This window comes from Cornus florida, unplaced genomic scaffold, assembly GCF_030987335.1.
Source record: "Cornus florida cultivar Cherokee Brave unplaced genomic scaffold, ASM3098733v1 CherokeeBrave_3.0.0_Hap2_Chr01, whole genome shotgun sequence".
In the NCBI taxonomy this organism is placed as follows: Eukaryota; Viridiplantae; Streptophyta; class Magnoliopsida; order Cornales; family Cornaceae; genus Cornus; species Cornus florida.
Genome location: NW_026775571.1, coordinates 95,175,803 through 95,319,981, shown reverse-complemented (window position 1 = coordinate 95,319,981; position 144,179 = coordinate 95,175,803). Strand labels below are relative to the sequence as shown.

Here is a 144,179-nt window from a genome sequence, read left to right as displayed (position 1 = left end):
ACCTTTGGTGACTCCACAGCGTCATTATGGGGCCCAGATAGCTCAATCACGCTAGGGCAATTTCCCTAGTTCCCTCTAGGTTACATTAACCTACCGGCCCATTGGTGACTCCGCAGCGACCGGGTTTTCCAAAACACTTTCATCACAATATTCTTTCCCAAAACTCCCCATTTTCATTTCAAAAACAATTTCTTCCCTCCATGCAACCCAATGGTGTACATGCATGGCTCATGATCTCAATACTATGAAAATAAGGAATTTGACACAACACAAGTAAGTATGTTCTCATACTTTTAATATTTAAACTATAATAGATTATCACAAAATAAAATAGGGCATGCTTTCATACACCATTTATAGTATGTGAACAATAGGCATAAAACTCATTATATAAGCATACTTCTCATATAGCACAATCAAGACAAGTCTTCACATATTCACATATATACAATTAAAGCATTTTAGGCTACAATTAACACCAATAAGCATGCTATAACACAATTCAAGTAGAATAACTCACAAAGGTGCATGAATAATGTGAATTAGGAAGCCCCTACCTTAAAATGAGCAAAACCCTTGAAATGGGTCAAGGAATTCGAAAATCAAGGAGGGCACCAAATCTGAAATTGTTTGCATGTATGCGTAGAGCTCGTCGTGCTCTTCGTTTTGCCTCAAACGGCACCTAAATCTGGCAAGTAATGAAGGGACTATCAAGCTTCAAAGATTTGAAGCAAAAGAAGAAGGAAATTGGAAGTTTGAGAGAGTGAGAGAGCTGGTAGCGGGGAGAGAGAGAACTGAGGGACCAAAAATGGTCTCTAACCATTATTTACACTAGTGGTGGGTCCCGCCACTTTTTTTTATTTTCTCTTTTTTCTTTAATCCTCCATTTACACCACATAGATAAAAATACACCACTTACAAATACCACTTAATCTACATAAATTAAAATGCACAAAAATACAATTGGACACTATTAAGATCCCGTACACAAAACGTGAAAGGACGAAAATGCCCTTGCGGCGACACGAATTACAGAAAATTGAATAACGCTGAAAATCAAAAACGTCACAGATGGTGTGTGTGTATATATATATACACCCCAACGGTGGAAAAGAAAATTTTATTTTTCCTTCGACAATTGAAAATCGCTTGTGTCATGATTAAGCCATGTCCAGCTGTTCTGGGTGGATTGAATTGGCATCTCATCCTACTAAAGGTGACTAGAATTCTTCCATACCTAGTGGGAGATTCATGTAACCCAATATCATATGTTGGTAGGCACAAAGGCAATTGGATGAAATTGCAATTCTAGTAAACTGGTCATTCTAAAGGATGAACACCATATTCCTAATATTCATATGAATATGGTTTATAATTCATTTCCTTTTGAGTGTGGCTTCAAGGTTATCTTTGAATCTGGTATGTTCCTTGAAATAATCTTTTCATTAAAGGTATTTCTAAATTTGTGCAATAATTTATATTTATATTACCAAAGTCATTGATTAATAACGTGTTATAAACTTAATAAATGAACTGAATCCTTTTATCAAAGGATTTGTCAGGGATTGATAGAAAGGTTATGGTAAAACCTATATGGGTTAATGCATTATAAGTCGCATGTGAAAATTTAGTGGTCTTTCATATATGTTGAAAGAAATATGGTACCTTAGAACTGATCTCCATCGATCACATTATTGATGCTCATTTTGAATATACTTATGTTTATTCCTTGAATTTTGAAAGCTTTAGTAGGTCACTTTCCGCTTGATTAAATCATATTTTGTGATGAACAAGAAGATCACAAAAGAAGTTTATTGTCTTTCGGGACGCGTGCCATCGGTTGATTAAAACTAGATCATCTCTCCATATTACAATTAGTCAAAATCATGCAAGATCTATGACTAGTGGGGGGATCAGATGACAATATAAAAGAAGAACTCTTTAACTTCTAAAGTGGCATGCATAAGCATAATTTCTGATAAGTGATGCATCTGAAAGAGGTCTTCAAATTTGCAAATAATGGCTTCGAGGTAAGTTCTAAATTCATCAATTTTTCATCCAAAATTGGTATAATTGTCGAAATGAGCCACTCTATTAACGGTATGCTTTCCAGTTATAAAAGTGATTTTTGGTTATTATAAATTTCTTAATTTATGGCATGTCATATACTTAATTACATGAGTTTAAATTTATTAATCAAAAGGATAACCAATGGTAAGGTTCATGTGGATCAAAGCATTACATGCAGTATGTAAACTTTTATTGATGTGTTGAAAAGACAATAATACTAGAAATTTGATCCATATTGACATGTTTGAAATGAGCTAATTATATTAATGAAGGAAAGTGATACGTTATCATATTATTGATGATACTAATTTTTGAAAACTCCTAAATAGAGGAATGAATGTTTGAGAAAGCAATGATTGCAGTTGAATTCAGATTGATAAAAAGAGATTCCAAGGAAATTCTGGCAATTATTATTTGCCTATAAAGTTCTTAATTTGAACTTTTGACACGATGGATCTTAGGGAAGCTGGTGTGATTGTGTAAATCAAAGTATGGGGCCTCAACATGGATTTACTCTAACGCAATCCAATTTTATCAATTAATCTTGAAAGGTTCAAAATCTTATCAAATGTTGCAGTTTGTTCTTATTGATCCCAGATCAGAGTCAGTTTGCAATCAAGGCAGTGCAGAGAATCAACTTGAATTCTCAAATTATTGGTGGTCTTTATGATGCGATGAACTGCACCAGGGCAAACACAACTTGTTATCAAGTACAAAAATAATCTAGGAAGAGATCATTGACTTTCTCTTGTGAGAATATAGAGGTACTTGCAAAGTACTATGGATCATGGGTCACATTATTGCAAATATCCAGCTATTCTTTGCTATGGATGCTCAATGTTCATAGCAGCTTGGATTTTCACCCTGGGTTATGTTGTGATTTCTTGGAAATTAAAAGGGTAGACTTGTATAACTCATTCCTCAATGGAATTTGAATGTTATTGCACTTTCTCTGCTGGAGAGGAAGTTGATTGGGTAAGGATCTTGCTGAAGGGTATTCCAATACGAAGTAAGCCTATACTGCCTTTGAAATATTTTCGTGACAATAAGGTTGTGATGCTTCAAGCTCACAACGAGTGTTACAATGAAAAGTCCATACATGTGCAGTTGAAGCACCATTATCTTGAAGAGATCCTGGCTAATGGAATATCACAGTTTGCTGTATAAAGGCCAAATCTATTTTAGTAGATCCACTGTCGAAAGACATGTGAAGGGACTTACTATCCATGGCCAAATCTCATTTGGCCAATCCACTGTCGAAAGATATGTGAAAGGACCTAGTGTCCAAGGCCGAATCTAATTTGGTATATCCACTGTCGAAAGACATGTGAAGGGACTTAATGTCCAAGGCCATATCTCATTTGGCATAACCACTGTCGAAAGACATGTGAAGGGACCTTGTGTCCAAGACATCTAAAGGGATTGGAAAGAGCCTGTAATCAATATTGTGATGTTATGGGAACCCAACCCGGTGATATTTCTCCTGAGTTCAATGGGACAAACAAATAACATAACAACTTGTGTGAGCACATCAATGTTCCTTTCCCTATGATGTGATGTGGGTGCTCAATCCTGTAACTGAGGACGTTGAGATTTTAGATCTCTTAATGAATCTATAGATTGATTTTCAATTGGAGTGTACAGAATCACTCTTGATAGATTCATAATATAATCAAATGAGGAGGCTGAGACATGAGTCTCTTAATGAATTCTATAGATCGGATTTTCGATTAGGGTGTACACAATCACTCTTGATAGATTCATCGATTTATCTTGCAATGAGGAGGATGAGATTAAATTCTCTTAATGAGTCCATAACCAGTATTCGGATGGAGTGTGCAAGGTCACTCTTGATGGACACACCGATCTGAGTGTGGAAGTAGGGCCGTTTCTATAGGATCTAGACAGGCTTGATCCTTAACAACACTCAGAAGTATGGATTCCGGACGCATGGCTGAAACGTGTCAAACTTTAGTACTTTATCTCCGAACAGAAATGTGTGCGTAGTATTTCTTATTCATCAACGTGGTTCTTGGTTCAAGACATCGTTCACCAAGTTCCTAGATGAAATCAAGGGTACTTATACTAGGTAATGGTTTAAGTCCAAAAGACACCATTATTGATGCACAGGACTGTACCGATCATCAAAAAGAAATTTGAAACAAGTGGGGGATTGTTGGAGTTATGTTTCAAATTGATTTTATTAATCTATATTTATGAAGACTTTAAGTATTTTACAAACTTTAAACTTTAAGTTCTTCAACTTATGCATTTAATCTACTATATTAATATGTTATTTATGAGTTATATTAAATACTTAATTAATGTCTTCTAAATATATTAGTATAAATAGTATGGCATATGAAGCCTATGGATACACACTCTCTCTAAACTAATAGAGTGAATCAAAAGAGATTTGAAAAAGTATTTTCAAACTATTGAGTTTGAGTGTGTGAGTTTCATATTTTCTGTTGATCAGATGGAGATAAATACACAGGTTCATGAAGAAGAAGTGCAACATTCATGAACATACAGATTTGATATCTGGGCTTAGTTGAATCCCGGAGATAGTGCTGCCATTTGTCTTCCGTTGCACGTGGGAGATGCTTCAACTATCTTCAATAAGCGATTACGTGCTTCTAAGCCTCGATATTCACCATTTTAATATATTGGTTCCAACACCTTCCAAGCTAACCATTCACTATAGATCCTGCAAAAAAGATGAAATAAATAAATAGTAGTAATGACAATAATAATACGGAGTAATTGTTTTCAAATTCAATGATGACCTACTTGTGCGGGCAAACATGAAGATGATCCCCAAGATTACCAGGGGTTTGAAACCCATTACCACAATGTTTACAAATTTTTTTGGGATAATGGGTGAGGCAGCGGAATGCTTTATCTTCCCCTTTCATCTCCTCATAGTGGTCTTCGACTTTTTTTTCTTTCCGTGTAATTTTGTCTGCGGAATTTTCCTCTCCTTTTCCTGTCATCTAACCAGCACTTGATACATCTATAGGGAGGTTTATTGGGCAGGTCTGACAATGAGCCATCATCACCAGTATGGGTCCTGAAACAGTAAATAACATGTAAGAATATACCTTTTTCAATTCTGATAGCATCATTAAGCAGTGCATAGGCTGCTTCAAACATTTTTTCAAATACCAAGGTAAAATTGTAACATGTTTCTTCTTAATTTTTCACAGAAAGAGCTTTAAGACACACACATTAACATATCACATTACGAGAGATTTTGGTTGAGTCTAAACATTAATAGTGACTGACAATTCAAAATACATTATTATTGACTTATTTTGCTTAACAAAATAAGGGTAGTTTTAAGTCATACCCATAGCTCCTGCAAATCCATGGTGCCAAAGTAAGAGCCTCAAGTGAACCAGGTAAGGGTCTTGGCCCCATAAAGGTGCCAAGTCGTGATGGGGCAACAGCCATAGCAACCCTCTAAATAGAGCCAATAACACAAGTTTGTAAGACAGATTTCAATCATAATTTCAGGGCAGAAGATGCATGTTATGAACAACATACACACCTTGAATGATTCAATTTTGTTGGTAAATTGGCTTCCACACTCGGTCTTCAACAGTAGCCTTTTTGCAAGATCCTTCTCATAGAATGCTTCAAATACATCCTTGCCCTAAGTCAACGGGAGATAAAATGAAAAATGAGTGGCGAACCAAATTCAACAGGAGCAGAATTATATAGGAATTTTAATATACTACAAAATGAATTATGTAAGAGTCAATTTTATTATTATGTTACAAACATCTACATTACCTGTATAAACCTGAATAAAACCAAAACTTCATCAAGTGTGCACACCAGTTCTTCTTCACTCTTTTTTCCAGCACAAAGTTTCTCATTCAGAAACTTTGCAATCAGTTCAATAGGTCGAAGCTATTACAAAGTACAATGATATACTATTTAGGAATATTATTAACAACTAGAAACATATGGCAGATTAATATGCCAATAAGTGATACAATTAGAAAGTTTACTGCCACCCATGTTGGATGTACACTCCAATTAAAAGAATAGTACCAGCAATCAGTTCAAATATTATAATATGTTCTGTAGAAGTATTATAAAATATTAAGACAAATAATGTAATTCATTACATAAACTTATTCGGACTCCTGCAAATAGTCATGAATCCGTGAAATGATATTGTTAAATTTTTTTTTTTAACTAAAATGCATAACTAGAGGAATTCAAGAGTGTAGCCTTTCATTCAAGGCAGTACTTTCTCTCCCAATTAACTTCTTAACAGTAGACAACAAATGAGGATAGATGCATAAATCATGAGGGTAATTATATTTGCCAAGAGGACAGATTCAACAGTTATTTGTTATGTATTCATATATATATATATATATATGATAGACGGGGTACAACAAGGTAGAAGCTAGCCCGGAACTGTAGTTGTGCTTATAGAAAGAAAAAAACAAAAACAGACTACTACAAGACACGTGGGACTAAAAGCAGTTGTCGGGGCTTATTAGGGTTTTCTGAATCATCAATCAAACTCCCAAAATTCTAAATTAAACTCGCAAATATCCAATTCACAACAAAGCAAAAGAAAAAGAAATGAAACTGGGGAAGAAGGTGAGTCCATGTCTCCTTGCGGATTTTCCTTCTTCAGAGGTGGTGATTCAAAGAAAGAGAAAGTGAAGGCTCCTCCATTATTGCTGAAATTACAGACGGATAAAGATGTGTATAGACCTGGTGATCCAGTCCTCATCACCATTGAGATTCAAAATCCAACCAATGCTGATATTGTGTGTTATTTGCTTTTGGTTGAAAGGATTACTGTCGAAATCAAAGGAATCCGGAAGTTGGATACTCAATAATTCACCAACCAGAAGAATTACAAACACAGGAGAGGTCTACCGCTTCTATTTTTCAATTTTTTTTTCCAATTAATTTGTTGCTTTATTCATACATGCATACATAAGTCAATCTCTCAGTTTTTTAGGACTCATGATACTACTTGAGAGTTGGGATCCGTACACATTTAAAAAATGAATATTCAGATTGCATAAACATCTCTCATAGAACCAAATACATTTTACATGTACTTATATATAAAAATACATATAAACTGTACTGACAAAGTGAAATGAACAATAAAAGGTACCTGCAAGGTCTTAACCTGAGCTATAGTAATAGTGATTTGAAATTTCAGAAGAAACAGGAATGAAAAATCAAGGATGTAATACTAAGAGGAACTAGTTAGATTTTAATTCTTACACCCAAATTGATGTGGGAACGGACTTGAAGAATGGAACCCCCATCCTCACAAGGTCGTATAACAAAATCACAAGGCAGAATTTTGGCTCTTAGAAGACATCTAGGTTGGTAGCCACCATCTGTGGAAGAAGCCAAAGAACTTGTGCATATCTGAGATATCAAACACAGATTGAAAACTCGGAAGTTGAATACTCAGATTGAGATCCATAGACATATAAACAAAATGAAACATCTCCCATATAACACAACAACACCAAAAACCAAATAAATTTCACATATATATATATATAAACAGAAATTGAAAGAACTAAATTGAAAAAAACAGTAAATTACCTTCATAGAGGTATATACACTATGAAGAATAGTGGTCGGAGGCTCAACAACATTGATATCATCATGTTTGGAAGAAACCTCGGTACATCTTCTGAACTGGATGATCCAAGCTTCGTGGACCAAGAGAAACCTGCCAACCAAAAAGATTTTCCGACAAGACATCGTAAAGAGTCCCAGAAGGCAACATAAAGGGAGGAATTGGCTGTCAGCCTTTACCATGCACCAGTCCTTGCCATAGGAAGTAGCTTGATGTATTCATATATATATATATATATATGATAGACGGGGTACAACAAGGTAGAAGCTAGCCTGGAACTATAGTTGTGCTTATAGAAAGAAAAAAAACAAAAAACAGACTACTACAAGACACGTGGGACTAAAAGCAGTTGTCGGGGCTTACTAGGGTTTCGTGAATCATCAATCAAACTCCCAAAATTCTAAATCAAACTCGCAAAATTCCAAGTCACAACAAAGCAAAAGAAAAAGAAATGAAACTGGGGAAGAAAGTGAGTCCATGCCTCCTTGCAAATTTTCCTTCTTCAGAGGTGGTGATTCAAAGAGAGAAAGTGAAGGCTCCTTCATCATTGCTGAAATTACAGACGGATAAAGATGTGTATAGACATGGTGATCCAGTCCTCATCGCCGTTAAGATTCAAAATCCAACCAATGCTGATATTGTGTGTTATTTGCTTTTTGTTAAAAGGATTACTGTCGAAATCAAAAGAATCCAGAAGTTTGATACTCAATAATTCACTAACCAGAAGAATTACAAACACAGGAGAGGTTTACCGCTTCTATTTTTCAGATTTTTTTTTCCAATTAATTTGTTGCTTTACTCATACATGTATACATAAGTCAATATCTCTGTTATTTAGGACTCATGATACTACTTGAGACTTGAGATCCATACACATTTACAAAATGAATACTCAGATTGCATAAACATCTCTCATATAACATAAACACCAAGAACCAAATACATTTTACATGTACTTATATATAAAAATACATATAAACTGAATTGAACAAAGTGAAATGAACAATAAAAGGTACCTGCAAGGTCTTAACCTGAGCTATAGTAATAGTGATTGGAAATTTCAGAAGAAACAGGAATGAAAAATCAAGAATGTAATACTAAGAGGAACTAGTTAGACTTAATTCTTACATCCAAATTGACGTGGCCACGGACTTGAAGAATGGAACCCCCATCCTCACAAGGCCGGTCGTATAACAAAATCACAAGGCAGAATTCCGGCTCTTAGAAGACATCTAGTAGGGTAGCCACCATCTGTGGAAGAAGCCAAAGAACTTGTGCATATCTGAGATATCAAACACAGATTGAAAACATAGAAGTTGAATACTCATATTGGGATCCATAGACATATACACAAAATGAAATATCTCCCATATAACACAACACCATCAAAAACCAAATAAATTTCACATACACACACACACATATATAAACAGAAATTGAAAGAACTAAATTGAAAAAAACAGTAAATTACCTTCTGAGAGGTATATACACTCTGAAGAATAGTGGTCGGAGGCTCAACGACAATGATATCGTCATATTCGGAAGAAACCTCGGTACATCTTCTGAACTGGGTGAGGGCTCTCGTTTGGGTTGTTTTGAAATGCAATAAAAGTGGTCTGAGCCGAAACATTAGGGCTTCGGTTGACATTGTGAAGAAGGAGGGGCTTGAAGGGTTGAAGATAGGGAGAGATTGTGAAGAAAGTGTTTGGAGGATTGTTGAAGATAGAGATGAGAATGGGGAATCGACATAAAGGGTACCCATCAAATAACAATTGCACACACACTTTGTGCTACTCCACTCTTCCGTACGACCAATGCAGTCTGCAGCAAAAAGCAAAAACCGTTTCCACGATCGCCTGACCAAATCTCCTCTAATTTGCTCTTGCTCTCTCACAAACAAATTTCAAATGGGTTCCTGTTTTATAGTACAGTATATCTTTTTTTTATCTTTAACCCCTCATTGTGCCACGAGTACCAATAAACTGATGGTTTACTATTTATGGCATTGTCCAGGCAGGCCTCTTCTGTGCCTCATGGTTTTTTAGGTGGTATTAGGGGTGACAATTGGTGTTACAGGTCATAATTGGGTGACAAATGGTGTTACAGGTCATAATTGTGTAGTGACAATTCGTGTTATGGGTCATAATTATGTCATGTTGTATCGATGTAAGGATATTATATAAATTTAAGTTTGACCCATTTAATAATCGTGTCAAAAACTCTTGACACTAATCGGACATGTTTAATCATCTGTTTTTCAAAATGAGAAATTTAATGTTTAATTAAATAATAAACACTAGGAAAAATTATCACAATTAACCTAAATATTCAAAACAAGAAGTAGAAATATAAGGTGTAGTCAAGATATATATTGAAATGACTTAACTGTCTATAGTAATTGGATTTAAACAAGTAATATATTACATAGGTCATATTCACAATTATGACATGTTAAGTATAAACAGGTTACAAGGGTTGACCCCCCTCAACCCACACGATTAAATAAATAGGTTAATCGTGTCAACCTGTTTATGATTCAAACCCATTTATCTCATATTGTGTTCGAGTCGTGTTGACAGATCGTATAATAATTTGCCATCCCTAGGTGGTATAGAACCCTTTAATGAATATTGACTCCCTGATCCTATTATTTTTGTCTAGATGTCCTAAAATATTTGTCCAATTTTAAAAGTTAAATAAATTTATATTTTCAAAATTACCCTTATAAAAAGACACCATGGTAATCTTATAAAAGGACAATACAATAATTGTATGTCCCATACAAAGTATTAATGGACAAGTAATGCTCTTAAGATGATACTATCATTAGAAGAGTCAAAAACTCTCCATATTTAATCATTGAATCAGAAAAACATATTAAATAATTCATTTAATTTTTTACAAATTTAAATAAATTGTTATAATTTAATGGCTAAATAGGAATAGCTCATGACGAGAGAGTTTCCACCTAGAAACATTACTCATAAATTAATAGGATATGTGAATTTAATTTTAAGGGACAACTAGATGGTGTTTTTGCTGATTAAAGTCCCTATTTTGCTTGACCTTATGATTTTCTTCTTAGGTTCTTTGTTTTTTTTTTTAGCATAAGTAATCTTCTTTGGTCAATTGCTTATGCTAAACCTCTTCTTAATATTACACGTGATTTCTTCATTTATTTTGTAAAAATAATTAGAAGTGTGCAGTGTATGTCAAGTATTTGATTTCTCATAATCAAAACTAACAGTTGGAAATTCACAGGAAATATATCGGTTTAGACTGAACTTTACGATTTAGTCATGTTTCATCATAAAACAATTTGATTCTAATTTTAAAAGTTAAACAACTGCTGCTTATAATTTAATTCCAGTTAGGGTTCAAATGAACTGAACCAAACCGAACTCTCACTAACAAATATATATGTATTATATTGTATATTACACTTACATAATATAACCAAACACACACTACAATATAACTTTGAGGCGTTTTAAAAATTGTGTGCAAAGCGAATCATATGAATGAGCATGAACACTGCGCAATGCAAATACTAGTAGTTTTTACAGATGTTGGACACGTCGAGACAATAATTTACCACACGCCACCATACATAAGATAATCTTGCATATATAAATATATAGTACAAAAGTAAATTTGAATCTAACCGAACTGAAAACTGATCATTAGAGTACAATTGACTCACCAATGAATGAAGGATCAAGAGAGATTAATAAAGTTTAATGAGGTTGAGTCTCCACCTAAGTAGGACCGAATTAATTAATTATTCAAAGAGTAGATATAGAGAGTTACAAATGTGTCTAATTTTATACGAGTAGGGACTGTTATCATCGTGATATTATAAATATTAATAATATCCTAATGGTGTTTAGCCTGACTCAAAATCATTTTTCTTTTTAGCAAGATTGATTTTGGGTGTATAAACATAAAATAAAACACACGTACATTAGTGGTTCATAACAAGCTAAGTGATATTGTATTATGGACTAAGGAACATAGTACAAGAAGATGGTGGCATCCAAATTGAAGCCGATATGACCAAAACTCTGGAAAAAAAAGTGGGCCCTAGACACAGAAACTCGGCAAACAAATTTATGAGAATTCAGAAATAGCTAGTACTTGGTAACATTTCAACTGAAAAGTAATACTTGCATATCAACGGACCATTATTAGTAGGATAAATTACACTTAGACATCTGAAATTAGATCATTTTAAAGTTAGATTAACATTTTGATTTTAAATTTCACTTATACTTAAATTAGTGATTTAACATTTCACTTACATCCCAAATGTCTATTTTTGGTAGGATCATACTTTTGAGATGTTAAATGATTATGCTAACCTTTGACCTCCCATTGACTATTTTTATGACCAAACTATCCTAACCTCCTCTTCTTCCTCCTCATACTATCATCATCCCCAATTTAACTTGACAAAGCACCAGACCACCACCACCACACAAAACCCAACTTCTCAAAATTACACACATATATATTTATATAGATATATAAAACAGCCAAACATATATATATATATATATATACACACACATATATAGATATATACACACATACAAAACAGCCAAACAGGGGAGCCAAACAAGGGTCGGCCAAATCGATGATAGTTTGGCCTTGAATATCCATCATCAATAACCTCATACGGCACCAGATTGGTAGTGGTAAAGCTTGTCGAAAACATTGAGGGCGGTGAAGAAGTCGATGAAGCAGAGGGCTCTGGTGCCGGTGACGAACCAAGCTCCGTCGAATGGTTCTGGCGGAGGAGCAGGGGCGCAACCAAGCTGATCTGGCAGGGCGGAGAAGGTCGAAGTCAGAGATCTTGAGCTTTCTAGCTTCGTCGAGACGTCCGCGGCAACAGTATTTGCGAGGCGTCAATCACCGACGCGAGGCACACAGCGCATCGCTGACCTGCGAATTCATTCTCGTCGCAAATCAGCTCCAAAATCACACACACAATCCTAATCCCAATTCATCACCAATCATTGCCACCATCACAACCACCATTGTCCAAAACGCCGTTGCCGCTATTTCCTTGCCGATTACCACCACCGAGAAGATGAGGGTATGTCAATATTATGATGGTTCTCAAATTTTAAATTAAAGATTGGACTTCGGCAAGGGGTATGAGGTTGTTGACGAGGACCACCTCTGTCATATATAAAATATACATACAAAATGTTTTGTTTTTTGGTTTTTTTTTTATTTTTTTTTTGTGTGTGTGTGTGTGTGTGAAGTTGCGGAGACGGGTATGAAAGTGAGTTTGTGGTTGGTGTTTTTTTGATGTGTGAAGTTGCAATGATGGGGCTGAAAATGAAAATCGAAGACGAGATTAGATGGTTCAAGCACCGCGACCAGCGGTGGTTGTCGGCGGTGATGAAGATTTTGACATTTACAAACCGTGTGTATATGTGTGTGTGCACACACACACATATATGTATACACACATATGGGTCTTTTTTGTCATTTAAGATGACATATATTTTGTATTAAAAATTTGAGGGTAAAAGGGTCAAATTGCACGTGTTAGAGACCAAAAAATAAATTAGGGTGTAAGTGAAAGTTAAAACCAAAATCTTTATCTAACTAATATATACCCTAATCTCAAGAGTGTCCATGTAATTTATCCTTATTAGTTTTATGTAAGTATTCTGATCCTATAAGTTATATTCATGATCCTATAAGTTATATTCATGAGAATAATTAATAATGCTATTTTTTATTTTATTTTTTGCACTATAAGAAGACTAATGTGACAAAATTAACATAGCACAATTACCATCTTTTGTTTTTATATGTTATCTTTCGGGTCAAGTGCAAAAAAATACCCTGTATTTTAAAAAATGTGCAAATAACACCTCTACTGTTCAAACGTCACTCCTCTAGTTTCAAAAAATTACAAATAAGGACTTTTTGTCAGAGGGGTAGGTAAAAATATGAAAATACCCCCAATAATCTTTATTCAATAATAATAAAAAAAATTGAAGAAGTTGAAATTACACAAATAAACATTAACCTAAACTATGTCGTTTTGGGTAATGAAACACAATGCACGAGCTCCGAGCATTGCAGAGCCTACACGCCATTGTTTTGCTCTGTTCTGCCTCATTGTTTACTACTCTGTAATTAGATGAATCACAGAACGACTCCGCATCTGGGGAGGAGAGAGAGACTCTCTCTCTAGTTTGTTGGAGAGCTTTATTGAGATTCGTGACCGTCGCTTCGTTCTCTTTTGCGATTCTCTGCCACACTTCCATCTCCAGCTTCTGCCTTCTCAAGCACTCGAGCTCCATTGTCCTCTTCCTCGCAGTCACCAAGTCTTCCCCTTTCACCCACATCAAACCCATCGTTTTCGCTTCGTATCGCTTCAGCAAAACCCAGTTTGTTGCCTTGTTTCTTCCAGAAGGGTAGTCCTCAGTCTCTCACTCTGTTTCACTGTGTTCATCACAAATCAAGAAAAACCAGAAATGGAATCATTATATAAATCCAAAATCAAACATGGGTGTGGAAATATGAATCTATATTATGAAAACCCATTTGGGATTTTGTTCGAATCTGACCTGTAGACGAAGAATCAAGTCGATTTCTTGCCTCTGCTTCTCGAGCTCGGCAGCCAAAGACAGAAAACTCCATTGTTGGATAGTTATGATCAACACTCGATGAACAAGAAGCCCCTTGATTATTATTATTACTATTGAAACCAGTAGATTGAAACACTTGCTGTTGTGGGTGTTCTTGAAAATTGAAATTAGTTCCATCTTCAATCCCCAAAACAGAGCTCGTAAGCCAACCCAGATTTTCAGAATACAACTGTGCCTGAACAGCCATCTCTAACTCCTACAAAACCCAAGAAATCAAATGAATAACAGAAAGAGAGCAAAAAGCAAGCTTCTCTCCTAAATGGATGAGAAATGGGATAGGTGTAGAAGTAGAAGGCTCTTATCAGAAGAGACGCATGATCTCTCTCTCTAAAACTTCCTCTCTTTCTCTCTCTAAACTCCTCTCTTTAATGACATAACCTTTGCCTTCTTTGTTGCTTTGGTTTGTGGTCTAACTGAAAGAGAGTAATGTCAAAGGAACAGCCCGTGGGTGGTGAAAACTGATCCAAGGTTGTTTTTATTTAATTTATTAAACGTACATAATAATTATAATTTATTTATAAAAATAGTTAAGTAATGCTATTTTATGAAGTTTGATTATTATTATTTTAGAGAGAGACTTGTGTTTCTCTCTCTAGAACTTCTGACTATTTCACGCCCCAATATTGAATGAACCAATTTCTCCTCCAACATCTCTATGTGAAATCTCTGATCCGAGAGCTTTGTCACAAAATCTGCATGCGTACAACGTCGCACACTGCCTCCCCTTTTTTCTCTCCATCTCAGAGGAGCTTTTTCAAACTTTGTGCTTTGACACAATAAGAAGAGATAGAATCAAAAAAAAATTTAGAAAATAAAAAGAGCTGTTAGATAGGAGGTTATTTATTTAGAAATTAATTATTTAGAGAGAGAACAGTTAGAGAGGAGTGAGAAAATAAAATTAATTATTTTTAAATTAATTATTTAGAGAGAGAGAGAGAGAACCGTTAGAGCGGAGAGAATAACAAAAATTCAAAATTATTTAATTATTTATAAAAAAATTCTCTGTACTTTTAAAAGTGTGCAAATATTCCCTTTGGGCATTTTGGGTAGTGCAAAAGGGTATTTTTGGTCTTACAGGTCAACATTTGCTCACATGCACAACACATGTCAAAAATATTGGTCAGAAGTCTTTATTTGCAACTTTTTAAAATTAGAGGGGTCAATTTTGAATAACAAGGGTGTTATTTGCATATTTTTAAAAATACATAGGTATTTTTTGCACTTACCCCGTTATCTTTCTAGTTACATCTTGCCATCGTATATATTCCTGGTGCTGTTTGGTGTTGTCCCTTTATGAAGCTGCATGAATTTTTTTTCACCTGGGTTAAATGTAAAAAAATGGGTTTGTTGAGATGGACTAGGGAGGATTTGGGCTTGCTTTGTTGAGAGTCACATATATCACCAACAATGTTATTACTTTCGTCTCATAATAGTTGTCAATTTGAAAAACTTTAACTCACTGTTACCTTTTATTTTTGAATCATTTGATATTATTTTTAGTCATATTCCTTTAATATACTTATATATTACCTATATTCCATTCTAGAGGTCTATTTCAATAACTTTAATTCACAAAAATTGTTAGTCAAAATTTTTGGAGTTGACAATTAATATAGTACTTATTAGATGCACCTATGGGACAAAGTTTATTCCTCGTTAGAATTTAGACGAAATGAAAAATATATAATTAATAGAATAGTACATACACACACATATATGGGCATGAAATTGAGGGTTGGGGAAGTAATACATTGGTAGTACAGACATGCTATAGCATGAAATTGAGGGTTAGGTAAGTAATACAATAGTATATGATGTGATAAGAGCTTCTATATTAAAATATATTTTTTTAGTAAAATATATATTGCTACTTATAATTTGTAATTTATTATTATTATTATGAATATTATCTCCAGCAGTCTATACTTATAAAATAAATAAAAAAATACACTGTAACATCACCAATGCGTAAAATTATTGTGTATTTTACACAATCTTTTTACATAGCAACAACAACATATTTCCTTTCCTCTCCCTTAGTCCCTCTTTCTCGTAACGAATCAACCATATATTAAGTAGGTTTGTGAAAGTTATGTGGATCCTGGCATGACACTGGCTGGTTGTTATTGAGGATGTATATTTACACAAAAAGTATAAAACAATTATTGGAACTAAAATTAAATGATCCAAAATTTTTGTGTAAATTTACCCATTAGATTTACCAAAAATAATAATAATAATAATAATAATAAAATTATATATACAACAGTTGTAGATGCTCTAAATTTTGGTACTAACTAATTTGTACTTAGACTTTTTTATTATTACTTTTGAGTAAAGCTATTGAGAGAGCTCTCTCAATTCATAAGTATATACTGTGCATTTAACCACAGAGACAGGTTTTTTAAAATTTGTGGGAAGTCAAATGATAAAATCTTGCAACCCGCATGGGTGTTGGATTTTTAATTTTTGTTTTATATATATATTTAATCATGTTCAATATGGCCCGATTTAATATCCTGATTGAATTTCACATTTGTTATACGTAACAATTTATTATTTTTTAACAAATAAAACCTCCCAATCCTCTATGGTATTGGTGGGATGACCAAACTAAAAATGTTGTCAATACGTCCCCCCTTTCAGACTAAAAATTTTTGGTCATATATAGTGGACCATTTTAGAAAATATAGGATGATTTTCTGTGATCTTTGTGTGTGTGTGTGTGTGTGTTACGGTCATTCCAGTTTTGTGTTGTTTTCCAAGTTGATTTGTTGATGACCCAAGAAGTAGGATCATATGATGCATTAATATGAGGATTCATATATTCAGCAATTTCCGTTTCAGTATTGTAATTATTATGGCCATTCTGTCCCAATTTTTGGTTCATTTTGAGTGCAAGTGTTTGAATGTTTATGATTGATTTCTCAAAATTACAGCCACCTTATTCTCAAATATGTCCCATTCTTTGACTTATCAGCAGCAATGTTGAGATCAACGTATCTTTTCAAATAACTAGACAATTTGGAGAAAGTGAACCAAAGCAAGAAGTAAGAAATTACACAAGCTAATCATATAAAATCTAAAAATCAGTGGTGCAAGCTGAGCAAAACTTTCGTGATTACTGGTTGGAGGGGGAATTATTTTGGAAGCAAAAATCTAGAAATCAGTGGTTGCAATTAGGTGATAAAAATACCAAATTTTTCCATGCATCCACAATTAGAAGAAGGGCAATGAATTTTATTGCAGGGGTGGAAGACCTGGAGGGGGTTTTGCAAGAAGGGGAATCTCAGGTGCAAAATATTTTTTTGGACTACTTTCGAAATCTTTTTCAGTCCCAAGATCCATCAGATGTGGACCAATTTCTATAGCTTGTTCCTTGTAAAGTCTCACCGGAAATGAATGATGAGTTGTTGGTTCCTCCATCTGAAGATGAAATTCATCATGCTGTGTTTAGTATGGCTCCGCTCAAAGCTCCAAGGCCAGACGGTATGACTCCGTTGTTTTATCAAAAAATTTGGAAGGTTGTTAAAAATGATGTAATTGCTGCTGTTAAAAGTTTTATGCATTCGAGTTTTATGCTTTTAAATCTAAATCATATTAATATTGCCTTTAATACAAAAATTGCAAATCCAACTATGGTTTCTCATTTTCGGCCTATTTCTCTTTGTAATTTGGCCTATAAAATTATTTCTAAAGTGCCGGCTAACAGACTTAAAAGGATCGTTAATGTTATTATTAGCGACTCCCAATGTGCTTTTGTTACAAGACGAAATATATCCAATAATATTCTTGTTACACATGAGATATTGCACTACCTAAAAAATAAAAGGGCAGGCAAAAAGGAATTCATGGCCTGCAAATTGGATATGAGCAATGCCTATGATTGGGTTTAGTGGTCGTTCTTGCGAGCTATGCTCCTAAAATTGGGTTTGAACTCTCACTGGGTTAAGCTCATCATGGCTTGTGTTTCTACAGTTTCTTTTTCGGTGGTGGTAAATGGTAAGCCAGTGGGGTTTTTAAATCAACAAGAGGACTGCGTCAAGGGGATTCCCTTTCACCTTATCTTTTCATTATCTGTTCCTAGGCTCTATCGTTAGCCTTGCAAAGAGTAGTGCAAGCCCAACTTTTGACAGGTGTAAAAATTTGCAGAGGAGCTCCTTCCATCTCGCATCTTTTTTTCGCTGACGATTCTATTATTTTTTGTCGAGCCAAGGCGGAGGAAGTCAGATTAGTGAAGAGAATTCTCAATAATTATGAATGAACATCTGGGCAACAGGTTAATTTTACAAAATCTTCAGTGTTTTTCTCTAAAAATGCTCTTTGGGATTTGAGAGAGGTGTTGGCTGCAATCTTGTACTTGGGCTTCCTGCTTTTGTGGGGCGATCCAAAAGAGATTTATTTAATTTTGTCCTTGAGAAGGTGCAAGACAAGTTAGCTTCATTGGAAAAAGAGTTGTCTATCAGTTGGTAGGAAAGATATTCTAATTAAGGCGGTGTTCTGTGCCATCCCTACCTATGTGATGTCTTGTTTTAAGCTCACAAAATCCTTGTTCTTGGAATTAACGAAGAAGTTTCAAGCCTTCTGGTGGGGAAAAGTAGGATCGCGAGTTGTTAATTGGAATTCCTGGGACTCACTTTGTTATGGTAAAAGAAATGGTGGTCTGGGATTTCGAAACCTTGAAGCCTTTAATGATGCATTGTTAGCGAAACAAGCTTAGAATTTTCATGTTGGTCGGGCTGGTCTTGCTTTCAAGTTGTTTTAAGGCAAAATATTTTCCTCATTGTGCTTATCGTGATGAGGGACTTGGATTTAATCCGTCGTGGGCATGGAGAAGCATTTGGTCAGTCCAAAAAATTGTTCAGCGAGGCTTGCAGTGGTCAATTGGTGATGGGAAGTCTATAGATATATGGAACAATATATGGGTGATAGTTGTTGCTGATTTATTGAATCATGAAGATGCTACATGGAAATTTTAGGTTCTTGAACTACTTTTCTCACCATCTGAAGTGGTAGCTATACGTAGCTGTTCTTTTAGTCAATATGGGGGAGAAGATAAAGCAATATGGGGCTATGGGTCTTCTGAAATTTTTTCATTCAAATCAGCTTACTATGTGGTGGTTCAAGACCTTATTTATTCGCCACAATCCAAAGCAGAATCTGGTTCTCATCAACATGATGCTGAGCTATGGTCTCTTATATGGGGTTGTTGCACACTACCTAAAATTAAACATTTTTTATGGAATGTTGTTGGGAAGTGCTCTCAACGAACAATGCTCTAAAAATCCGTGGAATTGTGGAGCGTGAGTTATGTCCTCGTTGTGGAATGGAGGAGGAAACGGTGGTGCATATATTATTTAGGTGCTCATTGGCGATTCAGGTTTGAAAATTTTCTCCTATTCATTTGAATTTTTGTGGTGTGAATGTTCCATCCTTTGCGGAATGGTGGAAGAGTTTGGCTTCTGGATCGATGCCGAAAGAACTGCGCGTTAAACGAATGGGCTTAGCTTCTTTTTGTGCTTGGGCATTGTGGAAAGAGCGTAATTGTTTTTATTTTGAGTAGAGAAAAAAAGATCATTGGCAAGTGGCAGCGATAGCTTGTTCCTGCTTTCCAGAATTTATGGAGGTTCAAAATCGGAGAGGACGATTAGATACTAGTTTTCAATTTTTGCAACCTAAGAAGTTATGGAAGCCTCCGAAGGATGGTTGGATCAAGTGTAATATTGATGCCTAGTTTTGTAAAAGGTAGTGGAGTTGTGTTCAGGGATTCAGTCGGGTCTATAAGTGACGTGGTAACTTTGAAATCATTTTTTTGTTGTATCCGCAGCTTGTGCTAACGCTCAGTGTATGTGTTGGGCTTTATGGTGGGCCAGTGGGGTTTCAATGTATTTGGGTGGAATGTGATGCAAAATTGGTGGTTGATGCAGTTTTTGGTGCTGTGACTCATTCGAAAGAGCTCTCAGCTTTGACTTTTGATATCAAAGAAGCACTAAGTTGGTTTAAGGAGGCGTGCATCTCGCATATTGGTCGAAAAGGTAATTCTGTTGCCTATGTGCCTTTATTTGTAATTGAGTTGGCAAAGGCTGATTTGTATTGTGTTTCTATGTAATGTTTGCTTGTTGGCAAGGAAAAAGAAAAAAAAATCATATAAAATTATGGGATTATTACATATAAATGGTATTAATGACCCATATTTATTATTTAGTGGAGTCATAATCTTATAGTTTTGAAAAAATGAAGTTGACCAAAATGCTGACGTGAACATAAAAAAACATTATTTATCTTTAGTGCGGTAGTATTTTTACGCACATAAATACCACTTTTATTTTGGACATAGAGATACCACTTTCATTCACAAAGGTACAACTTTTTGTACATCAAGTACCACTTTTTTGTGCAATCCAAAAAGTAGTACCTAATGACAAAAAAATACCACTTTATGTACTAAAAGTGATACCCCAGTGAAGATAAATAATATTTTTTCACTCTATCAAATAATAAATATAAATCATTAGCACTATTTATAGTGTAATCATTATAAAATTTTACAACAACAACAACAACAATATAATTTATTAAAAAAAAAATAGCAACGGTATAATTTTAATTTTTTAAATTATGTTAGAGAAAGACCTTATATGTCAAGCTGAAAACTAGCAATGTGGTAGTATAAAGTAGGGTTTCAGGTTAGTTACAGTTCTAAGTCTCGAATAGAGTGGTAACGAGAGAGGGAGGGGGAAATGGCTAATTTGAGGAGTTTTGGCGATCGGATGCTGTATTGCCACGGGTATCTGCTAAGAACATGGTTCAATTGTTTCAATCCGGCGAGATTTCAAAACTTCAGTACCGGTGGCGGTGGTTTGTTTCTTGGAGGCGGATGCTTCAAAAAGGCTGCAACCTTTTCTTCTCCACCTGTAAGCCCTCCTCCTCCTCCATTGCTTATGCTACCACCGGGGGTGGTGGTTGTCGTCAATGATAACAAAACATAACTAAATCACTCAAGCCACCAGGACGGTGATAACTATTTTCATTTCTTCAGTGTTTCAGAACAGAGTCAATTTAGGGTTCGGAAGAATCTTAGTAGTATACCATGGCAGAGGGAACTCCTTATGCCTACAGCCGCTCCATGCGTGGGGTCTTCCCATGGCTGGTTGGCCTTTAACCACCCTCAGAATTGCCATCCTTATCTCTACAACCCATTGATAGATTCTCCTCATTTCCCCTACATTCCCCTCCCTTCCATCGAAACCCTCCCCTCCTTTCTCGCCTCGCGCCTTTTCAAATCCGATCACTTCTCCCCTTCCCCTTCTCTCAACACCCAATTCCTAATCTCACTTTACAAGATCACGAATATCGAGGAGGAGGACGCAGATGAGCTCGCCGTTTACCCCAAAGACATTGATTACTTTTATGTACGAAGGCTTGTTATGTCATCACCCCCATCTCTCCCCTTTTATTCATCAGATTCATCTTCTCCCGGAAATGATTGCACTATAATGGCCATCCACAGCGGCTCCGACAGTCTTGCCTTCTGCAAACCGGGCGATGATAGCTGGACCAACTTGGAGGGTTCGCTCGGATGTTATTCTGATCTCATATATTCCAGCAAGAACACCGATTTTATGCAATGAGATCAGATTATAGCATTGAAGCTTGGGATCTCAGAGACCCTTCTTCTCCCAAATATCAAGTTTTTGATAGTCCCGACTTTTGTCCTGGGAAGCTTTACCACAAATTTAAGGGATCTTATAATTTTACATTCACAAATTACTTAGTTGAATCCTCGGGGGATCTTTTGGTGCTTCGCAGATTTATAGCCCTAAGTGTTGCTGAAACTGAATTTGTGCATCCTCGTAGGTCTGAAGACGATGTGGTGAATAACATTAATGATGATGAACGAGAAAATCTTTTCCTTCAAAATCTTTTCCTTCAAGATGATGATGCTTATTGGACTCTGGGATTTGATGTTCATAATTTTGATTTCGGTCAGAGTAAGTGGGAACCTGTGGATTGCTTAGGTGACCGAGCACTGTTTGTGGGTTCTAATCATTCCTTTTCTCTCTCAACTTGCCATTATCCCGAGCTGATGAAGAATTCTATCTACTTCACTGATCATTTCCTCGAAGGATTTAACCAAATATATGATGGCCATGACAATGGTGTCTTTCACCTAGAAAATAACTGCATAAAACCTTATTATCCAAGAAGGTTGAAGATCATTAACCCACCTCCAGTTTAGGTTGCCCCCAACACAATGTAGTTTGGCTTACTAATTAGGTATGGTTGGTAGGAACATGATTTTAATGTTTATGACTCTTCATTGTATATGCAATTGCTTACTAATTAGATATTGGTGCTTGCTTATTTGTGGTTGCTAGCAGCAAGGTTGTAATGTCTATGACTCTTGATTATATTTGCAATTGCCTAAAAGGGTAGATTTTGGTGGTAACGGATTTGTGCTTGAAAAGTTAATATTATTGCTTTGAATCCTAAATGGAGTGTAGTAACTAGCTGCTATTTGATAACTTTATTCAAATCCCAAAGCTCACATTATTGTGTATTTGCTTGTATATTTAAATATGGAATTGTGAGAATTTCATCATATAATCACATCTTACCAGATTTATCTTGCTGAATGTCTAATTATGTGAACACATTTATTTATCATTTAACATATAGATATATGAGCTCATTTTTTTTTTTTTTTTTTTTAAAAAAATTTATTGTCTTTTAGTATATAGGAACAATGTTGTAATGTTTATGACACTTGATTATATATGCAATTACCTAGTAGATTTTGGGGCAAACTGATTTGTGCTTGAAAAGGTGTTTTTGCTTATGATTCTCAATGGCTGGTGTTGGATAGTGTATGGTTGGTCGCCATTAATGTGTCCCATGTTATAAATTCATAGTTGGCAAGGATATGATTAGATGATCATTTTTTCTGTTGAAGATGAAACTAGATGAGTTGCTATATATTAGACATCTTACTTGTTTCATTTAATTTGTATTATAGTTTGGTCCTGCTGGGTAGGACTTCAAGCTGAGTATATGGAACCTCTCTTTTTTACCCCTCAGATTTGTATTGTAAAAACTCTTAAGATTCGACCTTTGATTACAATATAGTTGCTTTTAGTGCTAAAATGAATGTTATGGTAAAGCTGCATGCATTGATGCTGCCAGAATCTATGCTTAATATTGGAAGAAGACAGATCTTTCTTTTTCTAAGATGAACAATACCAATGTACTGCATAATTTTCATCAAAATATTCTCTAGTTGAATACTGCATAACAATAAAATGTCAAATACCCACTAAACCTGACAGTAATCTATATTAATTGGATTACCCACAAGGTGTTTGAATGTCCTATGACAATACTTCAGTATTGGTTGTCATAACCCTGTTTGAAAATGCTGTTTTTTTTTTGGCTTACCAATAAGGTTTTCTCTTCCTCCTTTCATCTAGGTAAGTTAGTTATTTCCTTTTCATTATGGTTGGTGGGAACAACGTTGCGAACTTGCAATGATTATGACTCTTGATTTTGCCTAATATGGTAGATTTTGATGCTTATTGATTTGTGCGGTTATTTATTTGCTCATAATTGTCATTGGCAGGTTTGTTTGTATTAGTGTATGTTTGGTTGCCATTAAAGTGTTTAGTATTTACTGGTAGATTTTGATGCTTATTGATTTGTGCTTGGAAAGGTTATTTATTTGTTCATAATTGTTATTGGCGTATTGGTGTATGTTTGGTTGCCATTAAAGTGTTTAGTATTTACTGGAATATTTAGGGTTGGAACTAGACAGTGATGAATGATTCAAATTGGCATTGTATATTTAGGGTTGGGACTAAGCAGTGACAAATAATTTAAATTGCTATGTAGGAGACGAGTTTGAGAGAGAATAGAGATGGCTAATTGGAGTTGTTTGGGGACCAAATGCTGCAATATTGCCACCGGTCTATGCTCTCATAATTTCTCATTTGCCAATGCCAGTTGAGACGTGATTGGCCTCCGGTCTATGCTCTGTCTCTGCCTATGATTTCCCCGGGTTGACAAAGAATTTAATTCACTTTTCATGATTTGCTGCACAAAGTTAAAGCAAGTCCTTGTTTTGGTTATGCTAAGCAATCTCATGGTACTTCAGAAATATGCATGCATAATTGTATACAAGGGTAAAAAAAAACACTTTTTAAGTATTATATATATATATATATATATATATATATATATATATATCTATTTTGCCTATTTCTTGCCATTCATGTCTACCATATCTATGTTTTATGATGGAGCCATACAAAAATGTTTCGAATGTAGTCGTTGCATTCTTTTTATCTTGAAAATAGGCCAACATCCTTATATCTTCTAGTCAGCGAACGAGTCGGATTATATTTCAGGGCACAGCGTATTAGATAATAATATGCAAGTGAAGGATGCAAGAAAGAATAAAATATTGGACAAATATAAGTAGCCCAATATGATAAATAACATTTCACTTGAATATAATTACAAAGTGTCCACGGGTCTTCACAATGAATACGATTCCTTCACTATTCTCTCTATCATATTCTTCTTCACTGCCACATCCAGCAAGCCACCAAGACCACGACTCTCCGTGTATCTATGCTTTTGTTAACCACATTAATATATTTTTCATCAAATATTATAAATTTTACATGAAGAACAATTAAAAAAACAAATTTACTTTTTAAATTTTTCATTTTTTTTTTTTTTAATTTCCTTGAAACTACTACAGATCTAACAATTGGGTTATTTTCTATAAAATACATATACTTCTCTTAAAATGGATAAGGGTCGAGACACGTGTCAGATACGGCTGGATACATTTTGGACACTATTAATATATGGTAGTACCCATATATATATATATATATATATATATATATATATATATTCTTTGCATTGGTGCTTCCTAATTTATTTTGAAACATTGGTTTGGGCCTGAATTAATGGATTATGCTGGAGGAAATTCAAAGAATGTTACCATAGCTAAAATGAGTTAATGGCAGTCTTGAAACATATAAGAACTGCAAAGCGGGAACATGAACCAAATACCGAAAAGGGTCTCTCTAGGATTAAACAAGATCTCAAAATTGATTTTGCCAAATTTCGAACTCACAATCCAAAATTCGAACTCAGCACCAGGATTTTGATTCTGAAATCCAAAAATCGAAGTCACAATGTCCACGTACACACACAGGTTTTGACATGACTTAGAAAGCAAACACTACCACATTGTGAAAAATAAAAATAATGTAAATCATTTCTTCAGTCTTGTGGTTTTTTTTTTTTTTTTTTTTTTTTTTTTGACAAACAAAATCATCAAAATCTATCGTTGAGAATAAAGTGATGATGGTTACATAAAACGGAACTTAAGAATGTTCGAGAAAATGAACTAATAGCAACTTTGAAACTACCAAGTTAAAGAGAAAATGGTGGATGATTCAAATCTGTTTAGACTTCTAACCAAAAAAAAATAGTAACAAATATTTCGCCTTCTTCCAATAAGACAGGAGAAACATGATTTTGAGGCCCTAAATGACTGAATTTGGTCGAAAAGCACCATAAGCCACTAGCTAAAGCTTAACGAGTTTTACTTATGGTTGAGTCATTTTTGAAGAATGAGTCTGATCCTTGAATCGAAACAATGTGATTGAGCCACGAAAAGGTCTGTAAAACTGTCTTACATCATGATTTTTCTCGACAGCATGAAAAGACATTTATTTTTCTAACATGGTCCTGAATCATGTGATCTCATCCAATCACATGTTAACACCCAAATGTGTCACATTTTTTTATTATTATTATTGTTGTTATTGTTTAAAATATGATTCTAACATATTTTAACAAATTCTCTCTTTGAAACTTGAATTTCCAGGCCCAGCCAGCTCCTTCTCCCTATGAATCCAATGATTACACCAAAGATTCGTACTCCTTGCATTGCATAAACACATTTGATGAGCTTGTTGAAAGTGAATTCAGATTCAGTATCAGATACGAGTTGCGGAGTTGTGGATAAAAATAGAGGGTTAATCTGTTTTGTTCAACACTAATTATTTCATATATTGGTAAAAATAATTATGTGGAACCCATTAATTAAGAAGTCCAAATTTCTTATTAATTCACACCACACTCGTCGGTTTATTGATATTTCTCATGTAGTTGTTGGGTTTAGATTTGTTTCAAATATTGATCATGGGGTAGTACGTACAGATTTTGTATGATTCTAAGCCTATATATACATGATGTGTTGGTTTATAGCATGGAGATTAATTTTTGGAGAAAAGTTGGAGCCGTGGTCCATGTTATATATATATATATGTATGTATGTATGTATTCTAATTGTTGGACTAATATATATAATGTGTATGTGAATGTAACTCAATCATGTCATTGGACAAGAGCGACGAGGCTTTTCTGGAGATGGTTAATTTTGACCAAGAAGTAGTCTATCACTTGGCTGTTTCAGATTCTGGAAAATCACTTTTTTAGGGCCTAACTGATACGCATCTTTGTTTTTACGTTTTTGTTTTAACTCAAAACAAAACAGGTGTTTCTTGAGATGGTTAATAAAGTTACCACTTGGCTGTTTCAGATTCTGGGAAATCACTTTCTTAGTCTAAGAGGACTGAGGACTTGGTGACTGGTGGAGATGTGGTCGATGAAGGAGTGTGGTGAGTCTTGAACTAAACAGGAACTCATATACAATGGAATGCACCATACCTCGTATCTATAATAACACATGAACATGCGAGCGAATGTCCACGCAGGAGGGTAACAAGTTACAATGGCTTATAATATGTATATATATACTGGTGTCTGTGTGACAGAAAAACAGGAGAGTAACAAGTTAAAAGTTAAAACCAATACAGAACACGCTTAAAAGGGTGGTTTCTGCTGCATATCCTAAGGGATTTTATACAAATACCTTATACAAAGTGTCAGGAAATTTCACTTGTGCAGCTTCCGCATCCCCATTCATTGATCTTTTAGCTAATGTTATGTTTGGTAGCTCCGAATTCGTGCCTTAAATATGAAATTAGAGGAAGTTTAGCTCAAAATTAGTACTAAATTTTCTCCAATCCAAAGACCACATGGTCTCAAACCATTGAAACCACGTAAATTAGACTCTTTTGGACCTGAAGATAAAAAAGAACAAAAAAAATAAGAATGCATGGTCCCAGCCTATCATAACTCCACACGCAATAAATAATTTGAATAATACATTTACTTGAACATTGAATTATGATTGGTCCGGAATCATGTAATTTTATTTATTTATTCATTATTATTATTTTTTAAAAAATGCAATGACAGCACAAATTATCAACAGTATCATAAATTAAAGAACCAATCAATTTGAATGAGGTTAGTCTTCCTCCTTTAGCCAAAATAGCCATAACAAACCACACCATCTTCTTCATCAACATAATAAAGACTGATTATTCACCACTTAAGCACATCATAATATTTCATAAGATGCCACTCATTCAAGCATTTGAAGCAGGAATCAACATCCCTTTAGTTTGATTCCATGGAAGGAGGAAATAATTAAATACTTACTACTATCATTTTATCTCTATATCAAAGGTCAGCAAAGGCAAAATGAAATCCACAGATCCAGAGAAAAAGAATATTGAAGATGGTGAAACTATATTGTCAAGAATTCGAAAAAATAAACATACACAAAAAAAATATGCTGGTTCACGCCATTCCGCAAGACAGATATCCATGTGCAATAGCAAGTTCTCTTTAGACACTACAATAGCTTATAAGCATAACTGTGTTAATTATGTGTATATATACAAGTGTTTGTGCGAAAGTTATAACTCAGTTGTAATCTCCATCTCCCCATCCATCTAGGACGCATTCATTATCAAATCGAAGGCAGAATATCAAAGACATCACACTAATCAATGTTCAAGACATGGAGAACTACTGGTTCACCTTTAGATTGCATATTTAAGACAACAAAACAGGAGAGTAACAAGATAAAACCAATATAGAAAACTTGAGAGGGTCGTTTCTGTTACATATCTTAAACACGGTATCAGGAAATTTCACTTGTGGAGCTTCAATATCCCCCATTCATGGACCTTTTAGCTAAATGTAAATTGGCACAATATAAAACCATTATCAGTTCTTGTGGATTTTCTTAACATTATTTTGAAAAAATGTGATGTGCACTTGAAATGGTTCTAGTGCTACATATATCAAGACCAATGCATAAACAAATTGCATAATCAATTCCATTGTCAAGAAACGTTATATCTTTACTTAGATGAACCAATCACCGATAGGAAAGTTTATAAGAAAAATAATAAATCACCTTCTGTCATCAATTACAAGAGAGACACGGGAGGACTAATATAACATTGTATATAGAATGCAAAGAGCAATTAGCATATAATAATGGGATAACAATCTAGATACAGAGGTAAAATGAACTCTGCAGGAGAAAAAAAAAAAAAAAAAAAAAAAAAAAAAAAAAACTTGAAGATAAATTGTATTGTCAAGAATTAGAGAAAATAAAAAAACACAAAATTATAACAAAATGAAAAACAAATTAAGCGCATATATCAATTTATCAAAAGAACATTCTGCCAGGAAAATAATGTATGAAATTGACTACCATACCATACCATGCAAAGAGCAATTAGCATATATATATATATGGACTACCATACCATACCATAGATTTGCTAGTACTGTAAGTTAGCATAACCAAAAAAAAAAGGCCTTCCTTCAATTTTCTTCATTGCTGAGCTGCAGGGACAATCCAGAGAGAAGGCAGTTGAATCTCTAAGTCATAATGATAAATTGGAGTGACGCTGTTATCTTCAAAGTTGAAGACACCCAAATCATGACTATCACGGAGTACTTCTGCATCGTGACAAGTGAAATAAATACAATTCATGGCCAACCCAGGGAAATCGACGGGAGAGACAGAGATAGAGTCATTAAGACCAATGAACAATGCCCTGTCGTGGCCTAAGCTTGGCAGGAGTACCCAGTCCTTGTTAACAAAGTCTAGCTTATACACATCAAACAGAAAGGTCATCCTCGGACGGGATGAATTGCGATTATAGTACCTAACAACCATCAGAACCTCCCCTGAAGACTCCACTAGATAATAATCTGGTTGCCAAATTTTTCTCTGCCACTGTTGTTTGTTGTTCATTGTGGGGTGCACCCAAGGAGGCAAATGAGAGACTATGGGAGTGTTCTTTGGAGAGGCAGGGTTGCTAAGATCCCAAGCTTCTACAGATTCATGATGCAAGGCATAAAATTTTTGGTCCTTGCTGAAATACATGACATCTTGATATGATACCCCTTCTCCATTTAAGGCAGTCCAAGCGGTATCCCCAATTCTGCAGAATGCAAGTTTGTATTCTTCGTAGCCTTGGATGGCCATCACAGTGCAATCCGAAGCACACTTGTTTTCATTACTGTGGTTAGTAGTGCTATCGATGTCTTCATGATGAAGACGATGATGGGAAGGGAAAGGGGGCGGGGCTGAGGATAACACAATCTTCTTAAAGAAAGGGGCCTCACTCAGATTTCGAGATGATATGGGCTTGTACTTTCTCCAAATGTTGAACTCCGTAACAACATTGTTACCATTATAAGAAGAAGAGGAGGTGCGCCCGTGAGTACCGGAATTGTAGCGGAGACATGACATGATACCAGGGAGGGTTTGAATAGGAGGCAGGGGGAGGTAGGGGAGATAAGAGTAGATGAAAGGGTTGAAAAGGTAGAGAGAGCAATTGCGAGGGTGGATGAAGGCGACCCAGCCACGAGACGAACCGAAGCAGATGGCCTCGTCCGGAGGAAGTATTTCCCTTTGCCATGGAAGTATAAGCCTAACATTCTTCCTCATCTTCACAACTTTCTTCTCTCTAAAACTAAAGAATTGGTAATAATCCCTCTCATCCTCCATTTTTACGAGCTTATACCTTTCACCGCCTTCAGCAACCAAACCAGAGCCGGCAGGAAGCATCAGACACGGTGCTGATCGAAGAGGGATGGGTCCTCTTAGTGCCTCCTCTTCGTCAGCTACTCCTACATCTACATCTTCTTCTGCTGCTGTTGCTTCAGTAGCAGAAGAAGAGAGAGAAGAGAAACAACGGTGACTCGAAGAAAATGACGCACCTGTTTTCAAGTCTCCGACTGATCTGCCTCCAAGACGAGGAACAAAATACCCCGATGATGAGCGGACGGGAAAGAGCAAAGAACCACCAACACCACATGTGGAGTGGTGAAAGCCGGCCGCATTTGAACAATTCCACCGTGTTTTTAGCATTGACCGCTTGCAAGACAGCATCCGACCGCCAAAACTCCTCCAACTACCCATCACACTCTCTCTGCGGCTCCACTCTATCCGTGGAGTAAAACCCTATTTTTGTTATACATCACTAGGGATTTTTTAACGGTCAGTTTGGTTCAATGGAAAAGGGAGGAAAGGAGAGGAAAGGAAAATTTTCAAAAGTCAAAAGTCTACGATTCAAGAACCATAGAAAATTAAGTTGAAATTTTCACAGCACTTCTTTAGTTATTTATGCTCTAAAAAGTACACAGTAACAAACATAACCAGTGACATCAACTTGAATCATTTCTCCAGTTGAAATTCAACGAATTGTTAAGTTTTGAGGTTCTGTTTGGTTTATAAGTCTCAAAATAAAAATTGAAAATTGTATAAAAAAAAAAAATGCTTGGTTATGTTTTCTGAAAACTTAGTTATAAAAAAATCTATTTTTAAAAATTTATCTTTTATAGTTTTATAATAAAAAAAAATTTGTTCTATGAATTCTTGAGAATTGTTTTCACAGTTACAAACCACACAGATTCTTTAATTTTTAGTGAATTGTCATGTTGGCTACGACTCATTAGGATGAATTGCCATATTCATTTGCCAAAATCTATTTCTAGCCACTTGAACTCTTTGTCGGAGAGCTTTTTCCGTGGAATAAATCATAAGGACATTTATCTTTGATAAATTTTTACAATAAAAAAAGATTCTTTTTAAAAAATAAAGGGCATTTATGAAATAATGATAAAATAGTCCTTTATTTGCATTTAACTTCTTAGTTTGGTCACTATTCATCTTTTCATAACTTTATGAGCAATTTTGTGTACAAAATAGTTACTAAAATTGAATTGGAGAAACTTGGTAGGGGAGAAAGGAGGTAAATTTAAAGTGTTGCAAGACTAAACAAATTAAAAAGCGGTTGTGGCAATATCATATATGCTAATATTTTTACTTGTCATTTTTCATTATTAAGATTTTTTTTTAATTTTCTTCTTGATTGTTTTTATTCAAATTTACAAGATTTTGTTTATTTAAAATGATACAACTTTTTTTTATCAACCACGTCTTTTCCAATTGTTGGATCAAAGTATTTAAATGACATTTTAACAATACAATTTTGAAAAAAGTGAAACAATTTCTGTAGAAAATTTTGTCTTTTAAATTTACCAATTCTCTTATTTATTAGAACTTATCATTATTCCTGTCCTGTTAAGTTCTCTAACATCATATAAATGATTACTCTTTGCCGATGGAATCAAGATATAGTTATTGGAAAAGGTCAAATCTTTCTACTATGGAACGAAATCCTTAAAACTATAAGTAGAGGTTTCTTTTTTTTTTTCTTTTCTTTTTTTTTTTCTAACAAAAAACTATTATTATAAAATTAGCAGAACAAGTGCTTCAAAAAATATTTTTATCAAAAAAATTTAAAAGTAATTTAAAATTTTAAAAATAATTATTATAATATGTCATCAAACACCTACTATGCTTTTTATTGACAATAATTTTTTGACAACTCTATTGACAAAAGAGTTTCTTAGGATAAATTACATTTATCTCTCCAAGATTTGGTCAAATTACACAAGGATGGAGCGTTTGACATTTATTATTTTGACATCCCTTAAAAGTGTGAAATGTCTATCATACCCTTATTTAATTTAATAAATAAAAATATATGCTAAACAAAAAGACACTATTATCCTCTCTGTTTTCCTGCTTGTAAACACTGTATTACTTTGCCTCCTTTTAAATAAAATAATAAACCAAATCAAACTAGGGGTGGCAATTCATGTTTGCGGGTCGTAATCGTATCGTGTCGATTTAAGGGTATTCTACTAAATAGCTTAACTCGAACACGACCCGTTTAAGAATCGTGTCAGGAACGCTCAACACTAACCCAACCTGTTTATGAAACGGGTTACATGTTTAACCCGTTTAATGACCTGTTTAATAAAATCAAAACTTTTCATATTGTACTCTACTACACCGATCAATAACCAAATCTCAATAATCAAGATAAAGAGAAAATGAAAGTCAAGAGTAATAAGAAGAATAAAGGAGAGATTTGGAGGGATTGTGAGAGGAAAAAAATAAAGGATAGTGTATGTTGTGTTTGGGTTGTTGAAAATAAGGGAAAATAAATGATAGGAAAAAATAGGGAGGGATACCTATCTCTCATTATCCCTCATGTCCTATCTTTCCAAAAATGAGAATTTAAGGAGAGAAATAATAATGTTTTAAGTGCTAGTTCCATAATTTTAGAACTGCCCTCAACAATTAAAATAAGAAAATTATTATTCCACTCATATTACATTTATTTAAAAGGGCATGATAATAATTTGGTTGTTATCCTTTATTTTCTTTTCTCACCTCTGTCGTATCCAAATAACAATACTATTATTTTTTTTTCTTCAAACATGAATAAATATTATTGCTATATATTTTTTTTTTATAAGTAATACTATTATCTTCTTTCTTTTCTCTTATGTGTATCCAAATGAAGCAGAGATATAAACTACATACATATATATATATATATATATATATATATATATATATATATATATATTTCATTAGTAAGAAACTCAGACACTCACTTTATTCATTTGGAGATTCGAACCTTCACTATTTATTATTGAAAGTAGATGAGATGCCACTGAACGACCTTGTTCTATATATATATGCAATTAGATATACAAAATTATTAGTTAATTTATAAACTTTTCAAGTTGAGAGTCATCTTAAATTAACTTTATTTATGAAACATGTGTTTTTGGACCATATGACTCCAAATTTAATGTAGGTGATATTATATTATTGGCAATTACAATTGTCATTTTCCAAGTTGGTAAAGGAGCTACTCTCTCTTTCTACTCAGTGGACTGCACATTTTCACATGAAAATTTTATTAGTGGTCCGAAATGGCTAATTACAAGATTGTTATTTAATTAAATGTATGGCATATTTATTTAGAATCACGTGGTCCCGCACTTTCTAATAATTTATTACTTTTCATTTTTGGTGGTTAAGTAAGCCTTCATTTTCACCATATTATATCTATACAAACTGCCAATGGTCACTAAGGCTATGTTTGGTGCGGTGGAAAAGAAAAAAAAAACGATAACATTAGTTACGAGAGAGAGAAAAGGAAAGGGAAGGAAATGATAGTTTTAACCCCCTATCGTGTTTGGTTCATTAATAAAGAAAAAGAAAGGAAATTATTTTAATAAATTTACTATTATACTCTTTTATATTTTAAAAGATAAATTTATATATTTAACTGTGTAATATAAAAATAATAAAAAAATTTGATAAAAACATTATTATTCTTTTAAATTCATGTTATACACTTAACGTATACGCTAGATAGGCAAAATAAATGTCTCATGTGATCTTATTTCAATACAAATGAGTTAAATTAAACATTACCAATAATAATAGATGAACATAAAAGATGGACTAGAGAAATGCATAATATTTAATTATGTGACAAATACATAAAAAAATACGAAAATTTGGGAGATTTTTTAATTTAACTGCTCTGGCATCTAATTTAACTGATTGTTATATAAGAGTGGGTGGACTATTCATTGCTGGAAACAGACAAGATTGCACATTTTATTTTACAAATTGCAACTACTCTCTTGTATTCCTTTCTTTCTTCTTGTTCTCCTCCTTTTTCTCTTTGCTTTTTTTACCTGCTCAAAAAATGCCGAATTCTCATTTTAACATCAATCATGATGATGCAACAACAAAATGCAGGTCTTAATTATTTACTACTTAGTTTCTTCGAATTCTAAGTTCCAACAGTTTGTTTCCAACATTTGTTTCTGAAATGCCATGATCTTTTAGCTACATTGAGCAATCCAACTTTAAATACAATTCACATATATCTTTAGTACATAATTTTTTTCCTTTCTTGCTAGACATTTTTGACTTTTTTGGTCAGATTAAGGCCATTCTTTCATATTAATTAGCATGTAGTTTTTGCAAATTTACAGGAATAAAAAGAGGTGGAAGTAGCCAAATGGACGATTACAAAACTAGCGAGCATGAGCAGCAACAAATTAAATAGCCAAGGCTGTAGGGATGACCATTAGTAGTCGAGACAAGATTTTGTGTAATGGAGGTGAGTTGAGAAACAAATCGTTTTATTTCTAATACGCTAGGATTTCTTCAACTTAGACTTTTATGTTCAATCAATTGGTTTTTCTAAATTAATAGTGGTTCTAGACATGACTATATTTATTTGCTTTCTGCATTATAAGTTGGTTTCTCTTGACGAACATGAAATAAAATAGTCTTGTTGAACATGCCTAAATCTTGACAAGATTGGATAAATGGCAACAAAAATAGTCTTGTTGAACAATGTAAAAGCTTTACATTTATAAATCAAATTGAATGAGGTTTTAGTGTTGTGGAAATGGATTGAAATATATTGTGTAATTGATATAGAGTCGTCTAATTTATATTTAGGGCCTATTTGGTACTCGTTTTAATTTTGTTATTGTTTTTGTCGGATACTATAGCATTGAACAACGAAAAAAAACGTATTTGATATAAAATGTTTTATTTTGTATAATACCGAAATGTTTCTTAAATGGTAGCTAATAATTGGAGTCCTAAACTGGTCGATGAGACTTGAGTTTGCTCTCGTCTTTACCTATAATAATGCAATGAAAAATAATTTAAAACCCGATAGGGCTTGGTGTCTTGTAGGGGTGGCAAAATGATTACTAACCCGCCAACCCACTCATAACTGTCCGCATTTTAATGAATTTGGGTTAAACATATTAAAATATGGATCAAAAAGAGTTGAATAAATTTAAAGTTTTTAAATTATTCATAAAAAAGGGTTGGATATGATTATCAATATTCAGCCAGTATTTTACCTGTATAATTAGTATCGTAATTAATATCGTAATTGATTGAGACTAATCTCTTCTTGTGAATATATGATTGTCTTTATTGTGCTGCCACGTGAGACCGTGACATAGATGGGTAAGACTTCTAAGAATATATGTATGTTTAGATCTTATGTTTTCTTGGTTCAATTATTGGGGAGAGGAATTGGTGATAGAGGGCAGAGAGGAAGTGAGTTGAAAGACTTGTATGAATCTTTGTGTATTTAGTTGCAACAGTTTTTTTGGTTGAGATCTAGGCAAGTTAAAAATGGGCTTTTTTTTTTTTTTTTTTTTTAGTAAATAAAGATGAAATTAGACTGAAAATATAGTAAGAATCTTTCATCAAAAGTGGTTCTAAATTTATAATGGATTTAGATATAACTATTTTATTTATTTGCTTTCTTCATTATCACTTTGCAAAATTTATGGTATTTCAGGTTTATTAGACTGTGTTTGGTGGCATTGAATTAGAGTTTTGGAATAAGAATTGGTGGAAGTGAAAAAAAAAAAAAATAGTTTAATTTTTTGAGTTGTTTTTATTCAATTATACCAATTTTAAATCCAAAGCTTCAATTCCCGGCCAAACAAAGCCTAAATAAATTAAAAATTTATGCTGTGAGTTTAGAAAAAACATTCCTAAACAGAAATTGGTCTCTATCACCATACGATGAAAAGGTAAAATTTATGGTATGGAATCCTTTTCAATAGAAAAGAATAGCCAAATCAACCCAGGTGACAATCTCAAAGAGAGAGAATAATGGAATGAAGTGGAAGAAAAATAATGGATTTTAATTTATACTGTTTACATCATTAGGAATTAGATTAGAGGAAAGATAAAGAAAAGGAGAACCATAAACTCTGTGTTTTATGATTTTTTAATATACAATTTATTCAAAACTAAGAAGTGCTGTTTATTTGTGTTCTAATTTGAAAACGGGATCACGCTAGGTTTTGGATTATTAGCATTGATTCGGGTCAATTTGAAATGAAATAGAGTTCTTAATTTTCAACCTAAACCCAAGATGGAATTACAATTTACACACTTGAATTCAAATTTTTTTTGGGTTGGGCTCAAGTTAGTCTTGATTGGGCTTCTTCGAGTTACAGCGCGCTCGATGGGAGCTTTGTCAAGAATAGGACTACAAAAAAAAAAAAAAAAACCGATTTAACAAATAAAAAGAACATGATGGAGTCGATTTGATTCAATTCTAATGCCATTTTGTTCTATCTTGATTTTAAAAATATGGAGTTGATTTGTTCCTATTCTACCATACTAATTTGAAAAACATCCAACATGGATTTTAAAAACATCCAACATGGTTCTAATTTGGGTTTTTACATAACCAAATAACCAAATTGAACCATAATGTAATATTATAGGAAGTAAAGATAGGGATATAGATACGACACACAATACGGATACATCGATACGATAAGTCTCAAATAAATAGGATAAGAAAATTAATTTAGGTCCGTATAAAAAAAAAAAAAAAATCTAAAAATCTAAATGCAATTACAAATAGGATTAAGTGCAAAAAACCCCATCTACTATTGATATAATGCATATCAGTCACTGTGTGGTAAAAAAAACCCCTATATTATCAATTTGGCGTGATTGAGTCCCTGGTGGTGTAAAATGACGATAATACCCTCACTTCAGTTGAATAAATTAATAATTATAATACCGGCCATGTAAAATGACCCTTTTGTCCAAATTTGTATAAAATGGGATTTGTTTGGCAGAAGGATAATATAAACCTCAAATTGTATAAAATAAGGATAACCTAAACCTCAATATAATTAAATCTAAAACCAAACATGCCCCAACTATATAAAATACACTTAACCTCATCATTCCTGCTGACATGGCCTTCCCTATTGCTGACACCTGTCCAAAAAAAAAATCATAAAAATATGGGTAATACCCATTTATTCGGGTTAAACCCATTTCTCGTAATCACTCTCTCCAAATTGTTCTGATTGGTTGGATTTGAAGGAATTGCTCGTCAATCCAAATGGGTACAACGAAAAATCTATGGGCTGTCGCCGGAGATCGACAAGCCCATCTAAAAAATGTGGAGGGCGTGTGCAGCAAATGAAGAATTGTCAAGTTGGCCCAAAATCGACCGGAAGGCGTTGGAGATCGACGGGCTCAGCCTAAGAAGGACAACCGCCGAACAAGAAAAACGGCAGCGAAAGGATGAGCAGAACGGCGATTTGACGAGCCCATCTATGGTGTCTGACGGCAACGGCGACGGAGACGGCGATCGACGAGAAACGGTCTGTCGGTGACGGCAAACGGCGAAACCTGTATCTGTCCAGATCCATGGTGGGTCCAATGAAATATATGGTCCTCTGACAAACTGATTTGTACGTAATTGACGGTATTCGTCGACGGTACGACGAATGGGTGGCGGCGATTCGGAAAAGAACAGAAGAAAGCCTTGCCCCATCTTGCGAAAGAGGCTTGAACATGGTCTCTGTAAGTTTAATTTTTTTATTTTATTTTTTAAACTCCTCTATAAGATTCATAATCAGCGTAACAGAGGATCTCATTCTCCTTACAACCAAAATGGTTTGAGAAGCAGTCAGACTAGTTGAAATTGCTAAATATGTAGAATTTGTTGAGCCATATTGTTTCTAAGCTTGCTTATATATTTCTATATAAAACTCTAAAGCTAAAATGGCTGTTATCTTACAGGTGCACTCTATCTTTCTGCACACGAGGAAAGTGAGACGGATGGCTGGTGTACGTGATGCCAAGAGCAAAATCGTGGAGGCAAAATGGGTTCTTAACTAGGCCGCTTTTATTTTCGTAAGGTTGATATCTCATGTTCTTATCACTGCCAAGTTGATCAAAGATGCTCACAAGTTCGAAAAGGGTGTGGCGCTCCCACTTGCTCTGTTTGGGATGGCTGGAATGAATTTGCTTAATATTTCTCTTGGCATCGATCTCTTCAATGCTAACGGGAGAGAGAAAAATCCCCTGCAGAGTAATCGTAATCATCATGATGACTGATCAAGCGCTGAAGTAATTCTCATCCATTCTAAAATTTCATCCCTTTTATCGTTATTTTGTTCTTACAGGGACTTGGGAAAGCATATATATCTTCTACAAAAGGAATTGAATATGTAAATTGTGTTTGTTGTAAATAAAAAAATTAACAGAGGAACAAAAAAGAATTGAAGCAGACATGCATGGAGAGAGAGAGAGAGAGAGAGAGAGACGAATTGGGTTTTAGGGGTGGGGTTCTTTTATGCACAAATGGTGAGGGGTAAAGTGGGAAACAAAAGGATAAAAAGGAATTTTTAATTTTACTTTTTGTAAAAAGTTGTTAGAAGGATTGGTTATGCACTTTTTTTTTTGAATTTTATGAACTTACATGCATTTTTTTAAAAAGTAGAAACTTGTTCGGCACAAAATCTATAAATGAGGTAGTTTTTTTACACTTAATCCTTACAAATATAACATATCAGTTTGTTTCGAAAATCATAAAATAAGTATCTTGGTGTTATATTTTGAACTTTAAAAAAAAAACATAGAATATAATATTATTGTTGAAAAAGTTACATTTAAGTTTAAAACTTATTAAAAACTTGAAAAGTATTAAATATTTGATAAGTATAGAATACGTGTTAAAAATTTTAAAAATTAATTTTACATTTTAAAAGTATAGTTGAATACATATCCGCAATTATACTAAGAATGTCAATACTTGATGCGAATATGACTCCACGTTCCATAAGTATTATTGGTGCTTCCTTGGAAATACTACTACTACCAGCATAATATATTTAAAATATGGAGTTGATTTGTTCAGATTCTACTATACTAATTTAAAAAACATCCAACATGGATTTTAAAAACATCCAACATGATTCTAATTTGGGTTTTTACATAACCAAATTAAACCATAATGTAATATTATAGGAAGTAAAGATATTGGATATAGATACTATACAATACGGATACATGACAAGTCTCAAATAAAAAGGATAAGAAAATTAATTTTAGGTCTGTATAAAAAAAAAAATCCAAATATCTAAATACAATTACAAATATAACATAACAGTTTGTTTCCAAAATCATAAAATAAGTTTTTTAAAAAAGTAGACTATAATATTAATTTTGGAAAAATTACATTTAAGTTTAAAACTTATTAAAAATTTGAAAAGAATTAAATATTTGATAAGTACAGGATACCTGTTAAAAATTTTAAAAATTAATTTAAAATTATAAATACATTTTAAAAGTATAATGGAATACATATCCGCGATTATGCTAAGAATGTCAATACTTGATACGAATATGACTGCACGTTGCATAAGTATTATTGGTGCTTCCTCGGAAATACTACTACCGGCGTAATATATTTATATAAATGGAGACTAGAATAGCGTGTTTTCAAATTTAATTGCGACTCCATCTTTGGAAATTTAAATTCTCTTTTTCCCTTTTAAGACAGACCTGGTCACGTGGCGGGTAGTCTCTGTCATCATTACACTGCCGCGTAGCTGACCAGAGTCTATAACTCTCAGCCTAGAGAGAGAGAATGGAGATTGTTATCGTGCGCTGAACCACATTGCGGTAGAGTGGAGTAGTAATACTTGAGAGTTCAGTTAGAGAGAGAAAGACCGCAAATGAAAATGGGTTAGAGAGAGAGTGAGATTTGAGGCCTTAGAGAGAGAACCATAATGTTCGTTTCAAAAATGAGAATCACTTTTCTTTCTTCTGTCAAAATGGCTACCAAAACCCTAGTTTCTTCTCAGGCTTTCAGCCTTAATAGTTCGTCTAATGCACTTGACCTGGTGAAATCGATAACATTGTTCAATGAAAGGGTATTTGTTCATTATTTGTTTCTTGCTTTGATTTTGGTATCTTCTTTTTTTAGATTTTTTTTTTTGTTATAATAATTTATGGTTTCCTTTTGAATAAAGGATTTGGAGACAGAGATTACCGAAGTCACTAGGAGGACATGCGCCAAAATATGGTAAACTTCCTTCATGTTCATTAGGAGTTACAGACTCTTTTCATTTCCTTTATTTTTAACTTCGTGTGTGTGTGTCTGTGTGTTTATTTTCCCTGTTCGCTATAAATCTTCAATTCTTTCTGGCCATATTTGTCTGTTTTTCAATCCAAATCCCTTTGTAGATTGTAAAATACTCTCTGTATCATAAGGATCATTTTATGTTTACTCATATGTATTATTTTTGAGTTGGAATTAGCAAGGAACTCTATCAATACCCAACAATATGTTATTGCATTATGTATTGGTAAAATCAGAAATTGTGATGATGATGTACTAAAGACGTGAGAAATTGAATGTGTTTTATTTATTTATTTATTTAAATTAAAGCATGCACTGTTTTGGCTTGCTGACTGTTGCACATCTTATTTGTTATATGTAGAAACTTTTTGCCTTTGTGGATTTTGGTCTGGTTGCCTTGTGGGTGATTCATTCTTTACTGGAAAGTAACTATGCAGTTTTTGGTAGGCGAAATAATGTTAGTTCTTTGATGATGGTTCTCTGTGTCCATGATATGGGGCTATTTGGATATGGTGGAAAGGAGAGTTAATAGTTAGTGGGGGATAAGGGAAGAGGATTTGAACCTAGGAGCATAGGGTGGGGGGCACTTATATCACTCGGGCAATACCGCCACGCCTATTTTGTGCGAATAATATCAAAAGGCTATGTTTGTATCCAATTCACCTTGCCTAGCACCTAATTCTTGGTAATGCTCTGCAGATGAACTTTGCAGTAGTGTCATATTTTTGTCTTCTCCCCGGTCTCCTTTGCAAAAGAATGTTAGAAGTTGTCCTTGACTACCATAATGTGAGATTGGTTGGAGTGAGTTCTTGTTAGACCGTCCCCTTAGATTTAGGCTTGATATTAACTTCTGTATTTGCATTTTTTTGTTACATATGTGTAGGCTTGATTATATACTATGTTAGAAAAATCCTTTAGCTTTAGGTTGATATTAGCTTGTATATATTTGCATATATTTTGTTACATATGTTTAGGCTTAATTTTAGGCTTAGCTTAGATTTAGGCTTGCCCTTATACATGTCTCTTTTTTCAGTGTAACGCACATAAATTTCCCTATTGGGATGAACACAATTGACCTGAATTTTCACAATTTACTTAACTCATACTTTTTTTTTTTTTCCTATCTCCCGGGATGAACACAATTGACTTGAATTTTCACAATTCTCATACTTCTCACAAACCTTTATACATGGAAGCCTCTTTCTTGGGGAAGAATCTTGTTATGTTGTCAAATCATAGATTTTTATTTACCAAAAAAGAAGTTAAAGTATAGTTCTATGCTCTCTTGCAAGGCCTCAAGGAGGCAATTGTTGTGGCATTTCATGATTGATTAATTGAAGGTGACTCTAATATAATACTCTCATAGGTGGGTGAAAAGTGAACCTTGATTATTTATCCTCTTCCAATTGTTGAGGGAAATCTTAGATTGGTTGATATCCCTTTTAGGTGGTAATTACATAAATTCTTACCTCCACTAATACAAGGCAGAAAGTTTGGACAAGAGGAGGGCAGACATTCTTTAATTTTATGGAAGTTGTCTTTACCTTTCTTGTGTAGTGACAAGGCTGAACTAGTTTCCAGTATTATTATATTCTTCTCACCTATATTTGTTGTATTTTCTTTTTGAAAGCATATGTCATCCTTCTTTTATATAGTCTCTCTCTTCTTTTTTATTTTTATTTTTATTTTAATTTATTTATAATTTTTATTATTCTTATATATTCTCCTTTTTCATTCTAATAAAATCTTAATCTTATCAGATTAGAATAAAAATGACCATGTTTTATAAAATAGCTTGTATAATGACAACCTTAATAGTTTGGGGGTTGGAAAGTTTAAGGCAGTTTTTCTTAGTAGCCTTTCATAGTTTTTCTGGAAAACAATGGTTTATGATGCATCTCAATGTGATGATTTTTTTACATGAACACTTTGCTCATATTCAAGAAATGGGTGACTTGTTAAACCTCTTATGAGTTTTCCATATTAATTTTTAGTTCTTGTATTTGACACTTTGTGATGGAACTTTGACTCACTCATTTAGCACTAGTTTCCCATTATAGATGCAACTGCAATGGTTTCAATTACAAAAATAACAAATTGTCAAATGTGTATTCAAGATACAGATTACTTGTTAATGTGTAAATGCTGTTTTAATCTTTTAATGTGTAAATGTTGCGTTTGATCTTTCAGGACACCTAGAGCATTTGATAGGACTCCCCTTAACCAGATGTTTACTTGCTTAGGAATCTATTTGGAAAGGTTCAATCTATTTGGAAAGGTTCAAGAAGCGATTCCTTAAAAAGACATCAGAAGGCCTAAAATACATGCATCAATCAGATGTTCCAGATTACTTAAAACATGAGGAGGTGTGTTCTTTTTTCTGTTTTCTTTCTTCTTTCTTTCTTTTCAACTATAACCGTGATTGTTTCTGCTCTAGTTTTTATGTTTCATGTTTGTGGATTCTTTGAAGGAAATATCTTGCTAGTCATTTGAGACTATATTCCATGATTTATCTTTGGAATATTTGAGAGTAATCTATCCTTGCAGATAAGGTTGCATGAAGAAAATGAAAGTTGCTTTCTCTACCAGGATGCTAATTTTAGGAAACCACTTTTGGCAACTGTAGAAAGGCAACTCCTTGAATGCCATATATCTGCAATTCTTGATAAGGTTTGAATTGTATCTCTTGACTCGGTATGGGGGGAAAGCTTTTCTATGAATGAAGTTTTCTTTAACACCATCAATCCCCCCACGCCCCCCCCCCCCCCCCCCCCCCCCCCCCACACACACACACACACACACACATGAATACGTAATAAATAACTGTTGAAGGTATCCTCTTGTCACAGTTGGGTGGTCCTTATCTTCTTCGTAGATACTTAAAGACACATTGATGATTGTTTTTAAGGTGTTTGTTTGCAATTTCTATAATGTAGAGATTGTGTGTTAGTTTGCAATTTCTATATGCTATGCTCATTTGAAGACAATGGGACTAGATATATTATTACTAAATTAAGAAAATAAGGATAAATATATATACTTGTTCTCTTAATTGTTCAAAACTGGCTTCATAGTATAAAAAGTTGGCAAGTTCCATCATCAATTGGACAATCATTGACGACAAATTCATATTCTGGTCATGTTGGTACTTGGTTATACTTCGATGTTAGTTAGTGTACATGATCATTTGATAGTTTTGTTGCTACGTAAACAAAGCATGCCCCAAAATGCTCGAGGTAAATGTGTTGTTCTCTTTGTTTTCTTCTTGTTAGTTACATGACTTTGGTGTTCCACCAGGTGTCATGGAAAGGAGATGCAGGAAAAATAAGCGTAAATGGGACCGACTACAAACTACAACAGTGTCATTGGCATTCTCCTTCTGAGCACACCTTCAATGGAACAAGGTTTTGTTTGTCCTTTTTTTAGTTTTCCGAAAAGAATTTTATTTTGTTTAGTTGTGTGTCTAGTCCATTTATCTTCCCTTCAGTTATCTTCTTTTTGGTACTAGCATCTGAGATCCATGCAATGTTCGTTTGCAGGTACAATTTGGAGCAGCATATCGTTAATTTAAGCTCTCGCAGAGAGATAGCTGTTGTTGGAATTATATTAAAAAATGGCAGGCCTGATCCTTTCCTTGCAAAGGTGATGATTTAGTGTCTCTTGCTTTCTTTGCTTCCTAGATGTATGCAGGCTTTCATAGTACATACATGCTAATTTTTGGTACGTACAACAATGGCACTTTTGCTAATTTTCCAAAAAATGCAAATAAAATAATAACTAGCTTATTAATACCTTTTTCCTGATTTTATATTTAAGTTAAATCTTATTGCATATCATGACGCATTATGCTGTGATAGCTCATTAAGAAACCAAAAATGTTCCAAGCTTGTAATGAACCAGCCTCAAATATACATGTGTAACTGATAAATTGAGTTTCAAGTTGTTTTTATTATTAATTACATAACTTTCATTCCTATATTCTCTTTGTACTTCTTTTACCTCTGTCTGTCTCTCTCTGTGTCTGACTTGCTTCTTTTTTTTTCCCTGTTAATAATATGGTATTCAAATTTACAAAACTGGAGAATTTTACATAAGTTCATCAATGAATTTATTAGAAGCTTATGCACTAAAGATAGAATCATGATTTATGAGTTAATCAGTAGTACTTTTATACTTTAAATAGTAATTTGTATTAATAATTTTCAAAATTTCCTTTCTTACAGCTATTACACCACATTAATAATTCAGTTCTTCTGTCTGTTGACTACTTCTATTGATTAAGGAAAAAATGATAGTTTTTATTTATTTATTAACCAAAGGCATTGTAGCCTTATGGTTCTTCCTCACCTTCTGAAGTATTAGATCGAGGGTTCAAGTTCCCTAAGGCTCAAAGTGTTGAGCTGATAAGTTAGACCTAAAACACTAGTGGAAAGATGTCCCATGTTTATCGTGTACAATAAGTGGGCTGAACCTTGTTTCCCATTGCCCGGAAAAAGTGTCATAAAGTGACCATGACATTACTATGTTCTGCTCTTTCACCTTTATAGGTTGTCTTCCTTGTGATCAAAATAAAGAATGGAATAGCTTTACTAATTTAACTTTACTGAATTATTTAATTTACTTCTGAGTTTCAAAAGTAGAATCATATCTCAACTGGGATTAATAAATCAGACTCCCAGATTAGATTCCCTAAGATAAATCTTTATCATTAGTTTTTATTTTCTTCCATGTTATTTAACATACTTTTTCACCTGAGTATGCTTGAGAAGAAAGAAAAGAAGAGATTCTATGAATTCTTTAATAATTTTTTCAATAAATAATTCTTTAATAGCTTATATAGTAAGTTATTATTTGCCTTTAAACATATCATATTTGAATCCTTTTTCACCTATGATCAACTTTGTGCCGCTTTCTTTATGCTTATTTTACAGCTGATTTTCACTTTCCCTTTTTTCAGAATGGGATCTCTCTCATTTCTGTGCCTAGGTACGTCGCCAATGGCATGTTTCAAAGACATTTCAGCAATGGACCTTCTCCGCCCCCCCGGCCACCCTTCCAATGTCCCGTATGTTGGCTTAAGGAATATGAAGCCAAGGACATAAAGAAAGAAGATTACAAAAGCAAGGAGAATGTTACAAGGCATTATCAGAAAGCAAAATCTAAAGGTGGATCCAATCCCCTCCATCACTACAACACGAAGAACCAGTATTGTAAGTTTTGTGGGTGTGGACATCGCAACTCCGGAGAAAGGCAGGATCATGAAGAGTTCTGTCCTCATCGGTACGTCATATATATATTATAGTCATTGAATTTGAACCTTTTTTTTTTTTTTTTTCCTGTTAGTTTGAACAATTTTTTTTTTCAGGGTCTGGGAAGACTGGAACAAATGGAGGATCCAGAGGGGTCTAAAGATTTTGATTTTACAGGGTCACAGCCAGTGAATTATTGGTACTTAAAATTGTATTGAAAATGATTGTGTTGGTCTAATACAGTTTTTATCGCTCCAGTGATCTGTTGGATAATGATCTGCATATTAACATTTCCACGGGGAAATTTTGTTCATGTCTAGCTGTTAAGCTTACTCTTTTCTTTCAGGAGTATTTAAAGATCAACAATTACCAGGGTAGAAGTAAAAATTACGTTTTGGGCCTGCATTTTCAGCTGCCCAGTGCCCATCACTTGGTTGGATTGCATGATTTAATTGAACTGCTTTCCTCGAAGCAGTTTTCATAGGCATGCTTGGTTCAGTTTTTGGAGAACATTTTTTTATTTTTTTGAGAACTAATAACCAAAAAATATATATTATTTTTTTAAAAAATACATGTTTTTAAAGAACTGTCTTTTTATAGTTATTTGAAAGATCTTTTATAGTTGTTTGAAAGCAGTAATTGTTTTCTAAATTTTTTTGAATTGTTTTTTCATAGACAGACCAAGGAAGCCTATTCTTTCTTCATTGTCTCCTGTTCTTACCGGTGGTATGCTTAGATCAATTCAACTGTCTTTCCTAATCTGTAGATTGAAGATTATTAAATTCATGCTAATTAGTGAAAACAATTTTTCTTAGCCTTGAGTTGGTTCCACTTGAAAACACGTTATCTGGCTCTGCCAAAACTGTCAAAGCCTGACCTTCCCAAAAAAAAGGGAGAAAAAAATAAAAAAACTGTCATACCCTGTAATAAAGCTATTGTAGAGGCATAGAGGTGCATTTTAAAACAGTAGAGCCTAGGAAGCACGGATACTTCCTTGGAGGTGCCGTGACAATATTGGACACGTGTCCAATCCTGATACTCAAATATACCTGAATACGTGTTTGATATTCTGTAGAAGTATCCAATTTTTTGAATGAAATTTTAATATTCAGATACACCTAGTATACGTGGGATACGCCTTGATACTTTTGGGATAAAATAAGGTTCATATTGTGATATATTTTTTTATTTGCTTTTGCTTTTCCCAATGCTTTGATTTTTGGATGTGTGCCAATATTCCTCCATTATCTTCTTCTTCTTCTTTTTTTTTTTTTTTTTTTTTTTTTTTTTTTCACGCCGCCTCATTCACTTCTTAGTTCTCATTGCTGCGGGATTCAGTTGTTGATCAATCTCTCTCACGCAACCTTCAAAATTCAGTTACCGCCCTCGATCTTTTATTGTTGTCTTCGATAACATCCTTTCTCACACCCTATCACTTTCTCTTTCACTTTCAGTTCTCAAATCTTTGAGTCTCACGGCATGTTTGTGCCTCAAGCATAATCAACAAAACGATAACGAATCAAGTTTTTTGGTTTTCAACCACAGATTTGTTACCATTTTTAGTTTTAGCAAGATTCAACCTTATTTTGATATATTTTTTTATTTGCTTTTGCTTTTCCCAATGCTTTGATTTTTGGGTGTGTGCCAATATTCCTCCATTATCTTCTTTTTTTTTTTTTTTTTTTTTTTTTTTCACGCCGCCTCATTCACTTCTTAGTTCTCATTGCCGCGGGATTCAGTCGTCGATCAATCTCTCTCACGCAACCTTCAAAATTCAGTTACCGCCCTCGATCTTTTATTGTTGTCTTCGATAACATCCTTTCTCACACCCTATCACTTTCTCTTTCACTTTCAGTTCTCAAATCTTTGAGTCTCACGCATGTTTGTGCCTCAAGCATAATCAACAAAACGATAACGAATCAAGTTTTTTGGTTTTCAACCACAGATTTGTTACCATTTTTAGTTTTAGCAAGATTCAACCTTATTTTAATTTCTAGGGTTTAGCTTTTGAATCTATTTCACTCACTTTCCCCTATCTTTTTCTTTAAAAATAGGAATATATAGGAAAATAAAATTCAACTAAAACCGTGGAATCGAACCGAATCAAATCATTTTTTTTAAAGTTTGGTCTGGTTTGGTTACAGATTTTTTGAAACCGTAAGGAGCAGTTTGGTTCCAAAATTCTCAAAACTGGACCGTGTGCACCCCTAGGAGATGGGGGTCAAGTTATAATAAAACAAACTGCATTTAAAACACCTAAATTACCCAATTGATCCCCAGATTTGCCACAATATGCTTAATTGTTCATCTTTTATTTATTTATTTTTTATTATATATATATATATATATATATATATATATATCTTTTCTTGTATTTTTTTTGTTTTTAAGATTTTAGAGTTAGGAATTTTCTTTTTCTATGTTTTTCCCACTCTACTCCGTTAGAGTTCCTTCTTGTTTAATTACTTTACTTGCTTATGTAATTATAAACATGTTAATTAGTGCATTTAGATTCATAATATTACAAAACTGATAAAAAATGTATTTTATGTTGTATATAAAAAATCTGCCATATCCCCTTACCCGTATCCTGTTGTTTTTTTTTTTTTATAGATTTGTCGTATCCCCATGTCCGTATCGTATCATACCCATGTCCCGATTCGTGTCTGTGCTTCTTAGAGTTACAGAACCTACTGAGCCCAAACTCGCTTAGATATCGTTCGCTTTGTATATAATACGTGCTCGCGATTTTCAAAACGTGATTATATAGATTTTGCGAGTTGTGAAAGATTCAGGGCCAATCCTTAACCAGAACAAGCCCATGAGCATTATGCCAACGAAGACGCTAGGGCCCAAGTGGAGGTGATTGTGATGTTTCACTTGAGAGATAGGTTTGCTGGCATTTATATGTGTGAGCATATCCTAATTATATAAATGCATTTTGAAACCACTAACATGGATAGTGTGCAAAGCCATAGAATCAAAAATAGGATCGTAAAATCACATAGGATCGCACGATCCTACTAAATCGTGTTGTTTTGTTTTTCTCTAGATTTATTTGGGCCTACAACTCATTTTGGGCAAATAAATTGAATAAGTTTTTTTTTTTTTTTATTTTTTTTTATTTATAAAAAACTCAAATCTTTAGCCTAATTGTATTAAAAAATTAAAATAAAAAAATCAAACGTCCAACGTCAAATTTAGAAACGATTCAAGGTGTGGTTTAAAACTTCAAAAATTTCCTCTATTTTGCTTTATTTTTCTTAATTTCTCTTTCTACTTCTTTTCCGAACAAGAAATAAAAAGAACTCTAATTTAGTGTCCATGCTAATACAAAAACACAGAGAGACTTCATTTTTTCCGTTATTCATTCTATCTCTGTTTTGATCATTTTTTTTTAACCAACCATATTGCTCAGTCAATTAGGAAACTAAATCATACATTCTCTTTCTATTTCTGTGTTCTCTTTTTCTATTTGTTCAGGTTTTATTTTAATTTCTTTTGTGAGATTCTGCTTAATTGTTATGAATATGCTTTTGTGTGCAGAAAATCAAGAAATTGATTTCTTGATTTCAAGTATTTGTCATGTGTCCTGGTATCTTTGAATGTTACCTGATTTTGTTAGCACATCTCATGTTGGTTATTTTTCTAAAACTTTTATAGAATCTTACTATTCTTTCAATCTTATAGTCGTATCTCGATCTTATGAACGTCTCAATCCAATATAGAATCTTGATACTAACAACCTTACTGCCCACCAATATTTTTGGTGTTATACAACCATAGTCATGGTCTTCAGCAATCTTAAGCTTTCACACCATGTTTTTGGTGAATCATTTTATATAATCCCTTAAAATATTTTGGATAAATGAATTGGTTCAGTGTTCAGATCTCTATAAAAGCAACTAAAATCCTTTTGAGAATTACAGTCCATATGGCGTGAATTAGATAACATTGGATTTTATGTCCTTATGTTACCTTTAGGTGAAAATTTAAAATAAAATTAGAAATGTTCATTTTCTTTTAATTGTCAATTTGTTTAGTTTGTTAAAATACGAAACACAAAGAATAATGTGTAGGAATACGACAATATGTATTAAGTTAGATCACATTAATATCTTTTTAGTTGTTACCAGCCAAATTCAAGATACAATCTAAAAAATTCGAGATGTTTGCTCAAACAATATTGATAAGTTTTAATAAATAAGAGAACGGGGAAATTTTAAAAATAAAATTTTCTACAAATTTTTTTTTTTTGATAAGTAAAATTTTCTACAGTAATTTTTTCAATATTTTGAAAATTGTACTGTTAAACATCTTTTGAGTACTTTGATCCGACAATTGGAAAAGGCATGGAAAGTTGTATATTTTAAATAAACAAAATCTGGTAAACTTTAATAAATACAATTATCAAGAAGAAAATGGATTTTTTTTTTAGCACTTACCCAAAAAAATATAGAAATTTTTTAGTAATGGAAAATGACAAGTAAGGATATTAAAATATATGATATCATTGTTATTGCTGCCAAATTTTTTTATTTGTATAGTCTTGCAACACTTTAATTTTCCCTCCTTTTCTCTTCTATAGTTTGTCCAATAGTTTGGCTGTCCTCATCTTTAATTGATTTAGAGTTTAGCAAGCAATATGAATCACAAGAAAGAAGCCACTCAGAGAGGGCATCCTTTATCCGTTACTTAAAATGATACCTCCTCCCACAACAGCGCTGGTGGTAGTATAATATCATCAACCTACAGAATTGCCAGAAAATGGAAGAGCGGCATACGGACACACTTAAGATCATGTCCCACCAAGGAAAACTCAGACAGTATACCCTTGGCCGAGGTACTATATGTACAGTACCTTAGGTACCCAATACATACTTTCCTGAAGCCCCATCTCTCTCCATTCCTGTTCTTCATCATATGCATGTACAAACCATAAAGGATGAAAGGGAGCTAAAGTAGCTCCAACCAAATTTGACCTTAAACTAAATTTTACCCTGCAGAACTATATTGTGATCAGAAGGGGGAAAAAAAAAAAAACAAAGGTAACTTTTTACAAAAACATAATCTCCCTTCTCTAGGGTGTATGGTCCGACAAAAAACATAACAATCTATTGCCATTGTCTTTTCACTCTAACGATCTCTAAACTTTTCATTTTGACCGGATCTTAAGCTCCCTTGCCTTCCTTCCAAGCTAGCCATTCACTATAGATCCTGCAAAAAAGATGAAATAAATAAATAATAGTAATGACAATAATAATACGGAGTAATTGTTTTCAAATTCAATGATGACCTACTTGTGCGGGCAAACATGAAGATGATCCCCCAGATTACCAGGGGTTTGAAACCCATTACCACAATGTTTACAAAAATTTTTGGGATAATGGGTGAGGCAGCGGAATGCTTTATCTTCCCCTTTCATCTCCTCATAGTGGCCTTCGACTTTTTTTCTTTCCGTGTAATTTTGTCTGCGGAATTTTCCTCTCCTTTTCCTGTCATCTAACCAGCACTTGATACATCTATAGGGAGGTTTATTGGGCAGGTCTGACAATGAGCCATCATCACCGGTATGGGTCCTGAAACACAACAGTAAATAACATGTAAGAATATACCTTTTCTCAATTCTGATAGCATCATTAAGCAGTGCATAGGCTGCTTCAAACATTTTTTCAAATGCCAAGGTCAAATTGTAACATGTTTCTTCTTAATTTTTCACAGAAAGAAGTTAAGATACACACATTAAACATATCACATTATGAGATATTTTGGTTGAGTCTAAACATTGCTAGTGACTGACAATTCAAAATACATTATTATTGACTTATTTTGCTTAACAAAACAAGGGTAGTTTTAAGTCATACCCATAGCTCCTGCAAATCCATGGTGCCAAAGTAAGAGCCTCAAGTGAACCAGGTAAGGGTTTTGGCCCCGTAAAGGTGCCAAGTTGTGATGGGGCAACAGCCATAGCAACCCTCTAAATTGAGCCAATAACACAGGAGTTTGTAAGACAGATTTCAATCAGAATTTCAGGGCAGAAGATGCATGTTATGAACAACATACACACCTTGAACGATTCAATTTTGTTGGTAAATTGGCTTCCACACTCGGTCTTCAACAGTAGCCTTTTTGCAAGATCCTTTTCATAGAATGCTTCAAATACATCCTTCCCCTAAGTCAATGGGAGATAAAATGAAAAATGAGTGGCAAACCAATTTCAACAGGAGCAGAATTAAATAGGAATTTTAATATAGTACAAAATGAATTATGTAAGAGACAATTTTATTATCATGTTACAAACATCCACATTACCTGTATAAACCTGAATAAAACCAAAACTTCATCAAGTGTGCACACCAGTTCTTCTTCACTCTTATTTCCAGCACAAAGTTTCTCATCCAGAAACTTTGCAATCAGTTCAATAGGTCGAAGCTATTACAAAGTACAATGATATACTATTTAGGAATATCATTAACAACTAGAAACAAATGGCAGATTACTATGCCAATAAGTGATACAATTAGAAAGTTTACTGCCACCCATGTTGGATGTACACTCCAATTAAAAGAATAGTACTAGCAATCAGTTCAAATATTATAATATTTTCTGTAGAAGTATTATAAAATATTAATACAAATAATGTAATTCATTACATAAACTTATTCGGACTCCTACAAATAGTCATGAATCCGTGAAATGATATTGTTAATTTTTTTTTTTTTTTTTTTTTTTTTTCACTAAAATGCATAACTAGAGGAATTCAAGAGTGTAGCCTTTCATTCAAGGCAGTACTTTCTCTCTCAATTAACTTCTTAACAGTAGACAACAAATGAGGATAGATGCATAAATCATGAGGGTAATTATATTTGCCAAGAGGACAGATTCAACAGTTATTTGTTATGTATTCATATATATATGATAGACAGGGTACAAGAAGGTAGAAGCTAGCCAGGAACTATAGTTGTGCTTATCGAAAGAAAAAAACAAAAAACAGACTACTACAAGACACGTGGGACTAAAAGCAGTTGTCGGGGCTTATTAGGGTTTCCTGAATCATCAATCAAACTCCCAAAATTCTAAATTAAACTCGCAAATATCCAAGTCACAACAAAGCAAAAGAAAAAGAAATGAAACAGGGGAAGAAGGTGAGTCCATGTCTCCTTGCGGATTTTCCTTCTTCAGAGGCGGTGATTCAAAGAAAGAGAAAGTGAAGGCTCCTCCATCATTGCTGAAATTACAGACGGATAAAGATGTGTATAGACCTGGTGATCCAGTCCTCATCACCACTGAGATTCAAAATCCAACCAATGCTGATATTGTGTGTTATTTGCTTTTGGTTGAAAGGATTACTGTCGAAATCAAAGGAATCCAGAAGTTGGATACTCAATAATTCACCAACCAGAAGAATTACAAACACAGGAGAGGTTTACCGCTTCTATTTTTCAAATTTTTTTTCCAATAAATTTGTTGCTTTACTCATACATGTATACACAAGTCAATCTCTCTGTTTTTTATGACTCATGATACTACTTGAGAGTTGAGATCCATACACATTTAAAAAATGAATACTCAGATTGCATAAACATCTCTCATATAACATAAACACCAAGAACCAAATACATTTTACGTGTACTTATATATAAAAATACATATAAAATGAACTGAACAAAGTGAAATGAACAATAAAAGGTACCTGCAAGGTCTTAACCTGAGCTATAGTAATAGTGATTCGAAATTTCAGAAGAAACAGGAATGAAAATCAAGGATGTAATACTAAGAGGAACTAGTTAGATTTTAATTCTTACATCCAAATTGATGTGGGCATGGACTTGAAGAATGGAACCTCCATCCTCACAAGGTCGTATAACAAAATCACAAGGCAGAATTTCGGCTCTTAGAAGACATCTAGGAGGGTAGCCACCATCTGTGGAAGAAGCCAAAGAACTCGTGCATATCTGAGATATCAAACACAGATTGAAAACTCAGAAGTTGAATACTCAGATTGAGATACATAGACATATACACAAAATGAAACATCTCCCATATAACACAACACCACCAAAAACAAAATAAATTTCACATTTACAAGTATATAAACAGAAATTGAAAGAACTAAATTGAAAAAAACAGTAAATTACCTTCATAGAGGTATATACACTAGGAAGAATAGTGGTTGGAGGCTCAACGACATTGATGTCGTCATGTTCGGAAGATACCTCGGTACATCTTCTGAACTGGGTGAGGGCTCTGGTTTGGGTTGTTTAGAAATGCAATAAAAGTGGTCAGAGGCGAAAAATTAGGGCTCCGGTTGACATTGTGAAGAAGGAGGGGCTTGAAGGGTTGAAGATAGACAGAGAGAGAGTGTGAAGAAAGTGTTTGGAGGATTGTTGAAGAGAGAGAGATGAGAATGGGGGAATCGACATAAAGGGTACCCATCAAATTACAATTGCACACACACTTTGTGTTACTCCACACTTCCGTACTACCAACACAGTCTGCAGCGAAAAGCAAAAGCCGTAATATAGGAGGAACCTGGTATTGGTAGTGACCCCAGATAGATAAGGTTCCATTTATTGCGAGCCAAAGCCTGTTTTAACATTTTGTTCGGGACCGCGTGAGTAGGAAAATGAAACCCTGCGAAGATGGATCTACCTGGGAATTTCTCTTCTATGGTAAATGGATACGATGTGAGAAGGAGGAGTTGAACCATGTTGCTGGATGCCCGTATCAACCATCGAGTTCACAAAAAGTTCATGAATTTAGTTTCGGTGAATGCTTCTATCAAAAGACAAATGCAGATTGGGAAATTCCTGTCTTTAAAGCCTAAAAAGCAAGCACAGCCCCAACAGAAAGAATCCACTCGCGACCACCTAGCTACCACTTAGCGGAACCAGAGAGTCGAGAAAGCTTCCGAAACCAGAGAGATATTCATCCTTTGGCTTCTAGAGGGAGGGATAGTATGAATCCTCTCAAGAATGAATCCAGGATTATCGTAGAGTAAGGACATCGAGTTGATAGGCTTTTTACTCTGAATCGTCTTCGCATGTTCTTTCTTGAGACAGACGCTGACTATCAAACTTCTCCTGCCTATGCTCAGATGCTTGACCCTTTGTTTTGTAGTACCTATTGCACTGAAGTCACCCCCCCCCCCCCCCCCCCCCCCCCCCCCCCTCTTTTATGATCTTTCTCCAAAAGGCTCTAACAGGATTACAGAGAGACCCACGCAGGGTTCATTTGGTGGATTGAACGACTCCTCGAAAGGGACGCTTTTCGGACTGATAGCGCTAGAATCAAATAACTTGGAAAACTTGAACACTGACTTGATTCCTCTTCAGAACATGAAATTCGTGGGGCGAAGCGCGGTAAAGGGGGAATGGAATCTATTTGAATCTATTTGGCATTGAGAAAGAGACCTCATTGCCGAAGAAAGAATAGATGCTACATAAGCGATTCTGAAAGATTAGATTTTCATTTTGGATTCTCGTATAATGATGATAGAAACTTTGGCTACTAGGAGATAGCTCCATTCACAGACAATTGATTCTACGCAATGAATTCAGATTCGCTTCAGAAAGCAGACTAACAAACCACTCGTGAGAAGCTATGCAAAAGGAGAGCAATTTCGAATTAGCATAACATAAGATTCACTGAAACAACATCATCAGGGACACTTCCTTTAACCGATGAACAAGCGAAGAATAGCAGATGCTGAGCAAGGAATCCATTGGTCTATGAACCAAGCTGAACGCTGACTGTTAGAAGGAAGCTGGTGACTCTCGGAATGTTTGGTTAGTGAAAATGATCATAAGAAAGATCATGCTAAATAGCGGATGATGGATGAGGAAGCAAAACAAAAGGATGACAACTTGCTCCTTGCCTTAAACCATGCTCTTAGGCACCAATCTGTCATCACACAAGCTTACCGTGCAAAGAAAGGTCAGATGATCCAATTTCTCTAGCCTGAGAATGTCGTATTATAGAAAGAAGGGTCATTCACTTCTCAGAACTCTGTCGCTGTGACGTAGCACACTTTAAGGTATGGTGATCTACGACCCACCCTTTCTTTCATTCTCACTTGCTGGAACTGATCTTTGTTGAGAACACTAGCCCCTGATTCGCTTCTTTCTCTTTACCTGCCTTCCCTTACTTGGAGTACTTGCGTGACCCTTGTTGATGGAGGGACTATTTCTGGCTCAATCGGAGGTTTATCAAGCACGAAAACCATCCTACGAATCAATATCCAGCTTCCGCTTCTTTTAGTATGGCATGTGGGAAGTAGGGATTGCTTCTTTGTCTTTTCCTCACTGCATTATGGAATTCCGCTTTTCAAGCTACTCAAACCAACCCTTTCACAAGAGGAGATCCAAGAACCAAGGGCAAAGAATGAAGATTTTCAGTACGCTGGGGGTTTCTCTCATAAGCAGCATTGCTATGCTCTAATGCCGGGGTATAGTTCCCAGCTTTGTAGTCATTTAGATGAGCGAGGCTCAATAGTGTGTCATCATCAACTTCATGGGGCTGCAACGCCCGCCAGAGTTTGAAATTCGACGAAGGCGGAAAGGACTCCAAATAAAGATTATAAGAATCGTCACGGTGATCGCCTTTCTAAAAAACCCGAGGAACCTGCAACTGCTGCTGATGGTGGTTGTGCTGCTGCGGTTGTTGCTGCAAAAGGTGTCTTACCCTTTCACTTGCCTTGCCTTCATTAGGAGTGAGTTACGAGAGTAAGGAACAGAGTCAATTTCGAGAAAGTTAACAGCTCTCTTCAACTGAAGGTGCACCTACCATGGTTTCCAAGCAGGGTTTATCGGCCAGCTTCACAAAAGCATCTCGACCTTGGGCTAACTCCTGAGATTTTGGAGCCAGAGGAAGGAAGATTTTGAGCGTTGATCGTCCGAGGCAGCTCTCTGGGCGTAAATAGCTTGATGTCAAAAAATGCCGTGTTGAAACGAAAAGAAACTTGGACAATCGACAGAAGATCTCAGAGCAGAAATGGCTTTACCAGCTTTGATACATAGGTGAACTAGAACCGTTGACTTTTTACTTTGTCTATACGAGGGGATAAGTTATGGTCTTCTATACGACGCCACCTAAAACGACTCTTAACAAATAATGCCATTCAATGCTGGGGGGATTTCGTTTCGAGATCGTCAAGTAGAGTATCAAATCTTCAAATAAGGTACGACAGATCCATGATCCTGGCAGAGGGTCCTCTTCACCAACCAGCTCTGCTCTGGGATGCCTTGAGAAGGCAAACGTGGCCTAACCTAAGGGCGAACGAATAGGAAGCGTCGAACGGAAAGAGTAAGTGCGTCAACAAGCAACCACAATTCGGGGAATCCAAGCTTTGTGGACCAAGAGAAACCTGCCAACCAAAAAGAGTTTCCGACAAGACATTGTAAAGAGCCCCGGAAGGCAACGTAAAGGGAGGAATCGGCTGTCAGCCTTCACCATACACCAGTCCTTGCCATAGGAAGTAGCTTGATGTATTCATATATATATATATATGATAGACGGAATACAATAAGGTAGAATCTAGCCTGGAACTATAGTTGTGCTTATAGAAAGAAAAAAAAAACAAAAAACAGACTACTACAAGACACGTGGGACTAAAAGCAGTTGTCGGGGCTTATTAGGGTTTCCTGAATCATCAATCAAACTCCCAAAATTCTAAATCAAACTCGCAAAATTCCAAGTCACAACAAAGCAAAAGAAAAAGAAATGAAACTGGGGAAGAAGGTGAGTCCATGCCTCCTTGTGGATTTTCCTTCTTCAGAGGTGGTGATTCAAAGAGAGAGAGAGTGAAGGCTCCTCCATCATTGCTGAAATTACAGACGGATAAAGATGTGTATAGACCTGGTGATCCAGTCCTCATCACCATTGAGATTTAAAATCCAACCAATGCTGATATTGTGTGTTATTTGCTTTTGGTTAAAAGGATTACTGTCGAAATCAAAGGAATCCAGAAGTTGGATACTCAATAATTCACCAACCAGAAGAATTACAAACACAGGAGAGGTTTACCGCTTCTATTTTTCAGATTTTTTTTTTTCCCAATTAATTTGTTGCTTTACTCATATATGTATACATAAGTCAATCTCTCTGTATTTTTAGGACTCATGATACTACTTGAGAGTTGAGATCCACACACATTTAAAAAATGAATACTCAGATTGCATAAACATCTATCATATAACATAAACACCAAGAACCAAATACATTTTACATGTACTTATATATAAAAATACGTATAAACTGAATTGAACAAAGTGACATGAACAATAAAAGGTACCTGCAAGTTCTTAACCTGAGCTATAGTAATAGTGATGTGGGCATGGACTTGAAGAATGGAACCCCCATCCTTAAAAGGTCGAATAACAAAATCACAAGGCAGAATTTCGGCTCTTAGAAGACATCTAGGAGGGTAGCCACCATCTGTGGAAGAAGCCAAAGAACTCGTGCATATCTGAGATATCAAACACAGATTGAAAACTCGGAAGTTGAATACTTATATTGGGATCCATAGACATATACACAAAATGAAACATCTCCCATATAACACAACACCACCAAAAACCAAATAAATTTCACATACACACACACATAAACAGAAATTGAAAGAACTAAATTGAAAAAAACAGTAAATTACCTTCTTAGAGGTATATACACTAGGAAGAATAGTGGTCGGAGGCTCAACGACATTGATATCGTCATATTCGGAAGAAACCTCGGTACATCTTCTGAACTGGGTGAGGGCTCTGGTTTGGGTTGTTTTGAAATGCAATAGAAGTGGTCTAAGCCGAAACATTTGGGCTCCGGTTGACATTTTGAAGAAGGAGGGGCTTGAAGGGTTGAAGATAGAGAGGGATTGTGAAAAAAGTGTTTGGAGGATTGTTGAAGAGAGATATGAGAATGGGGAATCGACATAAAGGGTACCCATCAAATTACAATTGCGCACACACTTTGTGCTACTCCACTCTTCCGTACGACCAGTACAGTCTGCAGCTAAAAAACAAAAACCGTTTCCACGATCGCCTGACCAAATCTCCTCCAATTTGCTCTTGCTCTCTCTCACAAACAAATTTCAAATCGGTTCCTCTTTTATATATCGTTTTTAACTGCCACGTGTATCAATAAACCAAGGGTTACTTTTTATGGCATTCCTGTGTGCCTCGTGGTTTTTTTTTTGGGGTGACAATTTGTGCTCTCGTGTGATGTTAATGTAAAGGTATCTTACTCAATTGATAAATTTAAAATCGACTCATTTAATAATTATGTTAAAAACTCTTAACATTAACTCGACATATTTATTAAATGTGTTAACTCATTTAATTACCTGCTTATCAAAATGAAAAATTTAATATTTAATCAAATAATAAACACTATAAAAATATTGTCTCTATAACCCAAATATTCAAAATAAAAAAGAACATAAGGCGTAATCAAGATTTATATTAGAATGACTTAACTGTTTATAATAATTAGATTTAAACAGGTAATATATTACATAACTCATATTAACGATTATGACATGTTAAGTTAAATGAGTATAAACAGGTTACACTGGTTGACCTCTTCAACCCTAACCCGATACGGTTAAGTAAACGGATTAATCGTGTCAACCTATTTATTACTCAAACCCGTTTAAGGTCAACCTAAATCCACCTTTCTCGTGTCATGTTCGAGTCGTGTTGATGGGTCGTATTGTAAGTTGCCATCATTCGGTGGTATAGAACCCTTTATTGAATATTTACTCCCTCCATCCTATTATTTTTGTCCAGATGTCCTAAAATATTTGTCCAATTTTAAAAGTTAAAAGTTAAATAAATTTATATTTTTCAAAATTACCCTTTAAATTTTTAGAAATCCCCCATCTTGATAATATGCATAATACATATCTAAACTTAGAAGGACACATTGGTAATGTTATAAGAGGACAATGTCCCCTATAAAGTATTAATGGACAAGTAATACTAAGATGACATTCTAATGAAAAGAGTTATAAACTCTCCATATTTAATTATTTAAATAAATTATTATAATTTAATGGTTAAATAAGAATAACTCATTACAAGAGAGTTTCCTCCTAGAAACATTACTTATAAATTAATAGGAAATGTGGATTTAATTTTAAGGGGCAACTAGAACTAGATGGTGCTTCTGCTGATTAATGTCCCTATTTTGCTTGACCTTATGATTTTCTTCTTAAGTTATTTTTTATATTATTTTAGCATAAGTAATCTTCTTGGGTTAATTACTTATGCTAAACCTCTTCTTAATATTACACGTGATTTCTTCATTTATTTTGTAAAAATAATTAGAAGTGTGCAGTTTATGTCAAGTATTTGATTTATCATAATCAAAACTAACAGTTGGATCGAAATTCACAAGAAATATATCAGTTTAGACTGAACTTTACGATTTAATCATGTTTCATCGTAAAACAATTTGATTCTGATTTTAAAAGTTATACAACCGTTGCTTATAGTTTAATTCCAATTAGGGTTCAAAAGAAATGAACCAAACCGAACTCTCACTTACAAATATATATGTATTATTACACTTGCATAATATAACCATACACTACAATATAACTTTGAGGCGTTTTAAAAATTGTGTGCAAAGCGAATTATATGAATGAGCATGAACACTGCGCAATGCAAATACTAGTAATTTTTACAGATATTGGACAAGTCGAGACAATTATTTACCACACCCCACCATAATAAGATGATGATCTTGCATACATAAATATATGGTACAAAAGTAAATTTGAAACTAACCAAACTAAAAGCTGATCATCAGAGTACAATGAATGAAGGATCAAGAGAGATTAATAAAGTTTAATGGTGTTGAGTCTCCACCAGGACCGAATTAATTAATTATTCAAAGAGTAAATATAAGAAGTCACAAATACGACTAATTTTATACTAATAGAATATCTGATATCATCGTGACATTATGAATATTAATAATCATGATGATGTTTAACCTAACTCAAAATCATTTTTCTTACTAGCAAGATTGATTTTGAGCCTATAAACATAAAATCAAGCACACGTACAATAGTGGTTCATAACAAGCTAAGTGACATTGTATTTTGGACTAAGGAAACATAGTCCAAGAAGATGGTGGCATCCAAATTGAAGCCGATGACCAAAACTCTGGAAAAAAAAGTGGGCCCTAGATAGAGCAACTCGGCAGACAAATTTTTTAGAATTCAAAGATAGCTAGTACTTAGTAGCATTTCAACTGAAAAGTAATACTTGCATAACGACCAACCATATTATTAGTATTATGTAAGTCAATAACCTAGAGCATTATTATGATCCTATGAAGTACAAATATAGATACAAGACATGGATACGACATGATGCGAATATGGTGACACAACAAATTTTAAAAAAATAAGACACAAACGCGGTGGGGATACGCCTAAAAAATAATATATATTCAAAATTTACAATACCATAAATCTAACCTCCCCAAAAAAATACTGCAATAAAAGAAATACTTCAATTAATTAAGAATAAAATAAAGTTATCAACAACTTTACGGTTTACATTTTACACACATTCACAAATATAATTATTCTGATTTCTCTCTGTTTTCCTTGTTACAATCTAAAAGTTTATTTAATTTCAGTACTGAGATGAATGAATCAAAGAAAAAAATAAACATAATGGAATCATAAAATTTAATAAAAGTAGAAGTTCAGAATCTCAGACAAAAGAGTCAAATGAGTTAAACTTATAAAATTACATTAGGTACCCCATTTTTTAAAAAAAAAATTACAAAATATACCCCGCCATGTTCGATACTTGTCCTCTGCATGTCCCCGGCGTGTCCCAACCGTGTTCACCCTGTGTCCAATAAAAAATAATTTATGTACACTTCATAGAAGTGTCGGACACATTTCGGACACTGGTACGAGACCCCTAGGAGAGGTGTCCGTACTTCATAGTTCTGATCCTATAAGTTATATTCATGAGAATAATTAATAATGCCTTTTTTTTTTTTTTTTTTTTTTTTTTTTTTTGGCATTATAAGAAGCATAATGTGACAAAATTAACATAGCACAATTACCTTCTTTTGTTTTTGTTGGTAAATATATGCTTCATGTGACATTTAAGATATAACAAACCTTATACTAATATGTCATGAGATAATTAACAATATGTTAAGAAATCATTAATTAAATATGCAACTCTATATTTAATTAAATATGCAAAATAAAGCAATAAAATAATAATAATAATAAATAAAGAACTTTGACCGAGGCTAGTATTGGATACTATGTGGTGTGTCCGTGTACCAACAAGTTAAAACGTGTTAAAGAGTGGCCAAGTTTGAATTTATAAAGTGCCACTACTACTTCTAACTACTAATATAGTTAGGGTGAGTAGGGATCGTCCCAAGGGAAAGGAATCAATATTGATATGGAAACAACGTTGGACTAGTATGTTGAGTGATCAAAGATGATTGGTGATTGTTTAATTAACTACAATACAATTAAAGATTAATGTTAGTAAAAGAGCAATCTAGAAAGTAGGGAAAAGATATAGGAGAGAGATCTTGGGACTTAGAGGTCACCGCTAAATATTACCTTTCTAGACACTCAATGTGTAATGAATGAAGGGAAATATATGTTTTAATACTAATATGTGTGATTGATTGATCAACAAGCATGGATGACTGATTAAGTATACATTGTCTAGACAACCTACTGAATATCACAATATATCAAATTAAGCAATTATTCATTCCTTTAAACTCACAATCAAAACACATTAACAAGGTAGAGAATTATACTACTTGCATTCATAAGCATAGAACATTAAATAACATGTATGGATTGTCCTCCCATCTAAGAAAGTAAGGCAACAACACTACAACTAAGCTAGGGACATGAAAATCAAACTAATTAAACTAAGATAGAGGCACAATCCATCAAGGAATGAGTATGAACCATTAAACAAACAACAAGAGTATTCCATTAAAGCACCATGCCTTGACAATCTCTAGATTCATAGCACCAACACACATAGACATGCATCAATAACACAAAACCAAGAGATAAACACATGAACATATATTCTAGCATACATAGACATATGAATAGAATGAAATGATCAATTGGAAGTATTAAACAACACAAATCATTGTAGAAACAAGATTCATATATAAATCAAATGTCAAGACAAGAATTACAACATAAATCCCCTCAAAATACAAAATATCAAGATCTAGAAGGCATGCTTAGGGCTAACTCTAGCCCCAAGAAGATGTTTAGCCACTTATTGATGTAGTCATCCAACCCTCAATGACCATCTCTATGGTAGGAATAATCTTCTTCTTGATGGAAACCCTAAATGAATGGAAGAACTCCCAAATGATGTATATCTCTTTAATCTCTAGACTCCTCCATCCTTTCTCTCCAAGATTGTGTATATCTCTAAGATTGTATATGTATAAAATGGCTCAAAATCCTTATATAGGTAGCTCAAATGTCATACCCAATGGTCAGGTCTCGTGCACTAGGGTCCCTTTAATGATTGCACCACGAGCCATCTTTTAATGAGCTTAACTCTGTTTTTTTTCGAACTTGAGGGGGTTCGATCGATCGAAGTCTGGTGAGATCGATCGAACCATGGTGGCGCCTTTTTGGAATAAACACAAATCTAAGATTTTTTCGGGATATTTTGGAAAAAAGACAAAAGTGGTAGGTGGGGATAAGATCAAAGAAGTTCGATCAATCGAAAGGATGTTGGATCAATCGAAGATGAAAATTCTTGGGGATAAGGACAAGAGGCTCGATCCATCTTGATAAGGCTGGATCGATCACTGTGAGATCGATCGAAGATTTGTTTGATCGATCAAAACTTGCTGTTTTCCACCACTTTGCTTCCACTTTGTTCCTTTCTTCCATTTAGTTTGAGATTGCTTCTTTTATCCTTTAATTTGGCTGAATTGACTTATTTTGGGGATAAGTGCATGAAAAGGACAATAACACGAAATTAGTCTAAAATGAAAAAAATAAGGTAGATAAAGGTCCTAGAATACTCGAGCTTAAGGGGTTTAAATACACGCTTTTCAGTGCTCATCACTATATTCTTAAGACAGATTCACCTCGCTATGGTGCTAACGGACTCAGTGGCGTATATCTCCCAAGATACATCGGTCTACATCCACCAATAGCAGCACTACAAACTCGTGGATACAACGAACCTTCTCTGTATAATACTTTCTCTGACTCAAAAATGCATCTATACTATATAAATACTGAATTGGGTGCAATCCGAACCAAATAGTTCGGACCAATCTTAATATGGCTCGATAAAATTGGATTAGGGTCTAAATGGTTCGGACCACTTAACCTATGGTTTGAACTCACTTGGGTTGGGTTCAAGTCTAGAGAGGGAGATAGAAGAAAATGAAAATGAATGATTTGTAAATAATCTAAAGGGGGGTATTTATAGGCAACAAGGTGCCTTTTCGGGTGGGTGTGTCTCTTCATCATAAGACATAACCATATATATATATATATGTCTCTTTACACTAGACACATCCACTCCAATTGGTTGCAATGGTTCACATGGTGTCTGTTCACCAATAGACACATCCACTCCAATAAGTTGTAATGGTTCACATGAATAGTTATGTCTGTTGATTTTGAGTTGCAACCCTTTAGAAACAGATGCAACTCTTTGAAAAATAGACGCAACCCTTTAGAAATAGATGCAACCCTTTAGAAAAAAACTAACTTTTAATTTAAATTCAAAAACCAACCACCCATTTAAATAAGCCCAGCCCAAAATTAAAGGCCCAATCCAAGATTACATTTAGTAAAAAGAATAATTAGACTTTACAATTGGGCCCAAGGCCAAGCCCAAATTTGGCTTATTTAAATTTCAATTGGTTTTAACATTTTTTTCATGTGGGACAAACACTTCCCACATTTTGCATACCCATTTAGGCTTATCAAAACACCACACTTTGGAGCTAATTTCTCATTCACCCGGAAACGGGTTTGAGAAAGTAAATATACCATGTTCATCTCCTTGCGGAGAGAAACGTGCTCGTTTAGAGATTCGCAAAAAATGATTAGCGGAATCTATTCCAAATCTCATCCAAAGTTTATATTTTTAATGCCCCCGTTTCCAACAATCCCCCACATGAATGGAAATTTGCGTAAAATGCAAAAGATGATCATGCAGACACTAGAGAGAGTATAGTCGAAAAGTTACTGCATCAGGATAGGTAGCTTTTGGCTTTGAACCTTCCCTAGTGTATTGCTATCGGAATTACTTGTTAACCAGTAAACGCGATGTCTTGAACTGTTCAGCCGTTTGTGTAAACTAAGACAATAGCAAACACACAGTATCTTTCCTCACAAAGTTGGTTCTCATTGTTGTGTTCATTTTGGCCTAAACAACTCCTGGTATTTAATAAGTGCTCCAGAAAACTTAGCTTTTATAGTTCTCATAGAGCGGCCCCACTTCACACTCATATAGGTGACTTCTTATTAAGAGTATTCTACCATACCCCACTTGAATTTTTAAGGTATAAGAGTCATTAAAAGCGTAGCTTATCCTAATCCTCATTGTAGGTAGCATTGTCTCATCATAGAAATGGGCAGAAGATTTATATCTTCCCAGTACTTCTGGTGAGTCACTTAGAATTTCTGTTGTCTCTTTAAACCTAGATCTTGGGATCTCCAGTCAACTAGGTTGGTTTCCATTAAGGTGACTCGTTAGCTTTAGGCTTTTAATCCCATTCCCTTCGATAATCTGTACAATTACTCTCTAGTACAACCCTCAATTTTATTTATGGCCACAAGGTTGTGTTTAGAAATATTACACTCTGCAGAGATTTATCCAGGTGAGAGCAACTGTATACTTTATGCCCTAAAATGACTTATTGTTAGTAATATCATTTTCTTTAGTGGCAAAGGTGTAGATTTACTTTGAAATGTCCTCTAGGTGAAGTCTAATGACTTTCTTGTTTGATTTATTCAAAATTTCTAACTTTGAGTTATATTAAGAACATATAACTACACTTTTAATATAAAAGACATATCCACTCTTGGATTTGAAGTCTTTAATATCCCATATCCAGATTGCATCACTGCTACACCTCCAATTTAGTTAGATACCTCGATCTATGCAATATTTGATTTAGGGTGTATCTTAACTACCCAATATATTGTTTTCAGTGATTCGATCCTGGATTGAAAATGTACAATTAAACACAGTTATTAAGATGCCTTGCAATCTCAACCAATGATATACTTTGACTAGTATTTATATTTAAGATTTACGTCTACAAAAGTTAGCTAAACTTTTGTTATCATAGCTAGTATTATCTCAATCTCACTCTATTGAGAATATACTATATTATCAGAGGTTAAATCTTTCATATCAAATATACTAATTAGTATATCATTAATTTTTTTAAGGCATACAATGACTTATACATCACATTTATGTCATTGTATTGGTACCATCTTTAATCCACTCAAGGACTTATAAGCTTACACACTTTACTTTTCAACTAGAACAAATAACTCAGCTCTTCCGCTGAAAAAAGAACTATTCTAGTTGTTCTATAATATTTTCCGCATAGGAAACAATGTGCACTATTGTTATAATACTATAAATGATTTTTAGTTCTATCTAAAATCTCTTAGGATTATGTGATGAGCGCTGAAAAGTGCGCATTTTAACCCCTTAAGCTTAGGTATTCTAGGACCTTTATTTATCTTATTTTCCTGCTTTAGATTGATTTCGTATTATTTCCATTTTCAGGTACTTATCCCTAAAATAAGCTAACTCAGCCAAATAAGAGCAGAAATGAAGCAATTCTAGGATGGGTCAAAGAAATGAGCAAAGTAGAGCAAAAGGAAGCAAAGGGTGGAATTTCAACAACTTCGATCGATCTCAAGAAAAGTTCGATTGATCCAACTTTCATCGATCTCAGCACTTCAAGATAAATCCAGGCCAAGATGTCATTTTCAGAGAACCCAAAAGTTCGATCGATCCAACATCAATCTCTGATCAATCGAACCTTCTTGTCCTTATCCACATGCCAGGTCTTATCCAGACTGTACCACCCTACTAACCACTTTTGTCCTTTTTCCGAAAATATCTTTAAAATATCTTAGATTTACTTTTATCCAAAAAGGCGCCGCCATAGAGGATCGATCCAGCTTCAGTTCGATAGATCTCAGCCATGTTTGATCAATCTCACCTCAAGTTCGATCGATCGAACTTCCCAAATCCCGAGAAAATCCAAATTCCAGCTCATTACAAGTTGTCTCATATCCAATCATTGGGGAATATTTGGTGTACGAGCCCAGCTCATTTGGGGTGATTTTTGACCTATCTATATAAGGAATATGAGCCAGTTTTTGAGGAGAGTTTTTTTAGACACACATACTTAGAGAGAAAATACTTAGTGAGGAAGCAAAGAAGAGGAGGAGGCTAGAGACACTATTGGAGACTCTTCATTAACCAAGGAGCAGATTTCTTCTATGGAGCTTGCCCTTGAGGGTTGGAGGACATCATCCATGAGTGGCTAGACATCCTCTTGGGGCTAGAGTTAGCCCTAAGCATGCTTTCTATATCCTGATTTATGTATTTTTGAGGGGATTTGTATTGTGATACATGTTTTGACACTTATATATATATATATATATATATATATATATATCTTGTTTATTCAATGATTTGTATGGTTTAATGCATCGAATTGATCATTTCATTCTATCCATATGTCTATGTATGCTGATTAGATATTCATGTGTTTATCTCTATTTCTTATGCTATTGATGCATGTCTATATGTATTAATGTTATAGATCTAGAGATTGTCAAGAATAGTGCTTAATGGAATGTTCTTGTGGTTTATTTGATGGTTCATACTCATTTCTTGATGGATTGTGCCTCTCCCTTAGTTTAATTAGTTTAATTTCATGTCATTAGCTTAATTGTAGTGTAGTGGTAGTTTAGATGTTAAATGGGAGGACAATCCATGCTTGTTGTTTGATGTTCCATACTTATGAATGCAAGTGACATATTTCTCTAACCTTGTGATGTGTTTGGATTGGAAGCTTAAAGAAGGGATTAATGACTTAATTTGATATGTTGTGCTATCCACCATGTTGTTTAAACAATATATGTTTAATTTGTTATACATGCTTGTTGGAACAACCACGCATACACACCTTATTGCAATACATATTTTTTTCCTCATTAATCATTCATTAAAGGTGTAGAAAAGTTATACTTGGTGGTGATCACTAAACCCCAAGATTTCTCTCTCTCTTTTACTCTCTCTATTGCATTATTGTTTACTTTAGTTTAATTTGCATCTAGTGTAATCCAACCAACCAACCACTACTTTGATCACTCGACATACTAACCTTAATTTTGATTCCTCAACCTAGTACGACCCTCACAATCCCTTGGAACGATCCCTTCTCACTCATACTACATAGTATAGGGGTTAAGCGGTTTATAATTTCAAATTATGGTGCCCACTTGACACTAATTTCCAAACTCAAAGTGTTGTGCATCATTTTGTGCACACGTCATGGAAGCCACCATTAAGAGCCCTACATTTATAAGTATTTCTTATCCGATGAGGTAACTCATAGCAAATTTCATCTATGGACAATATGCCTCCACAACTTTGAGATAATCCTGAAATTTTATATATGATATATTTCTTATGGTTTTCCAACTCTTGAAATACCATATATTAAATATTTCACCTCATCTACCTTTCCAAGGTTCTATATTCGCTTCTCAACAAGCATGTATAACAGTCTTTAGTGCATATGTATTCACTTTATGTAATACCCCTAGTTTTCAAAAGGATAAAATGGGAATATAATTTTGAATTATATTGCATTTTTGTTTAATTAGATGACTTATGTGTTTTGGTTTCTTAATTGATTAATGATGAATTTCTTTGTATTATTTGCTTAATTGATTAAGGGTGTATTTATTTTAGTTTAATTGTTTAAATTGAATTTGTTTTAATTTAATTGTTATTTGATTAATCGATGTTTAAATTGACGTGTATTTGGTAGCTTATATTTGGTAGTTTTTATTTGGTAGCTTTTAAAATTTGTTTATTTATTTTCTTTGTTTTATTTACCTCTTTGAATTAGGGTTTTATGTTTTATGTTTTCACGTTGGGTTATGAAGTTAGGTTAGCCGACTTTTAAGTTGTATTGGAATTAGACGTAGGTTTTAAAGAAGTTTATATATATAGAACATTATGTCTGCAAGGGTTTTTGGGTGAGACACCTTTTTCACGTATTAGAAAATAGAGAGGTAAGGGGAAAAATATGAAGGGAAACTGGGAGAGGTTTCCAGTCATGGATTGAAGCTCATGTCAAGGAGGAAGGTAGGGTTTACTGTGAGATAGAACTGAGCAGTAGGAAGGTTGCCGGTAGTCGTCCGTTCGTCGGAAACTCCATAGACGACGTTGTAAGGTTTCAAACCAAAACCTAAAGGCCAGTTTCATTCTATCTCCTTCCTGTAAACTTGTATTCTATGCATTCTATATAGTCTCCAGGAAGTTAATTAAACTTTAAAACGGAATTTTGATGCATGGTAACAGACTTTAAACTGTTTGTATGTTTAGGTGAACTGAAATTGTGTTCCTTGCATAAACTATTTTGTTCGATTTTAAATTTTTGTCAAGCAATGCTTGTTGATATTTGAGGAGTATTTAGGATGGTTGGGACTTAATTGAACCCTAAGAACTTTAAAAAAATTCTGGATGAGAGGGTTGAACTTTGCCTGAAGCGGATAAGGCAAACAGGGGAAGTATAAACTGTTTCGATTATGGTTTATGTTTTTGTCAATTAATTCATACTGGAATTGGAGGAGTTTCTAAGATTGTTAGGACTTAAATTGAACCTTAAAAATCTTTAACAAAAGTGGGATAGAGGACTGAAGCTTTGCCGGAAGCGGAGAAGGCAAATAGAGGAAACGGAGAAGGAAAAACGGAGGCTGAGAGAGTGGAGGAGGCTCCACCCTTCAATGGAGCCGGCTCCATTGAAGTGGAGCAGGCTCCACACTCTTGTAGATGCGGCTCAAAGAGGGTAGAGCAGGCTCCACACTTTTGTGGAGCCGGCTCCTCTTTTGTAAATACCCAGTAAACGTATTTCTTTGACCTTTTCGAGATTTTAGGGCTCCAGTGTTGGTTTAAACTTGGTTGGATGGTTTAAAATGATTCAATTAAGTAGGATAACACCCAAGAATGATTAATTCATACTAGGAACTTGTACATCATGAGATTAAACAAATTAAATTTGCATGCAGTTTACGGCTTGGAAGAATTTAAATTGTTTGTCGTAATGTTTAAGCAAATTAGATGGTGGGGTTTTAAATGTTTAAACACTAACCTATTAAAACCTTTAAACAGTTGGCTTATGCTAGGGTGCTAATCCTAAGGGGCATCATAAGATAGCAACGGGTAATAGTCGTGCTGGCAGGAAGGAAGGAGGACTAAATGGCTAGTTGTCTTAGCAAATTAAAAGAACTGATATAAAAGTGAGTGTTAGGATTTTATGCCAATGATATAAATAACATTTTTCAGTTCCAGGAATATTGGTTATGCTGTGGTTATGGACGTCATGTAATTATAATTAGTAGGTTGCATGCCGACAGGATTTGTAGGAATTTTAGTTGCTAGCCTTGTTTTAGCGGACTAAATGGGCTAGTATGGGAATACTTTTGGGGTTTCATAAAATGTACTCCGTGTAGATTTTTGAGTGTCGTTATCTCAGACACAGGATTTATAGTGAGGATTAAAGGGACATCATGTAATTTAAGCATTATTTGACATACCGTCAAGGATTGTGCAGGGTTTGATTACTAGTTTTGATTTAGCAAATGAACTAAACTAGTATGGAGGTGTTTTTGGCATTCTAGTATAATGTGCTCAGTTATAATTCTATTTATCATTATATTGTGCTATGGATGTTACTTGATGTTCATTTGAATGTGCATCATTTATGGATCATATGCATTATATGCACCGGTATGGGACGGTGGCATATCAGAGATGGATTAGATCAAAAAGCTAAGTCCTACCTTTTCATACATAAGGAATGGATTAACTAAAATAGTTAAATTCTACATGGATTCATGTCCTGTCAACTAAAACAGTTGAACGACATATCGGATGTTTACTTTATATTTTGTTCTGCATTAGGAATGGTAGGGATTTAATTAAAACATTTGAATCCTAAGTAAATGTCGTGTCTTGGCAATGAACAGTTGAGTGGTACTTCATTGGTTTTGGATGGAATTTACATATATATTTATGTTACCACGATATAAGTTTGAGTCTCAGGATCGATGGTTAGGGAGCGTATATGCATTGGGATACATCACTGGCTATGATGGTTTGATGTGTGCCCTGCTAGGTCTGCTAGTCAGGTTGAGACAGGCCTGTAGTCTAGGGAAAGTCCTGTAGTGTAGATATATTTATATTTACGGACTATTTAGATATTGCCGAGCTATCTAGGATGTATCTGCATATCGGGTTTATGTATGGATTGTAATAGGTTGGAACTTGCATGTGGGCCTGACCCACTCTTATTTTTCAGGTGTTCGTCAGTACCAGGCTTAAAGCTTGATCGTGTGGATGCAGATACAGACACTCACTCTTCCGATTACTTATGATTTTATTTCTTATTTTAGTTTTGAATTTTAATTCTGTAAATTTATTTATCGTTTGGGATTATTAGGGGTCCACTAGATGGATTCCTGAGTTGTACGGAATTAAAGGTTTAAATTTTAATAAACTTTTATTTTGGAGGTTTTCGTATTTAGAATTCTTTTCAGCTTATTATTTATTTTCTTTTATTTCGTTTGGTGTTCCTGCTTGTTTACATATTGATTGCCTGGTATCCCTCGGATATATGCTCGAACTTGATCACCCGTGGCTCTAGAATCGAGGGGAATCACACTTTATCTCTAGCTTATTCTTATAATATGTCACTGATGTTATTGTGAATTAATGTTAGCGATATTAATTACAATGGGTTTTAATTAATATTTACTTCTACATCTCTTGTATTTATGAATTGAGTTATTCATGTTAAGGTTCATGTTAAGTCAGTCATATTAACATGTCATAACCTTTCATGTGTCACACATCACATAACTCAATTATTTAAGCAAATAATTATCTTATTATTTAAGCTTTGGATACAATCACCACAGAGTGAGCACTCACTTCTCAGCTATAGTTCGTAGTTAAAAGTGAGTTCATAACTATCATTACTAGCTTAGATTAAGTACATTCTTCTCATATCTCACTACTAGGTTATGATGAGCACCCACTTCTTAGCTATTACCGCTAGCTTGAAGTTAAGTTTGTTTAGCTATCAATTCTAGTAGCTCATACCTTTAGTACACACTTATCTAAGTAGTCTATTTTGGTAGTAGAGTAATTTGTTTTGAAGAATATTCTTCAAAAATTACTACTTTACAAGTAGTATTATTCCCTCCTACATGAGCAAATATGATGTATAGCTCAGATACATCACCCTCATGTTTTTTACTATCAAGTTGAAAGCTAGAACCAACTAATAGTTTTTCATCTTCCTCTTAGGTTCTGTGCACCTCATTAATCATTTTAGCTTATAGCTAAGCTAACTAGTTTGCAACTCAATAACATTTTAGCTTTTAGCTAAATTGTACATTAGAGTTAACTAGCTTGATTTAGCTTATCTCGGTGTACTTGCTTAATGTATCTATAATATTTTTCATTAAACTCTTTCGAGTTATTGAAAAATCTTCTCTTATTTAGCCTATTTACAGCTATACGTATCTTAAACACTAGTATAGATCTTTTTCCTTTGAATATCGGGAGAATTGATATAGTTGGACTGGTCAATATTTGTTTGTTGTATTACATACACAAACCAGTCATGAATTCATACAAATTCAATAATATCTCATATTAAATAAATTATGTTGTAAATTTGAATTACAATGCACATTAAGTAATTCAATTACATAGTTCAATATTATAATATCAAATAAAAGTAAACATTTATAAAAATAATATTGAACTTGCATAACAATATAGTTTCATATTATATCACATGATTAATTTAAGAAAAAAGATTTGTGACTCATTCTCCAATAAACATACTAGAAAATCAGGACCAAAAGATTTAGACGTTCTAACCCTCTTGCTACGTCTAAGCTCATCCTTATTTTCATTGTATGCACAAGAAAATGATATGCAATACTGTTATAAGCATAACCTATCAAATATTTTGTGTAACGATTCACTCCACCACATGGTATGATATTATCAACTTTGGGCCCGAGCCTGCATAATTTTATTCTTGGGTTTTATCCCAGAAGGCCTCATACCAATTGGAGATAACACTACTACATAAAAGCACTTCACATTTTCCTTCCCTAAGTGATGTAGGACTGTACACCTATTGTTCACCCAGTGTGGTAGCCTGTCGGTACCTCTTGCACTCGCCCACGGCACACCCACCCACAATGTTGCCACACTTTAGGTCATACTTTAACTTTCTTAAGAGTAGGAACTGTAACCTTAGCTAGACACCCCCACACTTTTAAGAATTTATAGGAAGGTTTTCGACCTTTCCATAATTCATATGGTGTCACATTAGTTTAAGGTATTTTATTGAGAACATAATTTGAGGAAAGAAAAACTTCCCCTCACAAATTTTAAGTTAAACCAGAATTTATCAATATAGCATTTATCATGATATCATGTTCTGAACAAATATTAGCACAAGTGTGTTGATCTTTTTGCCAAGTTGATTCTCAACCTCATTTTTGTAATGTTTAAAACATTTCTGAGGTTTTATATTTGCTTCATAGCAAATATACATAACAGTATCTTATGCAATCATTGATAAAACTAACAAAGTACCCTTTTTGACCTCTCGTTGATATAAATTTAAGATAATGTAATATACTACATCATATTACAAAATTAAAATAATTCAACCAATATTGAATTATATAAATAATTTAATATTCTTCTTATATAACATGCTCAATTTCATATAATATTGAACACGTCACTACAAGAAGTTAGGATTTTAGTGACAGTCAAAAGTGTCACTAAAAGTCCAAAAACCATCCCTAATGGTCGAATATTTCCGTCACTAATTAGAGCGTCTTAAATGATCTTTATGGACGGTAAAAATGACCGTCACCAAAAACCTTGACTTTTAAAGACGGTATGTACCGTCTTAAATAACACTGTCACTAAAACTTATTAGGGACGGTAATTACCGTCACTAATGAATTATATATTAATGGGGACAATATCTACCTTCCCTAATACATTAATTATTATAATTTTTTTTTTTGGTTCTATTTGCACTCTGGTAGGTGTGTATTTTTTCAACTGTATATAAGAAAATAGAAATCCAAATGTTCAACATAAGACAAGATTGAAATAAATCATTATCATCATAAAATGTTTACAACACATAGATATTCAACCAAACATACCAACTCAAATAAACCATCAACCAAAAGCTGAGCACACATTGTTTACGAAATATTCAACAAAAATGCCCAAATGTCTTGAATATTCAATTGACAATAGAAATGATGCTGACTGCCACTTAAAGATGAATGACAATCACTTCATTAGATAAAGATGACCACTTGAACAACTTGCAACCATGAAGCCATGTCCTAACCCACAAGCATATGTTCCTCTAAAGACCGAGCTACGTATGCATTATCTGCACTTCTTTTTTCCTTAGAATGGCGCCATCAAAACTTAGAGCAGCTTGTAAAGATTTTTCTACCATTTCATCCTGTAAATCAGATAAAACTTCTTAGAATTGAGATAAAAGTGCTGACCAAAACTACTAATCATGTATTAACCTACCAACTAAATAACACTATAATCATGATGAAGAGCTAAATTGAAACATATATGTAAAGGCTAAACTGATCACATCAAGGAAATCAGGGCTGAAAGGACTAAAAAGCAAAACAACTCGGAAATTACCAATACGACCGTTAGGTAATTTTACTATATTAAAACATCAATGCATCAAATTCTAGATTACAAATTCTATTATCATCATTAAGTAAATTCTAAGTGATATAGAATTGATTATTTCACCTATCAAATTATTAATACAAACAAGAACACAAGTATTTAAGTAATTCAGCCAAAACATAGATTACGTCTACAGAGTCAGGCATTTCACTATGATGAAGTGCAAAATGAAATTACAGAGTTCATAATAAATAACCACTGTCCCAGTATACTCCCATAGAATTATGGCTACGTAACAAGTGTGAAAAATATAATAATATCACCCAAAAAATTCAAGTCGGCACATAAAGTTGGGCTAAGGTGTACAATACTCCACACTTTCTGTCAAAGCAAACACACACACACACACACACACAAAAAAAACAGCCTTATTTTGAAACATAAAATGTGGCTGATAAAAAGAGCATTTATCGAAGATTAAACACACACACGAGGCAAAGGTGTCATATACAAAAAAAAGTTTCTCTTGGATGTGTTGCAGCTGAAAGAAATTAAAGCTTGTATAAATTAATTAATTAAATAACTTAAACAGTGGCGTTTTGGAGACGAAATTGTTTCTTAACTAGCTTACTTTCTTTTCTTCCAACCACTCTATAGACATAACAGGACAACTAAAATAAAAACACGAAGAACAGAGACTTACATGACAAATCAGAGAACATTTTTTCAGAAACTATGCAGTTGGGTGAGCATTGAAACAAGTTCATCGCTGGATGGTCGATCCGCAGGCAAATCAGATAGGCATGCAACAGCAATTCTCACTGCCATCAGCATCTCATCTTCTTCTACTTCTTCCCCAAAGATACTTCTATCTAATGCTTCTCAGGCCTCCCCTTCTTGTTGCAGATGCTGAAGCCACCGTCCCAAACTTCCCCCAGTGACTGCTCCCTCAAAGAATGGATCCATTGGGTCTCTACCGGTTAACAGAACACCCAATATAACACCAAAGTTGAAGCTGTCACTCTTATCAGTATACCTATTGTGATCAAACAAATAATCAATTACAATAAGACCATCAACAAAAACATTTTAAGTTTAGAAGTTACATTATTAAAGATACAAAGATAAACATCGGTGTATGCCACATTATTAAAGAAACAAATTAAGATACGCATGGTATACACAATTACAAGCTAATGCTTACAAGGTACAACCCCTTCCAAATTACTGCTGCTCATTAATTTGCACAAGTAAAATCAGTATAAACAAAATTTGGAGAAAACATAATTGTCTTTCTGGCAAGCTTCAATTAACAAGAAGTAACTTTCTCATCTATTAGTGATACGCACACATGAATCTTCATATTCACTTTCAATTGATTGCAAATCAGCCATCAAGCGAAAACCAAATATTCTGAATGAAGCACCTATACAAAACCAAATATTTTAATGAAGTACGTTGATCAAGCAATCAGCAAGTTCTTTATTTAATTGATTAAAATTAGTTTCATTGACATATATGTCCACTTCAAAGGTCACCTTTATAATGGATAATTAATGTAAGTTAAAGGAGCATATATAATGTTAAATATATACTTTTGTCCTTTTACTGGAGATAGGGAATTCATGGCAATGTACTAAAGCAATGACATTCTTACTATAGTTCATTAAAAGGAGGAAATCATACTCTGGAAATATGAATATGAACAATACGAAAGGACTAGGTATAACCTTGAATATCAATGTTACAAAAATTAAAGACGCACTGATTTTCAAAATGAATTGTATTCAATGCTTAGGAAATGCCAAGAAATTTCTAGAAGAATACGAAAACCATGTAAAAAGACTCACAGATTTTCATATAAATATATGACCAGTAGACTTTAAATGAGAAACTTAGCAGTTTAAAATATGAGTCTACAATTTTCAACCAAGAAAACAATTCGATCAGTACAATTTCCAATTTAATTACCAATTCATCACAAATTAAAAGATTAAGTTTGCAATAAACAATATACAACTCGGTAAAATTGAAAGCAAACAGATTATTACTAGAAAAACAAATATGAATGATGCACATCTCAAAAACTTGAAGGTCAATTCATCCTCAACAGCCCAAAAACAAAAACCCACCAACACAAGATACAATTTTCGGCTAAGCCTTACAGACTAGTCACAGTATCTATTATCAAGTCTCAAATTGCGACAAAGTTGATAATCTGCTGGGATTAAATGCAATAGGACTAATCTCTCCTATGAGTTTAGGAACAAAATTAAAAATTTCCTAAAACTCACTTAATATAACAACATACGATGAAGCCAAATTTGTAATCCATCTAACAAATATAGCGAGTTAAAAAAGAGAGTAAATAAAGTGTTGATAACAAAAAAATAAAAATAAAAATAAAAATAAAAATGACATGACAGAGACTTGAAGATATTAAAACACATAAAAATAAAAATGACAGGACAACAAAAATAAAAAAATAAAAATAAAAATAAAAGGAGGAAATACAGAGGGAGAAACGAACAGTATTGCAGAGAAAAGAAATAAAAACAAAATAAAAAATAAGAAGAATGAAAAGGAGAGATGAGAGTTCAGAGAAGAAACGAACAGATGGGTGAGATGTAAGTCCCTGACTTCCCTCAATGATTCAGATGATAAGAACCTGATTCTGTAATTTCTCACTTCAATTGTTAGGCCTTTAGGCAATTTTGAAACCCTGAAAACATGTAATCATATTTTACATCTAAATTAACCACCGAAAGATAAAAAGATTAAAAAAAATAAAACATAGGAAAGAAATAATAGATGGATGAGATCCAAGAGTCAACCCAAAATGAGATTGAAGAAGGATTCAATTAGTACCATGAAGATGTCGAACCCAATCGAATGTGCGTTCTCTGAAACAAAGCCCTAGCAATTGAAAATTCTTTGAAGGACCAGATATGGACGAAGAATAATGAAATGGGTAGTTTGAACACACATTTAATGTTTTGCAAAAAAGTATCCATGGTTCTGACACCGCCACGTGTATCTTCCAGCCAGACAACGCAAAATACAAAATTCTAGCGGCCATATTTTCGGGGGTTTGGTGACGGTATTGGACATACGGTCCCCAATGGCTAAGTATTAGTGACAGTAGAATTTTATTGTCCATACTACTTTTAGGGATAGATTTTTATTGTGTCACCGAAAGACTCTCACTAATAACCTGTTTTTTTTTTGTGTTGATGCATATTATAGTATAATAATGTATATAATATTATTTTATTATATCTCAAGCATTAATATAATATTTATTTTTTTATATTTGAAATAGAAGCATATAATAAATTCTACGCAAGGAAGAATCTGTCTTAATATTGTTCGTAAATATATATTTTATGTGACATTTAAGATATAACAAACCTTATACTAATATGTCATGAGATAATTAATAATATGCTAATAAATCATTAATTAAATATGTAATTTTATATTTAATTAAATATGCAAAATAAAGTAATAAAATAATAATAATAAATAAAAAACCTGGACCGAGACTAGTATTGGATACTTTGTCCTTAAGACAAATTCGTCCCGCTATGGTGCTAACGAACTCAGTGGCGTCTGTCTCCCAGGAACGGTCTACATCCACCAGTAGCAGCACTACAAACTCGTGGATACGGCGAACCTTCTCCGTGTAATACTCTCTCTGATTCAAAAATGCACCTATACTATATAAATGCTGAATTGGGTGCAATCTGAACCAAATGGTTCAAACTAATCTTAATATAGCTCGATGAAATTGGATTAGGGTCTAAGTGGTTCGGACCACTTTACCTATGGTTTGAACCTACTTGGGTTGGGTTCAAGTCTAAGGAGGGAGATAGAAGAAAATAAAAATAAATGATTTGCAAATGATCCAAATGAGGGTATTTATAGGCAACAAGGTGCCTTTTTGGGTGGCTGTGTCTTATCATCATTGGACACAGCCATATTTACATGTATCTCTTCACACTGGACACATCTATTCTAATTGGTTGTAATGGTTCACATGGTGTCTGTTCACCAATAGACACATCTATTCCAATAGGTTGCAATAGTTCACATGAATAGTTATGTCTATTGGTTTTGAGCTGCAACCCTTTAGAAACAGATGCAACTTTTTGAAAAACAGATGCAACCCTTTAGAAATAGATGCAACCTTTGGAAAAAAACTAACTTTTCATTTAAATTCAAAAATCAACCACCCATTTAAATAAGCCCTGCCCAAAATTAAATGCCCAATCTAAGATTCCATTTAGTAAAAAGAATACTTGGACTTTACAATTAAGCCCAAGCTCAAGCCAAAATTTGGTTTATTTAAAATTCTAATTGGTTTCAACATTTTTTCCATGTGGGAGAAACACTTCCCACATTTTGCATACCCATTTAGGCTTATCAAAACACCACACTTTCAAGCTAAATTCTCATTCACCCGGAAACGGATTTGAGAAAGTAAATATACCACGTTCATCTCCTTGTGGAGAGAAACGCGCTTATTTAGAGATCTGTAAAAAATTATTAGCGGAATCTGATAGGGATAAATAACCTACCTTGACCAGCCGCCAAAACCCTTTGACATATTCCGTTATCAGAGATAAAGATTTCTATCGGATAAAAATGATGACATTTCTTATCCAGGATAATGAATGACGATGTGGTTCAACAGGGTGAGGATAATCTTGGCACAATTTGAGAAAGTCAAAGGAGTAAATTATATCCCCGACAAATCTGGCAACAAATGATCTCCTTTGATCTCGCACAAGCAGATCTCCCGCGGGACCAATTTGATTCCAATCGACAGGCATAAATATGGGACCAAGCCGTTAAAAAAGGTACGAGAAAAAAACCCCTAGAGAGAATATACATAATTATTATGTAATACGATTACAAGTACTAACTTGATCATCAGAGGATCCTCGGCTGGCACCTCACCGGTGCCATTCGAGATGACGTCCTTTTATTTTGCAGGTAAACGCCGCCGTTCCGAGTCGTGAGGATTTTCGCATCAACAATTGGCGCCGTTTGTGGGAACGATTAGTTCTCTGAAGAAATAATAATCCTGACGCGACTTGGCTCGGACGGAAAGACGACAGGTTCCGATCATGAAAACCATCCCAAAGTCATCAGTTTATAACGGGTTTCCATGTTCATAAGGACGGGTCTCTACATCATGATTACCTGTCCATCATACTGGGGGCAAAACGGTGGGTTGCATGATGCCACCCAATACGATGACAATAATCGCAATTTGGCACATCGACCCAGGTAGTCCAACGTGATGTTCTCCATCTAGCGATGCTTGGTCCCTTCACTACTGAGGTTCAGTCGTCTAAGATTAAACTCTATCTCATATCTGGTAGCAGCCAACTACCAAGGCCTGATCATTGAAGACTAAGGCCTGGTCCTTTTGCGCCTACATAAATGAGTTGGTCTTCACCCATCAAGAAGATTACTACCAACCAGGAGGTTTCTACCTACCATCATTTACCACTAAGGATGTCTCTAGTAACGAAGTCTCATTACTCCGTCCGTTCGGGCAATTAGGGTGGCATTCTACGCCCAAGAATGTATCGAGGCCTTCAGGTCCAAGGGGGTCTAATGTCCCTCCAGATCCCATGAGGTTTGTATTCCCAAGGAGGTTCCTAAGTGAAGGGAGATCATTGGACCCAACGAGGTAATGGCCACCAGACCATCATCTATCAGCCGTTGGGTATTACGCCCCCGTCCACCAGGCAACAGTCGTCACCTCTCTTCCTTTGCAGGACTTGCCTATCGACTTCAGATCATGCAAAATTTTGGATTGATAATCCATTGCAGGTTAATTTTCAGTAATCATTTCTAACACAATATAATGTTTTTAGACAACTGTAAATTGTTGCAGCACCAGACACCCCATTCGCTGTATAAACGTCTATATCGGGGGCAGAATAGTGGATCACACGATATTAATTATCGATCTACATATTAAGGGAAGTATGTTTTATCGTCGCGGTGTCGTATATAATTAAAGCTTTTTTCATCTGCTAGAGAGACAAAACGACTACATCTCGTATTAAAGGGGTCACCCTCCTTCAGACTACACCTATGTCCCCCACAAGGGATACAGTCGATGATAATGAGTGTCCTGTACTACAAGGACTCGAGCTGAATGAATCCCGTAATCAATATTCCCATACTATAAAGGATAGTAAATGAGTGTCTTGTATTATAAGGACCCGAGCTGAATGAATCATGTAATCCAAATCTCCGGACTATAAGAGATAAATGTTATGTATTATCAGGACCTGGGCTGAATGAATCCCGTAATCAATATCCCCGTACTATAAGGGATAGTAAATGAGTGTCTTGTATTATAAGGACTCGGGTTGAATGAATCCCATAATCCATATCCCCAGACTATAGTGGATAAGTGTCCTGTATTATTAGGCCCCGGGCTGAATGAATCCCGTAATCCATATCCCGGTACTATAAAGGATAGTAAATAAATGTCCTGTATTATAAGGACCCGGGATGAATAAATCTCGTAATCCATATACTATAAGGGATAGTAAATAAATGTCCCATACTAAAAGGACCTAGGTTGAATGAATCCCGTAATTAATATTCCCTTACAATAAGGAATAGTAAATAAAAATCCCTTACTAAAGGGATGAGCTGAGTAAAGCTCATAAAGTTCAATTCCCTTATTAAATGAGTGACAATCCGAGTAAAACTCGTACAATTTATTCCTTTACTAAGGGAAGATTACCCAAGAGTACCAAAAATAATAAATAGAGTAAAAATAGTACCCAAGGGTACCAAAAATAGTACCCAAGGGAAGAGTACCCAAGGGTACTAAAAATAGTACCCAAGGAAATATTGCCCAAGGGAAGAGTACCCAAGGGTACCAAAAATAGTACCCAGGGGCAGAGTACCTATGATACCCCTCGGATCCGAGACACGGGTTGATCAAGCCCAGGCCCAAACCCGAGAGAATATTAAACAATTAATATTTTAAAATGAACACAGAATATAAAGATTTAAGAATTTAAATAACAAAGCTGAAAGAATTATGAAATATAAAATCCTCCAAAAAATACTGAATAATAATACTCCAATTCTCCAAAATCTCCAAGAGTATAACTTGGGAATCCATCTAGTGGACCCCTAAACAAAAGTCCCAACTGAACTGAATAACTGAAAATAAATCAAACTAAAACATCGAGAGAAGTCCTACGTAAGCAGATAAATGATCGACTATCCTCGACAAGCACAATCAAGCTCTAAGGTTGGAACCGTCCTGTACCTGAAAAGAATAAAAGAGTAGGTCAAACCCACGAACAAGTTCTAATCTAACTGCAATCCATACAGTGACCCGATATGTAGATACATCCTAGATACCTCACAATAACTATCTAGTCCATACATATATATATCCACACTAAAGGACATTCACTAGACTACAATAGGGGTCTCAACCTGAATAAAAGGTAACATGCGAAAATGCACCCAAATGTGGGCATGAGTACCTAGACCTAACATGGTACACCTCAACCTATCATAGCTAGCTACGCATCTACTACATATACGCACCCTAACCAACAAGCCTGAGACTCAAGCTCATCTCGTGGTACCATAACCATATATCTAAAGTCAGTCTAAAACCAGAGTATGTCATTCAATTATTCATTGAGGTGAAATACAATTCATAATCCAATCAGTCACTCAACTTATTCAGTTGATATAACTTAACTATCACTAAATAATGCAAGAAGTCATTCAACTTAGTCAGTTGATCTGACTTAAACACAATTGGGATTCAATATTTTACAATCCATTCCTTTAATCCGATAGGTTAGGTCTTAACGTTTTGAGCTAAACCATCCCTAGTATGTCACCGTCCCATACCGGTGCATACAATCCTCCATATCCATGTAAATTACAACACATAAATAATAGTTTAGCAATTTACAGTCCAAAACCATTATCGAGATAATTGCAGAAGAGTATTTAATATTTCAGTAATTAAAATCTAAGCGTTAATCCATGTAATTGCGGAAAAGAATTTAATATATCAACAATTAACATCCAAAGCATGCATAGATCAGATTTAATACATAAATGACCTATCATGCATTCAACATAAGATTTATAATCATATTATATCCCATTAAACTGCTAAAAATTAAGTTAAGCAATTTAAGTTCCTTACATTAGTTAACAACATGCAAAGTTGTATATTTTTCTACTGTTTTATCCTTTAGCATAGCGACATAAACTATGCAATAAGAGGTTTTAATAACACTTGAAACTTGAATTAAGAACCCCAGTAAACTCACAACACAGTTCAGAAGAATTAAAATCATCCATCGTCCAAACAGTGCTAAAAAACATCCCAGTACGCATCAAAATAGGAGAGCCTGTTCTCAGAACTTGAGAGCAGGCTCTTTCAGAGCATGGAACCTACTCCATGCTTCATGGAGCCAGCTCAGAGGACCTTGGAGCTAGCTCTGGACTCCCTAGAGCCTGCTCTGAAGATGAGGGAGCCGGCTCCTTCCCCCATGGAGTCGGCTCTTTCCCACTCTGAGAGCCGTCTGCAACTTCTACGGCCTTCTGCTTCGTCTCTGGCCGCTTCCACCTCTTCTGTTCTTTATTAAAATTGACCCTAAGGGTCTTAAATTACATCCAGTTATCAATCCAATCCTTTTTTTTACCACACTTTACATTAAAAAAGCAATCAAAGCAATAACCGTTTCAAAATGCTTAAAGTTTAAAAGGTTAACCAAACTTGCAGTAATACTTCCAGACTAAGTTCAACACATACAGATGATAAATTTAGTATATATTAAACATGCACGATTTAGTTTTATGATCCCTTAAACCCTAGAGCCTATCTAGGTGCACAGAACACAAGTAAACGGGAAAGCGGAAGAAAAGAACTTGCCTGTGATTTCAATTATGAAATCTCGACATCGTTTCTAAATTTTCGGCAACCACTGAATACCTTCAAGCCTCCTATGGTTCTGGTTTAATCCACAACAACACTCCCTTGGTCTTCTCTATTTTTCTCCTTGACAACCCTTAGGTTGCCTCCGTTCTCTCAACCCTCTGTTTTATGTGAATAGAATTATGTTTATGTTTATAAAACCCTAAACCACTGTAATATTATATTTATAGGTTTAGAACAATAAAACCCTAATCCATGTAATTAGCGACAGAGCCCTAATTAAATCCTAGTCGGCCCATAGCACACCCTAAGTTATAATCTATGTTAGATACACCTACGGGACTTCAAACAGAAAACCCTAAAGAGCTAACGTATTTAAATACTCATTTATTTACATAATTAAACCATTAAATAAATCAATTAAGGACACATAATAAATAAAAACACTTTACCATTAAATTAAATATGTCAATTAAATCAAATAATGCAATTAAATCGAATAATCCAAATAATTCAAATAAATTCAAATAAATCAAATAATAACAATTAATGCAAATAACCAAGCAACAAAAACAATTAAATAATTAAAAATGCACCCAAAATACTTAATTAAAATACCAGGACTATCCTTTTAAAATTAGGGGTATTACATTCTTCCCCTAATTATAAAAAGGATAGTCTCGACATTTTAATTATTGTTTTATTATATTTTTGTGTGACTATTTGCTTATTTGGTAATTGTTTAGTTGTCTTAATTAATTATTTAATTTAATTGTTTAATTATGTGTTTAAATTGAATTTATTTGATTTAATTGTTTAAGTACGTGTTTAAATTGCATTAATTGATTTCTTGTTTTCTATAATAGAATTGTTTTATTTAATTATCTTTTGCATTTTCTTTAATTGGATTATTTTAGTGTGTAAATTAGTTTAATTAAATATGTTATGGTATTAATTTGTGTAATTGGATTAAATTAGTAACAATGTTAATGTATTAAATTAACTTATTAACGGGTGTTTAATTAAACTGTAGGGTTCTCTAAGAAGGTTCGTATAGTTAGCCACCGTATGTTACAACTTAGATTGCTTTATGGGCCGACTAGGATTGGAATTAGGGCTTTGTCTCAAATGATACATGGACTAGGGTTATTGTTATAAACCTATAAATATAAACATTACGATGGTAGTGTTTTAGAAAATCAAGTATAATTCTGTAAAACAAAGAGACAAAGCGATACAGAGAGATACAGAGAGAGATAAAAAGAGGAAGGCTAGGCTTTTGGCTTAGGCTAAGACTGAATCAAGGAGGGGAGTTTGGCGTATGCTTGTGGGTTGAACTAGGATTAGCAGAGGTCAGTAAAAACAACTGACGTTGTTGGAGTTGCTAGAGACGACAGTTTAAGGTTTCAAAACTGAAACTTAAGGCAAGTCTCTGTTCTATTCTTTCCCATGAACCTGTGTTCTATGCAAGCTTAGGTGGACTCTAGGGGTTTAATGAATACTTAAACAATCTGTTATGCATGCTTGATGTATTTTTAATCTCGTTGAATGAAACTGTTTCGCAAATTCTTAGAGTTTTTGTTAATTGGTTCCTTCTGTATATGTGTTTAAGTTTTATTTATTTGAGATTAATGATGCATATGGATGCCTTGTAATTAATCTGGAATGTTAAATGAACATTAGAACAAGGATTAAAAACATTACAAGGCCTGCGAATCACCGGAGTCGAAGAAGACGAAGGGAAAACGGACGACGGCATCTAAGGGAGTGAGAGCAGGCTCCAACAGGGGAGGGAACCAGCTCCCAAACCCTTAGAGCCGGCTCCCAAGGAAGGGGAGCCGGCTCTGGATGCTCTAGAGCCGGCTCTTAAAGCCCTAGAGCCTGCTCTAGGTGTTTTAGAGCAAGTTCTCAATTTTGAGAGAGCCTGCTCTCTCCTTAAGCTGCAACAGGGTTGGTTTTAGGGACTGTTTGGGCTATACAAGGTATCTGCACTTCGTTTAAATTGTTTTAAGTGATGTTTAGGACTACAACAGACTTGTATTATGATGGAAAAACATTAATTCATAATTGGACTAAGGAATGAAGCAAGTTGAAGTTAAGGAAAAACGATAGATTGAACACTGTTTTGGATATTTCAATTACTTGCAGAAACTTGAAGCTTCTATTATACATAATCTAGTACTGTTTAATTATATTTAAATAGAGTTACAAGTATAGTAAATTCATGAAATCATCTATGCTTGGTTTGGAACAAAATTGATATGCATGTTGTGTTAATTGTATTAATTTATGGATTCTATGGAGGATTTAAATGCTGTGACTCATGGTAGCAATTTAGATAGTTGGAATGTGATTTTTAGGATTTGTAATGATTGCTTAATGTCATGATATATGTATTAAACTATATGATGCATATCCTGGATAGTGGTTGATAAATAACAATTATTGTTTTAACAATTATGTTATGTGGAGGATTGTATGCACCGGTATGGGAAGGTGGTATACAAGGAATGGCTTAGTTTAGAACACTAAGACCTACCTATTTTAGGAACAGATTAGTTCTAATACTAAGTCCTTCCTATATTGAAATGAGATGGATTAACTACAAAAGTTAAGTCCTACTTATAACTAGGTGTCAGGTCAGTTAACCTTTTGAATGACACACCTGGAACGGACTTTATATATCTATGTTATGGTGCCATGATATGAGCTTGAGTCTCAGAACCATAGTTAGGGTGCGTATATCACCTAGGATGGATAACTGGACAGAGGTATTGTTCCTTGGTAGGTTTAGGTACACATGACCACATTATGTGCGATTTGCATGGTATCTCTACTCAGGCTGAGACAGACCTATTAGACTAGTAAGCGTCTATAGTGTGTACTTATATATATATAGACTACTCTGATATTGTTGAGTCTATCTAGGATATATCTGCGTATCGGGTTTATGTATGGATCATAGTAGAATAGGACTTGCATGTGGGCCTGACCCACTCTTTTATTTTTCAGGTGCTTGTCAGTTCCAGGGTTAGAGCTTGGTCGTACGGAGCAGATACAGACTTCCATTCCTCCGACTACGTAGGACTATTTTCTTATTTAGCTTTGGATTTGGATTACAGTTATTTCCTTTTCAATTTTGGATTTTATTATTAGGGGTCCATTTGAGGGATTCCCGAGTTGTTAACTTTATGAAGTTGTTTTGGAGTATTGGATTTTAATAATTGTATTTTGAGGATTTTCAATTAGAATTCTTTTCAGCCATTATTCATTTATTCCTTATCTCGATTTGTATTATGTGTTTGTTAAATACTTAATTGTTTGATATTCCCTCGGGTTTGGGTCTAGGCCTGATCAACCTGTGTTTCGGATCCGAGGGGTATCACACCCCCTAACAAAAGGAATTTCGTCCTCGGAATTCGCTCTTACTTTCTTCTAATATTTCAGAAAACTGCTAGCGAATGACATCTTTCCATTCCCAAGTAGACTCAGCCTCATTGTGATGACTCCATTGAACACGCACCAAAGGGATAACCTTATTACGAAGGATTTGATACCGACGGTCGACAATACGATACGGTGGCTCCAAATAAGTTGCATCCGGCTGCAACTCAATCTCCCCAACATCGATATGCTGATACTGATCCTCATCTAGCGAAAATTTTCGCAACATGGAAACATGAAATACGTTGTGTACGCGGTCCAAAGTATTCGGAAGAGCCAACCAATAAGCGACAGCTCCAACTCGATCTGTAATCATGAATTGACCGACCAATCGCGGAGACAACTTCCCTTTCTTCCCAAAGCGCATCACTCCTTTCATAGGAGACACTTTAAGTAGAACTTGATCCCCAACCTAAAACTTCAAAGCACGTGTGCGACGATCCGCATAACTCTTCTGCCTACTCTGAGTAGTGTGCATGCGATCCCTAATAAGAGCAATCTTCTCAGAAGTATCCTTAATGAACTCAGGACCCAAGAATCTGCTCTCACCAACCTCCATCCAATAAACAGGTGATTGACACGGTCGGCCGTATAATGACTCAAATGGTGCCATCCCAATAGTCTTCTGGAAACTATTGTTATACACAAACTTCACAAGTGGTAAATAATCCTCCCAGTGGCCCTTGAAATCAAGAACACATGACTGAAGCATATCCTCCATAATCTGATTAACTCTCTCAGTCTGTCCATCAGTCGAAGGATGATAAGCAATGCTAAGATGTAACTCTGTACCCAAAGCCTGCTGGAAACTCTTCCAATCCCTATCCGATATAATAGACAACGGAATGCCATGCAGCTTCACAATCTCTGTAATGTAAAGTCTCGCCAACTGCTTCGAGGTGAAGTCAGTGCGAATAGGCAAGAAATGAGCTGATTTGGTCAATCTGTCCACGATGACCCAAATGGAATTGTGATCCTTGAAAGAATTTGGTAACCCCTCTATAAAATCCATAGAAATGCTCTGCCATTTCTACTCCGGTATCGGCAGTGGCTGTAGAGCTCCTGATGGCCTCTGATGATCAATCTTGACCATCTAACAAGTACTACATCGAGAGACAAAAATAGCCATGTCTTTCTTCATACCTACCCACCAAAACTGCCGCTTCATATCCTGAGACATCTTGTTTCCTCCTGGATGAACAGAGAACTCAGAGTGGTGAGTCTTAGTCATCACATCCTTCCTCAACTCATTAGCAGAAGGTACCACTAACCATCCCTTGTACCTCAAACCTCCATCAGCCCAACATAGTAAAATGGAACCTCCCCGGAAGCTATCTTTGCAACTCTGTCAATACACTACCAATCTGTGAGTTGTGCCTTCAAAACCTTGTGAATGATAGAAGGTGTAACTACCATGCAAATCATAAAAGCATCCGATAACTCATCTATCGTCTTCAAAGCATTCCACTCAGTGGTGAATAAAGCAGAAAGATTACCAACGGGTCGGCGACTGAGTGCATTCGCCACCATATTCGCTTTCCCTGGATGGTACTGTATAGAGAAGTGATAATCTTTTATAAACTCCAACCATCTGTGCTGTCTCATATTAAGCTCCCACTGAGTGAACAAATACTTCAGACTCTTGTGATCACTAAATAATCTGAAGGACTCACCTAACAGATAATGCCTCCAAATACGTAAGGCAAAGACCACAACTGCCAACTCCAAATCATGTGTTGGATAATTAAGCTCATGAGGCTTAAGCTTCCGAGATCCATACAAAATCGGTCGCTCCTCCTGCATCAAAACACATCCAAGACCTTGCAAAGAAGTATCTGTGTAGACAAAATACTCTATCCCGCTCTGTGGGGTAGACAAAACTGGTGCAGAAGTTAACTTAATCTTCAGCTCATCAAAAGCTTTTTGACAATGTTCATCCCACACAAACCGTACACCCTTCTTAGTCAAATGAGTGAGTGGTTCCACGATCTTCGAGAACCCCTGGATGAACCTACGATAATATCCTGCCAATCTGAGAAAACTCCGAATCTCAGTAGGTGAAGTGGGATGTCCCCACTCAACCACTGCTGAAACCTTGGCTGGATCCACCGCTATTCCTTTTTCTGACATCACGTGACCCAGAAACTTCACCTCCCACTGCCAAAATTCACATTTCTCGAACTTAGCATATAACTGGTGTTCACAAAATGTCTGCAACACAATCCGAAGATGTCTAGCATGATCGTCCTCAGACCTAAAATAGATCAAGATATCATCAATGAAAACAATGACAAACTGATCCAAATAAGCCCTGAAGACTCTGTTCATTAAATCTATGAAGACCGCTGGTGCATTAGTCAGCCCGAACAGCATCACACGAAACTCATAAGATCCATATCTAGTGAGAAACGCTGTCCTTGGAACATCCTACTCCTGAACCCGAAGTTGATGATATCCAGACTGCATATCAATCTTAGAGAAATATGTAGCTCTCCTCAAATGATCAAAAAAATCATCAATCCTGGGCAAAAGGTACTTGTTACAAATAACAACCTTATTCAACTCCCTGTAATCTATACACAGGTGCAGTGAACCATTATTCTTCTTCATAAACAACACCGGTGCTCCCCAGGGTGAAGTACTCCTACGAATAAAACTCTGGCTGAGTAATTGCTAAATCTGATCCCTCAGCTCTCGCATCTTCACTGGTGCCATCCTATATGGTGCCCTAGCAATAGGCGTAGTGTCTAGAGCTAAGTCAATCACAAAATTGATCTCTCGACTAGGTGGCAACTCTGGAATCTTCTGAAATACATCCAAAAAATCCTGTACAATTGGTATGTTATCCAAAGATACAGTAATCCATTTTTCTATTTCCTCTTCCATATGGAACAAATAAGTGCTAGTGACCCTGTTAGAACGTGGTATAGCGACAACGTACATATCCTGACCAAGTATGGTGAAAACAACAGACCTATCATAACAATCAACTTGGGCATGATAGTGCAATAACCAATCCATCCCAAGTATCACATCATAAGTATGCATGTCCAGGACCAAAAGATTGGCTAGAAATCTGAGTCTACCAATATCTAGTGTCACATGCCCATCACTCTCATGTAGAATGGCTGTATTGCCTAACGGTGTAGAAATACCCTGAGGTCTACTGCATACCCGTGTCGTCATCCCAGATAAAACAACAAAAGATCTAGATACAAACGAGTGTGTAGCACCCGTATCAAATAAAACATGACCTTTTGTACCATGAATAAGAAACATACCCTCAACAGCCTGGGAAAATCCTGCGGCATGGGATTGAAAACCCTGCCGTAATGTAACTATTACGGTGCCTGTCCCTGAGGCTGCGGCGGCGCTAGTAAAGCCAGATATGTCTGTCCTTGAATCCGTGGAACCTGTGGAGCTGGTAAAGGCACTGGCGCCTTCTGCCCCTGCTGCACATACTGTCCCTGTCCTGCTTTAGGACACTGCTTGGAAGTATGACCATACTCTTCACAAGTATAACAACTACCCTGGAAAGTACCAAATGGCCTCCTCTGTCGGTTAGCTTGTGGCTGACCCTGTCCTGCCTGTGGTCCCCCATTCTGTTGTCGCTGAACAGGTGCCCCATCCTTTTGAGCATCCGAACCACCCTTGTGCTTCTTCCAAGGCTGCTGTCCTTAAAATTTGCCCTTCTCATTCTGTCGGTGTCCGTTCCCATTCACTTTCTCAGCTAACTGATTAGCAGAGTCTCTATCACCCTGCTTCTCATCCTTGTCATGTTCCCCTGCTGCAGATTTAGAAACTCTGCCTTCATAGCTGCCCTGACTGCATGAGAAAAGTACTTCTCATCAAAGCGAGTACTAAACTGATCATAAGTTAATGACATCTTCTCCTCTGTGGTGGTAACTGACTCCCACCACTGTAGTGCATCTCCAACTAGTTTAAAGGTAGCAAGCATCTGCTTCTGAACCTCCGTGCACTGAACCAGACGAAGATGTCGCTCAATATTTTCTTCCACTGATGAGCTACTCTCGCATCGGTGGAGCCTGTGAATTCAGGTGGGCTCTCCTTTGTGAAAGAACTCCTAGCCTTCTCTCAAGTATCAGTCTGAACAACCGGTGCAGGTAAAGGTGCCGGCTGTACCTGAGGCTGATTCCGAAGTACAACTGTTACCCTTGTTTCTATAGCACGAGCAATGAGGTCGTTGATGTGAGGAAGATACTTTAAATCTCCTCCCTGAACCCGAGTCTGCTGAACTTTCTCCTACTCCTCCTGAAACTGACCATCATCATACTGAAACCCAGGCATTTACTGCTCTTCCTCCATTTGCTGATGCCACAGGCATTCCTGCTGCCTACGTGCCGCTTTCCTCTATTGACTGTTAATGTTCTGTCCTCTTATAGCGTTAACCATGTTATTAACATAGAAAGACAGACATCAGTATGAGTTTAAACGAACCGCAAAAGAATACAATGAATTCTAAACTTAAGCTCTAATCAAGAGAAAACGCTACGCGGAAGTCTTAAAATGAAACATCCTAGAGACACTTGAACCTGGAGTGCTCTGATACCAACTGTGATACCCCTTGGATTCGAGACATGGGTTGATCAAGGCCAGGCCCAAACCCGAGAGAATATCAAACAATTAATATTTTAAAACGAACACAGAAGATAAAGATTTAAGAATTTAAATAACAAAGCTGAAAGAATTATGAAATATAAAATCCTCCAAATAATACTGAATAATAACACTCTAATTCTCCAAAACCTCCAAGAGTATAACTTGGCAATCCATCTAGTGGACCCCTAAACAAAAGTCCTAACTGAACTGAATAACTGAAATAAATTAAACTAGAGCATCGAGAGAAGTCCTACATAAGCAGATGAATGAGCGACTGTCCTCGACAAGCACGATCAAGCTCTAAAGCTGGAACCGTCCTGTACCTGAAAAGAATAAAAGAGTGGGTCAGGCCCACGAACAAGTTCTAATCTAATTGCACTCCATACAGTGACCTAATACGCAGATACACCCTAGATACCTCACACAATAACTATTTAGTCCATATATATACATATCCACACTAAGGGACATTCACTGGACTATAATAGGGGTCTCAACCTGAATAGAAGGCAACATGCGAAAACGCACCCAAAGGTAGGCATGAGTACCTAGACCTAATAGGGTACACCTCAACCTATCATAGCCAGCTACGCATCCACTGCATATACGCACCCTAACCAACAAGCTTGAGACTCAAACTCATCTCATGGTACCATAACCATATATCTAAAGTCCGTCTAAAACCAGAGTATGTCATTCAATTATTCATTGAGGTGACATGCAATTCATAATCCAGTCAGTCACTCAACTTATTCAGTTGATATGACTTAACTATCACTAACTAATCCAGGAAGTCATTCAACTTGGTCAGTTGATCTGACTTAAACACAATTAGGATTCAATATTTTACAATCCATTCCTTTAATCCGATAGGTTAGGTCTTGGCGTTTCGAGCTAAACCATCCCTAGTATGCCACCGTCCCATACGGGTGCATACAATCCTCCATATCCATGTAAATTACAACACATAAATAATAGTTTAACAATTTACAATCCAAAACCATTATCGAGATAATTGCAGAAGAGTGTTTAATATTTCAGCAATTAAAATCCAAATGTTAATCCATGTATTTGCAGAAAAGAATTTTATATATCAACAATTAACATCCAAAGCATGCATAGATCAAATCTAATACAGAAATGACCTATCATGCATTCAACATAAGATTTATAATCATATTATATCCCATTAAACTACTAAAAATTAAGCTAAGCAATTTAAATTCCTTACATTAGTTAACAGCATGCAAAGTTGTAGACTTTTCTACTGTTTTATCCTTTAGCATCGCGACATAAACTATGCAATAAGAGGTTTTAATAACACTTCAAACTTGAATTAAGAAGCCCAGTATACTCACAACACAGTTCAGAAGAATTAAAATCATCCATCGTCCAAACAGTGTTCAAAAACATCCCAGTACGCATCAAAATAGGAGAGCCTACTCTCAGAACTTGAGAGCAGGCTCTTTTAGAGCATGGAACCGGCTTAGAGGACCTTGGAGTTGGCTATAAACTCCCCAGAGCCGGCTCTGAAGATGAGAGAGACAGCTCCTTCCTCCATGGAGCCGGTTCTCTCCCTCTCTGAGAGCCGTCTGCAACTTCTGCAACTTCTACGGCCTCCTGCTTCGTCTCCGGCCACTTCCACCTCTTATGTTCTTTATTAAAACTGACCCTAAGGGTCTTAAATTACATCCAGTTATCAATCCAGTCCTTTATTTACCACAATTTGCATTAAAAGAGCAATCAAAGCAATAACCATTTCAACATGCTTAAAGTTTAAAAGGTGAAAACAAACTTGCAGTAATACTTCCAGACTAAGTTCAACACATACAGATGATAAATTTAGTATTTATTAAACATGCACAATTCAGTTTTATGATCCCTTAAACCCTAAAGCCTATCTAAGTGCACAGAACACAAGCCAACGGGAAAGAGGAAAAAAAGAACTTGCCTGTGATTTCAATTATGAAATCTCGGCGTCGTCTCTAAATTTCCAGCAACCACTGAAAACCTTCAAGCCTCCTATGGTTCTGGTTTAATCCACAACAACACTCCCTTGGTCTTCTCTGTTTTTCTCCTTGACAACCCTTACGGTGCCTCCGTTCTCTCAACCCTCTGTTTTATGTGAATAGAATTATGTTTATGTTTATAAAACCCTAAACCACCGTAATATTATATTTATAGGCTTAGAACAATAAAATCCTAATTCATGTATTTAGAGACAAAGCCCTAATTAAATCCTAGTCGGCCCATAGCACACCCTAAGTTATAATCTATGTCAGATACACCTACGGGACTTCAGACAACTAAAGAGCTAACGTATTTAAATACTCATTTATTTACATAATTAAACCATTAAATAAATCAATTAAGGACACATAATAAATAAAAACACTTTACCAATTAAATTAACTAAGTCAATTGCAATTAAATCAAATAATCCAAATAAATTCAAATAAATCAAATAATAACAATTATGCAAATAACCAAGCAACAAAAACAATTAAATAATTAAAAATGCACCAAAAATACTTAATTAAAATACTAGGACTATCATTTTAAAATTAGGGGTATTACAGTACTCAAGGGTACCAAAAATAATACCCAGGGGCAGAGTACCCAAGGGTACTAAAAATAGTACCAAGGAAAGATTACCCAAGGGGTACTAAAAATAGTACCCAGGGGCAGAGTAGCCAAGGGTACCAAAAATAGTACCCAGGGGCAGAGTAACTAAGGGTATCAAAAATAATACCCAAGGGAAGATTACCCAAGGGTACCAAAAATAGTACCCAAGGGTACCAAAAATAGTATTCAGGAGCAGAGTACTCAAGGATTCCAAAAATAGTACCTAGGGGCAGAGTATCTAAGGGTACTAAAAATAGTACCCAGGGGCAGATTACACAAGGGTACCAAAAATAGTACCCAGGGGCAGAATACCCAAGGGTACCAAAAATAGTACCCAGGGGCAGAGTAGCCAAGTGTACAAAAAATAGTACCCAAAGGAAGATTACCCAAGGGTACCAAAAATAGTACCCAAGGGAACAGTACCCAAGGAACCATTACCTAAGGGAATCATACCCAAGGGAACAGTACCCAAGGTACCATTACTCAAGGGAAGAGAATCCAAGGGAAAAAATTACCCAAGGGAAGATTACCCAGGGGAACAGTACCTAGGAAAAAAAAAAAAAAAGGGTTACTGTTCACATGAAAAGTATTCGCGAGCACTATGAACAGTTCCCAGGCCAAAAAAAAAAAAGTTACTATTCAATTAACAGTACCCGTGGGCACTGTTCTCGAGGGAACAGTGCCGGGGCAAAAAAAAAAAAAATTCTACTGCTCATATGAAAATTAGGGCAGTGGGCATTACATTCCCAAAGCTAGACGAGCAAGTTTGGGAATGGGGGGCAACTGATAGGGAAAAATAACGTACATTGACCAGCCGCCAGAACTCTTCGATATATTCCATTATCAGAGATAAAGATTTCCATCGGATAAGAATAATGACAATTCTTATCCAGGATAATGAATGACGACGTGATTCAATAGGGTGAGGATAATCTTGGTACAATTTGAGAAAGTCAAAGGAGTAAATCATATCCCCAACAAATCTGGCAACAAACGATCTCCTCTCATCTTGCACAAGCGGATCTCCCTCGGGACCAATTTGATTCCAATCAACAGTCATAAATATGGCACCAAGCTGTTAAAGAAGGTACGAGAAAAAAACCCCTAGAGAGAATATACATAATTATTATCTGATACGATTACAAGTATTAACTTGATCGTCAGAGGGTCCTCGACTGGCACCCCACCGGTACCATTCGAGATGACGTCCTTTTATTTTGCAGGTAAACGCCGTCGTTCCGAATCGCGAGAATTTTCGCATTAACAGAATCTATTCCAAATCTTATCCAAAGTTTATGTTTTTAATGCCCCCGTTTCCAATAGTTTTTATATGTTATCTTTCTAGTTACATTTTGCTATAGTATTTCTGGTGTTGTTTGGTTTTGTCTCTTTAGGAACAGCATGAATTTTTTTCACCTGGGTTAAATGTAAAATATGGGTTTGTTGGGATGGACTTGGGAGGATTTGGGCTTGCTTTTTTCAGAGTCACATATATCACCAACGATGTTTCTTATTAGATGCACCTACGAGACGAAGTTTATTCTTCGTTAAAATTTAGACGTAATGAAAAAGAAATAATTAATAGAATAGTACAGACATGCTATATATGGGCACAAAATTGAGGGTTTGGTAAGTAATAAATCAATAGTACATACATGCTATAGCATGAAATTGAGGGTTAGGTCAGTACTACAGTAATATATGATGTTATAAGAGCATCTCTAGCACTCTGTAAAAATATATTTTTGTGTAAAATATACATTGTTATGTATGATGTGTAATTTATTTATTTATTTTATTTTTATTTTTATTTTTTTTATCTCTAGTAATCGGTTAAGATACAATATCACATCACCAATGTGTAAAATTATGGTGTATTTTACACAATTTTTTTACACAGCCATAACAGCATATTTCTTTTGTTCTCCCTCTTTCTCATTATAGGGTGTGGGTTGTGGAAATGAAAAGAAGAGGTTCAAATGGGATGGTTCATAGAACGAGCTAGGAAGGTTTCAATTCTTTGCAATTATTTCAGCATGTATGAGCACTTTTTGATGGAGAACAATTTATACCTCACCGAATTGGCAATTACACTAAAAGTCTTTGCTGGAGTTACACTCAGATTCCGGAAGACCCTGTTGTTGCGTTCCCTCCACATATGGTAGACAAAGCTTGCCAGCATTAGCTTCCAAGTAAGTATTTTACGGAATTTTATTTTTTGCTCCGAGAATTAAATTTAGGGATGGCAATTTATCAACATTCTTCTCAAAATGTTTCAATCTGTTGCGAGTACGGGGCGGGTCTGGAATTGTCAATAAATAAATGAGGCGGGCATGAGTTTAGACAAACCCCCTCCAAACCAACCCGTTACCATCCCTAGTAATGTTAAAATATATATATATATATATATATATATATATATATATATATATATATATATTTAATAAATTTGGAAAGCTGTCAATGCAAAAGGTGCTAAAAGAGAAAAATTAAAGATTGATTATGTTTTCACCACCCAAATATGTTATTTAGTGATATTTTCTCTTCTTCAATATAATGAAAGGTAAATGATTTGAGGTCCCCCAATATTCTAACACTTGGAATTGACTTAATTTTTAAAAGAACAATTGGAATTAATTTGTTATTACATTTTTTCGCTAATTAATCTTGACATTAAACATCATTTTTTCCCTTTTTGTTCCAATAATCTATTTTGTTCATAATCTAATATATATACACATGTAATCAGAATTTTTGGAGTATTTGGTGTAAATTTGTAGTACATGCAATCCGAAAATTCTTTCGTGCTTGATTTATCCTCAAATTGTCGACCCCATTTTGAGTCTATTGTTCCAAATTTCCAATCTTCTAAAACAAATATATACTATATGATAAGAATTGATAAGTACAACTCCCGTTAAGGCTCCGTATTATTTTTATTTTGTCAGTGTTTGGCAAAGGCCTACGTTAGGTCGAGTCCAGTGAACGAGACATGTAAAATAATTTATCAAAAATTTATAGATAAATTATTTTTGTTAAATTTTAATATTTTTTTTCTTCCAAAATATTTTACGACAACCAAATATCAAAAAAATAAAAAATAATTTTTTAAAAAATATTTTAAGTCTAAACAAACAGAGCCTAACTAACCGCGTCTTACAACACCAATGGTAGTTGGATTTTTAATTTTTGTTATATATATATATATATATATATATATTTAATCATGTTCAATATGACCCGACTTAATATCATGATTAAATTTCACATTTGTTATACGTAACAATTCATTATTTTTTAACAAATAAAACCTACCAATAGCAGCAATGTCGAGATCAACGTATCATTTCAAATAACTAGACAATTTAGAGAAAGTGAACCAAAGCAAGAAATAAGAAGTTACACAAGCTAATCATATAAAATTATTACAACAACGGTAAAATTTTAATTTTAAAATTGTGTTAGAGAAATTCTTTGTATACAGGTACGTGCTTATATGTCAAGCTGAAAACGAGTAATGTGGTAGTATAAAGTAGGGTTTTTAAGTTAGTTAGGGTTCTTGGTCACGGGTTCTTAGTATAAAGTAGGGTTTTAGGGTTTAGGTTGTTAGTTAGGGTTTTAGGTTGGTTAGGGTTCATAGCAGAGACAGAGGAGAGGGGGGGAATGGCTAATTTGAGGAGTTTTGGCAATCGGATGCTGTATTGCCACCGGTCTCTGCTAAGAACATGGTTCAATTGTTCCAATCCGGCGAGATTTCACAACTTCAGTACCGGTGGCGATGATGGTTTGTTTCTTGGATGCGGATGCTTCAAAAAGGCTGCAACCTTTTCTTCTTCGCCTGTAAGTCGTCCTCCTCCTCCTCCATTGCTTATGCTACCTCCGGGGGTGGTGGTTGTCTTCGATGATAACAAAACATCCCTAAATCACTCAAACCACGAGGATGATGATAACTATTTTAATTTCTTCAGTGTTTCAGAACAGAGTCAATTTAGGGTTCGGAAGAATCTTAGTAGTATACCATGGTAGAGGGAACTCCTTATGCCTAAAGCCGCACCATGCGTGGGGTCTTCCCATGGCTGGTTGGCCTTTAACCACCTTCAGAATTGTCATCCTTATCTCTACAACCCATTGATGGATTCTCCTCATTTCCCCTACATTCCCCTCCCTTCCATCGAAACCCTCCCTTCCTTTCTCGCCGCACGCCTTTTCAAATCCGATCACTTCTCCCCTTCCCCTTCTCTCAACACCCAGTTCCTAATCTCACTTTACAAGATCACGAATATCGAGGAGGAGGACGCAGATGAGCTCGCCGTTTACCCCAAAGACATTGATTACTTTTATGTACGAAGGCTTGTTATGTCATCACCCCCATCTCTCCCCTTTTATTCATCAGATTCATCTTCTCCCGGAAATGATTGCACTATAATGGCCATCCACAGCGGCTCCGACAGTCTTGCCTTCTGCAAACCGGGCGATGATAGCTGGACCGACTTGGAGGGTTCGCTCGGATGTTATTCTGATCTCATATATTCCAGCAAGAATCACCGATTTTATGCAATGAGATCAGATTATAGCATTGAAGCTTGGGATCTCAGAGACCCTTCTTCTCCCAAATATCAAGTTTTTGATAGTCCCGACTTTTGTCCTGGGAAGCTTTACCACAAATTTAAGGGATCTTATAATTTTACATTCACAAATTACTTAGTTGAATCCTCGGGGGATCTTTTGGTGCTTCGCAGATTTATAGCCCTAAGTGTTGCTGAAACTGAATTTGTGCATCCTCGTAGGTCTGAAGACGATGTGGTGAATAACATTAATGATGATGAACGAGAAAATCTTTTCCTTCAAGATGATGATGCTTATTGGACTCTGGGATTTGATGTTCATAAGTTTGATTTCGATCAGAGTAAGTGGGAACCTGTGGATTGCTTAGGTGACCGAGCACTGTTTGTGGGTTCTAATCATTCCTTTTCTCTCTCAACTTGCCATTATCCCGAGCTGATGAAGAATTCTATCTACTTCACTGATCATTTCCTCGAAGGATTTAACCAAATATATGATGGCCATGACAATGGTGTCTTTCACCTAGCAAAAAACTGCATAAAACCTTATTATCCAAGAAGGTTGAAGATCATTAACCCACCTCCAGTTTGGGTTGCCCCCAACACAATGTAGTTTGGCTTACTAATTAGGTATGGTTGGTAGGAACATGATTATAATGTTTATGACTCTTCATTGTATATGCAATTGCCTAATAGGGTAGATTTTGGTGCTTTACTTATTTGTGGTTGCTACCAGAGGTTGTAATGTTTATGACTGTTGATTATATTTGCAATTGCCTAAAAGGGTAGAATTTGGTGGTATCGGATTTGTGCTTGAAAAGTTAATATTATTTGTTTGAATCCTAAATGGAGTGTAGTAACTAGCTGCTATTTGATAACTTTATTCAAATCCCAAAGCTCACATTATTGTGTATTTGCTTGTATATTTAAATATGGAATTGTGAGAATTTCATCATATAATCACATATTACCAGATTGATCTTGCTGAATGTCTAATTATGTGAACACATTTATTTATCATTTAACATATAGATATATGTGCTCATGTTTTTTTAAAAAAAAAAAAAAAAATTATTGTCTTTTAATAAATAGGAACAATGTTGTAGGAACATGATTACAATGTGAAAAGTCAATATTATTGCTTTGAATAATATTATTCCTAAAAGGGTAGATTTTGGTGGTATCGGATTTGGGCTTGAAAAGTTAATATTAATGGTTTGAATCCTAAATGGAGTGTAGTAACTAGCTGCTATTTGATAACTTTATTCAAATCCCAAAGCTCAGATTATTGTGTATTTGCTTGTATATTTAAATATGGAATTGTGAGAATTTCATCATATAATCACATCTTACAAGATTTATCTTGCTGAATGTCTAATTGTGTGAACACATTTATTTATCATTTAACAAATAGATATATGTGCTCATGTTTGTTTTTTTTTCATTTATTGGCTTTTAATATATAGGAACAATGTTGTAATGTTTATGACATTTGATTATATATGCAATTGCCTAGTAGATTTTGGTGCAAACTGATTTGTGCTTGAAAAGAAGTTTTTGCTTATGATTCTCAATGGCTGGTGTTGGATAGTGTATGAAAATGCTGGTGTTTGAAAATATAACCCTGTATGAAAATGCTGGTGTTGGACCTCAAGCAATTAAAATGCTGCTGTCAAGATAAGGCTTTCTCTTCCTCCTTTCATCTATGTAAGTTAGTTACTTTTGCGTTGCGAACTTGCGATGATTATGACTCTTGATTTTGCCTAATATGGTAGATTTTGATGCTTATTGATTTGTGCGGTTATTTATTTGTTCATAATTGTCATTGGCAGGTTTGTTTGTATTAGTGTATGTTTGGTCGCCATTAAAGTGTTTAGTATTTGCTGGCAGATTTTGATGCTTATTGATTTGTGCTTGGAAAGGTTATTTATTTGTTCATAATTGTCATTGGTGTATTAGTGTATGTTTGTTTGGTCGCCATTAAAATGTTTAGTATTTATTGGAGTATTTAGGGTTGGAACTAGACAGTGATGAATGAATCAAATAGCCATGTATATTTAGGGTTAGGACTAAGCAGTGACAAATAATTTAAATTGCCATGTAGGAGACGAGTTCGAGAGAAAATAGAGATGGCTAATTGGAGGAGTTTGGGGACCAAATGCTACAATATTTCCACCGGTCTATGCTCTCATAATCTCATTTGCCAATGCCAGTTGAGACGTGATTGGCCTCCCGACCATTTTGTAGTGGAGTCTTCAGATAACTTGTTGAAGGTTGTTAGGTACTATTCTCACTCTCTTTATCAGGATGCATCCCCGTCCAAAGAAGCAAGACTTTGTTAACAAGGACTTGCTACTCCTTTCCAAACTTAGACAACATGACATTATTTCATTGGTCTTAGTGAGACTCTCTGTCTCTGTCTCTGTCTCTGCCTATGATTTCCCCGGGTTGACAAAGAATTTAATTTACTTCACTAGTCATGTGCTTCACAAAGTTAAAGCAAGTCCTTGTTTTGGTTATTCTAAGCAATCTCATGGTACTTCAGAAATATGCATGCATAAATTGTATACCAAGGGGAAAAAAAACACACTTTTTAAGTTATATGCTATATATATATATATATATTTCGCCTAGTTCTTGCTATTCATGTTTACCGTATCTATCTTTTATGTTGGAGCCATAAAAAAATGTTTCGAATGTAGTAGTTGCATTCTTTTTATCTTGAAAATAGGCCAACATCCTTATATCTACTAGTCAGCGACCGAGTCAGATTTTATTTGAGGGGCACAGTGTATTAGATGATAATATGCAAGTAAAGGGGTAATGCAAGAAAGAATAATCCATTAACACAATGATGCCTTCTTTGTCATTGACTATAAATTTATAATTGAATAACATTAGAATAAAACAAAATTGTAAGCAAATTAAATTAAGAAAAAACACATAATTGATGAATTAGTCGTCTTAGATGTCACCTTTTTCTGAACACGTGTGGAGAATCAGCATACTTTTCTATGCATCCATTAGGGTAAAACAAAATTGCAAGCGCAAAACCATCACACACCTCCATGAGACCCTCTGCCGAGAACCCAAGCCCTAACCACCTTAAGCCACCGTTCCGGCGACAAACCAAACCTTCCTTGCCTCCTATCTCTATCTCATCCCTCCCGGACAAGAACCACCCATTATCACACAAGTTCTCATCCCGTAAGCCACCGATTCATCCTAATAAGAACAATACTTCAGGACCGGTCAAGGAACACGATGCTCAGTCGGCGCAACACAGAAGACCAAACTCAATGGCAGTTCAGATGCAAACAACACAATATGCACCGCAACAGATCATTCCATCACCTAGACTCAAGCCAAGGCCTCCATCCATCACTGGATTTACCAAGACAAAGGTCCTGAATGCATTACAACAAGATAAGGTGCTTAACCCCTCAAACAAGGTCATCAATGATGTTGTGTACCTTACATTATTGATGCTTCCATTATGGATTCCTCAAATTTTGAGCTCATTGAGGAAGTAGATAGGCTTCGGAAAGTGATTAAATGCTTGGAGGAGGCACTTTTGTCACTCAAATCCAGGTTCACTCCTTCGACTTTACTCACATCTGACTTATCTTCTAGTTCTTAGGGACATTGTTTCTAGATTGGAGATGGTTTCTAGTACTCCATCTCCAGTCTACCTCACTTATGACATGTATGTTGCACCATCCTCGCCACCCAACATTAATGGTTGTTCTTTGAGTGTTGTTCACGCACTGCTAGTCCAAAGCAAAGGTAGTGTGGGTAAAGAACTAAATATTTTCCCCCTTTTAATTTCAAATTGTTGCAAGTCAGTGAGATCCCTGGATTTGGGGGATTCCCATATCAATTCAACTGCTGATCTTTTTGGACATCCTATCCCAGACGCTCATGGGTCGTCCTACCACTAGTCAATCCTTCTCCTTACATCCTAACCAAATCTGTCATATCCCTCAACTAGTTCAACAAGATTGTCCCACACAAGTTAATGACCAACTACATGAGCCCACACTAAACCCCAACCCATAGGATGGGCCACTTATGAGTGAGAAGAATAAGGATAATGACTCCAAAAGCTATTCTTCTGTAGCTCAAGCTCTTAATCACAAATAGAACTTTCAGTTCTTTGAGCCTATTGAGAGGGATGGCCTCCTACTTGTGGATCCACTTGATGATGTCGGAGATGATAGTACAGCTTACTGGAGGAGATGCCTTGTGGGGTCGTTCCAGAGAAGGATGTCTTTCAAGCAAGTTTCACCAATGGCACACAAGCTTTGAGGTAACAGAGGACTGCATAAGGTGGTGATTAACAAGGATGGTCTTTTCTTCTTTACATTTAACACTGAGGAAAGTTGTATAAATGTACTTGCTGGGAAACAATGGTTTTTTGGAGGCAAACCCATCTTACTGAGGGTATGGCAGCCGGACTCATCCTCTTCTCAGTCTAATCACACACAGACATCAAATGCAATCTCAGTTTTGATCAAGTTGTGGAATGTTCCTCTGGAACTTTGGTCACCAAAAGGGCTTAGTTATGTGGCAAGTGCTATTGGGAAGCCCCTATTTGCCGATGCTAACACCCAGAGTAGGAACAGAATTGATTATGCAATGGTGTGTGTGGAAATCACCCATTCTTTTCCTCTACCTTGTAGCTTCCATGTCAGGAAGGGGGGCAGGAGAATTGGTTCTAGTCAAAGTTCAATACACTTGGCTACTGCTTGTATGTTCTTTTGGCTCATAATTTGGTCACATTGATGGTAATTGTGGAAGAATAGGTTCGAATGATCCAAGGGATAATCATGACTCTGTTGATAACATTACATCTCCGCCCTGACAGTTGGTTAAAAGGAAGAAAAATAGTTTCTAAGGCAGCTATTTGCTTTCTTATCCCAAATCCTTTTGCAGCTAGTGTTTCAGTTGATAATCTTGCTCAGGCTTCTGCATCAAAAGAAATTATTTGTTACAAAGAACCAGGGATTAGGCTACAATGAGTGGATCACAATCCTCATTCATCCTCATCCACTTGCCAGCCCATGGTGGATTCGGGGACTACTCATACAGATAAAAAGAAGGCCATATCTCTTGTGGTGGACCTTTCTCCACACAAGAAGTTATCACCACCCCCAATCACAACTTAATTTGAGCCCATTTCAAAATCTTTAATTAAGGGCTACATTGTCTGATTTTTTGTGTGTTCCTTCTCCTATACATATCTCCAACACTTTTGGTGCTCTTGATAGTGTACATGTCTTGGAAAATGAGTGCACCTCAGTAACATTAGATAATGATGTGTCAGTAGATTTTGAGGAAACAGGTGAGGAGAGGAGGAGGATTTCTCCATTTCCAACTCAAGCTCACATAATCCCACCTATTCTCTAGTTATGAACAAAGTAGCTAAGCCTAGGAAACCAATGCACACCAAACACTCCAAAGTTGATAAGAAAAGCAGGATTAGGAAACATAAGGTAAACATGGCAGCTAATGCAGTTACCCTTAAGGGGTTTAGGGGGTTAAGGAGTCTCACATCATCATCATCTCAATGATTTGGGCAGCTTGGAACATTAGAGGGTTGAACTTTCCCCTCAAACAAGTAGAGGTCAGAAAGCTTATTAAGGATTTTGAGTTGTGTTTGGTTGCTCTATTTGAAACTAAAGTCTATTGCGTGAATGTGGATGGTATCCACAGGGTTATTGCTCCTTCCTGGTTGATTAGATGCAACTACTCATCATCTGTTATGGGTAGGGTGTAGATCTTATGGAATCCTGTAAGGATGTCCTTGATGTTTACTTCAGAGACTAGTCAAGCCATCCATTGTTCAATTTTTCTCAATGACCTTAAGGTTAAATGTATGGCTTCATTTGTTTATGCATTTAATACTGCAGTGGAAAGAAGATCTCTATGGAGAAGTATCAATCAGCAGTGTAACAGTAGTATGCCTTGGATTCTAATAGGAGATTTCAATGTTCTACTCCATGTTAACGAATCTTTTAGGAATGATTTGAGATTAACAGATGGTATGCAAAAGTTTAGGCATTGGGAGATTTCAATGTTCTACTCCATGTTAACAAATCTTTTAGGAATGATTTGAGATTAACGGATAGTATGCAAGAGTTTAGGCATTGTGTACATAGAAACGAGTTAGACGACTTGAAGTATACTGGGATTTTCTTCACTTGGTCTAATAACAGGCTTGGGTTTGCTAATATTTCTAGGAAGCTTAATAGAGTATTGATCAACCATGCATGGATGAATCTATTTGCCCAAGCAGAATGCAGTTTTCTTCGACATGGGATCTCTGACCACTCACCTATGGTGGTTAAGCTAGCTTGGAATTACCTTTCCTAGGAGGAACCTTCCATTTAGATTTTTTAACTTTTGGGCACTTAACCCCAAATTTCTAGACATTGTGGCTTAGGGATGGCAATTGGAGGTGATTGGTACAAAGATGTTTTGTGTTGTTAAGAGGCTTAGGGCTCTTAAACATCCACTCAGACTTTTGAACAAGAATGAGTTTTGTGCTATCTCAAATAGGGTTGAAGCATGCAGGAGTGATCTCTACCAGTGTTAACAAAGCCCAAATCTTAATCATGTGGATGATCAGATAAGGGTTGTTGAGAAAGAGCTTGTTACTAAATTCTTTACATTATGTCTTGTTGAGGAAATTTTCTTCAAACAGAAGGCACAAATTCACTGGTTGAAGAAGGGTGACCAAAGCACATCTTAGTTTATGAAGAACTTCTTATCTAAAGCTAATAGAAGGAAGGTTCATTCTCTGAAGGATCCCAATAGTAATGTGCTGCAAGGATAGGACCTATAGGATGCATTGCTCAATTACTTTCAGATTCTTTTAGGCCAAAGTTCCTCTGACTACCCAGGTATGTTCTCCTTCTCTGAACTTATTTCTAAGTTTGTTCCCTCTCACCTACTACCATCTCTTAGTGTCATCCCCACAGACTTAGAAATTCAGAAATGCATCCTATCCTTCCATCCCTTTAAGAGTCTTGCCCTGATGATTTAAATGCATGTTTCTTCAAACATGCTTGGAGTATCGTTAGTCATGACATTATTAATGCAGTAAAAAACTTCTTCAATTCTAGTAGGATGCTTTTTGAGGTTAATTACTCATATATAGCTTAATTTGGTTCCCAAATCAACCAACCCAACCAGTGTCAATGACTTCAGACCTACTTCATGGTGTAATTAACCTTTTATATAAGTGTATATCCAAACTTCTAGCTACCAAACTCAGCCTTGCCCTACTTTCACTCATAAGTAGTACTCAGAATACTTTTATAAGGAAAGGAACATCACTGAAAACATCATCATGGCACATGAACTTCTCAATGGTTATCACAGAGCCTCTCATGCTCCCAATTGTGCCATCGAGGTGGATCTCAAGAATGCTTTTGATTCAGTTCATTGGCAATTTATTTTAGATGCACTGTTATATAACACACTTAGTTTTTGTTGATAATGTTTTGTTATTCTCACATGATAACCTTGCTTTAGTTCAAGTTCTTTCTTCAGCTTTGGAGACTTATTCCTTTGCTCAGGAATTTCAATTAATTGCAACAAAAGTCTTGTCTTCTTCATAGGGGTTGACCACACCATAAAGGCAACCATTCTTTCCTTGTTGCACTGTGAAGCTGGTTTTCTTCTAGTCACTTACCTTGGGTTACCACTCTCATCAACCTTAATCAATGTTAGGGATTGCCAAACCCTATTACAGAAGATTACATCAAGAATTGGTGGGTGGACCTCAAGATTCATGTCCTATACTAGAAGGGTAGTACTTATTAAGTTAATTTTTTGTTTGATTAATGCTTATTGGTCTTAAACATTTGTTCTACCAAAGGGAGTGATTGAGCAGGTCAACCAAATTCTTAGATCCTTTTTCTAGTCTGGTATTAAGTTAAAGAAGAGGGGATAGAAAGTGGAATGGGTTTCTGTTTGCAGACAAAAATATTATGGGGGGTTAGGGTTTCCTGACCTTGAAATGGTTAATTTAATATACAGCCTTAAGTATATTTGGAATTTATTTTCTAGGAAGGATAGCCTTTGGGTTGCATGGACTCACAGATATCTTATTAAGGCAAAGTCTTTATGGACTATTAAGGTTTCTGCTTTAAGTTCTAGATTTTGGAGCTAGGAGGTTGCTTAAGTTGAGAGGGATGGCCAGAGGACTAATCAAGCATAGAGTAAGGGCAGGCACTGACACCATGATGTAGCTTGATTATTGGTTGCCAGATAGGCCACTATGTTCACAACTCAACCTATCTAATCTGGAAATTCTTGAACTGGATCCATATATCACAGTTGATAGCCTAATTTTCACTAATCAATAGGTGATTCCACCATCATTATAGCATTTACAGTTCGATCATTCACAAGTCTACCAATCAGTGCTCACTAGCACATACTATCAAATACCTCATTCCACCCTCAATTTCATTTGCATGGTCTCATTTGGTTTGGTTCAAGACCAACATACCAAAGCAAAGTGTGATTTATCAGCTTGCATGCAGAGGTAGATTGTATATACTAGATTTAAAGCCAATGAGGAACAAACATTATGTCAACACATGCTTTCTTTGCCTCTCTGGTAATAAATCATTAGACCACCTCTTCTTTAAGTGCAGCTTCAATGCTCATATTTGGAAGTTCATTCAGCATGTAACAGGTTTCTATATACTGCCTGACAATTGGAGTGATTTCATCAATTGGTGTTCCGTCACATGGAACTCAAAGAATTACAATACCTACAAGCTTCTCCTCTAATTTATTTTATTTGGTTGGAGAGGAATGCAAGAGCTTTTAGGAACAAATCTTCATCTCCTCTACACATTATAGGTCTCATCAAAAGCTGTAGAAGAGCTAAGATTGTATCTCTTAAGCTGAGAAATGGAGGTGATCTTAGATTACCTGGAGAGCAGGAAGACTTACTACAATTGTTTATAGAAGGATACTCTTTTACAGGAAGACAAGCATGGTGTCTCTCTGATTAGGTGGTTTGCTACCTAGTTCTAGGTTCTCTCTGATAGAGGGAACGGATTGTTGTTGTATTTTCTTGGTTGCTTGGGTTGGTTGTGTCCTATGGGGACCTTCTCATGTATATTCTTATTTTCATTTATTAAAGCTTACCATTAACAACCCCCCCCCCCCCTTACCAAAAAAAAATGTAAGAAAGAATAAAATATTGGACAAATATAAGAAGCCCAATATGATAAATAATATTTCCCTTTAATATAATTACAAAGTGTCCGCGGGTCTTCATGTGTTCCAAGGAAGACGTATTGGCAAATGGCAACATGAAAATGAATTGGACGATTCCTTCACAACTCTTCACTACTCTCTCTATCATATTCTTCTTCATTGCCACACCCAGCAAGCCACCATCACCACGACTCTCCGTGTACCTATGCTTTTGTTAACCACATCAACGTATTTTTCATCAAACACTGTAAATTTTACATGAAGAATAATTAAAAAAACAAATTTACTTTTTAAATTTTTCTTTTTTAAAAAAATTTCCTTGATACTACTACAGATATGATGTAATACCCTTAATTTTAAAAAGATAGTCTTGGTATTTATTTATTTATTTTAATTGCATTTTTAATTGTTTAGTCGGTTATTTGGCTAATTGCTTATGTGTTTAATTGAATTAATTGTTTAAATGTAATTTATGTGCTTAAATGATTTATTTGAATTTATTTGTTTAAATGATGTGTTTAATTATTTGAAGGTAATTGTAGAATTAAGTGACGATGTATAATTATTTGTTTACATGCTATGTGTTTATTTGTATTTAGATTATTTACTTTGTTTTATTTTATTTTAATTTAAAAGGAGTGGTTTTGGAAAGTAGTAATGGACCAACTCAAATGGGTCACATGGACTACTTGGATAAGAGCTTAAAGGGGTAGGATTATGGCCCATAGGCATTGGACATATATATATATTTATATTATTTGCGTATATATATAAATGTGGATATTATAAAAATAATTATTATTAATAATACATGGTAGTTTTTGTTAGATATGTATATATATATATATATATATATATATATATTACATATTAGATAAGTATATATTTAGTATTATTATTACTTTAAGTTATTTTATTTCATTTTCTTTTCTTTATACAAAATTAGGATTTGTTTAGGGTTAATTTATGATAATTATATAGTCTATATATATATTTAAAGTTCTGTAGAAGGGTCACTACAACAAATTTAGGCTCTTGCCACGAATTTTTTTGCCACGCGTAAAATTTTGTGGCAAAAAGTATCTTTTGGCCACAAAATTAACTTGTTGTGGCTAATATACGAGTATTTGCCACGGAGTAAATTTTTCGTGGCAAATACTAGTTCTTGCCACGAATATTAGGGATGACCTAAAAATTTGTGGTAAAATGTCAATTTTGCCACGACGAATTAGGGACGACATACAAAGTTGTGGCAAAATGCTATTTGTGCCACGAATTTCTATTCGTGGCAATTGTATGTTTCTTTTGCCACGTATATATTTTCGTGGCAAATCGCTTTACAATTTGCCATGATGTTAGTCTCGTGGCAAATATAATTTTTTAGCACGAAGTTTTTTTTTCGTGGCTAAAAGATGGACCTTGCCACGAATTATCAGTTGTGGCTATGATATACTCTATTGTCACGTAACTATTTTCGTGCCAAATCTATTAGTTATTCGCAACGATGCTTTATTCGTGGCAAATAGTATCTTTTGCCACGAATTTTCAATCCTTGTGGCGAAATGCCATTTTTGCAACAAATTTGTTTTCGTGGCAATAAGGAACTATTTTGCCACGAATATTCAATTCTTGTGGCGAAATGTCATTTTCGCAACGAATTTGTTTTCGTGGCAATTAGAATATCTTTCTTGATTGACTATTATTATTTACTTATTTATTTAGTTTTTGTAATTCCTTAAATAAGGGGCCTAGAACACCGAATCCCTAAGTAAATTAATTAATTGTTAATAAAACTCCAAAATGGCATTTCCTTTAAATTTGACCCTTACCACTCATTACCATACAGAAAAGATTAAAAAAAAAAACGTACCAAACATTCTTATATTTAATTTAAATTAATCATTATATATATATATATAAAAATCCATAATGCAATATTTTTAAGTAATTAAAAATTTGAGATATAATAAAAAAAATAGATCATACATCAAATCTTGAATAAATTTACAACTACAAAATTTTACTTCTATTTAGTAAGGGTATAGATAAAATATTTAGTGATTTAGGAATTAAATGAAATAAAAGATCTTAAAAGTATGTTGGATTTTATTGAAACCAAAGACAATCTATTGGTTTTGATGATTACAAACCATTAATGGTGTTTGTGGATTAATGTTTAATTATATACATTGAGTATTATAAATTATTCATCTTCAAAAAATGACCTCAATGAAGCAATAAAGATCACATCAATGGAAAAGAATGGATACAAAGAGACATGAAGTTGCAAGGAACCAAATGCAAGTTCATCCAAAGATAACTTCGACTACAATTAATAAGCAAACAAGCAACTCAAAGAAATTGGAAGCAAGTAAGAATACCTTAAAGCTTAAACAATCATTTATGGATCGACAAAGCTTGAAGAAAGGGGTAGATAATATGGTAAGTGTTTATGATTCAATGTCAAAGTATTTATGAACCTATTTGAAGCTCATCTCTATAGGACCATGCATATCATATCATCATTCACATGCATAGACACATGACGTCATTGCTAAAAGAATGAGTTACTTCAAGCTTGTATAAGCTTTGAAAAAACTCAATACTTTAACTAGAAATGTTAAGACCATGCACATCAATCATATGTTTTATTTTGGTCTCTAGAAAGTAGAGTCTAAGGCATTGAACTTACTTTTTCATCCACAAAACTTTTGTTACCATGATTTGGTAAATGACTTTATGATTCCGGCATTTCTCATGAAAAACTGTTTCTTGGTTTTTTGGCTGAGTATGGAAAATATGATTTTTTGAAATAAAGATATTTTCAAAATAATTTTGTTCGGTAATTACCCCTTACACTTTAAACAGCCTAAACTGATTTCATGAGATTTTTTCATCAATTCTACATAGGTATACACACAGGATCAAGTTTTACCAAAACTTTCGGGAATTCCAATTTGTACTAAAAATAAATTTTTACATTTTGATTTAGTTAGACTTTAATTTTCTTGTATTTTTTTATTGAATCCAAATAAGGGGTACTTTCTTATTTACTTAAATGTTTTCAATGGAAATAAGGTATACAGAAGTAACAGCCCATGCTGTTTATCAGATAACTAAAACAGAAAATTTATTTATTTTTCATCTGACCGATCAGATCAGTCATACTATTGATAGGATGCTAATTAAAACCAATGAACTCGCATCTTTTGTGGTTTATCAATTGACCGACCAGTTCACCAATGTAATCGATCAGATGTGTCCAAGTGACCGATCAAATGGATGAAATTTTAGAAAGCGTGATGAAACAGGATTTGATCCTACCGATCACTTCCATAATCTAACCAATCAGATGCTGCATGAAAAAAAAAAAAAAAAAAAAAAAAAAGAAGAAGAAGAAGAAATCTATTAGTATCAATTAATGTGTATAATATACACACACTTATTCATCAAGTACTAAATCAATAAATAATTAAACTTAATTAACAACTAATAATACTTCCCTAAATATAATTCACATAGAGTGTACATATATTTATGCACAAAAATATAAATAATTAACTTATTATATGAACTATTCAATTATATATTAATTGATCACCTTGAATCGGTATTGAGATTGAGATAGACTTTTAGTGAACCTAATTTCATACCACTAAGTTGGATACAATAATTAGTATTAAATATTAAAATATTATAATTACTATTACAACACTATACTATTACATATAAGTGAAGTTATACTTTAATTGATCTTAGTTTGGTCACATGATCAAATTTTTTATTATCATTGATTCCAGTATAATAAAAAAATGATTGAATTATCCATTGTGATTGAATTAACGAGAATTGGCTTAGAAAGAAGTAATTAGTTTTTTTTTTTTTTTTTTTTTTTTTTTAAAAAGAATAATTCTAAGAGACTTGACACTACTAGTATAGTTGGCAAAAAAAAAAAAAAAAAAAAAAAAAAAAGGTTCAAATTTGAGTGGTATGTTATCAACTTTGTTTTGAGTAAAAATTGTCACATGACAATTAATGGAGTAATTTTATATCTTAAAAAAATATAACAAGATAATTTTGAAATGATAATTATTTATTTATTAGAGCAATAGGATGTAGAAAGTGTTTTATTTAAGTACAGTATTTATTTTCACCCAAAAAAATTGATTTGCGCGGCTCAATTATTTTGGATTGCCGCCCAAAGATATTTTATCTCCCTCTCTCAATTCAAACACGGAATGGTCTAGAAAGTCTTTCTTAATGTGCTGCAATGGGTAAAGGGACGCAGACGAAGAATAGAAAGATGGTCAAATAGTCGCCCACTTGATCGGTCTTTCTTTACTTTTTCCAACCCAAGCCCTAACACTCTCTCACCTTCTTATTCAACGTAGATACTGAGAATCCTAGTGAACGGAGTGTCCATTTCTCCCCGAATAATCACAAAAAATACCGAATTTCCATGTCCTTACATTCGAATCCATCTTTTCCTCTTTCGATCGGTGTAGATTTCACTCTATTGGGTAACAAATTTGAATCCACAACTTGTTATACCTTTACATAGTTTCGATTGGTTTTGTTCGAATTCTGGTTGCGATCGGTGACATGAAGACCGAAGAGTTGGACGATGATGTAAAATACGATCAAGATCGTGTTGGTGGAGGAGGATAGATTGTTCGGGTCGATGCGAAGAGAGCGTTAGTCGGAGCGGGGGCTCGGATCCTATTCTACCCGACCCTGCTGTACAATGTGTTCCGCAACAAGATTCAAGCCGAGCTTAGATGGTGGGACGAAGTTAAGCAAGTTTTCTTTCTGATTTTTCATATATATATGTATATCATAGGCATTTCCATATTTATGCGTTTGTTCATTTCTTATTGAAAATTTTATAAAACTTATATGCTTTAGATTGTACACCTTTCTGAATAGCTTGTTGCAATTTGATTGGTTTCTGAAATATGTAGGAATAGAAAATTTCAATTCGGATGCTTTGCAATTTTGATGGGATTGTGTTTTAGATGTTTCCTTGGTCGTTCCTAATTTTTCTTCTGGCATTGAGAAAATTGTAGGAACATAGAAGAAATACTAAATAGAATGTTGACTATTTTAGATAGATTGTTTGATTTTTGAATTGTTCTTGACTTCCAGTTTGGATGTTGGGAAAATGTAATAAAAGGGAAGAAAATGGGATATTTGTTAAGACAGTTGTTTTGATTAGAGAAACGAATTGAATTGGTAGGTTAGAGAAAATGGGATATTTGTTCACACGGTTCTAATTGAGGCATGTGCAAAGCTTCCATTTACATTGGGAAAAGCAATTAACAAGTAGGTATCTTATAAATTACTCCATAATTCATTTTTTTCTTCTTCAACTGGTTAGAGAAAGTCTCCTCTGAGCTCAATCAAATATATTTTGCTGCTACAACCTTCCTTCCTAACTCTTTTTTGGATAAAACAACATCATGCAGAAAGGTAACACACACTCTCACTGTCCTCCGCCTTTCTGATCATTTGAGAAAGGTCTTTAATTAAACTCTTAAATATTTATGTTTAATTAGATGGATATGGCAAAGTTAACATTCTTGCACACATCCTTGCTGCAACCTCAATGGGATTCATCTCCGCCGGCGCTGCTATTCATTTTTACCAGAAAAAGTCTAAATTCTAGAAAGAAAACTATATTATTCCGCTATTTGAGAGCACAGGCTCTTCTCATGAGGAAAACATGAAACTTTTTCTCATTATGTTGGTCAGTATATATATCTGCTTTACCCCACACACACACACACACACACATATATATATAGATAGATATTAACCACTTTGTAAATGTTAAATGGTATATATATATAATTCTCAAAATCTTAATTTTGTTTTATAAAATATTTAATTATTTGTTACATATATATATACTTTGTGCAGTTAAGCAAATAGGGTTTAAAGATGCAAGTGAGTGTCCCCAATTATGCAAGTTAGCTAATGAATATTTGAGGAAAACCAAAGACTGTGAAGAAAAAATGTATGAGTATTTTGCTAAGGAGAAAAATGCTGAGTCACTGTATGTCAAGTTGGTGGAGGAATTCCAAACCTGTATTCTCAGATATTTTGCATTTCGTTGGAGCAAAGCTTCTGATATGATCACCCAGGTGTATATATATATACACACACACACACTTTGAATTTAATCCCAACTAATTAATTAATTATATTAATTTGTTAATAATTTTTTTATTAATTTAATTGTCTACTTTCTTGGGTTGAAATTAATTGCAGGTTTTGAGTGTTGATTATGAGAAGAAAATTGTTTTGATTTGCATAAACGAATTGAATTGGGAGGTTTAATGGGTTTTCTCATGCTGTTCAGCTTTTGTGAGGGTTAATTACTAGGCATACTAGGTTAGGTGAAGAACTTTGGAGGAGGGGTTTCAAGCATGTGCATTTCTTCTTTGTTAATGATTTTGTCTTAATTTCTCCATCGTCCTCTTGAAGTTTCAAAAGCTTAATAGTTTTCTTCTTCTTTTCATGTGTATGATATAGACACTTCTTTCTTAGAAGAGTGTCCTTTTTCATGTGTTTAATAGCCTTTTTTTTGCCTTAATTAATTTCAACTCCTATATAAAATTAGATTATTTGCAGTTGTCCAAAAAATAGGTCATATTTCTTGTTCAATTTGAGGCTTTGTGAACGACTTTACCCCATCTTTATGTTTGTTTCTCATGAAAAGAAGTCTTATTTATGTTCCCCTAATTTTCTTCTACTTCCTTCATTTTTTATTTTTTTATTTTTTTTTATTTTTGTGTTAATGTTCTGTTTGGCTAATTATTTCTAATAATTTGTCATCTAGAGACATGCGGGAAGCTTGTTAGAAGACTTTACACAAAGGTAGATCAGCACGTTAGCAGTGAGTGGAAACTTTTTGGTTGCTGGAGGCTTAAGCTTTCAAGGAGAATTACTTGTAAGGTGAGTTGATATATGTGCCATTGTCTATCTCTTTTTATTTTTGTTTCTTTGAGGTTGAGGTGGGAGAAGAAAAGTAGGAGAAGATTTGTGAGATGTAGCAATACAAGGTCAGTAGTTGATCTTAGTAGGCAAAAACCTCCATGGAAATATTAAGACAGAAAGATAAAGAAATATAGGAAGAATTAGTATCTTAAGTATTTGATTTTATTAATTTGGTTCCCTCAAATTCTACCAACTTTTTTTCATTTCTCTCTTAAAAAAGTATTCAGAATCCTAAATGAATTTTGTAGCAGCATAACTTTTTTGTAGATTCATTTTTTTTTTTTTTTTTTTTTTTTTTTTTTTTTGACATAGGCACTAATTGTATTTATTCATTGTTTGTTTTACAGATTTTTGGATGGGCTCATGCTATAAGACTTTAAGTTCTTTTTGTTTAAGATAGTTTAAGTAGTGTATGTCCAAGTCTTTGAACTCATTGTTTAGCAATCTATATCTCATTTTTGTCTAGGATCTTGAAACATTTTATTTAAGATACTAGCTTGTTTTGATCCAAATTATTGGAGTTGAAATTGTTTTAGATGCTAAGACTCATTTTTTTTTGCGATGGGATTTATTATGTGTGTTGTAAACAATACATTTTTTGGTTGGTGTAACTTATACAATATCAAGTATTTATTTGTTTGCATAATCGTGTTGATGTGATAATTTTTTTTTTTTATAATATTTCTTTTGTTTATAATGTTAATAATTTATAGGTTTGCTACAAATTCTTATCGTGCTACAATAAATATGTGGCTTATATTTGGTATTTGCCACAATATATATTTCTGGCTATTAAATTAAATTTTATTTTATTAATAATAGAATAGCCACAGATAAACTTCGTGGCCTATTTTGAATAGTTGCCATGACATGTATTCATGGGCAATTAGATTTATAGCTACGAATGAATTCTGTGGCCTTTTTGGATATTTGCCACTACGTATATTCGTGGGCAATTAGATTTATAGCCATGAATGAACTCTGTGGGAAAAGGGTTAAATTAGCCACGATATATATTTTCGTTGCAAAAGTATTGAATTAGCCACGATTAATTCCTATATCGAGATTGTTAATTACCACAAAAGTATTGTTATTTAGCTACGAAATAGCTTGTGGCGATAGGAGGTATTTTACCACGAGTTCAAATTTTGTGGCAAAAGTTCCACATTTTGCCACGAAAATTTTTATTCGTGGTTATTTGCAATCTGTGACGGGGCTACGCCCACGACTGAGCCACGAGCTATTTCTTGTGGCTAAAAGGCTTTCGCCACGAAATTTGAAGGTTTTTGCCACGAAGTGCCTTGTGGCAAGAACCCTAATTTGTTGTAGTGGTGGTGGTTTTTACGTGAGTTTTTGAGAGAAACAGAGAGGGAGCCGAGAGTTGAAAGAAGGAAGAAGGAAGGAGATTGTGCGTAGGGTTGGACCGGACCAGCAAAGGTGCACGACGGTAACCTGAAGGCTACCGGCGTCAAGGAGTTGGCTATGAGTTGGGTTTTCGTTCTGAAATCCTTACAGGTAAGTTCTTTGTTCTACTCCTCTTCTTTGATCTAAGGTTCAATGCATGTCTAGGACTACTTTAGGATGATTTAATAAGATTAATTAATCTGTTTACATGCTTTAATCGAATTAAAACGGGAACAAATTATGTATTTATTGTGTGTTCTTGAGTTTATATGATTTTATAAATTAATGCATGATTCTTTGTTTTAATTGTTGGGGTTGGTGTATCTTTGTATTAAATAACATTGATAATTATATTAGACTTCATTATAACAATTTAGGACACAAATAGTGGAGTTGCAGGTCTGAAACAGTAGTCGTGATAAAGAAGACGATATGTTTCGGTCGACCGATGTAGTGTATCAGTCGACCAAAGTAGGTGTTTCGGCCAATCGATGGAATGTATCAATCAACCGATATAGGTGTTTTGGCTGACTGAATTAGGGAATCGGTCTACCGAAATTCCTGTTAAGACAGCATATTTTGTTGTTTGTTTTTGGGTTTGTTCTAACGTTGTAAGTGGTGTTTTTGGTTAAGTGGTGATTGGGTATTTGGATAAAAGGTATCAATAAAAATATACCATTTATTATATTAATTTGTTGATACATATTTTATCCTAAAACCATTTTTGGACGCTAGTTAGTGGACCAATAAGATATTAATGTATTGGCTAAATGTTGGAACTTTAGCTTGAATATTAATATAACTGTAACACGTTACATGGTTAATTAATATAACCACTTTTGGACACTAGTTAGTGATTGGTTGCTTTTGTGGAAAGTAAAGATAATGTTTAAATTGGTAGTAACGTGGAATTTATTTTAATACACGTAATTGGATTAACAAATGGTTTTTATTCAATTATTACATTGTGAATAATTTGTGGGATAATATTGTATGTATTTAATTACATATGGTAAGATTAAATTATTTTAATCAGTTATTTGGTTTTAGATAAATTTGATTAGATTGTGGAGGTGTACAATTATTTGAAATGCATGTTAATTTTATGAGCTAAATTAAATGCATGCTACTTAGAATTGTTACATTTTGTAATACCCCGATATTTTAAAGGATTAATTAATTGGAATGAATTACTATTATTTTATTTTTTTTAAACTGATTTGTTTGATTAATTCATGATTGATTTCTTTTATTTTATTTTTAAATGATTTATTTTATTTAAATAAGTGTGTAGATTAATTGTCTTGTTTTAATTAAATTATATTTTTGTAATTATATTTGTTGAATTGATATGGTGTTTGATTCGTGGAATGTTAAGAGTTAATTGTTTATTTGATTTGTGTGTATCTAAACTTGTGTGATTTATTGTGAATTATTTGTATTTAATAGGTTTAATTTAATTAATTTAATTATTTAAGTTAATTGGTTTGGGCTTAAAAGGAATGGGACCAATGGATGGGGTCTTGGACTTGAATGAAGTCTTGTTGGGTTAATTAATAAAGGCTCATGGATATGAAGATATTTAAAATAATTATCTTTCTATAATTATATATATATAATTATATGTATATAAATATAATTAATTCATAATCATTATGGAAGAATATATATATATTTATTGAGATATATATAGGTATATCTAACTAATGATTTTTATGGAAGGAATATATATAAACTATATAATATATATGTGTATATATATATTTAATATTTAAAGACTATTATATTTATTTTTGGTAGTCATAATTGGAAAATGATTTGGATTTTTAATGTGCATAAATATACGCATAAGACTTTAGGGTTAAGGGTTTTTTCACGTTAGAAAAATAAGAGAGTTAGAGAGAGAAGAAGATGGGCTGACGAAAAGGTGGTCGGATCAGAGAAAGAGGAGACCAGATTGGGAAGAGACAGGCGAGTTCTTTTTTACTTCTCCTCTTAAAACTCATAAGCTTATCACCTTGATTATCAAAGTTATAGTTTATTTTTATTTTGTTGATTAAAATAATTTATTAATCGGTGTAGATGAGCATGTTTATTCTTTGAAAAATTTAAGATTTAAACATGTGAATAGATGTATTAATTGTTAGGATAATTTAATTTTTGTACGTGATGTTACCTTAGTTAATTTTTTTTTAAAGTTTGATCTAAATATGTTCAAGAGGATTAATTTTATTAAAATGATGTTTATATTATTTTATAAATTAATCTTGACCCAAAAATATTAAATTTAAGTACTTGGGTTCTCTGGAAAATTTTCAGATTATTGTAATATTTTTCAGAGGTTGTTTAGGATTTTAGGTTACAGTATATATATATATACACACATACGTGGGTTTGAGAAATTTCCAGTTCGTCTCTGGTCTTTGGTGCGCCTACAATGGTGTATGACCTAGTGCAGTGCGGCATATAGTAAGTGTGTATGCGCGTGGTTCTGGGCCTTTGATGCGGCTGATGGTAGAGGGATGGATTCGGTGCATTGCAGTGTACACAAAAGTGTGCACATGTTCATCTGGACCTTAGATTAGGTCTACTCAACTTAGAAATTATCCGGTGCGGCGCAACCTAGTAAAACTTAGAGTACCAGCCAACCAAAAGACGCCATGTCATCCAGAGGAGTCATCAGGCGAGTGTGCAGCGCGTGAGAGCACGTGAGGGCGTGTGATGACATGTGGAAGCTTGGGGCGGCGCGTGGAGGCGCGTGCAGTGGGTCTAGGTGCATGTGGCGGCACGTGGGAGTGCGTACGGGGGTGTTTGAGGTCCCTGGAAGTTCCTGTGTGGTCCCGTGAATTCCCAAAATTTATTTTAAGCTGTTAAGGTTGAAAGCAACAATTAGAGGATGTGTTCGTGGTATTTTGAGAGGCATAGAGTATGTCTACGGTATTTAATGGGCGTTAATTTATTAAATTAATAATTGGGTATGGAAAGATGTATGTATATATGTACTGACATACGTATATATATATATATATATATATATATATATATATAATTTTAATAATAAGGGATTTTTGTAGAAGAGGTTTATACATATATTTATAATAAATAATATATGTGTAGATGTATATATTGTTTAAGATAATTTGGTTGGTATATCTTAATAGGCTGGTTGTTACATTAAATGGTATGCTTATAATATGCATGGAAGGCTTAGGTATGATTTGGCTTATGGTTAAATTAGTTTTAAATTTTGGTATATGGTTGAATTGTAGGCATGGATGAATTGCCAAAGGCTTAAATAGATAACCTTATTATTTATGAATAAATTTCATAAACGGAAAGTATGGATGAATTGTTATTTAAAAGTATAAATAAATATACTTAAGGAAGTATGGTTGAATTGTTAATATATAAATAGATATATTTATAATGGCATGGTTAAATTGCCATTTCATAATTAAATTATTATGTTTTAAATTATTAAAATTTCATCTGTGATTATTGTATGTATAGGTTGGATTAGAACTAGAATAATATAGTACTTACAGGTTAGTGCATTATTTTATAAATATTAATAGAATAATGTTGGTGTGACATGGATGATTTGTCAAGGCCTAGATATTAGCTGTGTGATTTAAATAACTAAAAATCACTATTGGGTTTTGGATTTAATGCATACTTCCTTTAATTGTAATTTATTGCTTAAATGATTAAATTATTGTCTATGATGGAATTAAGGAATTGATATGTTTCTTTTAAAAGAAACATATGTTGGCAGATTAGTTTAGGTATGATTAGTAATTTATCATTGGTTAATGGTTTTGGCAATTTAATGAACCTATTAACAGATAGGATTGTTGTATTATATATATAAGTATTTATATATATTCGTAGTATCGTATATTAAAGTTAAAGCTTCATTAGGGATGATTTTGGTAGAGATTATCTGTTTATTAGTTTTCAAAGACTTGATAGAGAACGCTAGCTCGTAGGGTTTAATCCGCGATTTATTTTTTATATTAGTAGAAGTTCAAGTCTCGAGGTTAAGATCCAGAGCTATAGGACTTATCCATTCTTTCGGTTTATTTAAAAGTAGGATATTATTATTATTTCATTTGATATTAATATTTATTTCTGAAATTCTGGATAGTAACTTTTGATTAAGGGGTCCTTGAATTACGGAATTTTCGAGTTGTAACCATTTGGGAGTTATTAATAGATTTACTATTTATTAGTTTTCTTCAGCGTTTTATTTTATTTTTTATTTCATTTTGTAATCTGTGCTTATTTAAATACTTTAATTGTTTTGATATCCTTTAAGTTTTTGTACGGATTTGATCAACCCGTGTTCCAAAATTAGAGGGTATCACAGTTGATATCAGAGCACTCCAGGTTCAAGTGTCCCTAGGGTGTCTTTTGTTGTGTGAATTTCGCGTTATGTACTCTTTTATTTAGAGCTTAAGTTTGGATTCATTGTATTTCTTTAAGGTCCGTTTAAATCGTACTGATGTCTGTCTTTCTGTGTAAACAGCATGGTTAACGCTAGAGGAGGACATAACATGTAAAGAAACAGATAGCAGAGGAGAATGGCACATAAGCAGCAATATCTCCTACGGCTTCAGCAAATGGAGGAAGAGCAGTAAATGCCTGGGTTTCCAGATGATGATGGTCAGTTGCATGTAGAACAGGAAGAAGTTTAGTAGATTCAGGATCAGGGAAGAGGTCCAGAATATCCTCTTCATATCAACGACCTCATTACTTGGGCTATAGAAGCAGGGGTAACACGTGCACTTCAGAATCAACCACAGGTTCAACAGGTACCTATACCAGCACCAGTGGTAGAGATAGATCCTTGGGAGAAGGTTAGGAGTTCTTTCACAAAAGGGAGCCCACCTGAATTCTCAGGCTCCACCGATGCGAAAGTAACTCACCAGTGGAAGAAGGACATCGACGACATCTTCGCATGGTTCAGTGCACGGAGGTTTAGAAGAAGATGCTTGCTACCTTCAAGCTTGTTGGGGATGCACTCCAGTGGTGGGAGTCAGTTACTTCCGTAGAGGAAAGGACTTCATTAACCTATACTCAGTTCAGTGCTCACTTCGATGAGAAGTATTTTCCTTATGCGATCAAAACCATTATGAAGACGGAGTTCCTTAACTTAGTGCAGGGGAACATGTCCGTAACTAAGTATGAGCAGTAGTTTACAAGTTTATCACTTTTTGCTCCTGAGGAGGTGGATACAGAGGAGAAGAAACGTACTAGTTTTGTCAAGGGATTGATGTGATATATTATTCAATCTATTACAGATAATCCAACCTACACTACTTATGCTCAAGTGGTGGATGTAACTTTGCAGCTTTATCAGCTGAATGAGGATTTCAGACAGATTAGGGGTGAGAAGCGAAGTGGCAGAGACTCTACTAATCAGTCAGCTGAGCAAGTGAATAATAACGGGAACCGACAGAATGACAAGGGCAAATTCCAAGGCCAGCAGCCTTGGAAGAAACACAAGGGTAATTCAGAAGTTCAGAGAGATGGAGTTTCCACTCAGCAGAATGGAGCACCTTAGACTGGACAGGGACAATTATAGGGTAATCACCAGGAGGGCAGTCAAATATATTTAGGGGTCATTGCTATAAGTGTGGAAAGTATGGGCATTCAACGAACGATGTCCTGGGTTGGTTCAGAAACAGCATCGGCAACAAGGACAGTGGTAACCGTTACCTACTCGACAGATTCCATATGTGCAGGTTTAGACATTTCCAGCCTTGCCAGCACCACCGCCACCGCAGGGGCAGCCTATACAGCAATTGCATCAGGGCATGGTGTACAATGCCACACCTTGTAATGCATGGGCACCTCAGAAGAATTGAGGGTATGTTTTCTATTTGAGATAGACGTAGACATGACTTATTAGATACAAGTGCATTATGTTCATTAGTATCTGGATTGTTTTGATTTAGGATGGTGATATATATATATATATTGTGAGCACATTACTATAGATATTTGCATATTGGATATCTAAAATGGTAAACATTTTGATAGGGTAAAATGAAAATTTGGGATAAATAAACAGGGTTCATTTCATGGATTCGAGAATTCCGAGGATGGAATTCCTTTTGTTAGGGGGAAGAATGTAATACCCCGATATTTTAAAGGATTAATTAATTAGAATTAATTACTATTATTTATTTTTTTTAAATGATTTGTTTGATTAAATCGTGATTGATTTCTTTTATTTTATTTTTAAATGATTTGTTTTATTTAAATAAGTGTGTAGATTAATTGTCTTGTTTTAATTAAATTATATTTTTGTAATTATATTTGTTGAATTGATATGGTATTTGATTTGTGGAATGTTAGGAGTAAATTATTTATTTGATTTGTGTGTACTTAAATTTGTGTGATTTATTGTGAATTATTTGTATTTAATAGGTTTAATTTAATTATTTTAATTATTTAAGTTAATTGGTTTGGGTTTAAAAGGAGTGGGACCAATGGATGGGGTCTTGGGTTTGAATGAAGCCTTGTTGGGTTAATTAATAAAGGCCCATTGACATAAAGATATTTAAAATAATTATCTTTCTATAATTATAATGATCGTCAGCTCCTCTCGGAGGAAGAGTGATAGTTAACCAAGAAGAACAGAATATTGATAGTGGTCAGAATGATCAGTGGGATACTTGGAATATACCCAAGGTTCCCATTAGGGATATTTACAAATCTTCGACTTTCAATCTCAAAATACGATACTCCATCAAAACTGTTGAACAAACTATTTCTCTCAAAAACCCTTTTGAAGTTATCCAACTTTTGCAAAAAAGAGCCATAGTTGAACACAAAAAGAAGTACAAATTCCTACATATAGGGCTTGTCCAAGTTGCAGTTAAACCTCTTACATCAAAAGGACTTAACACTGCTATCATGCTTACCCTAAGGGATTGTAGGCATCTCGATTTTGAAACCTCTCTGTTAGGAGTTTGCCAAACTAGTCTTTTTGATGGCCCACAATACTTTAATTGTTTTCCAAATTATTCAGTAGCTCTTGATGATCCAACAATCCTCCATACTTTAACCCTCAATGTTTCAAGTAGTGGTTACAAAATGATGGATGGAGCCATACCCTTCAATGTTGTCTATAGAATCCACTACAAAGTCTATACAACCCAAGTCAGCCCCCATGCTCTTCGTGAGTCTCCCAAAGGAGTAACCCTTCTTCTTCATGCTAGTGGCAAAAATTCACAAACATATGTTCCGAGGACCATCACTTGGAATGAAGTCACCTTCCCGACAGAGTGGACTCTCGAGCATGCAGCTCCTCCTTTAAAGATCGAGCATAAAAGGTTGGAACAAATATCTCAATAAGCTGATGGCACGGTAAAGGTTAGATTTAACTCCAACAGGCCCAATAGACTTACTATCCAAGAAATAGAAAGTTCTAGATCTTCTTTCTCTCATGCTACTCCCTCAAACTATTCAAAAGCCCCTTCCCGAAAATCATTTTCAGGAATGCCTACAAGGTATCCAAACCTCGTTGGTGTCAAAAACAAAGAAGTTGCTAACCCGATTTACCAGGACAATGTTAGCATACAGACTGAGGAAGAAGACATCCATCCTCTTCGCAGCACTCCTTTACCTACACAAATTAGTTCTCAAAACAAAGGTCTGCAAAACCCTCCCCTAAATGAAGATCATCATGATTCCCCTCCATCCCCAAATGCTTCTCAATTTGAAGATCTCGATCATCAGGTTCATCAACTCTACATGATAGAAAAGGTTTATGAGACTGATAAAAACTTTTTACGCAAAGATTTCTACTCTACGACCAATGATTCGAAAAGACAATGGTATTTCCAAACCTTTTCAGCTCAAAAAACCATCCTTATTAGAGAAACGTGGTATGCTTTCTGCATACAACACAAGTTCTCAGCCCCTTTCTTCACATGGTTTGAAAAATATTGTCTCGACAACAATATTGATTTTCCTTTCTCCACAATCAAATCCTTAAATGTTACAACCAAATCCACCATTACCTGGCAAACATCACGAGGTGAGGCTCTTGAAGCCATCCATCCCCCAGCCGACGTAATCGAATTCAAGACAAAGGCGTCAGGAACAGTCACACTTACTGCTTCTCCTTTCAAGACAAAGGCAGGCGCCAATGACAATACCACATCCACGACCCGTGATGTCCGAAGCATCATGGAACAAAATAACTACACAAACCAACACCTCCAGACACTTGGCGATCAGCTTTCTCGTGTAGAAACCTTACTTTAGAAAGAACAAATTATCCCCATTCAATCTGACAATGCTCCCCCTTTCATACCCCATGAAATCCCCTAACACTTGTCTAAATAACTATCAAAACGTAATGCCATTGAAGAAGCACAAGATAGGATTAAGTGTATCGAATCCCTTATGACCTCCATAACTACGATTCCCGATATGCCAGACAGACCTCTTAGAGCCATCAATACTCTTGACCAAGAAATTGGTACTGATACTGAAATTGATGAAATTACTGAGGTCTTCCAGAACCAACACGTCAATACCTTAGAACCAACTTGTTCCCAAAATTATTATCCCAGGCCAACTTTCCCTGACCTCCAGATCGAAGAACGAGGCCAGTTTTCCAAGCTGCTTATCATGGTGGTACCATTTATGAATGGAACATAGATGGCAAAACTGAGTATCACATTCTCAATACACTTCAAGAAATGACAATGGTCAGCACTGCTTACAAAACCAAGAATAACTCTTCTGATCATGCTATAGCACAACTCCTTGTAGGAGGATTCACAGGCCAACTCAAAGGATGGTGGGACAACATCCTCACTCCAGATAAACGACAAGCCATTCTTAACTCTGTCAAAACAACTCCTGAAGGAACAATTATCAAAACAGAAGAAGGTGCAGATATAGAAGGTGCAGATATAGAATATGCAGTTGCTACTCTCATTTTCTCTATCGCCAAACAATTCCTCGGTGACCTCTCAATTGTTAGAGACAAGACCTCAGAAATTCTAGCCAACCTTCGATGTCGTAAACTTCAAGATTTCAGATTGTACATGGATGTCTTCCTCTCAAAGGTCCTCACCAGGACTGATTGTAACCAAGCCTTTTGGAAAGAAAAGTTCATTGCTGGACTCCCCAGTCTTTTTGCTGAGAGAATTCGCAAGCATTTCAGATCAAAACACAATGGCCATATTCCTTATGACTCCCTCACCTATGGTGACATCATTAGTACTATCACAGCTGAAGGAATTGCTCTCTGCACCGATTTCAAACTCCAACAACAAATCAAGCATGAGAATGCCACTGGCCGAAAAGAATTAAGAACTTTCTGCCAACAATTCGGCTTCGAAAACCTAACCCCTCCTTCCAAACGAAAAAGTCACACCCGCTACCGCAAGCCTTTTCCCAAGAGATACGAAAACAGGTCACGGTATAACAAGGGTAAACCCTCATTTGCAGATAAATATCTCTCCTCTGAGAAAAATAGACAGAAAAATGCCCCTCCTCCAAAACATTTTCAAAAGAAACCTGCCACCTCAAAAGCAGATATAAAATGCTTCAAGTGTGGCAAGATGGGTCACTACAAACGCGATTGTAGAGCCAAACAGAAGATCAATGAGCTCGATCTCCCTGAAACTGTCAGGAGCCAACTGATGCAAATTCTTTTAAACTCTTCTGATGACGAATCCGAACATGATATCAATGGTATTCAAGAAGATGACTATCATGCTGATACAGATTATGATTCTGATTCTTCCAACCCATCTTTGGATGACCAACGTATCAAAACCAAATGCATCTGTATGATTACTAAAGATCAAGAGTTCATGTTGGAACTCATTGACAAAATAGAAGATCTTGATCAACGCAAGGAATGCTTGATTAAATTCACCAACAGCATTGGCCAAAGAAATGACAAAACTCCCGTTGTTATACCAAATACTTACAACCTTACTGATATCTTTGAAAGATTTGGTACACAACCCCAGATGCCGATTACGATTCAAGATCTCCATAAAGAAATCAAACAAACCAAGCAAGAGATTTCACTCCTAAAGTAAGAGGGCAAGGTTTTGAAAGATTCTACTGCTCATGATATTCTTACCCTCAGAAGCCATATCCTTCTTCAACAATCCCAGATAGATGCCTTACTACCTAAGTCCTCTGCAAAACTTGAACAACAAGTTTCTGAAAATCCCACCAAGGACAATGAAACTTACATCCACCTTCTAACCCAGATAACATTCTAGAAATGGCTTGTTAATCTAAAAATTGTCATCAACAAAGACTATACCATTCATACAGTGGCTCTCATTGACTCCGGTGCTGATCTCAATTGTATCAATGAAGGACTTGTCCCTACGAAATATTTTGAGAAAACCAAAGAACAGCTTCAAGGTGCTAATGGTTCACGACTCACTGTTCAGTACAAGTTAACCAAAGCCCATGTTTGTAATCAGGGCCTTTGTATTAAAACACCTTTCATCCTTGTCAAAGACCTTAATACCCCTATTATTTTGGGAACTCCATTTATTTCTCTTCTTTACCTATTCAAAGTTGATAGCCAAGGCATTTCAACAAGTCTAGTTGGACAAGAAATTTGCTTTCCTTTTGCTCATCCTATAGACACCAAGGATCTCAATACCATTAAGGATTCCTATGTTACTCAAGTCCCTGCTGTCAACAGAATTGAAAGCAAAACAAAACATTTAGACTTTCTCAAATAAGAACTAATCTTTAAACAGATTGATGAACGACTCAGTCAAAAAAGTCTCCAAGACTCTATTCAAAGGTTCAGATTAAGACTTGAAAGTCAGGTTTGCTCTGATACCATAAACACCCAGGATGAATAACTGATAATGAACTATGAGAGAAACAGGATATTGAAAAGGTTAAATAATCAATGAAATAATACAATGAAATAATATATATATATATGGAAATATGCAAGTTAACAACAGAACATGAATAACTTTGAAGAACTTTGATTAAAATATGGAACTTACAACTTTGATCTTTGAATACAACACTTTTGTTCTGTGCTGAGCTCCTTGGATGAAGTAGAACTAAAAACTTAAACTTAAAAATTACAATTTGAACTGAGAACTTTTGAAACGGAAACTAAAATTTAAACTTGAAAATGAGCCTGCCTCCAATGTCTAGAGGAGCTGTTATTTATAGGGCCTCGAAGGAGCCTTGGGGAGCTTTGGATTCCTTGGAGATAAGGATGCAGCAGGAGGCCATGTGCTGAGCCTGAAAGGCTGATTTGAGGTGATGTCTTTCGAATGATGCTGGAAGCCATGTGCAAAGCCTGAAAGGCTGAATTGAGGTGATGGCCACTGACTTGCCTTGGATTCCTTTTTTGAAAAGCTTGTCTGTCATGAACACCGAAAGGTGCTAAAAGCCTGAAAATGGAGAACTGTTGAATAAAATTTTAAACTGTAGTTTTTAACTCTTTTTTTTTTTTTTTTTTTTTTGTCGCTATACAGCGGCATTGAATGACCGAGGTCAGAAGCTTTTTGAAATGAAATAATGATTTTTGAGAATATTGTTTACTGGAGCTGTTGGGTAAAAATACCAAAACAGTCATCTTCATTGGGTTGGGCCAGATCTGTTTGGGAACCATGGAAAGAACCTGAGCCTTCACTTCTGTTGGAGCCCAATTTTGAGAAGGCTATGGGATTGACTTGGGCTAGAGCTTCCATGAGGAAGGCTTCATACTCATCTTGGGATTTTGCTGAAGAAAGTTTAACTTGGGCCTGGCTTTTGGATAGGAGGAAAGCCGAAGACTCTCCTAAGCCAGAACATGATATTGCAGGGTGCTTTGAGAACCATTCAGAAATTGCTTCTGGAGTAACATCTTTGATAGAGAATTGGTTCCACCATTTGACTTTGAAAATCCTTCCTAGAAGAGGAAGATTAGAAAGGGTTTTGAGGATTTGGAATTGCCATAGAACTATCCATGACAATGCGAAATTTGTAAAAAATAAGAATGATTTGGGAAATTCGGAAAGCTCAGGAGGAGCATGGAATTTTTCATTGAAAATTGAAAATCCCTTGGACACCGTTTCAAGGATGATTTCTTGGTAGGGACCAAACAAATGCCACCAGTCAATGAACCATCTGGGGACATTTAGATTGAAATTCTTTTGGAAAAGGATAAGCCAGGAATGGCTATAATCCTGATTTTGGAAATAAAAGGTATTGTACCAAGTATCTTGATAGTCCCAGTAATTGAAAGTTTGAGGGTTGCGAGGCTGAGAAAATTGCCTCGGAGCATTGATGTTTTTACCCCAGGCTGCTGGAGTAAGGACTTTTTGAATGGTACATGTGGTGTGAGAAATGAAAGACTCATCACCTGGTTTTGAATGAGTTCGAATTTTGATGGAATCAGTGTCCACTAAAATAAACTCATAAAAATTTTGTGTTTTCCGAAAATCTGATGTTGGATAATGAAAACCTTTGACAAAATGATTTTGAGAAAGTAAAACTGGGTTTTGGTTAAAAAGCTCTTTTTCAACCACACAAATGGTTGATGTATTTGGTTTTTGAAAATAATGAGATTTTTTGAGAGTGGGGTTGTTGACCACCACTTGCTGTGAAACAGATCTTGAGGAAATTTGTTTATCTGATGCTGAAGAAATTGCAGCATAAGTTTTTTGAAGGGGAGGAAAAACTGGTTGTTGGGATTGTAAGTATGCTTGGATGGGGTCATACTGGATTGGGGACATGTCTATGACATGTTGGGGAATTGTGGTTAGGGCTGAAAACTGGTTTATAATTAATGGAGGTGGACTAGCACATATAACTTCTTCATCTTCCTCGACTTTATCATACCAGGTTTTTTTAGAAGGGTTCTGAGAAGAGGATGATTGAGCATATGCATCTTTTGTTTTGTGGGGTTTTGTGCTCGCAACTGAGGCTCCTCTACCTGTCTTGGGAGGCATAGTAACCACCCCTAAGCTCCTGCTTTTCCCTGCAAAAATTCCCTGGTGAGAAAATCAGGAAGAGAATTGTTTTCGCCTTTTATATATTCAATATCAAAGTCAAATACAGAAAGAATAGCTTGCCATCTGGCGAAAATTTGTTTTGAGGCTATGTTATGAACATCTTTCTTTAAAACAGTTTTTGCAGATTGGCTATGTTACGAACCAAAATTTTTTGATTTAGTAAGTCACTTTGAAATTTTGAAATGCATAAAACTATAGATAAAATTTCCTTTTTGACTGTAGAGTAATTTTGTTGTGCTTGGTTCCATGTGCCAGAGGCGAACTGAACTAGTTGTTCCTTGTCACCTGTTTTTTGTTTTAGGATACCTCCATATCCTAATTCAGATGCATCAGTTTCCACAATTTTGAAGGCTTCTGGATCAGCAATAGATAGGCAAGGAAGGTTTTTTGCTTTGCTTTTAAGGATTCTGACTGTTTTTGTATGCTCATCGGACCATGGGGGAGGGGACTTTTTTAATCTTTGGCGTAGTGGAGCACAAAGAAGGGAAAGATCCTTAAAAAACTCAGAGAGATAATTTAGGCACCCTAAAAATCTTTGAAGCTGGGTTTTTTCTTTAATTTCATCAGGGAATTTATCAGCAAATTGGATGGATCTGTTGATTGGGATGACAGTTCCTTGGTGGATCTAGAAACCTAAAAACCTAATCTTGGTCTGAAACAAAGTTAACTTTGATAAAGAAAGGACTAATCCATTATGCTTGATGGTTTGAGCAAAGACATTGAGATGTTTCCAATGAGCATCTATAGAAGAAGAAAATATTAGTATATCCTCAATATAAACAATTGAAAAATTCGTAAGATGAATAAAAATATCATTCATAATTTTTTGGAATTCTGAAGGAGCATTTTTTAATCCGAAAGGCATCACATTCCATTCGTAATGGCCAAAAGGAACCGTGAAAGCTGTTTTGTATCTATTCTTTTCAGCAATTTGGATTTGCCAAAATCCTGACTTGAGATTAAACTTTGAAAAAATGGTTGCATGAACGAGACGTTGGATTAGGTCCTTTTTATTGGGTAGGGGATACCTGATCCATTGAAGAACTTCATTGAGGGGCTTGTAATTGACAACTAATCTGGGAACACCTCTTTCTATTTCAGCATTCTTTTGGACATAGAAAGCGACACAGCTCCATGGGGAACGGCTTTTTCGGATGAGGGATTTGTTTAATAATTCATGTACTTCCTTCATACAGTAATTAAGAAGTTCTTGACTCATTTGGCTAGGACTGGCTTTGGTAGGGATATCCTTTTCATTGAAAGATTTTTCATAAGGTAATTTAACAATGTGTTGTCTTCTGTGCCAAAAGGCGTTTGGGAGATCAGAGCACACCTGACTTTCAAGTCTTAATCTGAACCTTTGAATAGAGTCTTGGAGACTTTTTTTACTGAGTCGTTCATCAATCTGTTTGAAGATTAGTTCTTGTTTGAGAAAGTCTAAATGCTTTGTTTTGCTTTCAATTCTGTTGACAGCAGGGACTTGAGTAACACAGGAATCCTTAATGGTATTGAGATCCTTGGTATCTATAGGATGAGCAAAAGGAAAGCAAATTTCTTGTCCAACTAGACTTGTTGAAATGCCTTGGCTATCAACTTTGAACGGGTAAAGAAGAGAAATAAATAGAGTTCCCAAAATAACAGGGGTATTGAGGTCTTTGACAAGGATGAAAGGTGTTTTAATACAAAGGCCCTGATTACAAACATGGGCTTTGGTTAACTTGTACTGAACAGTGAGTCGTGAACCATTAGCACCTTGAAGCCGTTCTTTGGTTTTCTCAAAGTATTTCGTAGGGACAAGTCCTTCATTGATACAATTGAGATCAGCACCGGAGTCAATGAGAGCCACTGTATGAATGGTATAGTCTTTGTTGATGACAATTTTTAGATTAACACGCCATTTCAGGAATGTTATCTAGGTTAGAAGGTTGATGTAAGTTTCATTGTCCTTGGTGGGATTTTCAGAAACTTGTTGTTCAAGTTTTGCAGAGGACTTAGGTAGTAAGGTAACTATCTGGGATTGTTGAAGAAGGATTTGGCTTCTGAGGGTAAGAATATCATGAGCAGTAGAATTTTTCAAAACCTTGCCTTCTTGCTTTAGGAGTGAAATCTCTTGCTTGGTTTGTTTAATTTCTTTATGGAGATCTTGAATCGTAATCGGCATCTGGGGTTGTGTACCAAATCTTTCAAAGATATCAGTAAGGTTGTAAGTATTTGGTATAACAACGAGAGTTTTGTCATTTCTTTGGCCAATGCTGCTGGTGAATTTAATCAAGCATTCCTTGCGTTGATCAAGATCTTCTATTTTGTCAATGAGTTCCAACATGAACTCTTGATCTTTAGTAATCATACAGATACATTTGGTTTTGATAGGTTGGTCATCCAAAGATGGGTTGGAAAAATCAGAATCATAATCTGTATCAGCATGATAGTCATCTTCTTGAATACCATTGATATCATGTTCGGATTCGTCATCAGAAGAGTTTAAAAGAATTTACATCAGTTGGCTCCTGACGGTTTCAGGGAGATCGAGCTCATTGATCTTCTGTTTGGCTCTACAATCGCGTTTGTAGTGACCCATCTTGCCACACTTGAAACAATTTATATCTGCTTTTGAGGTGGCAAGTTTCTTTTGAAAATGTTTTGGAGGAGGGGTATTTTTCTATCTATTTTTCTCAGAGGAGAGATATTTATCTGCAAATAAGGGTTTGCCCTTGTTATACCGTGACCTGTTTTCGTATCTCTTGGGAAAAGGCTTGCGGTAGCGGGTGTGACTTTTTCGTTTGGAAGGAGGGGTTAGGTTTTCGAAGCCGAATTGTTAGTAGAAAGTTCCTAATTCTTTTCGGTTAGTGGCATTCTCATGCTTGATTTGCTGTTAGAGTTTGAAATCGGTGCAGAGAGCAATTCCTTCAGTTATGATGGTACTAATGATGTCACCATAGGTGAGGGAGTCATAAGGAATATGGCCATTGTGTTTTGATCTGAAATGCTTGCGAATTCTCTCAGCAAAAAGATTGGGGAGTCCAGCAATGAACTTTTCTTTCCAAAAGGCTTGGTTACAATCAGTCCTGGTGAGGACCTTTGAGAAGAAGACATCCTTGTACCATCTGAAATCCTGAAGTTTACGACATCGAAGGTTGGCTAGAATTTCTGAGGTCTTGTCTCTAACAATTGAGAGGTCACCGAGGAATTGTTTGGCGATAGAGAAAATGAGAGTAGCAACTGCATCTTCTATATCTGCACCTTCTTCTGTTTTAATAATTGTTCCTTCAGGAGTTGTTTTGACAGAGTTAAGAATGGCTTGTCGTTTATCTGGAGTGAGGATGTTGTCCCACCATCCTTTGAGTTGGCCTGTGAATCCTCCTACAAGGAGTTGTGCTATAGTATGATCAGAAGAGTCATTCTTGGTTTTGTAAGCAGTGCTGACTATTGTCATTTCTTGAAGTGTATTAAGAATGTGATACTCAGTTTTGCCATCTATGTTCCATTCATCAATGGTACCACCATGATAAGCAACTTGGGAAAACTGGCCTCGTTCTTCGATCTGGAGGTCAGGGAAAGTTGGCCTGGGATAATAATTTCGGGAAGAAGTTGGTTCTAAGGTATTGACGTGTTGGTTCTGGAAGACCTCAGTAATTTCATCAATTTCAGTATCAGTACCAATTTCTTGGTCAAGAGTATTGATGGCTCTAAGAGGTTTGTCTTGCGTATCGGGAATCGTAGTTGTGGAGGTCATAAGGGATTCGATACGCTTAATCCTGTCATGTGCTTCTTCAATGGCACTACGTTTTGATAGTTGTTTGGACAAGTGTAAGGGGATTTCATGGGGTATGAAAGGGGGAGCATTATCAGATTGAATGGGGATAATTTGTTCTTTCTGAAGCAAGGTTTCTACACGAGAAAGCTGATCGCCAAGTGTCTGGAGGTGTTGGTTTGTGTAGTTATTTTGTTCCATGATGCTTCGGACATCATGGGTCGTGGATGTGGTATTGTCATTGGCGCCTGCCTTTGTCTTGAAAGGAGAAGCAGTAAGTGTGACTATTCCTGACGCCTTTGTCTTGAATTCGATTGCCTCGGCTGGGGGATGGATGGCTTCAAGAGCCTCACCTCGTGATGTTGGCCAGGTAATGGTGGATTTGGTTGTGACATTTAAGGATTTGATTGTGGAGAAAGAAAAATCAATATTGTTGCCGAGATAATATTTTTCAAACCATGTGAAGAAAGGGGCTAAGAACTTGTGTTGTATGCAGAAAGCATACCACGTTTCTCTAATAAGGATGGTTTTTTGAGCTGAAAAGGTTTGGAAATACCATTGTCTTTTCCCGAATCATTGGTCGCAGAGTAGAAATCTTTGCGTAAAAAGTCTTTATCAATCTCATAAACCTTTTCTATCATGTAGAGCTGATGAACCTGATGATCGGGATCTTCAAATTGAGAATCATTTGGAGATGGAAGGGAATCATGATGATCTTCATTTAGGGGAGGGTTTTGCAGACCTTTGTTTTGAGAACTAATTTGTGTAGGTAAAGGAGTGCTGCGAAGAGGATGGATGTCTTCTTCCTCAGTCTGTATGCTAACATTGTCCTGGTAAACCGGGTTAGCAACTTCTTTGTTTTTGACACCAACGAGGTTTGGATACCTTGTAGGCATTCCTGAAAATGATTTTCGGGAAGGGGCTTTTGAATAGTTTGAGGGAGTAGCATGAGAGAAAGAGGATCTAGAACTTTCTATTTCTTGGATAGTAAGTCTATTGGACCTGTTGGAGTTAAATCTAACATTTACCGTACCATCAGTTTATTGAGATATTTGTTCCAACCTTTTATGCTCGATCTTTAAAGGAGGAGCTGCATGCTCGAGAGTCCACTCTGTCGGGAAGGTGACTTCATTCCAAGTGATGGTCCTCGGAACATAAGTTTGTGAATTTTCGCCACCAGCATGAAGAAGAAGGGTTACTCCTTTGGGAGACTCACGAAGAGCATGGGGGCTGACTTGGGTTGTATAGACTTTGTAGTGGATTCTATAGACAACATTGAAGGGTATGGCTCCATCCATCATTTTGTAACCACTACTTGAAACATTGAGGGTTAAAGTATGGAGGATTGTTGGATCATCAAGAGCTACTGAATAATTTGGAAAACAATTAAAGTATTGTGGGCCATCAAAAAGACTAGTTTGGCAAACTCCTAATAGAGAGGTTTCAAAATCGAGATGCCTACAATCCCTTAGGGTAAGCATGATAACAGTGTTAAGTCCTCTTGATGTAAGAAGTTTAACTGCAACTTGGACAAGCCCTATATGTAGGAATTTGTACTTCTTTTTGTGTTCAACTATGGCTCTTTTTTACAAAAGTTGGATAACTTCAAAAGGGTTTTTGAGAGAAATAGTTTGTTCAACAGTTTTGATGGAGTATCCTATTTTGAGATTGAAAGTCGAAGATTTGTAAATATCCCTAATGGGAACCTTGGGTATATTCCAAGTATCCCACTGATCATTCTGACCACTATCAATATGTTGTTCTTCTTAGTTAACTATCACTCTTCCTCCAAGAGGAGCTGACAATGTCGAAGACATGTTACGGTTGAAAAAACTCACTGAACCTTTCCTAAATGACCGTCCATCCGACCAACCCAAAGCGGCACACCTAGCCTAAACGGGATCCAGGTCCGGAAACAGAAATGGAGAAAGGTTAAATGGGCTTAATCACCACCAGATGGCCCTGATACCATAAACACCCAGGATGAATAACTGATAATGAAATATGAGAGAAACAGGATATTGAAAAGGTTAAATAATCAATGAAATAATACAATGAAATAATATATATATATATATATATATATGAAAATATGCAAGTTAACAACAGAACATGAATTACTTTGAAAAAACGGTTGCATAAACGAGACGTTGGATTAGGTCCTTTTTATTGGGCAGGGGATACCTGATCCATTGAAGAACTTCATTGAGGGGCTTGTAATTGATAACTAATCTGGGAACGCCTCTTTCTATTTCAACATTCTTTTGGACATAGAAAGCGGCACAGCTCCATGGGGAACGGCTTTTTCGAATGAGGGATTTGTTTAATAATTCCTGTACTTCCTTCATACAGTAATTAAAAAATTCTTAACTCATTTGGCTAAGACGGGCTTTGGTAGGGATATCCTTTTCATTGAAAGATTTTTCATAAGGTAATTCAACAATGTGTTGTCTTCTGTGCCAAAAGGCGTTTGGGAGATCAGAGCAAACCTGACTTTTAAGTCTTAATCTGAACCTTTGAATAGAGTCTTGGAGACTTTTTTGACTGAGTCGTTGATCAATCTGTTTGAAGATTAGTTCTTGTTTGAGAAAGTCTAAATGCTTTGTTTTGCTTTCAATTCTGTTGACAGCAGGGACTTGAGTAACATAGGAATCCTTAATGGTATTGAGATCCTTGTTGTCTATAGGATGAGCAAAAGGAAAGCAAATTTCTTGTCCAACTAGACTTGTTGAAATGCCTTGGCTATCAACTTTGAACGGGTAAAGAAGAGAAATAAATGGAGTTCCCAAAATAACAGGGGTATTGAGGTCTTTGACCAAGATGAAAGGTGTTTTAATACAAAGGCCCTGATTACAAACATGGGCTTTGGTTAACTTGTACTGAACAGTGAGTCATGAACCATTAGCACCTTGAAGCCGTTCTTTGGTTTTCTCAAAGTATTTCGTAGGGACAAGTCCTTCATTGATACAATTGAGATCAGCACCGGAGTCAATGAGAGCCACTGTATGAATGGTATAGTCTTTGTTGATGACAATTTTTAGATTAACATGCCATTTCTGGAATGTTATCTGGGTTAGAAGGTTGATGTAAGTTTCATTGTCCTTGGTGGGATTTTCAGAAACTTGTTGTTCAAGTTTTGCAGAAGACTTAGGTAGTAAGGCATCTATCTGGGATTGTTGAAGAAGGATTTGGCTTCTGAGGGTAAGAATATCATGAGCAGTAGAATCTTTCAAAACCTTGCCCTCTTGCTTGGTTTGTTTGATTTCTTTATGGAGATCTTAAATCATATAATTATATGTATATAAATATAATTAATTAATAATCATTATGGAAGGATATATATATTTATTGATATATATATAGGTATATCTATGATTTATTTAACTAATGATTTTTATGGAAGGAATATATATAAACTATATAATATACATGTGTATATATATATTTAATATTTAAAGACTATTATATTTATTATTTTATTTGGTAGTCATAATTGGAAAATGATTTGGATTTTTAATGTGCATAAATATACGCAAAAGACTATAGGATTAAGGGTTTTTCCACGTTAGAAAATAAGAGAGTTAGAGAGAGAAGAAGAAGGGCTGACGAAGAGGAGGCCGGATCAGAGAAAGAGGAGACCAGATTGGGAAAAGACAGGCGAGTTTTTTCCTACTTCTCCTCTTAAAACTCATAAGCTTATCACCTTGATTATCAAAGTTATAGTTTATTTTTATTTTGTTGATTAAAATAATTTATTAATCGGTGTACATGAGCATGTTTATTCTTTGAAAAATTTAAGATTTAAACATGTGAATAGATGTATTTATTGTTAGGATAATTTAATTTTTGTACGTGAGGTTATCTTAGTTAATTTTTTTTTTAAAGTTTGATCTAAATATGTTCAAGAGGATTAATTTTATTAAAAGGATGTTTAGATTATTTTATAAATTAATCTTGACCCAAAAATATTAACTTTAAGTACTTGGGTTCTCTGGAAAATTTTCAGATTATTGTAATATTTTTCAGAGGTTGTTTAGGATTTTAGGTTACAGTTTATATATATATATACACATACGTGGGTTTGAGAAATTTCCAGTTCGTCTCTGGTCTTTGGTGCACCTACAATGGCGTATGATCTAGTGCAGTGCGACATATAGTAAGTGTGTATGTGCGTGGTTCTGGGCCTTTGATGCGGCTGATGGTAGAGGGATGGATTCGGTGCATTGTGGTGCACACAAAAGTGTGCACATGTTCATCTGGACCTTAGATTAGGTCTAGTCAACTTAGAAATTATCCGGTGCGGCGCAACCCAGCAAAACTTAGAGTACCAACCAACCAGAAGATGCCACGTCATCCAGAGGAGTCATCAGGCGAGTGTGCAACACGTGAGAGTGCGTAAGGGCGCGTGATGACATGTGGAAGCTTGGGGTGGCACGTGGAGGTGCGTGCAATGGGTCTAGGTGCATGTGGCGGCACGTGGGAGCGCGTGCGGGGGTGTTTGAGGTCCCTTGAAGTTCCTGTGTGGTCCCGTGAATTCTCAAAATTTATTTTAAACTGTTCAGGTTGAAAGCAACAATTAAAGGCTGTGTTCGTGGTGTTTTGAGAGGCATAGAGTATGTTTACGGTATTTAATGGGTGTTAATTTATTAAATTAATAATTGGGGATGGAAGGATGTATGTATATATGTATTGATATACGTGTGTGTGTGTGTGTGTGTGTATATATATATATATATATATTATTTCCATAATAATGAATTTTTGTAGAAGGGGTTTATACATGTATTTATAATAAATTATATATGTGTAGATGTATATACTATTTAAGATAATTTGGTTGGTATATCTTAATAGGCTGGTTATTACATTAAATAGTATGCTTATAATATGCATGGAAGGCTTAGGTATGATTTGGCTTATGGTTAAATTAGTTTTAAAATTTAGTATATGGTTGAATTGTAGTCATGGATGAATTGCCAAAGGCTTAAATAGATAACCTTATTATTTATGAATAAATTTCATCAACGGAAGGCATAGATGAATTGTTATTTAAAAGTATAAATAAATATACTTAAAGAAGCATGATTGAATTGTTGATATATAAATAGATATATTTATAATGGCATGGTTGAATTGCCATTTCATAATTAAATTATTATGTTTTAGATGATTAAAATTTCATCTGTGATTATTGTATGTATAGGTTAGATTAGGACTAGAATAATCTAGTATTTACAGGTTAGTACATTATTTTATATATATTAATAGAATAATGTTGGTGTGACATGGATGATTTGTCATGGCCTAGATATTAGTTGTGTGATTTAAATAACTAAAAATCACTATTGGGTTTTGGATTTAATGCATACTTCCTTTAATTGTAATTTATAGCTTAAATAATTAAATTATTGTCTAGGGTGAAATTAAGGAATTAATGTGTTTCTTTTAAAAGAAACATATGTTGGCAGATTAGTTTAGGTATGATTAGTAATTAATCATTGGTTAATGGTTTTGGTAATTTAATGAACCTATTAACAGATAGGATTGTTGTATTATATATATAAGTATTTATATATATTCGTAGCATATATTAAAGTTAAAGCTTTATTAGGAATGGTTTTGGTAGAGATGATCTGTTTATTAGTTTTCAGAGGCTTGATAAAGAGAGCTTGCTCGTAGGGTTTAATCCACGATTTGTTTTTTAGGTTAGTAGAAGTTCAAGTCTCGAGATTAAGGATCCGCAGCTGCAGGACTTATCCATTCTTTCGGTTTATTTAAAAGTAGGATATTATTATTATTTCATTTGATATTAATATTTATTTCTGAAATTCTGGATATTAACTTTTGGTTAAGAGGTCCTTAAGTTACGGGATTCCCGGGTTGTAACCATTTGGGAGTTATTAATGGATTTACTATTTATTAGTTTTCTTCAGCGTTTTATTTTATTCTTTATTTCATTTTGTAATCTGTGCTTGTTTAAATACTTTAATTGTTTTGATATCCCTTAAGTTTGTGCACAAATTTGATCAACCCGTGTTCCGAAACTATGGGGTTTCACACATTTTGCTTAATTAAATGCAAAGAAATATCTGTATGAGTTATATCATGCTATGTATAGATTTATTTGATGTGATATTATAACTGTAGCATCATTTTTGAATTGTATACATTATATGAAGCAGTATGGGATGGTGACATATCAGGGACGGGTTAACTAAAAACGTTAAGTCCTACCTATTCATGTATAAGTGAATGAATTAACTAAAATGTTAAGTCTTACTTATATTCATGTCAGGTCAATGATACAGTTGAATGACATTGCCGGATATTTATTTTATGTTTGGATATGACAGATTATATATATATATAGTTATATGTCATGATATGAGCTTGAGTATCAGGATCATGGTTATGGTGCGTATATCGTCAGGGATGTGTACTAGATATAGTATAGTTGTATGCCCTGGTAGATCTAGGTATTCATGCCCACTATATGTGCGTTTTGAGTGTTACCTAATATTCAGGTTGAGACAACCCTATTGTCTAGTGAGGTTCCTTTAGTGTGTATCTATATATATATGGACTACTTAACTATTGCATGAGTTGACTATGATGTATTTGTTCTTTACATCTCTGTTAGATGTAGTAGAAAGAACTTGTTTGTGTGCCTGACCCACTATTTATGTTTCAGGTCTATGTAGATTTGATTGTGCAGAGTAGAGACCAGTCATTCTCATTCTTCCGGATTATTTATATAGGATTTTACTTTATGTTTCAGTATTCAGTTATAGACAATTGTTACTGTTGTTTCTATCAATTTGGGATTTTTCTAGGGGTCCACACAGTATGGATTCCCGAGTTGTATTTTGGAGGATTAGATGTATCAGAAGATTTTTATTATCTAATGAAAATATATTCTGAAGTTTTTAAATATTGGATTATCATTTTATTTTTCTTTTCAGCATTTTATTTTTCTTATTTATCCTTTTGTATTATGTATTCGTTTATTGCCCATTTGTTTTTGATATCTCCGAGTGTTCGGACGTGGGCCTAGCTAACCCGCATTCGGAAATCCAGAGGTATCACATATGACAATTGGGTTATTTTCTATAAAATATAGATACTTCTCTTAAAATGGATACAGGTCGGGACACGTGTCGGACAAGGCTAACACGACAATGATACGTTTCAGACACTATTAATATACTGTAGTACCCATATATATATATATTCTTTGTATTGGTGCTTCCTAATTTATTTTGAAACATATGTTTGGGCCTGAATTAATGGATTATGTTGGAGGAAATTCAAAGAATGTTGTTACCGTAGCTAGAATGAGTTAATGGCAATCTTTAAACATATAAGAGCTGCAAAACGGGAACATGAACCAAATACCGAAAAGGGTCTCTCTAGGATTAAACAAGATCTCAAAATTGATTTTACCAAATTTCAAACTCACAATCCAAAATTCGAACTCAGCATCAGGATTTTGATTCTGAAATCCAAAAATCGAAGTCACAATGTTCACATACACATACAGAGAGGTTTGACATGACTTTGAAAGTAAACACTACCACATTGTGAAAAATAAAAGTAATGTAAATCATTAATTACTTCATTTTTGTGGGTTTTTTTTTCTCTCTCTTTTGACAAACAAAATCATCAAGAATCTATCGTTGAGAATAAAGTGATGGTTATATGAAACAGAACTTATGAATGTTCAAGAATGAACTAAGAACAATTTTGAATCTACCAAGTTAAAGAGAAAATGGTAGAGGATTCAAATCTATTTAGACTTCTAACAAAAAAAAAAAAAAAAAAAAAAGAAGCAAATATTTCGCCTTCTTCCAATAAGATGGAGAAGAAACATGATTTTGAGGCCTAAATGACTGATTTTGGTCGAAAAGCACCATGAGCCACTAGCTAAAGCTTAACGAGTTTTACTTATGGTCGAGTCATAATCCGAGAATGAGTCTGATCCTTGAGTCGAAACAATGTTATTGAGCCTCAAAATGGTCTATAAAACTATCTTACATCATGATTTTTCTCGTAATCAAGAAACTGAGAGCCTGAGAAGACATTTTATTTTTCTAACTGTGTACGAAAAGATTATTACATGGTCCGGAATCATGTGGTCTCAGCCAATCACATGCTAACACACAAATGTGTCACCTTTATTATTATTATTATTATTATTATTATCTAAAATATGATTCTAACATATTTTAACAAATTCTCTCTTTGAAACTTGAATTTCCAGGCCAAGTCAGCTCCTTCTCCGTATGAATCCAACTATTACACCAAAGATTCATACTCCTTGCATTGCATAAACACATTTGATGAACACGTTGAAAGCGAATTCACATTCAGTAGCGTTCACAGATAGGAGTTATGGAGTTGTGGATTCAAATCGAGGGTTAATCTATTTTGTTCAACACTAATTATTTCATATATTAGTAAAAAATAATTATATGGAACCCAGAGGCGGAGCCAAGGGGGGGCTAGGGGTGGCCATGGCCCCCTTTAATTTTTGGGGATTTTTTTTTATAGTAAAAGTAAAAATAAAAATAAAAATAATATAGTATGTATGGTATAAAATCTATATTTGGCCCCCTTAAAGGCAAAAAAAATGTTTTTTCTTTAATTAGCATTTAACAAAATATAATTTATATATAATCTAAAGGAAAGTGATTTAATTAACGACTATAGAATCCCGATAAAAACAAACTCATATAAAAATTTAAGGAAAAAGCTTGCCTTAGGCCATAAATGTAGGCATCTCCTTCTTATGCTGATATAGACCAACAATAATATGACATGTGTCCAAAAAAAAATTTAAAAATTAAACTCGAATCATGCGGATCTTTTCGCAAATCATCCAAAAGAAAAGAGGATTTTTTATTTTTTTATTTGTTTTAAGAAAAATGATAGGTCTTCCGACGTTAATTGTCGACTCTTCCAATGAATACAACGTGGTTTGATCCCATTGGAACTCTTAAAAAAATTCCCGTAAACATCTCTTTCTTTTCGACTCATTCCCAATCACGTTATATTTGGAGGAATAGTCAACAATTCAAGTCAGAAGATCTATCACTTCACTTGTTTGAGATTTTCTCTCACACGCCTGTGAGTCTGGATAGAGCTCTCTCTCTCTGTCATGATTCCTTCTCTTCCGACCAAATTGCCATTGATAACCACCATCTCCCTAATTCTTAAACCCTAATATCATCATCTCTTCTGCCAACCGACCTCCACTGCTTGCTGTTCTCCTCCATTCTCAAACCCTAATACTTTAATTGCAAACTTTAGAGTTTAGAGATTATTTAAGACAGACGGGTATAGATATAGATGTCAATCAGCAACGAGAGAATTAATCCTTCGTGTTGAGGTCGTTACCTAATTCAAATAGAAAGCAATCCCAAGAATCAAAGATGCACACCACTATAGCGTACGAAACTAGAGTACCTGTGCATGGATGGCTACAATCAAATGCTGATTCCGCTTTGAAGGCAAGGCCTATTGGAATTTGGAGCCACATTCATTGCCTCTGTTGCAATCCTATCTCTAGAATGACACAAGATGACAACTATTCATCTGAAGACGAATTAACTTCTTTAAAATTTCTATAAAATCAGTTGGGGGTTGATTTACCAATTATATATATTTTTTTGGGACTATTTGTTAATTTCTTATGTAACGGATTGCAATATGAATGGTTTTCTTTCTATATTAACATTTGGGTGATCTAATGTTTTGGTATATAAATTTCCCTGGAATGGAATTCATTTGTGGATTATTTACCAGATTAAAGCTACAATTTGGTTGTTGATGAATTTTTATGTTCAATTTTTTATCTTTGAACTCAAGTATCTCATTTGGGATGCCAATGAATTGGAATGTAATTCATGCCTAAAATTCCTCAGTAGATTTGTTTTCATTTTGAGTTGTGGTTGATGCCTCTTGTAGCTAGTTTGCTGAGTTTAGATTGGTCGCTACTTTGGTGTTTGAATACTTAACCTTGGTACATAATTTATACCGTTGGGGTTCAAAGCTAGTATTTTGGAATATTATGCAAGCATTTATGTGTCTACATTAATCAGTAAGTCAATGTCTTGTTATCATCTTTTGTGTGTCAGATTATTAATAGTCCAAAAACTTTGTAACTTGAGGCACATTCTTGTACTTTGGTAACATAATAATAATCCATGACAGTAGTTAGTGTTTAGAAACAATGGTAGCATCAGTGCAAATGATGGTAAAAATTGATTGAAAGAAAGTCATTTTGTCGAATCTTAAATTTCAAATTGTGCTTGAAAGATACGGAACCTGAAACTACTCATAAAAAGAAATAAGAAATAAAACAAAATGATGTAATTTAAATTAGATTACCTTAAAATTTAAACACCAGATAACATAAGTAGCTAGATCATGAAATTAAAGGAGTTTAAAACAAATGAAAAGAGTACAATAGTGTTAATTAAGAAGACAAAGTGTTCTCATTGAATTGGCCAAAAAAATCAATCTCTTCCCTAGGAATATAAGCAGCTGCTGCGGGATTCAAAAATTGAACAACCAAGTGTAGA

The 144,179-nt window shown here is 34.9% G+C and overlaps 5 protein-coding genes, 1 long non-coding RNA gene and 1 pseudogene across 8 annotated transcripts; 3 read left to right on the top strand and 4 right to left on the bottom strand.

Moving 5' to 3' along the window:
* Nucleotides 1–4,868: 4,868 nt before the first annotated feature.
* Nucleotides 4,869–5,724, bottom strand: LOC132307938 (homeobox-leucine zipper protein HOX33-like). The gene is made up of 3 exons (XM_059805883.1): nucleotides 5,624–5,724; nucleotides 5,423–5,535; nucleotides 4,869–5,143 (listed from the first exon to the last, which is right to left on the bottom strand). Exons 2-3 carry the CDS (start codon nucleotides 5,524–5,526, stop codon nucleotides 4,993–4,995), a joined length of 255 nt encoding a protein of 84 aa, XP_059661866.1. The 5' UTR covers nucleotides 5,527–5,535; nucleotides 5,624–5,724; the 3' UTR covers nucleotides 4,869–4,992.
* A 7,828-nt stretch (nucleotides 5,725–13,552) lies between these two features.
* Nucleotides 13,553–14,502, bottom strand: LOC132278034 (probable BOI-related E3 ubiquitin-protein ligase 3; annotated as a pseudogene).
* Nucleotides 14,503–22,012: 7,510 nt separating this feature from the next.
* Nucleotides 22,013–22,624, top strand: LOC132278026 (uncharacterized). Its single transcript, XM_059779861.1, has one exon. The coding sequence runs from the start codon at nucleotides 22,013–22,015 to the stop codon at nucleotides 22,622–22,624; it is 612 nt and encodes a 203-aa protein (XP_059635844.1).
* A 28,324-nt stretch (nucleotides 22,625–50,948) lies between these two features.
* Nucleotides 50,949–58,998, bottom strand: LOC132307423 (uncharacterized). Of its 3 annotated transcripts, XM_059805179.1 has the most exons (8): nucleotides 58,569–58,998; nucleotides 58,212–58,385; nucleotides 53,725–53,874; nucleotides 52,232–52,351; nucleotides 51,987–52,091; nucleotides 51,784–51,896; nucleotides 51,220–51,498; nucleotides 50,949–51,136 (listed from the first exon to the last, which is right to left on the bottom strand). In XM_059805179.1, exons 1-8 carry the CDS (start codon nucleotides 58,857–58,859, stop codon nucleotides 51,091–51,093), a joined length of 1,278 nt encoding a protein of 425 aa, XP_059661162.1. In that variant the 5' UTR covers nucleotides 58,860–58,998; the 3' UTR covers nucleotides 50,949–51,090. The 3 variants fall into 3 exon arrangements, with proteins under 3 accessions (XP_059661162.1, XP_059661171.1, XP_059661178.1); XM_059805188.1 differs by lacking the exon at nucleotides 52,232–52,351; XM_059805195.1 differs by lacking the exons at nucleotides 58,212–58,385; nucleotides 58,569–58,998 and adding an exon at nucleotides 54,058–54,118.
* A 15,383-nt stretch (nucleotides 58,999–74,381) lies between these two features.
* LOC132307416 (uncharacterized) lies at nucleotides 74,382–78,038 on the bottom strand. The gene is made up of 4 exons (XM_059805167.1): nucleotides 77,833–78,038; nucleotides 77,579–77,686; nucleotides 75,668–76,000; nucleotides 74,382–74,773 (listed from the first exon to the last, which is right to left on the bottom strand). The coding sequence occupies exons 1-3, from the start codon at nucleotides 77,976–77,978 to the stop codon at nucleotides 75,847–75,849; spliced, it is 408 nt and encodes a 135-aa protein (XP_059661150.1). The 5' UTR covers nucleotides 77,979–78,038; the 3' UTR covers nucleotides 74,382–74,773; nucleotides 75,668–75,846.
* A 20,609-nt stretch (nucleotides 78,039–98,647) lies between these two features.
* On the top strand, nucleotides 98,648–99,784 carry LOC132278019 (uncharacterized). The gene has a single exon (XM_059779854.1). The coding sequence runs from the start codon at nucleotides 98,648–98,650 to the stop codon at nucleotides 99,782–99,784; it is 1,137 nt and encodes a 378-aa protein (XP_059635837.1).
* A 12,586-nt stretch (nucleotides 99,785–112,370) lies between these two features.
* Nucleotides 112,371–140,719, top strand: LOC132307410 (uncharacterized). The gene is made up of 4 exons (XR_009482223.1): nucleotides 112,371–114,557; nucleotides 115,256–115,371; nucleotides 121,346–122,689; nucleotides 140,288–140,719. It is a non-coding gene; the product is annotated as an uncharacterized LOC132307410 (long non-coding RNA).
* Nucleotides 140,720–144,179: the final 3,460 nt, after the last annotated feature.

Bases quoted from the DNA above. Each gene is read 5' to 3' on its own strand.
- LOC132278019 (XM_059779854.1), top strand. From the start codon at position 98,648: ATGCCTAAAGCCGCACCATGCGTGGGGTCTTCCCATGGCTGGTTGGCC.
- LOC132278026 (XM_059779861.1), top strand. From the start codon at position 22,013: ATGAGATCAGATTATAGCATTGAAGCTTGGGATCTCAGAGACCCTTCT.
- LOC132307938 (XM_059805883.1), bottom strand. From the start codon at position 5,526: ATGGCTGTTGCCCCATCACGACTTGGCACCTTTATGGGGCCAAGACCC. The intron at 5,144-5,422 runs GTATGACTTAAA...TTACTGTTTCAG, and splicing joins TGGATTTGCAGGAGCTATGG to GACCCATACTGGTGATGATG.
- LOC132307423 (XM_059805179.1), bottom strand. From the start codon at position 58,859: ATGGGTACCCTTTATGTCGATTCCCCATTCTCATATCTCTCTTCAACA. The intron at 52,352-53,724 runs GTAAGAATTAAA...ACTTTGTAATAG, and splicing joins ATGCCCACATCAATTTGGAT to CTTCGACCTATTGAACTGAT. The intron at 51,897-51,986 runs GTGTGTATGTTG...GGCTCAATTTAG, and splicing joins ACAAAATTGAATCGTTCAAG to AGGGTTGCTATGGCTGTTGC.
- LOC132307416 (XM_059805167.1), bottom strand. From the start codon at position 77,978: ATGGATACTTTTTTGCAAAACATTAAATGTGTGTTCAAACTACCCATT. The intron at 77,687-77,832 runs GTACTAATTGAA...ACATGTTTTCAG, and splicing joins TTGGGTTCGACATCTTCATG to GGTTTCAAAATTGCCTAAAG. The intron at 76,001-77,578 runs GTTCGTTTCTTC...TGATCACAATAG, and splicing joins GACTTACATCTCACCCATCT to GTATACTGATAAGAGTGACA.